A 113,880-nucleotide genomic window follows, 5' to 3' on the forward strand; every position below is an offset into this window, starting at 1 on the left:
GAACAAATGGGTGGTCGCCAGAAGGGAGAGAGCAGGGTGGGAGGTGGTGTGGGGAAGCAGGGGAGGGCAAAATAGGTGAAGGAAATTAACAGGCACAAATCTCCAGTTATAAATAAGTCACAGGGATGTAATCTACAGCATAGGGACTATGGTCAATAATAGTCTAATAACTTTGAGAACAGATGTCTACTAGACTTGTGATGATTTCATGTACATAAATGTCAAAATATTACATAGTATACCTGAAACTAACATAATGCTTTATGTTAACTATATTTCAACTTAAGAAATCCCAGGACTGGGACCTGTGTACATATTTAGAGCTCTGGTTGAGAGAGGAACCTACAAAATTGGCTGAGAAGGAGCATCCTGTGAAAGAAGAAGAAAACCATATGAATGTAGTCTTGGAAGCCTGAAAAGAAAGCAAATCTCTAAAGGGAGGAAGGCTCAGTGTTGTTCAGTTCTACTGAGCAAAAAACATGGAGGTGGAGAGTTGAACATTTTGACAAAGGATTCATAGTGAACTTGAGAACAGGTGTTTTGTTGGAGTAATGATGAAAACCCAGCTTGGAGTAGTTAAGGAAAGAAGTTAGGGTAAGGAAGGAGAGACAAGTACAAGTGACTCTTTGGAGGGGGTTTACAGTGATTGGGAGCAGAGAAATGCAGTAGTAACTTAAGTGCGATGTGGGTCTGGGGCAAGAAGAAGTTTCTATTGCTGTTGCTTTAAGATGGAAGATAAGAGTATGTGTAGAGTTGTCAGTTCAGTTCAGTCCAGTTGTTCAGTCGTGTCCGACTCTTTGCGACCCCATGAATCACAGCACTCGAGGCCTCCCTGTCCATCACCAACTCCTGGAGTTTACCCAAACCCATGTCCATCGAGTCAGTGATGCCATCCAACCATCTCATCCTCTGTCATCCCCTTCTCCTCCTGCCCCCAATCCTTCCCAGCATTAGGGTCTTTTCCAATGAGTCAACTCTTCGCATGAGGGCCAAAGTATTGGAGTTTCTGCTTCAACATCAGTCCTTCCAATGAACACCCAAGATTGATCTCCTTTAGGATGGATTGATTGGATCTCCTTGCAGTCCAAGGGACTGTCAAGAATCTTCTCTAACACCACAGTTCAAAAGCATCAATTCTTCGGCACTCAAGCTTTCTTCACTGTCCAACTCACATCCATACATGGCCACTGGAAAAACCATAGCCTTGACTAGACGGACCTTTGTTGGCAAAGTTATGTCTCTGCTTTTAAATATGCTATCTAGGTTGGTCATAACCTTCCTTCCAAGAAGTAAGCGTCTTTTAATTTCATGGCTGCAATCACCATCAGCAATGATTTTGGAGCCCAAAAAAATGAAATCTGACACTGTTTCCACTGTTTCCCCATCTATTTCCCAGTTGTCAGGTGATACCCAAAGAGACCCCTCCACAGTGATGTCACCCCTATATTGGCCTCAGCCCCAATATCATCGTGTCTGACAGCAAGACTCACTGATACCTACATGTTTTTGCCAAGGCTCCCTACTCTCCTTACACTCATGGCCTGGCTGTGGTAATTCGCCTTAGAGACTACCTTGATTAATCCTGTCATGTCCTATACCCCTATTTATATTGGCTTCCACAAGTCCAAGATTCCAAGGCCATTATCATTCATTCCCCCTAAGCTGATTCAATCTCATACCTTTCCTCATGCTCCAAACCTCCTAAATTTAAGGGTCATCATCTGCAAAAGCCCCATATTTTCAACCCTTTCTCTGAACATTCCCTTCCCCAAAACATGGTATCTCCTTAAGGGTACTAACTCTTGCCTCTCGAGTGAGAGCTGTTTTCTTTTCCAGATCATATGACCAAGCAATGGAGACACAGAGTGAACCTCTTCCAGTTTCTCTTGGACAGCCAAGCTATCATTCTCTCCTCCCTAAAACTCTCCAACTCTTGAAGCTCATGCTGTTAGAGTACTCTACCCTGCTTTCACAGTTATTTATAGACCTCTGGATTACTCCTCACTCCTTGAAGATTTTAACACTGGACTCTGCCTGTCTTTTCAGCATTCTTCTATGGTGATTCTGGTATCAGTATCCAAGAAGACAACCCTTTCAATACTCAGTCCCCTAACATCCTCTAGGTACCTCATTTTCTACACACCTGCAGCCATCCACTCCATTAGCAAATCCTAGACCTATAATTTTAAACTTTATTACTTGTATATTTCTAAGAGAATTTTGAAAAGTGGCATACTATCTTAAATTTTTTTTTTTTTTCCTTTTAGAAGTCAATGCAAAGCAATCTTGATGCTTTCTTAACATAGGTTCATATGTGTCCCTCCCACTTAGGAAACCGTACTACTGATGTCATTTTAATTCTTTTTTTTGGCCGAAATACACAAGGAGGCAGAAGGGGATCTAAGCCTTGATTTGTACCTTTCACCTAAACTTACTTGGCTCTATGTGTGAGCAAACCGAACAGAATCTCTACAACTACCTTCATTTATTTTAATACGGTTGTTCAGTAAAGCCACAAGTAACAGCAAGATTATAATGCAAAAACTACAAGAGACTGTAAGACTTGCAGACAAAACTTGATAGCCTCAAGGCATTCAAATAACTGCAAGCCCAGCTGCTGTCCTTCATGTCAGAATCAGTGTGATTAAACACCTTGGAATGTGAAGTCAAGTGGGCCTTAGGAAGCATCACTGCGAACAAAGCTAGTGGAGGTGATGGAATCTCAGTTGTGTTATTTGAAATCCTAAAAGATGATGCTGTGAAAGTGCTGCACTCAATATGCCAGCAAATTTGGAAAACTCAGCAGTGGCCACAGGACTAGAAAGGTCAGTTTTCGTTCCAATCCTAAAGAAAGGCAATGCCAAAGAATGTTCAAACTACTGCACAATTATACTCATCTCACACACTAGCAAAGTAATGCTCAAAATTCTCCCAAGTGAGGCTTCAACTGTATGTGAACCGAGAACTTCCAGATGTTTAAGCTGGATTTAGAAAAGGCAGAGGAATCAGAGATCAACATCCTGCCAATGTCTGCTGGATCATAGAAAAAGCAACAGAGTTGCAGAAAAACATCTGCTTCATTGACTACGCCAAAGCCTTTGACTGTGTGGATCACAACAGACTGGAAAATTTTAAAAGAGATGGGAATACCAGATCACATTACCTACCTCCTGAGAAATCTGTATGGAGGTCAAGAAGCAACAATTAGAACTGGACATGGAACAAAGGACTGGTTCCAAATTGGGAAAGGAGTACATCAAGACTGTATATTGTCACCTTGCTTATTTAACTTATATTCAGAGTTCATCATGAGAAATGCTGGGCTGAATGAAGCATAAGCTGGAATCAAGATTGCCAGGAAAATATCAATAACCTCAGATATGCAGATGACACCACCCTTATGGCAGAAAGTGAAGAGGAATTAAAGAGCTTCTTGATGAAAGTGAAAGAGGAGAGAAAAAAAGCTGGCTTAAAACTCAACATTTAAAAACCGAAGATCATGGCATCCAGTCCCATCACTTCATGGCAAATAGATGGGGAAATAGTGGAAATAGTGAGAGACTTTATTTTCTTGGGGAGAAGGCAATGGCACCCCACTCCAGTACTCTTGCCTGGAAAATCCCATGGACGGACGAGCCTGGTAGGCTACGGTCCTTGAGGTCGCTAAGAGTCGGACACGACTGAGCGACTTCGCTTTCACTTTTCCCTTTCATGCACTGGAGAAGGCAATGGCAACCCATTCCAGTATTCTTGCCTGGAGAATCCCAGGGATGGTGGAGCCTGATGGGCTGCCATCTATGGGGTCGCACAGAGTCGGACACGACTGAAGCGACTTAGACTTAGACTTATTTATGGGGGCTCCAAAATCACTGCAGATGGTGACTGCAGCCATGAAATTAAAAGACACTTGCTCCTTGGAAGAAAAGCTGTGACCAACCTAGACAGCATATTAAAAAGCAGAGACATTACTTTGCCAAGAAAGGTCTGTCTAGTCAAATTTATGGTTTTTCCAGTAGTCATGTATGGATATGAGAGTTGGACCGTAAAGAAAGCTGAGCACCAAAGAATTGATGCTTTTAAACTGTGGTGTTGGAGAAGACTCTTGAGAGTCCCTTGGACTGCAAGGAGGTCACACCAGTCAACCCTGAAGGAAATCAGTCCTGAGTGTTCATTGGAAGGACTGATGCTGAAGCTGAAACTCCAATACTTTGGCCACTTGATGTGAAGAACTGACTCATTTGAAAAGACCCTGATGCTGGGAAAGATTGAAGGCAGGAGAAGGGGACGACAGAGGATGAGATGATTGGATGGATCACTGACATGACGGACATGAGTTTAAACAAGTTCCAGGAGTTGGTGATAAACAGGGAAGCCTGGCATGCTGTAGTCCATGGGGTTGAAAAGAGTTGGACATCACTGAGCGAATGAACTCAACTGAACTGAACTGAAAAACCTTGGAAATTTTTGAGAATGGCTCTGACTTTAGTCAATGCTTAGACCATTTTAGGTTGACATTTAATGTTTTTAGATATAAGTGAGTATAATTTTGTTAATAAAAGTATAAGATGAAACCTCCAAGTGGAAAAAGTATTGTAAGATTTGATATAACTAAGTTTAACTACTTTACTGAATAAATCTTTTAAATTGTATCCATGTCAATTTTATCCACTACCTCTTGCCATTTTTTGTAGTCCTGCAAAATATTTAAATTGCTTTTAAAATATTCCAAGTCACTAATTTAAATGGTATCTTTTTTTTTTTTAATTCAGAACATGTTCAAAATGTCCTGTTTCTAACTCTGAACTTCACCCTTAACAAAAATAAGTATAAAATGAGGAAAGACAGATTTGAAGTGTCTTGATTAATCACTGTGAGGAACTTTCCCCAAACCAGAATTCACTTTATCCCTTTATTTGGCGCCCAGAATTTTACCCCTGGCAAATGGATCATAGTAAGGGTTTGTCTGGATAAAAGGTGAGTCTTTCTTTTGTAAAATGGATTATTCTTGGACAAATCAATTTTGAGAAAGAGTACCTGTGAAAGTTGAGCCAGAAATTTATTCTGTTAGTTGATTAAGAAATTGATTCCCTTAAATATATCTGTGCAAGGCATAACTAACCTTCACTGTCTAAGCCAAGATAGTGTCACCCTTGGTGTGAGATGAGAGGAGGGGGAGGATATTACTAAAGTCATCATGCTTATATTCCCTGATCATCTCGCTCTTTTTAAAAAAACATTATTATTTATTCATTTTTGCCTGCACTGGGTCTTCGTTGCTGCATGCAGGCTTTTTCCTGTTGCAGAGCATAGGCTCTAGGGCACATTGGCTTCCATAGTTGGAGCACATGGGGCCAGTAGTTGTGGTGCTTGGGTTTAGTTGCCCTGTGGTTATAGGATCTTCCAGGATCAGGGATCAAACCTGTGTCCTCTACATGGGTAGGTGGATTCTGAACCACTGGACAACCAGGGAAGTCCTGGTCATCTCTTGAATCTGTTCATTGCTCTAAATCTCCTGGGTTACTACACTGGACATGCTGCTTCTAATTCGTGATGGCTGTACTTAGCTCTGAATTGCTCTCCCTAAATTCATCCTTTTTATTCCTCCAACCACCCTCTTTGTTTCTCCCAGTTAATGCCTATATCTCCATTAGGAGCTTAATTTTCCAAAATTGAGGAAGGGGCTTCCCAGGTGGCTCAGCAGTAAAGAATTTGCCAATGCAGGAGACACTGGTTCAATCCCTGGTTTGGGAAGATCCCACATGCCTTGAAGCAACTAAGCCCATGTGCCACAAGTATTGAGCCTGTGCTCTAGAGCCCAGGAGCTGCCATTACTGAGCCCATGTGCCACAACTACTGAACCCTAGAGCCTGTGCTCAGCAACAAGAAAAGCCACTGCAATAAGTCTGCTCAATGCAACTAGAGCATAGCCCCTACTCGCCACAGCTATAGAAAAGCTTGAGCAGCAGCAAAGACCCAGCACAGCCACAAATACATGAACATGAGGAAGCATACCTGACCTGCTATGTTAGATGCTCCTCTTGTGTATTCCCACAAGACTGTATCAGTTCAGTTCACTTCAGTCGCTCAGTCGTGTCTGACTCTTTGTGACCCCATGAATCGCAGCACGCCAGGCCTCCCTGTCCATCACCAAGTCCCAGAGTTTACCCAAACCCATGTCCATCGAGTCGGTGATGCCATCCAACCATCTGATCCTCTGTCGTCCCCTTCTCCTCCTGCCCCCAATCCTACCCAGCATTAGGGTCTTCTCCAGTGAGTCAACTCTTCGCATGAGGTGGCCAAAGTATTGCAGTTTCCGCTTCAACATCAGTCCTTCCAATGAACACCCAGGACTGATCTCTTTTAGGATGGACTGGTTGGATCTCCTTGCAGTCCAAGGGACTCTCAAGAGTCTTCTCCAACACCACAGTTCAAAAGCATCAATTCTTCAGCGCTCAGCGTTCTTTATAGTCCAACTCTCACATCCATACATGACTACTGAAAAAACCATAGCCTTGACTAGAGGGACCTCTGTTGACACAGTAATGTCTCTACTTTTTAATATGCTATCTAGGTTGGTCATAACTTTCCTTCCAAGGAGTAAGCGTCTTTTAAGTTCATGGCTGCAATCACCATCCGCAGTGATTTTGGAGCCGCAAAAAATAAAGTCTGACACTGTTTCCACTGTTTCCCCATCTATTTGCCATGAAGTGATGGGACCAGATGCCATGATCTTAGTTTTCTGAATGTTGAGCTTTAAGCCAACTTTTTCAATCTCCTCATTCACCTTCATCAAGAGGCTTTTTAGTTCCTCTTCACTTTCTGCCATAAGGGTGGTGTCATCTGCATATCTGAGGTTATTGATATTTCTCCCGGCAATCTTGATTACAGCTTGTGTTTCTTCCAGCCCAGCATTTCTCATGATGTACTCTGCATATAAGTTAAATAAGCAGGGTGACAATATACAGCCTTGCCATACTCCTTTTCCTATTTGGAACCAGTCTGTTGTTCCATGTCCAGTTCTAACTGTTGCTTCCTGACCTGCATACAGGTTTCTCAAGAGACAGGTCAGATGGTCTGGTATTCCCATCTCTTTCAGAATTTTCCACAGTTTATTGTGATCCACACAGTCAAAGGCTTTCGCATAGTCAATAAAGCAGAAATAGATGTTTTTCTGGAACTCTCTTGCTTTTTTGATGATCCATTGGATGTTGGCAATTTGATCTCTGGTTCCTCTGCCTTTTCTAAAACCAGCTTGAACATCTGGAAGTTCACGGTTCACGTATTGCTGAAGCCTGGCTTGGAGAATTTTGAGCATTACTTTACTAGCATGTGAGATGAGTGCAATTGTGCGGTAGTTTGAGCATTCTTTGGCATTGCCTTTCTTTGGGATTGGAATGAAAACTGACCTTTTCCAGTCCTGTAGCCACTGCTGAGTTTTCCAAATTTGCTGGCATATTGAGTATAGCACTTTCACAGCATCATGAAATGCAAAAAAGCAAAATGGCTGTCTGAGGAGGCCTTACAAATAGCGGTGAAAAGAAGAGAAGTGAAAAGCAAGGAGAAAAGGAAAGATATTCCCATTTGAATGCAGAGTTCCAAAGAATAGCAAGGAGAGATAAGAAAGCCTTCCTCAGTGATCAGTGCAAAGAAATAGAGGAAAACAACAGAATGGGAAAGACTAGATCTCTTCAAGAAAATTAGAGATACCAAGGGAACATTTCATGCAAAGATGGGCTCGATAAAGGACAGAAATGGTATGGACCTAACAGAAGCAGAAGTTATTAAGAAGAGGTTGCAAGAATACACAGAGGAACTGTACAAAAAAGATCTTCACGGCTGAGATAATCACAATGGTGTGATCACTCACCTAGAGCCAGACATCCTGGAATGTGAAGTCAATTGGGCCTTAGAAAGCATCACTGTGAACAAAGCTAGTGGAGGTGATGGAATTCCAGTTGAGCTATTATGATCATTATTAAAATACTAACAAAGAATGTGAAGTCAATCAGTTCAGTCACTCAGTCGTGTCCGACTCTTTGCGACCCCATGAACTGCAGCACGCCAGGCCTCTCTGTCCTTCACCAACTCCCGGAGTCTACACAAACCCATGTCCATCGAGTCAGTGATGCCATCCAACCATCTCATCCTCTGTCGTCCCCTTCTCCTCCTGCCCCCAATCCTACCCAGCATTAGGGTCTTCTCCAGTGAGTCAACTCTTCGCATGAGGTGGCCGAAGTATTGGAGTTTCAGCTTCAACATCAGTCCTTCCAATGAACACCCAGCATTGATCTCCTTTAGGATGGATTGACTGGATCTCTTTGCAGTCCAAGGGACTCTCAAGAGTCTTCTCCAACACCACAGTTCAAAGCATCAATTCTGCGGTTCTCAGCTTTCTTCACCATCCAACTCTCACATCCATACATGACCAATGGAAAAACCATAGCCTTGACTAGACAGACTTTTGTTGGCCAAGTAATGTTTCTGCTTTTAAATATGCTAACTAGGTTGGCCATAACCTTCTTTCCAAGGAGTAAGCGTCTTTTAATTTCATGGCTGCAATCACCATCCGCAGTGATTTTGGAGCTCCCAAAAATAAAGTCTGACACTGTTTCCACTGTTTCCCCATCTATTTCCCATGAAGTGATGGGACCAGATGCCATTATTTTAGTTTTCTGAACGTTGAGCTTTAAGCCAACTTTCTCACTCTCCTCTTTCATCAAGAGGCTCTTTAGTTCTTCTTCACTTTCTGCCATAAGGGTGGTATCATCTGCATATCTGAGATTATTTATATTTCTCCCGGCAATCTTGATTCCAGCTTGTGCTTCATCCAGCCCAGCGTTTCTCATGATGTACTCTGCATATAAGTTAAATAAGCAGGGTGACAATATACAGCCTTGATGTACTCCTTTTCCTATTTGAAACCAGTCTGTTGTTCCATGTCCAGTTCTAACTGTTGCTTCCTGACCTGCATACAGGTTTCTCAAGAGACAGGTCAGATGGTCTGGTATTCCCATCTCTTTCAGAATTTTCCACAGTTTATTGTGATCAACACAGTCAAAGGCTTTGGCATAGTCAATAAAGCAGAAATAGATGTTTTTCTGGAACTCTCTTGCTTTTTTGATGATCCATTGGATGTTGGCAATTTGATCTCTGGTTCCTCTGCCTTTTCTAAAACCAGCTTGAACATCTGGAAGTTCACGGTTCACGTATTGCTGAAGCCTGGCTTGGAGAATTTTGAGCATTACTTTACTAGCATGTGAGATGAGTGCAATTGTGTGGTAGTTTGAGCATTCTTTGGCATTGCCTTTCTTTGGGATTGGAACGAAAACTGACCTTTTCCAGTCCTTTGGCCACTGCTGAGTTTTCCAAATTTGCTGGCATATCGAGTGCAGCATTTTCACAGCATCATCTTTCAGGATTTGAAATAGCTCAACTGGAATTCCATCACCTCCACTTGCTTTGTTCATAGTGATGCTTTCTAAGGCCCACTTGACTTCACATTCCAGGATGTCTGGCTCTAGGTGAGTGATCACACCATCGTGATTATCTGGGTCGTGAAGATCTTTTTTTTTTTTGTACAGTTCTTCTATGTATTCTTGCCACCTCTTCTTAATATCTTCTGCTTCTGTTAGGTCCATATCATTTCTGTCCTTTATCGAGCCTATCTTTGCATGAAATATTCCTTTGGTATCTCTAATTTTTTTGAAGCAAAGTGAATAATAGGTAGAAAAATGTTGAATTCAAAATAAAGGGAATAGAATAGTGGTTTTTTTATTAGAAAGCCGACTGTAACAGTAAACAAATCTATGTATACACCAAGTTAAAAAAAAACCTCTGGGACTTACTTGGTGGTCTAGTGGTTAAGACTCTGTGCTCCCAGTGCAGAAGGTGTGGGTTCGATCCCTTGTCTGGGAACTACAATACCACATGCAGTGTAGTGTGTCATGGCCAAAAGACCAAAAAAAAAAAAAGATTCCTCTATTAAGTGCGTTGAAATTACTTGTTCATTTGTCTCCCCCACAAGCCTGTGAATTTTGGAAGAAAGAACTGGATTTTGATCTATCTTTGGTCTCTAGGATAATGTCTAACACAATAAGCACTAAATCTTTGCTGAATGAATCAATTTAAGCATATAGAATGTACAACACCTACATATACTATCACATTTTCTAGGATTCACAACAAACAATTCAACAGCTTGTTTCAAGTGCACATCATGCTCATATCAGAATTCTGTCATCTATATGGTATTTTAACGTGCCTTTATACACTTCTAACCACTTTCCAGTCCATCCTAAAGGAGATCAGTCCTGGGTGTTCATTGGAAGGACTGATGTTGAAGTGTAAACTCAAATACTTTGGCCACCTCATGCGAAGAGGTGATGCAAAGAACTGACTCATTGGAAAAGACCCTGATGCTGGGAAGGAGTGGGGGCAGGAGGAGAAGGGGATGACAGAGGATGAGATGGTTGGATGGCATCACCGACTCGATGGACATGGGTTTGGGTAAACTCTGGGAGTTGGTGATGGACAGGGAGGCCTGGAGTGCTGTGATTCATGGGGTCACAAAGAGTCGGACACGACTGAGCGACTGAACTCAACTGAACTGAACCACTTTCCTCAACATGTTTCAGAATCGTCTTTGACTTCAAGTACAGATTATATTACTTGAAGTAATTATTTTTTAAAAAAATTTTTATTAAAGTATAATTGATTTACAATGTCGTGTTAGTTTCAGGTGTACAGCAAAGTGATTCAGTTATATATATATATATATTCTTTTTTCAGATTCTTTTCCATTACAGGTTATTACAAGATATCAAGTAGAGTTTCCTGTGCTATACACTAGATCCTTTTTGGTTATCTTTTTCTTTTTTTGGTCCTGCCCAGCGGTATACCGGTGATTACCCAGCCAGGAATCCAACCAGCACCCTCTGCAGTGGAAGCGCAGGGAGTCTTCACCACAGACCGCCAGGGAAGTCCCTGGTTATCTATTTTACATATAGTTGTGGGTATATGTTAATCCCAAACTCTTAATATGTCCCTCCTTCCCCTTTGGTAACCATAAGTTTGTTTTCTATGTCTGTGAGTCTATTTGTATTTTGTAAAGTTCATTTGTATCATTTTTTAAAAAAAGATTCCACATATAAGACGTGAGATAGTTCTTTGACTTCACTTAGAATGATAATCTCTAGGTCCATCCATGTGATGTAATTCTTAATTTAAACAGAGGAAAGAAAAAGTCATGACTGCTTTTTTTTTTTTCGTTTAAATTTGAGGTTTAAGATGACCTTGGAGTGGGGAAACTGGAATAGAACTGCTCTCATTAAGTGGGCGGCTCCATACGTTAATTTCACTCTTCCTCATACGGGGCACTTAGATCTTGCATGCTCTCTGCTACCTATCGAGCACAGACGTCTCAAATCCCGAACTTGGCAGGAGTATCTGGAAAATCTGCCTAGAGGGCATGGCTGTCTCGCTTCTCTATTCCGGCATCAGGGTGGGGATCACTAACTGGTCCAGTCATGATGGACTCAGCATCCATCTGGAGTGATTCCTTCCCAGAAGCGGCGGGTCTCTGTAAACTGACTAAACCCTGGGACTCGGGCCCGCGGGGTACGAAGGATCCACGAGCCTGGAGGACGTGGGAGTGGAGGAAGCTGCTGGCCACGTCTGATCCACAGGGTCGAGGGGAGCCGGAAGACCAGGCAGGCCCTCTAGGCTGCTGGGGAGACCGGAAAGGGGGCCTGGACCTTCCGGTCCGCTTGGGCCTCAGCCCCAAAGTATGGCTGACCTGGCGCGCACGCGGCACCAGCTCAGCGCTGTCAGTCAGGATGGGGACACAGGGAAGGAACCGGGGGCCAGATGGCATGAGAAGACTTCAGACTACGGGGAAACTAGTACCTGACCTACTCTCTCCCCCGGCTCTAGCAGCTCGGGCCTTGGTGGACCCGCAGCGCACGCAGCTCCGCCCAGCGCGGCTCGCGGCAGGGGCGGGGCCGCTGAGCTGGACGGAGCGGATTTGCTCAGCTTCGGCCGGGGGCGGGGTCCGTCCCCCTCCCAGCCACGACTAGCCACGCCCCCGCATCCCCGCCCCTGGGCCCCGCAGGAAATTGGGGCGGGCCCTGGCCTAGCTTGGCGGGAGGGGGAGCAGGGATGCAACCGAGGGCAGAGTCCCGGAGGGCTTGGCTTCCAGGGAATGAATCCTCCGCCTTCTCGGGTGGAAACCTTTAAATACGGGCTCGGGCCCGGGACTCAGGGTGCGGCGCCTGGCAGTCCGAGAAGGGTGAGCGGTGAGGGAAGATCAGACGGAGCAGGGCGCGAGTGCTGAAGCTGCGGCTGCGCGGCCCAGAGCGAGGAGCTGTCCGAGCCGCGGGGGATAGAAGTGGTTACAGCGCTCGGTGCCTGGAAGTGGGTAAGCGCCTTTCTCGGGCTGGCCCCGCCGCCCAGTGGGGTGCTCCCGGGTCCCGCCGGGATGTGGAAGGAGCCGGGCGGGGTGTGCGCGCTGCTTCCAGTCGCTCCCTGCGCGCGGTCCCAGGCTTCTAGTGTCAGGACTCTCCGTCTCCTCTTCTGGGCTCTGGGCGGGAATCGTCCTTTGGATCTGCTGCCCTGGAAGAGGGTAGGCTTTTAATTAGGCTTTTAATTCAAGACTCGCGAGTCTTCCAACCGCTTCTCTTTTCTGCTTTCTCCCACTTTCCGACTTCAGTGAGATTTCCCTGGCGCCTCTGAAAGCCGAACATCACCAGAGGAAGTGGTCCTTTGCTTAGGGACCCCATTTTGGCCTCAGAATCAAAGTCGTTTGTGTTTAGAATTGCTCACATGGAGTGCTGCTGCTTTTCTCCCTTCCCTGACCGCCCTTCTTAAGAAACTGACAAGAAAACAAACCAGAGAGCCTTTTCGAAGGCGAAGTCCTAAGATATTCTGTCGTGACATCTATATAGCTGTCCTGAAATGCATTGTTGGCTGCCACACCATATAATGGCTTTATTTCATGTTAAGGAAGGCCTTTCTTGAGTGTTTCAGGAGTGCGTGTTTGTGTGAGACCTTGAAAAATTATACCTTCTTATATATAGGAAAATAATTGAGTAAGGTCGAGAATCCTGGTATATAGAAAAGAAGGATTCACTGGTAGGGAATTTTTCAGGGATATACAGAGGAGTAGCTGTTTATTGACTGCCCTCAAAGACACAGCGAGTCTGTGAGTTTCTTCAAATCCCCTAAGAAATGGACAACAGTAGTCCGGTCTGTTCCTTGGTGGGTAGGAGGGTGGTTCTGGAAATGAAAGAGGTTACTGTGTGCTCTGAGATGTGCTTGGTAGTCCCCAGCATCTAGTTTAAGGTAAGGGATAGACAACCCTGATTGAAAGGGTCTCATTTCTTCTCCTGTTGCTGTACTCCTTTAATAGGAAATCTGCACCTAATAAACATACTCCATCTTCTGTAGTTTTTTCCAGAGCTTTACATGAAACACTTTAGATATAAGGTTAACAGTCTTATTCATTGATTAAATATTTTCTCCAGGTCAGGCATTTGTTAGTATTTAATTTCTGAAATGTCTAAGATGATGTGTGAAGTTGATGTGACATCCATTGCCTTAGCTTTATTGTTGTTTAGTCACTAAACTGCATCCGACTTTTTTGCAACCCCATGGACTGTAGCCTGCCAGGCTTCTCTGTCTGTGGCATTTCCCAGGCAAGAATACTGGCGTGGGTTACGATTTCCTTCTCCAGGGGATCTTCCTGACCCAGGGATTGAACCCGCATCTCCTGCACTGGCAGGTGGATTCTTTACCACTTAGCCACCAGGGAAGCCCTTTATATTGGGTAGTTATAGAGTATACTGAAGAGGGGTGGAGATGGAGGGATTATATTCACCTTAGATTGTAATAGGAGGTTCGCTCTTTGTTAGCCAGAGCTTGTAGGTTGAAATATTGATCTGAATTTGTAAAATTTTAAATGAAAATAGTTTTGGAACAGCTTGGATTGCTGTGACTTTCCCAAAACATGGGGTAAAAAGTCATTTCAAACTGACTTATTCGTAAGCAAATATTACTATTTCCTGGACAGCACAATAGAGGATCAGAAGATATATCAAAGTAGAAATTTAAAGTGGTATCAGAAGATATCTGTGTCAGGCAAAGTATATCACTAACACTGTATCAAGCTCCATATTAAAGCTTATTGAAGATTTTGTTGAAACTTCCAAGTGGTAATTTATTGGACTTGCACAGATGGTACATCGGGCTTTTTCAGTAATTTCCCCATTGTCATTTGCGAGCCATATGAAATAGCAACACAGGGGTACCCCAAAACACATGCAGTTCTATAATACAGGCCCACCTGCCATCAACAGTTTGCCCTAGCTGCTTATATGAAAGGCAAGCTGAATATGGCCTGGCAACCAAGGTGGATAGAAGTAACTTTGGGGGCTTCCCTGGTAGCTCTGTTGTAAAGAGTCACCTGCCAATGCAGGGAACGTAGGTTCAATCCCTGGTTCAGGAAGGTCCCATATGCCACAGAGCAACTAAGCTGGTGTGCCACAACCCCTGAGCCAGCGCTCTAGAGCCCAGGAGCTGCAGCTACTGAGCCTGTGTGTCACAAGTGATGAAGCTCATGCGCCTAGACTTTGTGCTATGCAACAAGAGAAACTACTGCAATGAGAAGCCCTTGCACTTCGACAAAGAGTAGTCCCCCGCCCCCACCCCACCAGCTGCCACGACTGGAGCAAGCCTGCAAGCAGCACTGAAGACCCAGCACAGCCATAATCTTTTTTTTTTGAAAAAAGAAGTAACTGAGAAGACATGCTTAAGTTCTACCTTAAGAGAAAGGATGATAAGATTTTGGACAATCTGCAAAAATACTGTGATAAGCCATCTGAGCTAGAAGTATTCAAATAACAGTTTTCATCTCAAAAAGACCCTTAATAAGAGTTACTCATCCAATTAATGTTTATTGAGAGCCTATTCTAGGTGCTTAGGTGAAGAGCAGCAGAGAAATGTTAGCCTGGGACCACCTTATTAAACTCTTGAGCCCAAGAGTTCATCATGTAGATATTCAACCCATGTTTATTGTAAGAATGTTAACAGAACCTGTTCTGGTTGAGATTGAGGGCATAGGCTGCCCTTACAACCTCTTGGCTATGGGTTAAGTGGTAACACCATAAAATCCTCTCATTCAAAAGTCCTTTGAGATTTCACTTTTTAGGTATTCCACATATATTGGTTTTGATTAGAGAGGCCACCTATCCAGTAAGGGTGTTGCTGTGTGTGGTAGTTCTTCAGATTTGTCACCGTTCAGGACTTGACTTTCAGCCTTACAGATCTGGAAGGTTGATTTTTTTCTCCCACAGACTCATGGTTAATGAGGTTTTAGGTGTTAACTTACGATGACTAAGCTCATAAGAGACTGATAGGTATACTAGACTGGAACTTGCTAATACAGTAGGGAAATTTTATTCTGGTGCCTGGAATACTAATGTCTCAAACCCAGGCTATCCCTTTCTAGTATTATAATTCCTGGCAATCTGAACTCATAAGGCAGAGTTGAATCAGAGCCAAGAATTTGGGGGTAATTTGCCATCCAAGCATTGGGAAAGCCTTTTCTTGCTTCACTGTTCTGAACCCAGAACACTTCTGACTTCCAGATTCTGTGTCACTCTTTAGACAGCTCTGAAATAAACGTCATTCTTCTTCTTAATGTCCCTTTTCCAGGCCCCAAGCTGATCATTCCCTCTTCTTTTTCTTCAATGGAGCTTGTTAGGTTTTAGATACATTAAATCCTTTGATTGTTATGGTCACTTTCAGCTGTTTCCTTAAGTTATTAAATTATAGCCTCATGGAATTTTATGGTCATACCTTCCTGAAAAAGGCATTCGAGACCCACTTCCAATTCATTTCCACTCTAGGAGACAATTATTACCTGTTAATACTTTTTTTTTTTGTAATTTTAAACTTTTGGGGGCTTCCCTGGTGGCTCAGTGGTAAAGAATCCACCTGCCCATGCAAGAGACATGGGTTCAGTCCCTGATCCGGGAGGATCCCACATGCTGAGGAGCAACTAACAGTGAATTGACCCTGTGCTCTGGAGCCCGGCAGCTGCAACTGTTGAAGCCCGAGCTCCCTGAACTGGTACTCCAGAGCAAGAGAAGCCACTGCAATGAGAAGTTCATATACCAGAACTACAGAGTAGCCCCCACTCACTGCAACTAGAGAAAAGCCTGAGCAGCAACTAAGACCCAGCACAGCAAAATAAATAAATAAATTATTTTTTAAAAAACAAAACTTTTTGTTTTGTACTGGGGTGTGTGTACTTAGTCACTCAGTCGTGTCCGACTCTTTGTGACCTCATGGACTGTAGCCCACCAGGCTCCTCCATCCATGGGGATTCTTCAGGCAAGAATACTGAAGTGGGTTGCCATGCCCTCCTCCAGAGGATCTTCCCAACCCAAGGATTGAACCCAGGCCTCCCGCATTGCAGGCAGATTCTTTACCATCTGAGCCACCAGGGAAGCCCAAGAATACTGGAGTGGGTAGCCTATCCCTTCTCCAGGGAATCTTCCCGACCCAGGAATTGAACTGGGGTCTCCTGCATTGCAGGTGGATTCTTTACCAGCTGAGCTACCAGGGAAGCTCTGATTAACAATGCTGTGGTAGTTTCAGCAGAATAGCAAAGGGACTCAGTCATACATATACATGTATCCATTCTCCCCCAAACCTCGCTCCCATTCAGGCTGGCGTATAACATTGCCTCTCACTACTTAACATCCACTTTTTTTTTTCTTGTAACTAGGCAGATTGCCTCACTTCTTTGGACTCATTTCTGTATGTAAGTCCTCATCTATTCCCTCCTGTCATATGAAATGCCCTCCCTGCTTATATTTCCTTTCTATATCCTATTCATTCTTTAGGCCAGTCTTAGATTTTACATTTCCCTCGATGTAGGATGCTTTCTTATTTTCATTCCCCTCTGCTTCCTCTGGACTTTAACACTTATTTTGTCATTTAGTTGGTTATACTCCCTTGTATAATTTAACCATGTTATCTGGGTAAGACTAACTCCATTTTATCTTTTAAGTCAGTTTAAAAGTCACCTCAGAGAGACTTGCTTTACCCTAAATAAAATAGTCCATTCCCCACAGTGTTTCTTTTTCAGCTTTTCCTTTATTTCCTTTATGTGGAATTTACCATAACTGCCATTGTTTCCATGCCCTCCTACTAAAATATAACTACCTAAAGGTAGGAACTCTTGTCTGTCATGTTCACTGTTGTATCTATAGTATGTAGAACAATAGTGTCTGATACATAGTGAGGTCTTTAATAAACACTTTTCAGTTGAATTATTCCCTAAATAAATTGTTAAGTAGTTGAGGGTCAGGACCTGTATTATTCTATGGCCAAATTCTCTGCTGTGCCCACACAGTAGACCCTTAAGTTGGGAATGTTAATTTTTCATGAAGGAGAAGAAGGGGATAAGCCTGAAGAAAGTTGAGGCACTTTTTCTGAAACCAGATGCCAAGATTCTTTTACTGTAGAGGAGATAGCAGCAGTGAATGCTGGAGATACATCTTTGGTAAGCCTGCTCCAGGCCCAACTGTCCCTCCCACAGGTGGGAACTTCTCAGAATATTCCTCTCAGCTTTAACCACTTAGCAATTCCAACGTAGTCATATCTCCCCATACATTTTCCTGGTCTATAGGGCACTTGAGGCTGGGAGAGTATTAACAGGCAGAACTGAAAAGTAGAAGGGTGAAGTAATGAAAGATACATGGTTGCCAAAAGTTTATTTTTCTAGGCTCAGTGTTTTTCTTAAGGTGAATCCTGGAATACTAACAAAGGTTGCTTGTGGTAGCAAAGTAGATAAGGATGGGGTAGGTGTGAGGCTTCTGTTTACCTACACAGATTTTTTTTTTTGGCTGCCCCAAGTGACTTGGTGGAATCTTAGTTCCCAGACCAGGGACTGAATCCAGACCACCTACAGTGAAAGTGCTTAACCACAGGACCATTAGGGAACTCCTCAGATTTAATTTTTGATTCATATGAATTATTACCTATTCAAAATAAAAATATGTTTAAAATATTACTTTGTATGCATATTGCTAAGCATATTGCTCTCTTTCAGAAGTCAGTAGATTCCAAATTCTATACATACTTACTGTTTTACTAAAATTCTATTTTAAGTTATTAAAAGGTCATTAGAGAGAATTCCCTGGCGGTCCAGTGGTTAGGACTTTGTGCTTCCCCTACAGGGGGCAGGGGTTTGATCCCTGTTCAGGTAGTTAGGATCCCATAAGCCGCACAGCCAAAAAAAGAAAAAAGGAGTCATTAGAGATCAGACTCTGGGAGTTGATATCTTCTAATCATAACCAAAAGATCAATTTATAAGCCAGATTATTTGTTTATTAGCACAGACCAGGATACTTGTATGGGTTGTCAGGCCATTCATTTCCAGTAGGGAAGCTTACCCAGAGAACTAGTGAAGATTAGAACATTGTTTGATTAGTGCAAATTCATATCAGAGGGAATTAGATCATCTTAATTATGTGCTTTGTGTACCTTTTTTCACTATAGGGATATACTTGCCAGGCATTGTAATTAGATGAGCCTTCCATATTACCTTGTCTGATCCATGCAGGAATACACTAACAGGTTCTTAAACTCTGATTACCATTTTCCTTCTCTTTGGAATCCATGAATGGGTTAGATCAGATGATGTCTGAGATTAGATTTAGTCCTTGGCAAGGACAAAATTTCTAAGAATTTGATCAGTTTGATTATTTTTGTTCTTATTACTGAATAAACTGACATTCTTTTGTATAACTCAGTCCCTTGTTATTTTGATTAGTGTGAATCAGTTCACCTAATCACTTGAAAAGTCATCAAAATCTGCAAAATAGCTTTGCTAACTACATAAATTAGTCTAAGTAGCTAAGTCATGTCCAACTCTTGTGACCCCATTGACTGGCCCGCCAGGCTCCTCTGTCTATGGGATTCTCCCAGCAAGAATACTGGAGTGGGTTGCCATTTCCTTCTCCAGGAGATCTTCCCAGTCCAGGGATCGAACCCAGGTCTCCTGAATTGCAGGCTGATTCTTTACCAACTGAGCTATGAAAGCCCAACTACAGAATTACTTTCCTTTAACTATTTCATAGTTTCTGATTAAAGTTGAAATAGAGTTTAAGATATTTGTCCAGTACCTAAAAAGAATTGCTGAAGCCAAACTGCGCAGGGAATATAATCTCAGAGGTCAATTCTAGGCTTAGAACTAATCTTCATATCTGTCATTTTAGCCTAAACCTGTCATAAAGCTGACCTTTGTACACCAGGATTTAGTTAAACGAGAATCGCACGGGTGTGTTCACCTATGAATTTTCCCTTGGCAATCAAAGTTACGCTACTGTGTTAGAGGGCAAAAGTTTTATTGTGCTGCTTGACTTTCTACATATTAGGTCATTATAATCTTTGTGACACCTTTTCAGTAACAGCAGTTACTATAATTTTTCCCGTGTTTCATGCTGGTACAGCTGAGAACAGGCTAGGTCATCCAATTGGAACATTACTTTTTTTTTTTATCACTGTTTTCATAATTCTTAATGGGTCTGAATGTAGGAAATCTTTCCCTATACCTGTCACCTTGACAGTTTTTATAAAGTGTGATGAATGTGCAATGTTGTTTCTTTAAATTTTCTATTCTCAAGTTAGTCTTACTATTTCTCTTCTAGTACAGCCATGTTTGAAATTAAGAAGATCTGCTGTATCGGTGCAGGCTACGTTGGTGGGCCCACATGTAGTGTCATTGCTCACATGTGCCCTGAAATCAGGGTGACGGTTGTTGATGTCAATGAATCAAGAATCAATGCATGGAACTCTCCTACACTTCCTATTTATGAGGTAAACCATGTTAAACAATGCATTGTTCTTATGCTCTTTGCTTTCTTACTTTTTTTGCTAATTTAATTTGATATAAAATTCTATGACTGTAGCTGATAGAAATAAAATGGAAAAGTCTAAATACATATTATGAACATTATAATTATGTCAGACATGCCCAGGGAAAATGTGTAGAAAAAAGTATACTGAATATTAATAATTGTTGTATTAGTGGAGTGGGATGATGAGTAATTTTCTTATCTATTTTCTAATTTTGTCTGTTAGTATGGCTACTGTATTGTAATAGTGCAATTAAAAAGTGGCATTATGTAAAAATAAAAATAAAAAAAACTGGTTGTTTCTAATATTGATTCATGTAAGTCTATTATATTTTTGGATTATTGTATTTATATCAGATAAATCTTGAATGAATAAATGGTGTCTTTCATGTTCAGTGTTAGTATCACAAATTTGTTTATATTGGAATTTCAGTATTTCTTTAATTTAGAGAACTCATAGTTAGGAAAATGTGTCTCTGTTTTATTAAGTAAGGTTTCATTTTAAAAAGTTTTCGTAGTAAAAAGAGTTCACGATATTATCCTTTTGAAACCCAACAGAGAAGCATTTGAAAATTTTGAGGATAGCATTTTTCTCCAACATCAATATATTCTTTTTTTTTTCAGAAAATTTTTGTTATTTATAAGACTCTTATCAACTGTAGTCTTTAAGCAGTCTTTGGCGGGGGAAATCTCTGTGAGATAAATCTGCCTGCTATTTATAAGTCTATGAATGGAAATCCATGATTTGCTAATACCTAAATCAGACTTAGAATTTTTTTTTAAAGCCCTCTGTGTATGTGGTAGCTTCTGTTTGTGCTTTACCCTTCCTTCCTCTACCGGATGAACTTCCCATAATACTTCTTTAAATACCTCAGTGTGATAGCATTTCTTTCCCTGTTATATAATATTACTACTATTTTGGTTTGCGGGAATTTTTTAAAGCATTTTGGAAAGATAACTTGATTAAGAGTTTAATAATTCTGATATCCATAAAAGGGCTGGAAGTCACCTGAAATCTTGTGAACCATATTTATATCCAGTCATTCAGTTGATTAATAAATTGATTATTACATAATTATTATGCCAGCATAATTTTTCAAACACAAAGTGTAACAGAATGGCTAAAATTATGACTGCCGACAATGCCAAGTGTTGGCAAAGATTTGGGGCAATTGGAATTTTATGCACTGCTGTTGTTTAGTTGCTAAGTTGTGTCAAACTCTCTGTGACCCCATGGACTATAGCTTTCCAGGCTCCTCTGTCCATGGGATTTCTCAAGCAAGAATACTGGAGTAGGTTGCCATTTCCTTCTCGAGGGGATCTTGCCAACCCAGGTATTGAACCCACGTCTCCTGCATTGCAGGCAGATTTTTTACCACTGAGCCACCAAGGAAACCCTTATACACTGCTGATCAGAACATAAATTGGTACAGCCAGTTTGTAAAACTGTTCAGTGGTAATTATTAAAACTGAAAATATGCATAGTCTGACTCAGGAATTCCACTTCAAGGTGTATATGCGACAGAAAAGCATACATATATGCACCAAAAGACAGTATTATTAACAGTGTTATTCATAATAACCCCAAATGGGAAATACCCTACATGTTAATTAGCAATAGAATGGATACATAAATTATAGTATAATTTTATAATAAAATACAATACTACATTGAAAAATCAATGAAACTACTCCTGCATGCAAGCATATGTTTAAATTCTCATAAAAGTAACAAGTCATTGGACACAAGGTAGTCTATACTGTGTATCCCATTTATATAAAGTTCAAATATAGATATGGTAATGTCTGGTGATAGAATTCAGCATGATGGTAGTTTGAGGGGTTGTAGTTACTAGAAGAGGACACACTGCAGGCTCTGATTTAATGTTTTTTGGTTTTGTTTTTTTGACCCAGCCAGGCTTGTAGGATCTCAGTTCCCCAGAGACTGAACCCAGGCCACGGTAGTAAAAACTCAGAATCCTAACCACTAGACCACCAGGGAACGCCCATGTTAATATTCTTGTAATGGATAGTGGTTACACAAGTGTGTTCACTTCTGAAAACTGAGCCCTTTTCTGTGCTAAAGTATATGTACTGTTTAAAACTTTTTTTTACTTCACTAGAATTTTTACTTAAAGATTATCTTGAACTAGAAGAAGTATAAGCTATCTATAATATATTGGATTTAGATATTTTTTCTTGGAGAAAACAAAAACATTAGTTGATCAGAAGGCATGTTCCCTAGTTAGATTCTTATTATTAGTACTGTTTTTAAAAAAATAATTTCGTTTATTTATTTATTGACTGTGCTGGGTCTCTGTTGCTGCCAAGGTTTTTCTCTAGTTGGGAAGAGTGAGGGCTACTCTCTAGTTGGGATGCGTGAGGACTCAGTGGTTGTGGTTCCCAGGCTCTAGAGCACAGGCTCAATAGTTGTGGTGTGCAGGCTTAGTTACTCCACGGCAGGTGGGGTGTTTCCAGACCAGGGTTCGAACCCGTGTTTCTTGCGTTGGCAGGCAGATTCTTTAGCCACCAGGGAAACCCAGTTGTTGTCCAGTTGCTAAGTCATGTCTGACTCTTTGAGACTCCTTGGAAGCCCAGTGCCATTTCTATTATCTGAAATTTGAAACTCTTTTTCCTGAGATGTTAGTGCTTTAAATTAAAGATAGTGTGTTCCACAGATACAGAAAACTTGTGATTATCAAAGGGGAGAGGGAAGGGAGGAGGGGCAAATTAGAGATATAGAATTAACAGATACAAACTATATGAAGTAGATAAGCAACAAAATTATCCTGTATAGCACAGGGAATTATACCCATTATCTTGTAACAACCTATAATGGATTATAATCTACAAAAGTACTGAGTCACTATAATATAGACCTATTTATAACACAATATTATAAATTAACTATACTTAAATAAAAATAAATAACAGCCAAAAACCCAAAATAAAAGTAATAGCCACAAAAGAAGTGAGAGGGTGATCTCAACTTGCCACATTATACTTCTGTTGCTTTTTTGAAAAATTAAAAGTTAAATTCCTCCAAAAAAAAATTGAATGTTCTACATTGATATTGAATCCAGTTGGGATACATACTTAGATAAAAAGAATTAAGATCTAAGATGATTTTTTTCCATATCTTACTTGTTTTTTCTCAATAACCTACCAAAAAAATCAAAAGTCTTTCTTGTTGTTTCACACTTTTGTTTCATAAATTTTTTCTTCTTTAAATCTCTTTAAATAGAATCTAAAAGATTTGAAAGTCTATCTAGCACTGGTGCCAATTAGAAACAACGTTTGAGTTCTTGGAACTCTAACATCCCATATTGGCTTTATTGGCTTTATTTAAAGTTGTAATTATTTGGTCTTCATAGTCTTATTTTTATCTCATTTTTAATATATGTACTCCAGAAAATTAGATGATGATAAGCTAAGCAGCTATTTTAGTTCTGTACTAGTTAGTGTAGCTTGCAAAGAAATGGAGTCTTTCAATAAAACCCAGCTGACTTTGGAGGTTAAAAACATGGCACTGCTACTTTAAAATTCTAGAAGGAATCTTCTTTTAACAAGAAGATTCTTGTTTTAACAAGTAGAATGGTTTTCCTCTTAGCAAGTAAATGACTTTAGGCTTATAATTTTCATGTGTCTTTCTTAGGCATCAGTTGTTAAAAGACACCTGCTGAAGGAATTTATAAATTGGAAGAAAATAAGTGATTTCCATAGCATTGTGTATTTAAAAAAAACAAAAAATTGGGGGAAACAAATTGGGAAAATGAACCGTGTGACCCAATTATCCATTTTCAAATATATGTTAGGCCTTTGTTCCATTTTTTATTTCTTTATTTTGTGTTGTAAAACTATCCCTACACATTTTCTTGGCCATATTGAAGGTGTGAATGTTAGGTGAAATGTCAAATAGGGAGAACTGTAAAAGAAGAAAAACTAATGACAAGTTTAACCAGAGTTCATGCTGTTTTATGAATTCCTTTACTGAGTAGCTTATACATATTGTTACCAGCTGTGATTTTTACACTGACCTATCTTGGACAAGGCAGAGAAATATTTTATTTCCAGAGAAACTTTAGATACCTTTGCAATCAACTTCCTCCTTAAATTTGTATGCTATAATGTATTAAAAAATATGCAACCAGGCTTCCCTGGTGGCTCAGTGGTGAAGAGTCCACCTGCCAGTGTGGGGGATGCAGGTTCAATTCCTGGTCCAGGAGGACCCCACATGCCATGGAGCAGCTAGTCCCAGGTGCCACAACTATTGAGGCTGTGCTGTGGAGCCCAGGAGCTGGGACTGCTTCGGCCCACAAGCCCTGGAGCATGTGCTCTGCAGCAGGGGAGGCCACCACAGTGAGAAGCCCGGGCACCCCAACTGGAGAGTGGCTCCCACTTGCAGTGAAGACCCGGCGCAGCCAAAACTAAATAAAATTAAAAGAAAAAGAATATTTCTTTAAAAACATAAATAAATAAAACATACAAGTAGATACTTGTTTTCAATGATACTATTAAAATTTATGATATTGATTTTTCTTTGTAAATACCAAATTTTCATATCAGAGAGACGCTTGGTGATTTATGTTTAAGTCCTGGTCATTGATAGAGAAATGATAAATCATATGTAATTATCATATTTAATGAGCTCTTTTGAATTCACAGCTTCCTTGAGAGTCATTCCATCCTCACTCCACTCACTCTGAGACTCACTAGATTAGAGAAATTTTTTTTTTACTTCGCCCTGAGGCTTGTGTCCTGTCTTTTTGCCTTTTTATACTGTTCATGAGGTTCTCAAAGATAATCACGATGGTGTGATCACTCACCTAGAACCAGACATCGTGGAATGTGAAGTCAAGTGGGCCTTAGGAAGCATCACTACAAACAAAGCTAGTGGAGGTGATGGAATTCCAGTTGAGCTATTTCAAATCCTAAAAGGTGATGCTGTGAAAGTGCTGCACTCAATATGCCAGCAAATTTGGAAAACTCAGCAGTGGCCACAGGACTGGAAAAGGTCAGTTTTCATTCCAATCCCAAAGAAAGGCAATGCCAAAGAATGCTCAAACTACTGCACAATTGTACTCCTCTCACACGCTAACAAAGCAATGCTCGAAATTCTCCAAGCCAGGGTTCAATAGTACATGAACCATGAACTTCCAGATGTACAAGCTGGATTTAGAAAAGGCAGAGGAACCAGAGATCAAATTGCCAACATCCGCTGGATCATCGAAAAAGCAAGAGAGTTCCAGAAAAACATCTACTTCTGCTTTATTGACTATGCCAAAACCTTTGACTGTGTGGATCACAATAAACTGTGGAAAATTCTGAAAGAGATGGGAATACTAGACCACCTACCTGCCTTTTGAGAAATCTGTGTGCAAGTCAGGAAAGAACAGTTAGAACTGGACATGGTACAACAGACTGGTTCCAAATCGGGAAAGGAGTACATCAAGGCTGTATATTGTCATCCTGCTTATTTAACTTATATGCAGAGTACATCACGAGAAACGCTGGGCTGGATGAAGCACAAGCTGGAATCAAGATTGCCGGGAGAAATATCAATAACCTCAGATATGCAGATGACACCACCTTTATGGCAGAAAGTGAAGAAGAACTGAAGAGCCTCATGATGAAAGTGGAAGAAGAGAGTGAAAAAGTTGACTTAAAACTCAACATTCATGGCATCTGGTCCCATCACTTCATGGCATCTGGTCCCATCACTTCATGGGAAATAGATGGGGAAACAGTGGAAACAGTGACAGACTTTATTTTGGAGGGCTCCAAAATCACTGCAGATGATGACTGCAGTCATGAAATTAAAAGACGCTAGCTCCTTGGAGGAAAAGTTATGACCAACCTAGACAGCTTATTAAAAAGCGGAGACATTACTTTGCCAACAAAGGTCCATTTAGTCAAAGCTATGGTTTTTCCAGTAGTCATGTATGGACGTGAGAGTTGGACTATAAAGAAAGCTGAGTGCCAAAGAATTGATGCTTTTGCACTGTGGTATTGGAGAAGACTCTTGAGAGTCCCTTGGACTGCAAGGAGATCCAGCCAGTCCATCCTAAAGGAGATTAGTCCTGGGTGTTCACTGGAAGGACTAATGCCGAAGCTGAAACTCCAATACTTTGGCCACTTGATGTGAAGAACTGACTCATTTGAAAAGACCCTGATGCTGGGAAAGATTGAAGGCAGGAGGAGAAGGGGACGACAGAGGATGAGATGGTTGGATGGCATCATCAATTCAATGGACAAGAGTTTGAGTAAACTCCGGGAGTTGGTGTTGGACAGGGAGGCCTGGCATGCTGCAGTCCATGGGGTCGCAAAGAGTCAGACACGACTGAGCGACTGAACTGACTGACTGACTGAGGCTTGTGTGAGCCAACTAGGGATTGAATCCAAGCCCTCAGCACTGAGAGCTCAGTATCCTAACCACTGGACCACCTCGGAATTCCCAAGGGAAATATTTAGAAAGAAAAATGATCAGACTTGACTGTTGATTATATAAAAGGATGAAGGAGAAGAATGAATCTAGAATGATATTCAGGAATTCAGGGCTGGGGAATTCCCTGGTGGTGCAGTGACTTAGGTCTTGGCAAACTTCACAGCCACAGCCTGGGTTCAATCCTTGGTTGGAGAACTAAGATCCCACATGCTGCAAGTCATGGCCAAAAAGGAAAGAAAGAATTCAAGGCTGAAGATGTAAAGTTAAGATTATCCAGGTATTAAAAAAACAATATTATGCAGGCAGTAGTAAAATCAGAGTAATTGAGCTCTCTCAGGAAGGGCCTATAGTGTGAACAGAGCATGAGTCAAGGGCTGAACCCTGGAAAATACCAGTGTTTGATGGTGGGTGGAGAAGAAATGCCTTAGAGAAGCTATGAAGAGTAGCTTAGAGAAGGTGAACCAAAAGCCAGAAGAGTTTTAGTAGTGCAAACTCCATAAAGAAGTATGTCTTGATTATGAGTGACTAACACAGTGACCAGTAGTCAGTAACTGCTTGACAAGTATTTGCTGAGTGAATAAGCTGTCAATTATGACAGATACAGGAGGAATAAGAGATGAGACATATTCTTGAAATTCAATATTATGGGGGCCATTGCAACTTAGAACAATTACAAGTGGTAGGATATTGGAGAAGTAAGAGTATAGGAAAGGAATGACTCTTAAAAAGTTTAATAAGAAGGAAGTAAAGGTGGTGGTCACTGGAGAGGGACATGGGGTAAAGACAATGATTTTTTTTAATTTATATTTTTTCCTCTGGTTGATAAAGAATCAAGCATGTTAATAAACTAAGGTGGACAAATCACATAGAGAAGGAAAGGTCAAAAGTACAAGAAGAAAGGAGCTAACTGATGGAATAAAGTCTAGAAAAATAGCAAAGATGATGAGATCAAAAGCACAAGAAGAGGAATTGGCCTTGAAAGTCCCCTTCTCAGAAATTGGAGGGAAGTAAACAAGGATGGGGTTTCCCAGGTGTCTCAGTGGTAAAGAATCCACCTGCCAGTTCAAGAGACTAGGGTTTGATCTCTGGGTTGGGAAGATGTCCTGGAGGAGGAAATGGCAATCCGCTCCAATATGCTTGCCGGCAAAATCCCATGGACAGAAGAGCCTGGCAGACTACGGTCAGTGGGGTCAGACAGGACTGAGCACACAGGCATGCAAATAAGAATGGATAACGATACTGTTTTGTTGGTGGGAACAGGAAATAAAAATGACTGGAACATTGGTCAGTCTCAGTTGTTGGAACGTGGGAGGTACAATACTCTGAAGAACCTGTAGTGTAGGTTGGAGCAGTAATCTCAGAATGAGAGGACAAGTAAAAAGATTACCAAGCTACATTGAAAAACTCAGCTAAGTGTATTTAAGGTCCACAAAGTTGTGTTCATTGTGATTTTTTTCCCTAGTGGTCCAGTGGTTAGTGTTAATAGGTTTATATTTTATGGGTCAAAACTATATTAATAAAAAAGTAGTCATTTTTACTCCCTAAGAAGGAAATAGTAATGAGCATCAGATGAAATTTGGTTAATAAGGTATTCATGTTTTTACTCAGAGAACAGAATAGTAGATTCTGTTAATATTTAACAATGAAAACATTTTGTGTTACCATATTTATTAAATAGTTATTACTTTTATGTTAGTTTTGTTCATTTAAAAAAGTCATTTATGCTGGAGACTGTGTGGAGAAAAGGGTGTGGAGAAAAGGGAACCCTCTTACACTGTTGGTGGGAATGCAAACTAGTACAGCCACTATGGAGAACAGTGTGGAGATTCCTTAAAAAACTGGGAATAGAACTGCCATATGACCCAGCAATCCCACTGCTGGGCATATACACCGAGGAAACCAGAATTGAAAGAGACGCGTGTACCCCAATGTTCATCGCAGCACTGTTTACAATAGCCAGGACATGGAAGCAACCTAGATGTCCATCAGCAGACGAATGGATAAGGAAGCTGTGGTACATATACACAATGGAATATTACTCAGCCGTTAAAAAAATACATTTGAATCGGTTCTACTGAGATGGATGAAACTGGAGCCCATTATACAGAGTGAAGTAAGCCAGAAAGAAAAACACCAATACAGTATACTAATGCATATATATGGAATTTGAAAGATGGTAACGATAACCCTATATGCGAGACAGAATAAGAGACACAGATGCATGGAACAATTTTATGGACTCTGAGGGAGAAGGTGAGGGTGGGACGTTCTGAGAGAATAGCATTGAAACATGTATATTATCATATGTGAAACAGAACACCATTCCATGTTCGATACATGAGACAAGGGCTCAGGGCCCGGGCAATGGGATGACCCAGAGGGATGGGATGGGGAGGGAGGTGGGTGGGGGGGTCCAGGAAGGGGAACACATGTAAACCCATGGCTGATTCATGTCAATGTATGGCAAAAACTATTACAATATTGTAAAGTAATTAGCCCCCAACTAAAATAAATAAATTTATGAAAAAAAATAAAAATAAAAATAAAAAAAAATAAAAAAAAATAAAAAAGTCATTTAATAACTACTTCTAAAAAACCAAACTGGATAATTTGCTTTGCTTTTTCTGAATAAAACAAAAGCTAATTTTATCCTATGAAAGGATCTGCTGCTGCTGCTGCTAAGTCGCTTCAGTCATGTCCGACTCTGTGCGACCCCATAGACAGGCCCACCAGGCTCCCCCATCCCTGGGATTCTCCAGGCAAGAATACTGGAGTGGGTTGCCATTTCCTTCTCCAATGCAGGAAAGTGAAAAGTGAAACTGAAGTCGCTCAATCGTGTCCGACTCTTCGCGACTCCATGGACTGCAGCCTGCCAGGCTCCTCCATCCATGAGATTTTCCAGGCAAGAGTACTGGAGTGGGTTGCCATTGCCTTCTCCGTGAAAGGATCTGAGTTCTTCCATTAAAAAGTACCATATAAATTCGAAATACTAATTATGATAGTTACATAATGAACCTAATAAGAGGTAGAACCTATATTATTAACTGCTTCTGCATCTGTTTTGGATATCTACAAATATCCTATTGATTTTAATGGAATAAATAATGTAGTTGTTCATGCTGAGGTCTTATTAAGACTTACTATACATGGAGGAAGAAATGGCAAACCACTCCAGAATTCTTGCGTGGAGAATTCCATGGACAGAGGAGCCTGGTGGGCTACAGTCCATCGGGTCGCAGAGAGTCGGATATGACTGAGTGACTGAGCACATGGATTAACAACAAGATCCTACAGTATAGCACAGGGAACTATATTTGATACCCAGTGATAAACCATAATAGAAGAGAATATGAAAAAAAGGTCTGTGTATGTATTGAATATGTATGTAATGAATATAACTGAATCACTTTGCTGTACAGCAGAAATCAACACAACATTGTAAATCAACTATACATCAATAAAATAAGTTAAAAAACAAACAAAAATAAATAAAAATACATTTTTCTGAAATATAAAAATAAGACTTACTATAAATTCTGCATTGCTCTGATTTTAGGTTACTTTAATTTAAATATTATAAGATTATATATAGGATTGAATTAAATCTTCTCTGTAAAATTCCAACTTCATAACCTTTTACTCTAATTTTCTAGAACCTAGTCGAAATAAGGAAACAATTGCAATAATTGGTGACACCAGGGACTTCCCTGGCTGTCCAAGGGTTAAGACTTCACACTTCCACTGCAGAGGGCAAGGGTTTGATCCTGGTCAGGAAACTAAGATCCTGCATGCCACGCAGACAAAAAAAAAGAAATTTCTTGAACTGAATAAAAATGAAAATATAACATATCAACAAAAAATTATATGGGAAAAGTAACAATTATTTTGATAGACATGTTTCTTATAATAGGACTTAGAAAATTATAAATTTATACTTGTGTAAATATTGACTATTTCACAACTAGTCTGAATGGCCTGTGTTCTATGACCTGGATTCATGGGAGTAAACCTGCATTCATAATGACGATGCAAAATCAAATGTTTGCTTGAAATCATGAAAGACTTTGACTTTCCTGATGATTGTGTGATACTTGGCGTTAACTGTTAACTCTTATGAAATAGTCTGGAACATGGTCAACAATGAAATGCATTAAGTTGATCTGCTGCTTTAATTATTCAAGTTCAGTTTTGCTTTGTTATGTTATATAATGTGCACTAGATGGCCTTGATATCAGTTTGATCTTTGAGTTTTCTACAGAGGTGTTATTTGAGAGCAAATCTAGTCCTTTAAATTACAACATGACCTTTCCCTTAATGAATGCAATTCTATACAATTGGGTTATCTCATCTGGCTGGTAAAATGTATGTGCAACTTCTTTTGTTTTTTCTTTTTAGCCAGGACTGAAAGAAGTGGTAGAATCCTGTCGAGGAAAAAATTTATTTTTTTCTACCAATATTGATGATGCCATTAAGGAAGCTGATCTTGTATTTATTTCTGTAAGTATTTTTCTTTGCTGTGTGAGTTAATGTATTCTTGTCTGTATAGAAGTTTCATTGTATTTTAATAATAAATCCAGTGGTATTAAGCCATAGCATTACTTAGTATAAAGTTGTCCAGTTGAATTTTGATTATCACTAACTTTATCCAGCACTTCACCAAACTCCATGATCATCTATCTGATCATTTCAGATCATTGAATAAATAAGTTCAGAGAAAGTTCTAGTCTGAGATCTAGAATTAGGAAGTGTTGATAACTTGTGAGCACGTGTGAGCACGTATGGTGATAGTATATGTATTTCATTATTTCTTAGTTCCACTGATTGGTATAGGTACAGTAAAAAGAATCACATAGATTTTGCTGCAACTGTACAACCATCTCCTATCTAGATAAATTTATATTCCAAAAATCATTTCAAATTAATTATTTAGAACTTGGCATATCTTGATTAAGTTGTTAGGCTAGTCCATAAATAACTTCAGTTCATAATAGAACTTAACTGTTGTACCTTTGTAATTAAAAAAGTAGAATCAATGCTTGGGAATACACTCTGGTAATCCAATATGTGAACCAAGGTAGCTTTTTTCTTGCTGTTTTGGTAACTCAAATATTCTGTGTGTGATGGTATAGTTATCACCAGGTGGTAGCTGAGCTAGGGTGTTACATGACTTAAGACCTTTATAGCCTTATGGAGTAAGGGGAAAGCCAGTGGTATGAGCTTGGACTGGGTTCCATGAGATAAAGAAACACCAGGGGCGTCCATAGGGTAAAGATGATGTTGAATTGATTGTTTGTATCCAGGCAAAAGCAGTACTGTGAAGAAATATGAACTCCAGGAGAAAGTAGTAATGAAACCCTTGGTGAAACTGTGCTATGAATTCAGTCTTTCTTTTTAAAAATTACTTCAGAGGAACTGGTGCCAGTTTTGTGACTCACTTACCCTTTGTCTGCTCAAGCTTGCAGAAGGTTAGGGTAGAGGCATAGAAAAGGAGAAATCATTTGGGAGTGTCTAGATGCTTGGAGAAAATCAAGAAGTTACCTTAGTCCAACATTTGGATAACCACAACCTAGAATGGGAATAGGGGACTTTTCTGTAAGAAAAAGAATTTTTTTTTTTTTTAAGAATCTATTCTTAAGGCAATAGAGTTCACCTTAGTGTGTTCTGGCAAAGAGAGCTGATTATACAGTCGCTTCTCTACCAGTCTAGCCAGAGCTCCCTTGAGTCTTTCCAAGCTATTGCTTCGTGTGCCTGTTAGAGTTATATTTGTGGTATGACTCCTACCTAGTTTCCACTTTTCTCTGCATCAGTTTTTTTTAAAACTGTGCTTGTTGTATACTTTTCATTATGAAAAATAGCAAACTTATGCAAAAGATGAAGCCAACAATATAATGAACCCCTACTTACCCATTCTCCATTGTCAGCAGTCATCATGGTCATTCTTGTTTTTTGTTTTTATAATTTTTTGGCTGCTCCTCGGGGTATGTGGGATCTTAGTTCCCCCAACCAAAGATCAAACCCACACCCCCTGCAGTGGAAGAATGTAGTCTTAACCACTGGACCACCAGGGAAGTCCCCAATCTTTTATACTTCCCTCCCATCCTAGATTACCCAAATTATTTTTAGGTGAATTCCAGGTAGAAATAGTTTTATGCTATGGAATCAGTTTTCAGTTGTTAATGCTTTAGAGCTCCTTTACCTGGGGAAACCATCTGATCATCCCACATCTCCAGCATGTCTCACATTGTCTTATCAGTCATTTTTGCCCTTCTGTGTTCCACTGCACCCTGACTAACATACTTAAGTCTTTTCCTAAGTTGTTCCATGCATATAAACAAATTTTCCTCATGCTTTTCACACCTCATCTAAATCTTCATGCTTTGATTTATTTTGGTGTCATTCTTTTATTTGGTCTCCCATTAAGTTATAAGCTTGTCAGGAGAAGAAAAGTGGTGCTACTTACTGGTTCAAAAATTATTCCTGTACAGAAGTTTAGACGTCGCAGAGTATTTTCACTTTTATGTGAATGTCATGAAACTCATGAGTTAGATTTTAGAGAATGTGTTATTCTCATTTTCCAATTAGGTCATTGAGACAAAGGCAGCCATACCTCCCCATGGTTACATGATACAGCTAAGCCAAAACTGAATGCCTGGACTCTGAACTCATGGTTTATTTTTCTTTCTATATGATAGTCTTTGTCTGCATAGTATTCTGTATCCTGGAGGTGCTAGATAATTTCTAGTTCTAAATAGCCAAGAAAGCATTTGTGAATGACATTGCAGACATTTATAAAAACTTATTGATATAGGTCTATAAAAAAAGGAGAGTAAAGGAGTTTTAAGTTTAGTTTTAAAGACTAGGATAATATGTTACACATAATCAGGAGAAGAAGTAAGAGAGAATTTACATTTCATTTCAGTCCATGAACTCCTTTTGGAGTCTCCTTCATCTTTATGTCTCCAGTCGTAGCTTAGTGAAATGAAAGTGAAAGTCACTCAGTCATGTCTGACTCTTTGTGACCCCATGGACTATTCCAGTTCATGGAATTCTCCAGGCTAGAATACTAGAGTGGGTAGCCTTTCCCTCCTCCAGGGGATCTTCCCAACCCAAGGATCGAACCCAGGTCTCCCGCATTGCAGGAGAATTCTTTACCAGCTGAGCCACAAAGGAAACCCAGGAATACTGGAGTGGGTAGCCTGTCCCTTCTGTAGCGGATCTTCCTGTCCCAGGAGTCAAACCAGGGTCTCCTGCATTGCAGGTGGTTTCTTTACCAACTGAGCTATGAGGGAAGCCCATATGAGCTATGAGGGAAGCCGAGTCTTAGCTTAGACCCTGCCTATCCTGCTATCCTGACTCTGACACGTATATAGTAGCTTCTCAATAGAAATGTAGAAATGTAATGAGTGAGTTCTCCAGGTACTTCAAGCTGTTCCCTAAGGTATTATATTTATAAAATGTATTAATTCTGTGAAACTAATAGAGGGTGAAACCAGGGCTACTGATGATGTTAACTTCCCACTTGACTAGTCAGTTGATGGTCCAGGGTGTATCTTGATATCAGTGAACATTTCACAGATACTTTGTTCTTAATTCCGTATTCTTTCATCAGGTGAACACACCAACCAAAACCTATGGAATGGGAAAAGGCCGTGCAGCAGATCTGAAGTATATTGAAGCTTGTGCTAGACGCATTGTGAAAAACTCACACGGGTACAAAATTGTGACTGAGAAAAGCACAGTCCCAGTGCGGGCAGCAGAAAGTATTCGTCGAATATTTGATGCAAACACAAAACCCAACTTGAATTTACAGGTATGAAAAAGGAAGCATTAGAATCTGGCCTTCTTATGTAAATATCAGTGCTTCGAGTTGTCCATAATTAATTCTAGCTTAAAACTTTCCTTTGCATTGGGATTTTAGGTGCTGTCCAACCCTGAGTTCTTGGCAGAAGGAACAGCCATCAAGGACCTGAAGAACCCAGACAGAGTACTGATTGGAGGGGATGAGACCCCAGAGGGCCAGAGAGCTGTGCAAGCACTGTGTGCTGTGTATGAGCACTGGGTTCCCAGAGAAAAGATCCTCACCACTAATACTTGGTCTTCAGAACTTTCCAAACTGGTTAGTACGTAGCACTCAACTCTCTATTAAATTTAAGCCAAGGACTTATCTCTCTTAACCCTGATAAGCTACCTAGGTACTTTCTTAATAAAAAGATATACTTGTGAAGATAATATTCTTGTATATTATGAAATAATTTCACAAGGGCATCAAATATTTGGGTATAAAATATTTTAGAATATGTATAAGAAAATAGAGTGTACTAAAATACTAATTTTAAAAATCACTCATTCCCTTTTTTTAACTTTCTCTTTTCTTAAATCTTCACCTTTATTTATTTATTTTTTTAATATTTATTTATTTGGCTGAGCTGGGTCTTAGTTGCAGCATGTGGGATCTTAGTTGTGTCATGTGGGATCTAGTTCCCTGACCAGGGATTGAACCCAGGCCCCCTACATTGGGAGCAAAGAGTCTTAGCCACTGGATCACCAGAGAAGTCCCTTTTTACCCTTTCTTAACCACCTTTCTTCTCTAATTTAAAACATTTTTCTGAACCAACCCACCCATTGCCTCTTCAGATTGAACCCATCAAAAACTTTCATATCTTCTTCAGTAATTTACATCAACTCAATGAAATATAATGCAGATTATATAAAATGTTTATTTTAGTTCATCGTATTCTTCTTTTTTTCTTTCTTTAAGACAGCAAATGCTTTTCTGGCCCAGAGGATCAGCAGCATTAACTCTATAAGTGCCCTCTGTGAAGCTACAGGAGCTGATGTAGAAGAGGTGGCAACAGCCATTGGAATGGACCAGAGAATTGGAAATAAATTTCTGAAAGCCAGTGTTGGTAAGCTGAAAGTTTTCCATACATCAAGTAGGTTCTTTTAGGTAGATCTCTAACTTTAAGGAAGCCTTTGCTTGACACCCTTAAATAATGATTTCATTATACATGTAGCCTTCAGCTTATCAGGGACTTTCTAAGTGAGACAATAGTTACATTAATAATTAGTGACTGATTAGTATATAAACATGGTTCAGTGTTTCAGAAGAAATATACTAATATTTTGTTAGAACATTTAGGTAGAATAAGTTTAGGAGATCACATCGGAAATCATTTAACACCTTACTGAAGCAATAGGAAAAAATTCCTTATCATTTGCTTTTCCTACTGGTACATTTATGCAAATGTGACCTTAGTGAAATATTTTCATTATTTGTGGATTCCATATTTGTGAATTATTTAGCCTACTTGCTAAAATGTATTTGTAACCCAAAATCAATACTCATGGTCATTTGCAGATATGAAGAGAGCAGCATAAAATTTGAGTCACCTAACACATACTTTCCCAGTTGAAGCTGAATAAGACAATACTATTAGCTTCTTGTTTTAGCTCACATACTGCAAATGTCTGCTGTTTTTGTGGTCTATTTAGTATCATATTTTGTGCATTTTGATGCTTATCCCCCGTGTGATTTCACTGTTTAAAATGGCCCTCAAGAATAATGCGGAAACTTTTTGTGGTGTTCCAAAGCGTCAGCAAATAATGATGTGCCTTACAGAGAAAATACATGTTGTTTGATAAGCTTCACTTCAGTGCTGTTGGCTTTGAGTTCATTGTTAATGAAGGTCAAAAATATGTTTAAATAAGGTGTCTCTAATATAAGCACACATAAAACAAGATTATGTTGATCAATAGAATGGGAAAGACTAGAGATCTCTTCAAGAAAAATAGAGCTACCAAGGGAACATTTCATGCAAAGATGGGCTCAATAAAGGACAGAAATGGTATGGACCTGACAGAAGCAGAAGATATTAAGAAGAAGTGGCAAGAATACACAGAAGAACTGTACAAAAAAGATCTTCATGACCCAGTTAATTATGATGGTGTGATCACTCACCTAGAGCCAGACATCCTGGAATGTGAAGTCAAGTGGGCCTTAGGAAGCATCACTACGAACAAAGCTAGTGGGGGTGATGGAATTCCAGTTGAGCTATTTCAAATCCTCAAAGATGATGCTGTGAAAGTGCTGCACTCAATATGTCAGCAAATTTGGAAAACTCAGCAGTGGCCACAGGACTGGAAAAGGTCAGTTTTCATTCCAATCCCAAAGAAAGACAATGCCAAAGAATGCTCAAACTACTGCACAATTGCACTCATCTCACATGCTAGTAAAGTAATGCTCAAAATTCTCCAAGCCAGGCTTCAGCTTGAACAGTGAAATTCCAGATGTTCAAGCCGGTTTTAGAAAAGGCAGAGGAACCAGAGATCAAATTGCCAACATCTGCTGAATCATCGAAAAAGCAAGAGAGTTTCAGAAAAACATCTATTTCTACTTTATTGACTATGCCAAAGCCTTTGACTGTGTGGATCACAATAAACTGTGGGCAATTCTGAAAGAGATAGGAATACCCGACCACCTGACCTGCCTCTTGAGAAACCTGTGTTCAGGTCAGGAAGCAACAGTTAGAACTGGACATAGAACAACAGACTGGTTCCAAATAGGAAAAGGAGTACGTCAAGGCTGTGTATCGTCACCCTGCTTATTTAACTTATATGCAGAGTCCATCATGAGAAACGCTGGGCTGGAAGAAACACAAGCTGGAATCAAGATTGCCGGGAGAAATATCAATAACCTCAGATATGCAGATGACACCACCCTATGGCAGAAAGTGAAGAAGAACTAAAGAGCCTCTTGATGAAAGTGAAAGAAGAAGGTGAAAAAGTTGGCTTAAAGCTCAACATTCAGAAAACTAAGATCATGGCATCTGGTCCCATCACTTCATGCCAAATAGATGGGGAAACAGTGAGAGATTTCATCTTTTGGGGCTCCAAAATCACTGCAGATAGTGATTGCAGCCATGAAATTAAAAGACGCTTACTCCTTGGAAGGAAAGTTATGACCAACCTAGACAGCATATTAAAAAGCAGAAACATTACTTTGCCAAGAAAGGTCCGTCTAGTCAAGGCTATTTTTTTTCCAGTAGTCATTTATGGATGTGAGAGTTGGACTAAAAAGAGGGCTGAGCGCAGAAGAATTGATGCTTTTGAACTGTATTGTTGGAGAAGACTCTTAAGAGTCCCTTGGACAGCAAGGAGATCCAACTAGTCCATCCTAAAGGAGATCAGTCCTGGGTGTTCATTGGAAGGACTGATGTTGAAGCGGAAACTGCAATACTTTGGCCACCTGATGCGAAGAGCTGACTCATTTGAAAAGACCCTGAAGCTGGGAAAGATTAAAGTCAGGACGAAAAGGGGACGACAGAGGATGAGATGGTTGGATGGCATCACCGACTCAATGGACATGGGTTTGGATAGGCTCTGGGAGTTGGTGTTGGACAGGGAGGCCTGGCGTGCTACAGCTCATGGGGTCGCAAAGAGTCAGACATGACTGAGTGACTGAACTGAACTGAATTGATGTTGATCAGTTGACAAAAAATATTACCAGAAGCTTACAGGAACCTAATAGTGTATTTTACCTACAAGCAGCACTTCAGTATTTGCTAATTCAGTGTTTGTGGTGAATTTATAGGACATAAGTACTGAGTTTAATGAAAACTGCCTATATTTTTGGATTTAAATTAATAAAGTTGATGTAAAGGTAAAAAGAGCCTTTTACAGATTGGGCCATAGGCAGCATTTCCTATGTTTCTGGGGCTTTATGCCATTTTTCAGTACTGATTTCCTGGCCTTTTCTGTGTTTCTGATATTTTCTTCTAGTGATCATTTAATAAAAATAGCTACTGTTTCCTGAAGACATGTTATGGAACAAGTTCTGAACCAAGTGTTTATATATCTTAATTTATAGCCTGTTATATAAAAGTATTGCTGATTAAGGATTGGGGGAATTTTTGTAAGTTGTTCAGTTATACAACTAGTGAGTGGCTAGGTGTGTCTGACTTCAAAGCTCATGCCAACCCTTAGTGTATACTGCATTGCACTCAAACAGCGGTGGGTGAACTACAGTCCTCAGGCCAAATCTGGCCCACAGCTTGTTTTTGTAAAGAAAGTTTTATTGGAAAATAGCTATGCCCATTTGATTACACATTGTCTATGACTGCTTTTGAGCAACAAAGGCAGAGTTGAATAGTTGTGCCAGAGACTACGTGACCCACAAAGGCTAAAATATTTTTTATGGGGAGTGTTAAAGTTTGCCGGCTCTATGTTAGAGTGAGAGATGTGGAGCAGTTATACCAGCTAATGAGGGAAAAAATAGAAATGTAGCCACAATAAAACTTAAGTTAGAAAATTATTTTAAATTATTTGTAATTATTTAAAATTATGTATAACTATTAGGAGATTATTTATAGAGTTGATTAGTTTCTTGCAAATTTCACATAATTAATAAACTCATTAATTTTCCCACATTCAAATGTTATTATTAAAAATCCTAGCTTAGGCCCTCTGATTAGTATGACACAGAAATTTGTAACATGATTTAGTTGTGTGGTTCCAAATGAAAATAGTCATTTTTTTTTTCTTTCTTCAGGTTTTGGTGGGAGTTGCTTTCAAAAGGATGTTCTGAATTTGGTTTATCTCTGTGAGGCTCTAAATTTGCCTGAAGTAGCTCGTTATTGGCAGCAGGTATTTATAGTCAACAGGTTATGATTAACTTCCAATTAAAACATGTCAGTTTTTACTGTCAAATGTTTTTGAGAGTATTAATTTTTTCTAGGAACTCAATTATTATTATATTCAATTTGTTCATTTTAGGTTTATTTATTGGGCTTCCATGTTTATAATTTGTCTTTTTTGGTAATCAGCTGTGATGAAAGTTTATGATAAACAAGTATTCCTTTTAATTTTAATAACAGAATTTGCTCTCTATGTAAAGCAAGAACTTTTAATTGTGGTTCTTCATCTTGAAAGGCATAAGATAGAAGTAAAAGAAGAACCTCTATTGTTATGCTTCCAAGTGGTTTGCATGTGTTGATATTTGTTTTGTCTCTTTGAGATTCACAGAGCTAAAATTGGAGACCCTTCTCAAACTGGAAATAGAGTTAACATTTATTGAGTGCTTACTCTGTGCCAGGCACTCTTTAAAGCACTTTATATGTAGTATCTTAGTTCTCATCATTAATATTATCCCATTTATAGATGGGGAAGCTGAGGTTTAACAGTGTTAAGTAATTTGCTCAAGATACCAGCCAGTGTATGTACCTTTTCCAAATATTTTTTCCCGAAGTTTATAATTTTTCAGATTTCAGCAGTGAGTAGGAAAGTAAGGAAATGAGCATTTTTAGGGAAATATACACTTACTAAGTTCATTTCATTCAACCTAGTGTAACGGCTTTATGTTACTGTCCATTGTGGGGAAAATGCAGATAAAGGCTTCATTTTCCAGGTTCCATGGCAGTGCAGTGGTTAAGATTCCATGGTTCTACTGCAGGGAGCACAGGTTTGATCCCTGGTTGGGGAACTAAGATCCCACATGACTTGCAGCTATGTGGCAAAAAAAAAAAAAAAGGCTTGATTTTTCTAAAGCTTTGAGCTCATTTCCCAAGCTCTCAGGCTCTGAGATGGCTTCTAGAAGCTTCAGTTCAGTTCAGTTCAGTCGCTCAGTCATGTCCGACTCTTTGCGACCCCATGAATTGCAGCACGCAAGGCCTCCCTGTCCATCACCAACTCCCGGAGTTTACCCAAACCCATGTCCATCGAGTCAGTGATGCCATCCAACCATCTCATCCTCTGTCATCTCCTTCTCCTCCTGCCCCCAATTCTACCCAGCATTAGGGTCTTTTCCAATGAGTCAACCCTTCGCATGAGGTGGCCAAAGTATTGCAGTTTCAGCTTCAATATCAGTCCTTCCAATGAACACCCAGCATTGATCTCCTTTAGGATGGATTGATTGGATCTCCTTGCAGTCCAAGGGACTCTCAAGAGTCTTCTCCAACACCACAGTTCAAAAGCATCAATTCTGCGGCGCTCAGCTTTCTTCACCATCCAACTCTCACATCCATACATGACCACTGGAAAAACCATAGCCTTGACTAGACGGACCTTTGTTGGCAAAGTAATGTCTCTGCTTTTAAATATGCTATCTAGGTTGGCCATAACTTTCCTTCCAAGGAGTAAGCGTCTTTTAATTTCATGGCTGCAGTCACCATCAGCAGTGATTTTGGAGCCCAAAAAAATAAAGTCTGACACTGTTTCCACTGTTTCCCCATCTATTTCCCATGAAGTGATGGGACCAGATGCCATGATCTTAGTTTCCTGAACGTTGAGCTTTAAGCCAACTTTTTCACTCTCCTCTTTCACTTTCATCAAGTGGCTCTTTAGTTCTTCTTCACTTTCTGCCATAAGGCTGCTGTCATCTGCATATCTGAGTTTATCGATATTTCTCCCGGCAATCTTGATTCCAGCTTGTGTTTCTTCCAGCCCAGCGTTTCTCATGATGTACTCTGCATATAAGTTAAATAAGCAGGGTGACAATATACAGCCTTGACGTACTCCAGAAGCTTAGAGCCTTAAAAAAAAAGTCTTTCCTTATATTCCTCTGGTCACTAATATGATGTTTGTTTATAAATTCTTAGGAGAGTAACAGATTAGATGATCAGAGACTTTTACTTGTAACATTTAGTTAAAAATTTCTCCAAATGTTCATGGTGTTAGGGTTCATCCAGAGGCAACTGTAGCTCTGTGCATGGTTTGACTGTTCTCTATCTTCTTGCTACTCACACTCAGTTTTGATGAGGGGTCTAGTTAAGCATATGAGCGAGTACTTTGGAGTTTAATTGCTTCCATAGGGTTTGGAGATGTTAGCTAAGGAAAACACTTTTCTATGTGCCTTTTTAGGCTGGCCTCATGGCAGACCTCAAATGGGGTTAGAATTTACCTGTGCTCCCCACCTTAACATCCATCCCAGTCTGATGCATGTAAAGTTAAAACCAAATGAAACTTAAAATTTTCAGAGTAGGGAGGAGTGGGAAAGGAAGGGAGTGGGTAAAATTCTTTATTTTTTCTAATCTGTGGATACTAAAGAGGTTGGTAACTTTTGCCTCATGTTAATTCATAAGGCTTGTATTCATACAAGAGTACTAACCATAAAGCTATAAGCAGTGTATGCCCAGGCTGTACCTCTTTTAACTGATCCTTGCATAATTGTACATGTCCTTTCAGGTTATAGACATGAATGACTACCAGAGAAGGAGGTTTGCTTCCCGGATCATAGACAGTCTGTTTAATACAGTGACAGATAAGAAGATAGCTATTTTGGGGTTTGCCTTCAAAAAGGACACCGGTGATACAAGGTATTAGTTCTTTAAAATATTTCAACCTTCTTGAGAATCTTAACTCCTCATCCTGATTTTTCTAATGGTAGCTCTATATGTGAAATACATGTATGTATATAGTATAGAGAGTAAAAAAGTGTATGTTCATATCCTCACAAGAAATAGAATCTCACCTGTATATTAAATTCCATAGGTATTAAAATATATGCCATTCAGAAGCATAGCAAAGCTGGGTTTTGTTTTTTGTTTTTTCCTTCAGAGAGTCATCTAGTATATATATTAGCAAATATTTGATGGATGAAGGCGCACACCTCCATATATATGATCCAAAAGTACCAAGGGAACAAATAGTTGTGGATCTTTCTCATCCAGGAGTTTCAAAGGATGACCAAGGTAAGTCAGGCTTTGTCTCTCATGCATCATTTTGAGTTTGGGCTCCCAAACTTATTTGTTCTCTGGAAACCTTTGGTTGTTCAGTTGTTGTCATTTTTATCATTGCTAGGCCCCTCTTTTCAACCTCAATTCTCTAAAATTAAACTCTCAGACATTGCTTCATCAACTTTGATTTGAGGTAATCCAGTGGATTAGTAATATAATTACTAATTAGTAATCAAGTAATGAAGTGGATTAGTCTAATGATTTTTCCAAGATATTCTTTTAAAAAGCCCCAGAGATTGCAAGGAGATGCTTCTGGGACAAGACTGGGGACTACTCCAGGCCCCTCACCATTACCCCCACTCATATTTCAACCAGACCATTGCACTTCTGTCAGACTCTGAATTTTTCCTGCAATCCTAGTGTTAAAATGCATAATCTCAAATCACTCCTTTCTTACTCCAGTTTTTTGTTGGGTTGTTACAGTGGCCCGGCTTGTGACCATTTCCAAGGATCCCTATGAAGCATGTGATGGTGCCCATGCTGTTGTGATTTGCACTGAGTGGGACATGTTTAAGGTGAGGTAACAGAAGTGAGATAAAGGAAAATTTTAGAGGTGTTCTAATAGCATTTGGGGTGGAGTATGCGTTCCTGTATATGCTCTAATTATTTCTCACGTTCTTTCTTTATAGGAACTGGATTATGAACGCATTCATAAAAAAATGCTGAAACCAGCCTTTATCTTTGATGGACGACGTGTCCTGGATGGGCTCCACAATGAACTACAAACCATTGGCTTCCAGGTAAGCAGCATCCTGAATTGGTTTTGTTTCATTTGTTTGGTCGATGGCTTTGAGTTTTTTCATTTTCATTTTTTTAATTTATTTTTTGGCTACACTGAGTCTTCGTTGTGGTGTGTGGGCTTCTCATTTTGGCAGCTGCTCGTCGCAGAGCACAGGCTTTAGAGGAGGTGGGCTTCAGTAACTGCAGAACGCGGGCTCAATAGTTGTGGCACACAGGCCTAGTTGCTCCTCGGCATGTGGGATCTTCCCAGATAAGGGATCGAACCTGTGTCCCCTGAACTGGCAGGTGAATCCTTAACCACTGGACCGCCAGGCAAATCCCTGGCTGTGAGTTTTATGATTTTAATCTTTTCTCATTTAGCAATAACATAACTCGGGGAAAACGTCAGTCATTTCTCTGGGAAGTCTCTGGTATTTGTGAAGTACTCTACTCCCTCCTCAAATTCATAACCTAAAAGGTCATTCAGTTTGGTCTCTCTTACAAAGTTTGTAGGGCCAAGATGTGCCTCACCCTACCTCATATAACATTAAGTAAGAAAGTGTGCGTATTGAAAAAATTTTTTTTCTAGAGCCTCCAAAGCTGCTCTGTTACACAGTATGCACCACACTGACCCCCTCAGAGGCCAGGTCATTTGTTCCTATAGAAATGTTTTAATACTCTAGTTGTCCCATGTTGGTTTAGGATCTTCTATCTCTGAGTACTTAGCACTATGCTGGTGCTGTGAGAGGTTAGAATGAAAAGTATAGGAGCTGCAGTGGTGCTGGCCCTCTTCTAATTCAAAGCTTGTCAGTTAGTTATGGAACATTTGGAGAGCAGACAGAAAGCTGCACAATACATTTTATGTTGCATCCACTTCAGTTCTACCAGGGGCCTCAAAGGTATTAATAAGAAAGAGCAACTTTCCATTTCCTCAGCAGACATGGAGTCTGGCCCCCAAGGGGGAGGTTGGGAGGATAAAGAAATCTGCCAGGAGATTGTTGTCAGCAGAGTCCCAGAGCAGAGCAGAGCATAGCAGTGTTTAGAGTTGGCTGTGTGCACATCTGCTTAGCACCAGCTGTCTTGGAGAGGTACTGATAAGGCCTCGTTCTCTGTTCAAAATATCTGATCTGTTTCTCTTAACCTGTCACTGACTTGTTGAAGATCCTTCTTACTTAGAATTCAGTGCCCACTCCTCATTCATGAGAGATTAACTTGCAACACAAATCAGATGACATCCTCGTCAGTTCACATTCCATCAAAGACCCTGGGGACTCTTCTGTCCAACCCCTCCTTAGTGAGTAATGGGACTGTTTTTCCCAATCATGACTTAACTTAGCAATGTTATTTTTTAAACATTATTTGCAGGCACAGAAACATTTTCTCTCATTGCTGTTTTACTCATCTAGAGGAGAAATGCAGAGACATATATATATATATTTAAAATGAGTTTGAGCTCTTATAATTAACTATTCCTAGTAAGGGTTAAAAAAACTGTTAGACTAGAATTGCTAAATAAAGAGAATTTATAAGCCATTATAAGACAATTGATTAAGGCAAAGCAGAGGGACCTCCTTGGTGGTCCACTGACTCCACACTCCCAATGCAGGTAGTCTGGCTTCAATTCCTGATCAGGGAACTAGATCCCACATGGTTCAACCAAGAGTTCACATGCCACAGTTAAAGATCTTGCATGTAGCAATGAAGATCGATCCTGAGTGTTGCCACTAAGACCTGGCACAGCCAAATAAATAAGTAAACAAAGCAGAAGCCCTTTGTGGTATGAGTCAGCATTAAATATTAATTTTTAATTAAAGATGTCCTTTTTAATTAAAAATACATTTCTGAAAATTATGTAGTATATTTATCTTTGTTGTAGAGAGGAGATAAACTATTATTAAAGAAACAGAGTCTTTAAAGATAACATTGATAATTTTGGAAAGAGGGGGGAAAGTTTTAAATGTAATATGCAAAATGAGAATTGACTGCTATTGATTTATTGAAGGTTGACTTAATATGCCAGACACTGTCCTGAGCACTTTATCTAATTGAATCCTTACCACAGCCCTTTGAGGTAGGTGGGTAACACCATTTATGAACAAGGAAGAAAGACTTTAGAGAGTTTAGGTATCAGCGATTATCAGTCAGGATTCCAACTGGAGCCTTTCAGACTCTGAAGCCTGCACTTCTAAAAACTATGCTGTTATAACTTATGCAAGTTTTTTAGAATAAGGGAAACAAGACATTAGAATAGAATTTGAAAGAATGTGAATTAATGGGAATCTGGCCTGTTTATTGCTTTCACATATGCTTTTAAAGCCACAGTGGCATGTAATCTCCTGTTCTGTTTGAGGGAGTCTAGTGTTAAGAACGAGAGGAGTGAGCATGTCTAGATATGAATATGAAAAGGGAAATGTAGACTGACTCTAGAAACAAAATAGATGGAAGGAACCAAAGGTCTTTCATAACAACCCACACAACCTGAGAAACTTTTTCTGCCTTTAAAAAGAAAAAAAATCATCTAGGGTTTAGCTCTTATTACACTATATGACAGTTTTACATTTAGGTATTGTTAACAATTTTCTTTTCTCCTCTAGATTGAAACAATTGGCAAGAAGGTGTCTTCAAAGAGAATTCCATATGCTCCTTCTGGTGAAATTCCAAAGTTTAGTCTTCAGGATATGCCCAACAAGAAACCCAGAGTATAGACATTGCCATTTTTATTTGTAACTTTTTTGGTACTTCAAGATAGCAAATACCTATCTGATATTAAATGATAAATGAACCAAGTACTTTTAAGGAAACAAAACTATTTTTTTAATAATCAAATTTATACTAGCTATATGGGAATTAGCATATCTGGTAATTATGAAACTAGAATTTTTTTACATATTTTTATAATATTGTTACCTCAGTGATTGGATGAGTAGCAAATAATCACGTTGGTTTTAATAGTGTTGATTTTTGTAAAATTAAACTTCAAACACTTTTTACTTTATAAAATATCTTTAGGTAGCACTTCAATATTGAATGGTAATGGGAGTGGCACTCCTCAGTTTTTCTGATCAGTGGTTTATCTACTTGTCATTAAGTATGTATTTTCACTGCTGGAGTAGGAAGTGACTACTCACTCCAGTATTCTTGCCTGGGAAGTTCTATGGACAGAGGAGCTTGGCCGGCTATAGTCCATGGGATTACAACAGAGTCAGATACAACTTAGTGACTAAACCATCACCCCCATCTGTTTTCTGCCATGAAATGGCTGTGCTAAATACTGGGCTAAACCTGTTAACCTTTCCAGTAGTGCCATGGAGATTTAAAGTTTTCTGGATTAATTGGGTGAGGTGTTTTCCATGCCATTTCTTGTCTCCTTGAATTGAGGACGGTGCCATGGACAGAATGTGGCCTTTGTGCTTTTTTGCCACCTATGCTTCCACATTAGAAGTAACCCTACAAGTATGGTTTGGTTATTGTTCTTTTGCTCCTTTTAATGGGCTGTATCGATGGTTTCTTTAGTCCACTGCCCATTTCCAATCAATCCAAATAAGACTAAAAGGTAATGTTTTTTTAAGAAACATGAAGAAAAAATCAGTGTAGTGAAATGAAAATCTGTATCATTCCTCTTGTTTTTCCTCGCTGATCATTGTTTTTTAGTCTGAAAGCCCAAAATATTTGTTACTTTTACTTTGTATTTTATTCCTGTGACTCACCACAGTTTCTCCCATTTTAAGTAATAAAATCAATATAATCTCATATGTAAACTTACAGAAGTAGATTTTACAAGTTAATGTATAGCATAATCCTAAAATAAGGAATTTGGTGTTTTCATCTGCTTTTTTTCTTATGTCTCTTGTTGACTTATATTTGATTTTCTCTTGTGTTTATCATTATTTAAATATGTCCATTTGATGCTTGTGCTCTGTATACAAATTGATTTAAAGATACAAATCTCATCCTTTAGGAATTTTGCAGTTCAGTAATACAGAGATAAAGATGAGGACAGAGACATCTGTACAGATATCAAATACATAAATAAAATATTCTTCATAAGCCAGTGTGTGGGTTATTTTTTGTCTAGTGCAAGTAACTAATTAAGTCATGACAGTATGACATTAGACAGGAAAATCACTCCTTTTTTGAGAAAGGGGCATTATGTTGTTCTTTCAATGATGCAAGAAAGGGAGAGAACAGACCAGGTATTGGCAAACAAAATCCCATGGGCCAAACCTGGCCAGCAACCTGTGAGCTAAGATGTCTTTTACATTTTTACACGATTACATTTTAAGGGTTTCATATATATTGCTATCTGACCCCTTAAGAAAAAGTTGGCAGGCTAGAGTGAAGGAAACAAAACAACAGAAAGAGACAATAGATGATCCCTTACTCTTACAAGATTTTGAAGTGGGAGTTGGCGTATTAACTAGAACTGCTCTTCATTTCTGCTTGAGAATATTCTTATATTCTGTTTAATAATCTTGAAGTCTAGTAAAAGGATTATAATGCAAAGGTGTCTTGCTACAGCAGTTGAATTGCTGCTGCTGCTAAGTCGCTTCAGTCGTGTCCGACTCTGTGCGACCCCATAGACGGCAGCCCATCAGGGTCCGCCGTCCTTGGGATTCTCCAGGCAAGAATACTGGAGTGGATTGCCATTTCCTTCTCCAGTGCATGAAAGGGAAAAGTGAAAGTGAAGTCGCTCAGTCATGTCCGACTCTGTGCGACCCCATGGACTATAGCCTACCAGGCTCCTCCGTCCATGGGATTTTCCAGGCAAGAGTACTGGAGTGGGGTGCCATTGCCTTCTCCGGCACTTGAATTAGGCACTGGTTTTAAGTTGCAGGATGTTTCAATGCCTAGGATTGATAACTAAATGTGTAAAACATGGTTACTGATTAGAAGGTGGGAGAACTGGTAAGTGGAGGAAAATACAAAAGACAAAGAGCCATGTAACCTGGCTGTAATGGGGAAGAAGCGCCCCCCCCCCCCACCCGCAGTGACTTGGTAGGTTAACTTATAGCAATTTGATACCTTTATGTGAAAAGTTGCAAGAAGATGGTTACCATTGTTTTCCCTATTAAGACAATTAAAGACCTTGTGTTTTTTAAAAATTGATACAATGTTTCTATTTTTAGGGGAGATCCCTAGTGGCCTACGTTTAGGATTCTGGGCTTTCACTGCAGTGGCCCTGGTTCAGTCCCTGATTGGGGATGTGAAACCCCACAAGCCGTATGGTGTGGCAAAAAAAAGATTTATTAGCTAGTACTTTTGAGATTATTAACTAGTACTTAAAATTGAAAATAATACATGGACGCGATTTTTAAAAATTCAAATCAATACAAAAGGATATATAAAAATCTCAGGACATCCCTAATAGTCCAGTGGTTAAGAATCTGCCTACCAATGCAGCGGACCATCGGTTAGGTCCCCGGTTGGGGAACTAACATCCTGCAAGCTGTGAGGTATGACAAAAATAAATTAATGCGTTCAGCTTCAAGTAAGAGAAACTCCTGTTCAAACTCGTTTCATTAATAATTATATCTGACCAAACAGCAATTAGGTTTTGGGATTGGCTGATTTAGTCGTTGGAAATGGGGCGGAGATCTCTGTATTAGTTGACTTTGTTGATTAAAAAATCATGACTTTCATTTTCACTTTTAGAAAGAATATCATTTGTGCTACAGAAAGAAAAGGATCAGACATATTGAAATGGACACATATCAGATTTTACACACTGGAGACTACTGATGCAGTAACTTGTACCACACAGTCAGAAATTTTGTATAGGCTGCCTGCCATGTCTGTGCATTTAAATGTGCTTGTTTTTAATGCATCATTGTTTAGGAAGGTCAAAGCTCTGTCCTGGCCTTTTAAAATTCAAGCCTGCCCATTCTTGTGCAGTTGTACAAAGGACTATACCTACATTTCTACAGTACATGCTCACCACACTCAAATGTCTAGGAAGACCCAGATTTGGTTACATAGTCTAGTCTTGATATAATGGTCAATTATGCAATAATGAGTAGAGGAATAACAAATTCAAAAGATCGAATATTTCTTGATAATCACCTTTCAGGTTTTTGCATTATATTTAACTGGGGAGTATCCTGAGATTGCACGATGTTTTAAATTTTTAAAATAGTGTGTTATTTAGCTGTACCAAACAAGATTTTTCTCAAGACTATGTAACCAAAATAAAACAAAGGAGTAAATGGACCATTGAGATCTGACAGACTGCAAACCTCACCCATGACTCCCAATTTCACATCTGTATCAAAATAGCTTAATTTTACCATTCACTATTTTTATGAGGAGTTGTTACAAATTAAAACTTTAACATCAGTTTAGTTCAGCTCAGACGCTCAGTCATGTCCAACTCTTTGCAACCCCATGGACTACAGCACGCCAGGCCTCCCTGTCCATCACCAACCCCCAGAGTTTACTCAAACTCTTGTCCATTGAGTTGGTGATGCCACCCAACCATCTCATCCTCTGTTGTCCCCTTCTCCTGCCTTCTTTCCCAGCATCATGGTCTTTTCAAATGAGTCAGCTCTTCGCATCAGGTGGCCAAAGTATTGGAGTTTCAGCTTCAACATCAGTCCTTCCAATGAATACCCAGGACTGATCTCCTTTAGGATGGACTGGTTGGATCTCCTTGCAGTCCAAGGGACTCTAAAGAATCTTCTCCAACACCACAGCTCAAAAGCATCAATTCTTCAGCGTTCAGCTTTCTTTATAGTCCAACTCACACATCCATACTTGACTACTGGAAAAACCATAGCCTTGACTAGACAGATCTTCGTTGGCAAAGTAACGTCTCTGCTTTTTAATATGCTGTCTGCTGCTGCTGCTGCTGCTGCCAAGTCGCTTCAGTCGTGTCCGACTCTGTGCGACCCCATCGATGGCACCCCACCAGGCTCTGCCATCCCTGGGATTCTCCAGGCAAGAATACTGGTGTGGGTTGCCATTTCCTTCTCCAGTGCATGAAAGGGAAAAGTGAAAGTGAAGTCGCTCAGTCGTGTCCGACTCTTAGCGACTCCATGGACTGTAGCCTACCAGGCTCCTCCATCCATGGGATTTTCCAGGCAAGAGTACTGGAGTGGGGTGCCATTGCCCTCTCCATAATATGCTGTCTAGGTTGGTCATAACTTTTCTTCCAAGGGGTAAGCATCTTTTAATTTCATAGCTGCAGTCACCATCTGCAGTAATTTTGGAGCCCAAAAAAACTTTTACATTTATGCTAATAAAATGCCATTTTAATTATTTTACATTGGGATACCAAAAATTTCACTTGATGAAATAACTCTTCTGTTAAGATGTTTCATTACCACTTGCCTACCCTGGGCAATTGTAACAGCAGATTATGTTACAAAATCAGAGTCTGAAAATTAATCCATTTTTTTCCTGTGAAATAATATAGTTTAAGGAGGATAGTTGCCACAGATGTTAAGATGGAAAGTTGATGGGGTTAATTTTACACAGCGAAACTTATTAGGATCTATAGGGAAAGTGACTGGAGGAGGAAATGACAACTCACTCCAGTATCCTTGCCTGGAAAATCCCATGGACAGAGGAGCCTGGTGGGCTACAGTCCATGGGATCACAAAAAGTTGGACACGACTGAGCACAAACAGCATAAGGAAAGTGAGTCAAAATAATATGGCTCCCCTCAGCTGAATTAAAATGTAATTTTCAAAGTTATACACATTATAAAAAAAATTAGTTCACGTATTTAAAACTTCAAAACAGAACTGGCTATCCAAATTACACAAAAACAGGATTCAGAGTCAAAGGATGAATTTGAGTTCTATTACTTAGGAAAGAAATTCCTCATTCAGGTCATTACTATGATAGAACACAATCACCTCACCAGAGTGATGTGAGTTGAATAAAAGGAATAAGTGGACAATGCATGTGATGTAGCAAATATTATAAAACCAGAGTTAATATTTTATTCTTAGGTTTTATTTCCCCATCTTGAACAACATCACGGTCTTGGTTTCACAGAAGTCCTAAACAAGCAATCAATGTAGAACTATGTCATAGGTCTAAAATAGTTGTTATCTATACGAAGGGTCAACACTGAAATTCTTAAGCCTTTCTAAATTATTCCAATGATGTTTTTGCTAAACAGACATAATCTCAAGTCTATACTGTTTCATCACAGTATGTCATTTTCCAGAAATGAAAGGTGACAATGATATATCGAGGCTCAAAAGATTTTCTAAAAGTTTTTAATGTATTATTTAAATTAATGATAAACTCTTAGAAGACATTTTATGATTACATCATAATAAGCAATTGTTTGCTGGGACAAAGAAGATATGCTAAAAGATGAATGAATTATTATAGTCAAATACATATAGCTTATTGACATTTTTCTTAAAACAAAAAAATTAAGATATATCCACTGAATTCTAGGCATTCTACCATCACTTCTGTTAACAACTGGAGTGAAACTTCGAAAATTATCATGATCTTGAATGTCTCGTTAAATGTTACAGGGCTTTTGTTTTTCTTTTAGCCACTAAATTTTTCAGGAAAAATTCACCTATTTAGGAAAAATAAAAATATATTAATATCAATTTAAGGTATAGATTTCAGAATAATTATACTTCCGTGTTTCCCTTTAAAGAAGACTTCTGTATTTACTGGAGTTTCTTTCTTCTCAAATCTCAATGGCAATAATTTTCTAACCTCACAGATCCCCCACATCTTTGGCTCTTTCCTCAACCATAATGATCATTATCCTTAAAAGACTTTTTATACCACTACAATTTCTACCAGTTTTATTTTGAGTAACTCAGCATATTATAAAGGGGGACCCTATCGTATCTAAGGTGCATTTATTCTACTTTATGTGCATTTATCCTACTTTATGGGCAGTATCTATTCCTCATCACTGATAAAGTATTGCTGTTGGTTGGCACAGTTATTTCAGAGAGCAATTCAGCTACATTATTAGCCTAGATTTGATATTTATAAAACAGAGATCTTGCTGCAGTTGAGCAAATTCATTTGATGGAATCTCTTTAGCTTATTCCCCCCTAGGGAAGCAAGAGCTCTTCACTTATAATGGGCTTGCATTCTCTCCACACTCTAAGATGTGCCTGTGCACTAAATTAGAGGGGGGCACTTTCACTTTTCAGGTCTTAAGGTTCCACTTGGTCTCTGGCTGTTACACCATGGCTCAGTGCTTAACACCAGAGCTCAGTACTCCAGGCCCAACGTTATGAGGAGTCTGATGAATTTCTTTGTCATCTTAATGTTGTTGTTTAGTCACTTGGTTGTGTTTGATTCTTTTGTGACCCCATGGACTGTAGCCCACCAGACTCCTCTGTCAATGGGATTTCCTAGGCAAGAATACTGGAGTGGGCTGCCATTTCCTTCTCCAGGGTATCTTCTGAGTAGAATGCAATGACTATGATGTGTACACAATCACCAAGAATCCCAAGACTCATAACCTAGCCAAGTAATGGAGAGAATAATCCCTGCTGTCCCATGCTTTATCTAAATCTGGTAAGAGTAGAACCATATTATCAGATCCTAATCCATCATCTGAATCTAAGGCTTTGTTCTTTTACTGGTAATTTTAAAGGAATTAAAAAGTTTATAATTCATTTACTTGTAAAAGTGAGAAATTTGCTTTACCAAAAAAACAAAACAAAACAAAAAACCAACAAAAGCTCCTTTCAAATGATATTATTCTACTTTAACCACCCTGGAAGCTGCTGTTGGTCCTATTCTTTATATATACTTTTAGCTTGCCAGCAGCACTGCTTAAAGAAGAATAAATCATTTATAATTATTGATTTCCAAAGTTCCCACAGTCTGTCAATCAGTGTCTGATGAAATTCTTGGGTTTTATAACCAAGATAAGCTGTTGCTAGTTCATTAAAAAGTCTTAAATTTCTTTACAGAACACACTGAATATTACTAACACCTAAACATTAATTTTTACAATCAGAATTTATGCCTTATTTAAACATATCTAGGACTTAGACTTCAATGTGTAACAGTCATTAAAAAGATCATTAATAGTATAACACAGTTTGGATATATCCAAAAAATAGCTAGCTGTTTATTCTTGTAATGGCCATTACCACATGACTTTCTCTCTTGAAAAAGGCTTTTATTTTTGTAAGTCAGCTCAAGCTATTTATCAAAATAAGAGCTGAAATTACAAAGGTAAAAAATCGTATTGTAGGAAAATTATGGACTAAACAGAAGCATGCCCTCCCATCTAACTTACCTGCTTTGTATGAAGAACGCACCAGGGGGCCACTTGCAGTATAATGAAATCCAAGTTCATTTCCTACTTTTTCCCAGTATTTGAACTTTTCAGGAGTAATGTATTCTTCAACCTAGATTTAAAGAATTCTAGATTCTAGAATTTTCCTAAATCATTTTAGTTCTATATGAAAATCTACTTGTTGGCTACTTGGTCAGAATGTAATGGTAGTGAATTACAGTGAAGGGGAAACATCAATTTTGTATTACACTAGCTATTCCAAAAGAGAAAGGATCAGTCATGCCTATAAGATTCCTAAGGATAAGACTGTATTACTTATCTTGTATCTTCTGCTCAGCACTGTGTCTGGCACACGGTTACTACTCAAGAAAAGTTTTCTGAATGAATAAATGTCTGATATAGAAATAGGGAGACTGACTTTTCTTTCTTCACCTCTGGCTCTCATATAATTCTAAAACAAATCACAAGATTGGCAGGAGTGATATGAATGTACTTCCCAACTTAGAAGTTTTTTTCCTATAGGTCACTTTAGTAAGACAATATTGAGGGCAGCAAATAAGTGCCAGCATAGCCGCTTTATGCAGATAATAAAATGGAACTGGAACTCAGAAATATACATGGAACATTACACTAAAAAGCCAGCAGCTTCTGAATTTTACCTATAGAAAATAAAGATTTAATTCAAACTACCAAGAAACATTTGGCAACTTATGGTAGTTGTACCTTAAGGTGACGCTTTGTTGGCTGCATATATTGTCCTAAAGTCAAACAGTCCACATCTGCCTCACGAAGTGCTATAGGAAAAAAAGCACACGTTATATGAGCAGATTTTTTTACAGTGCTACCTGTATGCATTGCTGTAAAGAGTAGCTTTTAATTATTATTTGAATTTATTACTCTTTGAACCAATAGATAACTGCAAGTTGGCCAAGGACCTTCAGGTAAAATAAAAGCTTTTATATTTTAAAATTTAAGAAGCTCAAGAATTGCAAAGTAAACAGATTTAATAGACTAAAAGTCGAAAGCACACCATGTTATGTAACAATGCTCTAAGTAAGCGCTTCCTCAAAGGCCTGGATTCATCTTAGTCATCCTTGAGTTGTCAGTGGTTGACAGAGTTCCTGGTACCTGGCTGGGACTCAAAAATTGTCTTGACTGGACAAGAAAAGCAGACAAAATCATGTTTTTAGTTGACGAAAGGGTAAGGAATAAAACGGGATGCAAATTCCATATTCTAAGCATCCTGTACATCATTCCATAAAGTTTTAAGAAAACATACTTCCTTTCCTTTCTATGCTGCTGTTCATAACCATATCCTGAATTTTTGTTCTCACTAGCATTTTCACTGAGACTGTGGAGAAAGCATACCAGGTCTTCCAAAGTGGGATTCCTGTTATTACTCAAGTTAAATGGAAAAGAGTTTTTCATTTTTTCAATTTCTTTACCTTTCATCGTTGCATATACCTGCTTGTCGTTCTCACCTAAACCCAACATAATAGATGTTTTAGAAATAACATCAGGTCGAACCTCCTTGGCATGTTTTAGCACGCGTAGAGACTGGTCAAAATTGGCCCGGGGATCACGAACTTTCCTTGAAAACAGCAGAGCTGTTGTCAGCAAGAATAACCACAAGCTCAACTAAGTACATAATTATGCAAGCAACCTGAAAGACCAGGAAAGTACATTCTGGACATCACGCTGCATCATATGGTTCAATGGTAGCATTTGTGCACAAATGTCTAACTGTTACTTTGGGAAAGAAAATAAGGCTTCACTAGGCCCCCTGTTCTGTTGACTTTTCAGGCCTTTCAAGCCTGGGGCAGAGAAAATGAGAACAGAAGTAATGAATGAAGTAATTCAGTTTATGAATTACTCATTGAGAAACCAGAATTCTGAAGCTGAGAATGAGTGATTATAAGGGTAATCGAGAGAAGGGGGAAAACATGGAAGAAAATTTCGATACTGAACAAAGAAAAAACTGTTTAACCTGAACCATTTCAGAGGATTGAAACTTTCATGTTATTTCTTTTCTAAAGACTAAGCTGCCCTCTGCTGGTAAGTATACAGCATTGACATTTCTTAGGTTAAAAAAAAAAAGCACGATTCTGGAATTTTCACTGGAAAGGATAATGTTTTTTAAATGAAAACAGAGAAACTGGCACCCACTGGTGGTAGGATCATAAGATATGACAAGGTTGGAACAGGCTGTGTGTTTGACTTCAATGGGGGACAAACCACCAAGTTTTAAATGGATAAAAGCCCAAAGGACACAGTTGCTGACGTTAAATTGCATTCATTTGAACTCTAATGTACCTTTATTCTGTGTAACTGATCTGTTGTTATGGTTGCTATTTTTAATCAGAGACCAGTTCACACAGGAGGAGAGGGAACAAATTTATGAATTTAAAAGTAACAACAATACTGATAATAAGGAAAACACTTTTTGAAAGTATTTCTCCACTGAATTTAAATTATGCTCCCTAATACATTTATGATTTAGTGGAAATGCTGGTTATTGTTTATCATACTTCTTTCTGTGACACAGAATAACGTGTAGAACCTAATAAAATCACTACCAAATGCTTAACTAAAATAATGAAAATGAATGTATAATCTTGCCTGAAATTTTTTATTTTTCTGAAATATGAAGTTATTGATACATAATAACAATCTGTAATTATTCCTAACTACTAAAATTACTAGGAAGAGTAAGAAAGCACAGTACCTACTTTTTAAAAGAGATTTAAAATACATCTGAATGACACCTTTTTTCCTTTAGCATCATTTACTGCATTTATTATTGTCAAATGCATTGTTATGTCTTTTTTTTAGAACTACAATCAATTGTTCTTTTGTAATTTTTTTCTTTTTGAAAATTGTTCTTTGGGAAAAAAACGCAGCTCATCAGCACTTGGAATACTTTACCAAAAAAAGGAAAGAAAAAAAGATGCTAGTTATGTTTGTATGCATATACCAAAACATATACACACATGTATAAACATGTAAATATACAGACACTGAGATGTAAGTAATTGATATTACCAGGTAGAAATATTATGGATGACGTTTATACTCTTTTTGTTGGCTATATTTTCTAATTTTTCTGTACTAGACATATATATTTTTAAAAAAAAACACATTTTTGTTTAAAAAAGAGAGTTCACTTTATAAAATTACAACGTTCTCCCCTGAAAAAAATTATAGCAGATTTGACCCTCCAAACTTCCCAACATTACTCAATACATGAAATCACCTCTGTAATTCTGGAACTGTTTCTACATTATGTGCATATACATCTAATCCTGAAAGGGCAACTTTTTCTATCGCTTTAAGATCTCCTCGGAAATCAGGGGTGAGACATTCCACAAGAATTTTTGGATTCCTATAGTGAAAAAGAGATAGATATCACATTGAGGAAAAGAATTGACAAAACTTGCTCAAAATAGAAATCATCAATATGTATTCAGTATCAGTTTCAACACAGTAAGCTTCAGAATCTTGCCAAGAATAGCACGAACACACAAATGCTTATATATGAACTGTTAAGTGAAAACAATGACAATCTAGAACATCAGATAATATGTACACTGTGGTTAAAACACATCTGCTTGCAAATAATGATCAGAATAAATCTTGGGATTCCATAAACTTTTAAACTTTATTAAAAGTTGTTTGAAGAAATTAAAATATTAAATATTAAATAACATATTTTTAAGAAAGTAAATTGGGATACCTCTTATGTGAATATAAAGTGATTGCCTTAATTTTGATTTCCTTTAAAATTCATGAATAGTGCCCTCCTCCCTTCCTCTAGGCAAAATATTTCACAAGTGCTCTGGGCTTTAAAACCTGTCTTCTGAGTTGCTGAGTCATGAGCTTTGCTTAAATGAAATACAAGCTAAACATTAATCTTTCTACTTATACTATGCATTCAAGCATTAAAGTATGAACTAGATAATAGAGCTGTTCCCTTTGACAAGCAGTAGAAATAACTGAGAAACTAATAAACTTTTTCACAAATCAAACTGCAACTTTTTTTTTTTCGGAGCTGTTTCATGAGGGAACAGATGTAGAAAGCACCACATCACACCCTCTCATGGATGCTGAAAGAACACATCCTATAACTCACTGTTTAATTGCAAGGAGAGACCCACTACTGGTAGTTTGTGAAATCAATTTTATGGGTGGAACAACCAAACTTTTTTTCAGTGAACTATAAAAAAAAAAAAAGAAAATATTGGGGGAATCACGGAGAAAACATTTACTGAGTGTGCTAGGTGCCGGACTAGTTCTGAGCTGTAGGAAATAAGCATAAACTCCTTTTTAAAGGCTTTTAAAATAAAATTTACATATTAACAAAATGTGAGTAATGGGTAAAATCCCCAGGGCATGTCAACATCTATAAAATTTACATCAAGATTACATATTTTAACAATGTAGGCATTTATCTCATACGAACTTCTCCTAGATGATGATTTATTCAATTCAGTCCTGGGAAGACTTTAATTTCCAACAGATTATAAAATGGGTTTATAACCTCCTGCAAAAGGTTAGTAACCACTGCTTTAAGTTAACCTTAAAATACCTTAAATAAACTGAATTTAATATAGGTCAACAAAAGTCCCTAAATTACACAAGCAAATGCAGAAACAAGTACCTTTCCTTTAGGTAAGACACAGTCTTTGCAAAGTGCTCAGCTCCTCCATCAGGCATATCTGGAATCAAGAGAATCCATTGCTTAAGATGATGTCACAGCTTAGTAAGTCAATTTAAGAAGAGGTAATGATGACGCACTAACCATCTCGATCCACAGACGTCAGGACAACATAATCCAGACCCCACTCGGCAATTGCCTTTGCAGTATTGTAGGGCTCATTGGCATCCAGTGGAGGTGGATTTCTTGCAGTCTTAACAGAACAAAATCTACAACCTCTTGTACATGTGTCACCCATCAACTAGAATAGAGATGCTACAGTTTAAATCAAATAAACAGATGACTTTGAAGAATGTAATTGTAAGGGAATAAAACTGCAAGGAATGAACAAATTTTGACCCTGTTTATATGAAATTTAGAACATTCAAAGCTAAATAATATAGTTAAGGAATACAAACATATATGGTAAAACAAGAAAGAAAAGGAAACAATAAACTCAGAATAAGGAGTAATGTTAAAGGAAAAAGAAAGGGGATAGGATCAAGAAGGGATGAAAGACTAATGTTCTGTTCTCAAACTGGAGGTATCAGGGTATCTCCATATTGGTAGTCTTGATAACTTACCCATAGGTTACAAAAATTCTTTTATATCTATTTAATTTTAACAAAAATGATGTTAAAAGAAACAAAATATTCAATTAACCTATCAATATGCAGATCTCTGTGGAAGTTAAACAGAAGGCATAGCTCCCTCTTGTTAAACAGATGAAAGAGAAAAACACATAAAAAGTTAGTAATGGGATTCCCTGCTGTTTCTCCAGGACACTGCTTCTGCTGCCATGGGTCACTACCATGCTCTACCCCTGGCCAAGCACAGCCACTGTGGATGTTTTAGAGCCACTAGAGTTTCAAAGCCCTATGCTAGGGGTTTTGATTTGAGGCAGAAAGCAATTCTTCCCCTTTAACTTGCTCAGAAGGAACTCACTGCAATGGTAATTAGGCCTACCATCTCACAGAATGTTACTGAAACAAGGAAACCTCCCAGGAACCACTATGCACCAATAGTGATCATGGAGAGCAGGCAAGGGATAAAACCAGAGATTTCCATCAAGGAGTATTCAGAATAACTCCTTCCTTCAAGAATTGATGTTGTATAACTTATAAAAGCTCTCTGGCTGGCTCTGTATTATTCTAGAAGGAGCTCTATCTCACACGAATCTCCAGTTTCTCGTGTAAATAGTCTCTTGCTGGTATAACTCGTTTATCAGACATTCCCCAAACAAGTACAAACTTCAAGTTAGACATAATTTAGATTTAACCCACTATTTCAATCTCTTTGTATGAATAAATATAGTGGACTGCATTGTTAATTCCATTTCTTACTCCATCATATTAAGATCATACATTTTACCCATTGCCATGTAACTTGCAGGGCCCACCTTCTGGGGGAGGAACTTAGGCCTCTACTCCCACTGATGTCTGGCTTGGCCATGTGACTTATTTTGGCCAACAGAATGACAGCAGGCATGACCAACCATAAGCCTCAAATGTGCATGGATGCTTGGCTTGCCCTCTTGTGCTCCTTCCATCCTCTGTGATAATATCCTTGGTGAGCAGCTGGTCCAAGAATAAAGCTCTGTAGACCTGAGCCCAACCTACTTCCTGGAGTCCAGTTTAGCACACTCAAGATCAGATGATCATGGGCTAACTGAAAGGCCCATGAGAGGGAAATATAAATTAATAGAAGAGGCAGTTCAAGGTAGCACATAATTAATTATTATATTCTATCAGGTTGATGGAAGAATCAATAACAGACTTATTCACAGAAAGGTGAGATCGTAACAAGCTAGATTATTCCATCAAGTTTTTTTCCCCCCACAAACTCATATGTAACAAAAAACATCATCATATTTTTTTGAGACTCAAAATGCACATTTGTAGGAAAAAGACATAAAACATTTCCTTTCAGTTTCTAGACTAAAACTCTGGAATTTGAGGGTGGCCTTACCATGATTGTGGCTGTGGCGGTAGCATATTCTCCACCTCCCCAACACTCTCCAATATTGGGACATCGAGCTTCCTCACACACCTATGAGTAAAAGGGAACTGAATACAATCAGGTTGAAAATATTTACCAATTGAGCAAATTAGTCATCAGGCATTTTATACTATCCATTCTTTATATATAGCATGTTAAGAAATTCACTATTTGGAAATGCTGTTAAACTGCCAAACTACACAGATATTAGGATTCCATTTTTAAACTAAAAACTATGAATGTATATGTTTTATACGTACAAATAAAAAAGTCTGCAAGGGTATACGTTGAATAGTTAAGTGGTATAATAAACATTTGAAATTTCATATAGTGTTTCACATTTAATATATCCTTTCCAACAAGCATGTACTTAATTTGTAATACAAAACAAACAAAAACTCTCATTCCCTAAATGGCAGAAAAAAATTTTTTGGTTTGTACTATTAAATAAGTGGCTAAGAAATACAATTACTTTTTGCTTCTTTTGCAGGAAAAATAACTTTTAAATGTATTTCCATTACTGAGAGTAATGTGAAAACATCTTTATTTACTTTCCTTGCTATTTTCAATATGTATTTTATTAATTTTCAAGTTATATATGCATAGAAAAATTATGTCTTCTGGTAAAGAGGGATACTTAACCCTTAACAGTAAGACAACTTACTGTGTGAAGATTTAAATTCCGCAAAGTGTTTTTCAGTTTATTGTAATTTTTCCCCATAGGAAACTCTGTCTTTAGCCACAGAGGTAGTCTTAACCTGCGGAAAGCCAAAATAACTATATGTTAACAAATATGTTCCCAAATAAGCACACAGCTTTGAAGTTACTTTGCTCTATTATGATGACCGATTGGGAATTTTCCTCCTGTAGTCCTAGAATGATTCTTTTAATTTCTGCCATAGGAGATAACAGAATCAAACTTTGATTTGCTCAAACCACTTTAGAAAACACTCATAACTGTGTCTATCAGGGTATTTTGCTCATGTCTTTGTTTTGCAAAGGCACAGAGTAATACCATCTTTTTTAAAAAAAAAAGGAGCTTTTGAAACATCTCATTCCCTAATGAATAATACTGACAAAAGTTCTGTATTTGTTCAGATTAAGAAGAGACCCCACAAGTGAACTTCCTGCTCTTCAATTTTTATAGATGTTAAGTGGAAAAAAATCTAAAATTTGGAGTGAAGACTACATATCTTCAGGTTTCCCTTGACTTCCACCCACTTGTAGTCTAGAAGTTGTGGGTAAAGTATCTCCCAAAACAATTTGTGCTCTGCACTAAATTCTCTTACCATTCTTTTAAACTAAGGCATGCTATCCATGCTAGGAGAAACAACAAGTTAGATCATCAGCACCCAGTGTCAATGAAAACCTTATCAAAGTGAAACAGACTAATGGCAAGGTGATCATCTTTGCTCTCCGAAGACACTTGTTGCTGGATGGACAAAGGGAGATGGTGGTGTAGGATGGCTAAGTCCTAGCAAGGCTGTCAGAGGACAGAGAGAAAAGAAAAATGCACCTATTTGCCTATTTTATGTTTGTTATCGGTTCTACTGATTTTTAGCTAAATTTAACAAGCTGATTAAAAATGTATTCCAGCGCTTGGTTATATCTAAAAATGATGCACTATGAAGAAATGGGATGTTAAAATTACCCCAAATTTTCAATTACCTTTCTCCTTTCTGGCGTTTTAAATTTCCTTTATATTCATCCCAGGTACTCTTGTCAGCCAGATCACCAGATATAAATTCTTGAAGGTCTGGTCCACTCTGTAAAAATTTCTTTTTTTCATCTGGCAAGGAACTTACTTCTCTGACAGGGCTGCATAAATATCTTCCAAATACCTAAACAAAGGATTCATTATGACATTTATTTAGTTTTGCTGTTTAGTCACTAAGTCGTGTCTGACTCTTTTGCAACCCCATGGACTGTAGCCCACCAGGCTCCTCTGTCCATGGGATTTCCCAGGCAAAAATTTATTTAGTAGAGTTAGTAATAACTTAGTTTTAACCTATTTACATAGCTAAAAGGAAGAGTAAGCCAGAGAACTGATTCAGAAATAATGTTAAACTATTTACAAGCTCTGTGTTGAAGCTTGGAATCTAAGGTTAAGGAGGACCCAAGGGGGACAAAACAAACCTAAAGAAGAATAGGAATTAACTATTTCCGTCTAGATTTAAAATAGATTTGGAAACTTCTGGAACTGGCTAACAAAACATACCACACTTTACCCGTATCAGGACTAAAAGTCTGTCTTTCAAGTTTAAACTGCAATAACAGGAGAAGATGCTACAGCTTTGAATTTTCTATTCCTGACGAGTCAAGGACATTTAAATAAAATCTGAAGTAAATTATCTCTGACTTGGGCTTTGGATAAACACATGTGTTAAAACTTAGAGGTTTAAGGTTTAACCCAGCTGATTTCAGAGAACTTGAAGTAGGGAAACCAATGTTACTATTCCACTTTTCTAGGTTACATTTTGTGTTTGATCAAGGAAGTTACTCAATATATATTTGTTGACCAAAAGAAGCCATCAGCTTCTGGATCTGAACACACACATGGACAAGACAGCCAAAACACTATAAAACTTTAGAGTAAAAAAAAAAAAAAAAGAAGTGTGCCTATTAAGATGCTGCACGATTGCTACTGTTCTTGCCCAGGTCTCTCGCTCAAGCTTACAGCACAGATTTGGGTTCTAATTGCCCAAACCGGTGTCTAGTACAAAACACTGATATGCAAGAAAAAAAAAAAAAAACAAGACACCTCTCAGCGTCAGCCAGATACCTACAAACAAATCACTACCAGAGACTTAACTTCGTGGGCCTGTCTGAAGAATTAGACGAGATACCACATGAAAAATGTTTAGAACAAAACCTGGCTAGAAGTAAACATTCAGTAAATGCTGGCATTATTGGGCGCTCTAGAGGAATGGGAGCCCTCTACCCCACGCCCGCACCTTGCTTCCCCAGCCGCTCACCCGGGGGCCCACGGTGCGGACCGCGCCCCCGCAGCGTAGAGACATCTCGCTCTTTTTTTCCTAGCAAGGACGAATAATCAGTCATTCCCGGGAAAAGAAAAACGGACAAACCGTCGCCAGATTTATGACAAGCTGAACCAACCTGACCCGTGGAACTCGCGCAGCTCCGCGATTGGTTGCTTTAGTCTAGCGGCGTCGCGCACTGATGACCCTACACGCAGACATCATACAGACTATAAGAGCGTGATGACGAAAGACGCTTTCTCTTTGCCGCATCTACTGCGAGGTGAGGTTGATTTTGTAATCGGTGGGCTTTGGGAATCTGAAGCCATCGGCTCTGGGAAGGCCGGCGGCGCAGTTGTGGCCCTCGGGAACTCTATCGTGGTTGTCTCCCCACACAGCGAACGCCATATGAATTTGGTTGCGCTGGGATTCGACCCCTACTGGGCTTTCAGGCCTACCCCAGCTCCTCAGGCTTGCCGGGATGGCGCCTGCTTGACAGGACTCCGAGGGAGTCGCTGAGCGGGAGTTCGCCCGCTGGGCTTATAACGTGCGCCTGGGAGCTGCTCCTTCCATACCAGGGCGCAGCGGGGACGGCTGTCGGTTCGGGTCATCCCGTGTTTTTGCCGGAGGTCTCCGGTAGGAGTGGAGCTCCGTGCGGTGGAATTTGGTCGTTAGCGGCCTTCTTACCCCAAGTGTTTGTGTTTCAGAATGAAGACCATTCTCAGCAATCAGACTGTCGACATCCCAGAAAATGGTACGAGACTTGGTGTTTGCGTTTTTCTTACGTCTTTACTACATGCTCTATACCTTGTTCCGAGGCCTCACGAGTACGTTCTCTCCTAGTCGACATTACCTTGAAGGGACGGACAGTTATTGTGAAGGGCCCCAGAGGCACCCTGCGGAGGGATTTCAATCACATCAATGTAGAACTCAGTCTCCTTGGAAAGAAAAAGAAGAGGGTGAGTTTGTTCGTTTGTTTTGAACACAGTTGCTTTTTTGGAAGGTTGTGACTTTGGGATGACCCAGAGGGATGGGATGGGGAGGGAGGTGGGAGGAGGGTTCAGAATGGGGAACACATGTAAACCCGTGGCTGATTCATGTCAATGTATGGCAAAAAACACTACAATATTGTGAAGTAATTAGCCCCCAACTAAAATAAATAAATTTATTAAAAAAAAAAAAAGTAACAGATGGGTTGCTTTGAAAATTACGAAATGGAGATTCAGTGTTTTAGCTTAGAATTGGGTGTCCAGAATTGTGGCTAGTTTCAGTGTTGTTGCTTTAACAAAATTGGAAGATCAAATTCTGAACAAAGTGAATTAGAAAAACTCCTTCCAGACCAGGGTGCAGTGGGGTAGTAATGATTGGTAGCAGATCTTAATAATACTGTTACAAGTTAAGTTTTTTTCCTGATTGTTTTGTAAAAATCTTAGGGACGCAGCAGTGGGTCTTAAACCTGATAATTTTCCAGGATTGATGTTTAATGAAGCTTGTACCATACTTTTGTTTCTGGGTTGTAGTTCCTTTGTGAAATAGTGTACCTGTAATGCATAGTAATAAAAATAATTTGAGGTGGGTTTTTTTTTTGGCAAGTCATACTTTTTAATTAGGGCAAGTACTAGAATTTACAGTGATTGTTGAGAATAAATGGACTTTTTTCTAAGCCTGCTTATTTCTGGAAAGAGTTTTCTAAAGTTTTTGTTCTGTTACAGCTCCGTGTTGACAAATGGTGGGGAAACAGAAAGGAACTGGCCACTGTTCGCACAATCTGTAGTCACGTACAGAACATGATCAAGGGTGTTACACTGGTAAGCAGATTCCTCAGACTACTTTGTCTTGGAAGGGGAGGTTTCTCAGCTGTACTTCATGTATGCAACGTAAATGTTTGCTGCAGAGAATAGATTATTCATCTAATTTAGTGGCATACTTGAGCTCTAGTACTTGGGAAGAGGTAATGTTGGCAGATGTGTCCAGTAGGCATTCCTGGGTCTTGGGATTAAGTGATATTTGTGTGTATGTGTGTGTGTGTGTGTGTGTAAAGACCAGGTAGTCTTTGATAGTCTGCTGATGGTTTTTTTTCCCCTACACAAATTAAGTCTCATTTTCAAGGTGCATATTTATAGAAAATTAACACATGGGGTAGACTTTGGTTTCTTGTTTGATGCCTTTCAGTACTGTTGGGGGGATAGAAAAAGGTGGTTCTAATTTCTGAACTCCATGTCCATTTCCTTAAAAACATAGCAGGGTAGGTTCCTTGAGCGTGGGTGCCTTTGTATCCTTAATTCTTGCTATCTGGTGTACCTTAGTGATTCAGTATGTTAGCCTTGATGCCCAAGATGAAGGGCTTTGGGGTTCTTTTATGAGAAACTAGCGTTGTTTACTGTGGGCATGGTGGTTAAATCGCTGTGGTCTCCGACTCTTGCAACCCTGTGAACTGTAGTCCACAACGCTCCTCTGTCCATAGGATTTCCCAGGCAGAAATATTGTAGTTGTTTGCGATTTTCCCTCCCAACCAGGGATCAAACTCATGTTTCCTGCACTGGCAGATGGTTTCTTTACCACTGAGCCACCTGGAAAGGCATAGGCGGTAGTAAAACACTTTTCACTAAGGTGGGCCCTTCAGTCCAGCAAAGAGACAACAGAAACAGATGTTTCTGTATACAGTCATTACAAGGCTTGGTGTGGGTGATTTTATAAAACTTTGACATGAGTATGCTGCTGCTAAGTCGTTTCAGTCGTGTCCGACTCTGTGCAACCCATGGACTGCAGCCTACCAGGCTCCTCCGTCCATGGGATTTTCCAGGCAAGAGTACTGGAGTGCGTTGCCATTGCCTTCTCCAGACATGAGTAGGTGAGAACAGTTTTCAGTTTCCTTTGTCATGGAGGAGGAAATTTTCCCCTTAAGTCTCTGTAGAGATTTGGTCATCCTTTTCTAGGTGCAAGAGGGAGACAACCCTGACAAATATGTAAATATTCCTTACAAAGGGGCAGTTCCTACTTGGTTTTCAGAGAAAAACTGGGTATCCTGTTCAAATTTCTCAGCATTACTAATAGTTTGTTTATTTAAACCTAGGGCTTCCGTTACAAGATGAGGTCGGTGTATGCCCACTTCCCCATCAATGTTGTTATTCAGGAGAATGGTTCTCTTGTGGAAATCCGAAATTTTTTGGGTGAAAAATACATACGCAGGGTTCGAATGAGGCCAGGTATGGTTCATAAATTTTTTTTTCTGCTTGTGAAGGCTTTTATTTTGGGTTCGTTATAACTAAGGCCAGATTATTTCAGAATTACCCAGTTTGACTCTGGCTTTATATCATGTTTATACCAATTGTGATTCCTGATGGTTTATAATTGGGGTAGTTTGCAGGCCATAGGGCCTATGATTGGTTTTATAAAGTGAAATCCAAAAAAAATTTGAATAGTGGCTAATAACATATTTCCTAGACTCAAATCTCAGCTCTGTCAGCCTTGGGCTTATTAGCTCATTTTATTTACTCATCTGTAAAATTGGGAACACCTCATGATTAAACTAATTAAAGTAAAAGTACACTTAAAATAGTTCTTCTCTGATACATAATTGATGCTTCTAACACTGAAGCATTAGAGAATTTTAAAACTTAGTGCTCTTTGATTCTGCTTTTTTATTGTTGAACTGGGGAGGAGTGGGCAGTCTCGCGCAAGGCTTGTGAGATCTTAACCCCGCTAGGTATCGAACCCTCACCCCCTGCATTGGCATCATGGAGGGTTTAACCACTGGATCAGCAGGGAAGTGCCAAAAAATGAGCTTTGAGGAATACAAACATATACAATAGAAATAAGAAGATTGGATACAAAGCTTATTTATTTATCTGGCTGAGTCTTAGTTTTTGCTTATTTAGCTAGGGGATTCTTAGTCACAACATTCAAACTCTTTAACTTGCAGCATGTGGCATCTAGTTCCTTGACCAGGGATTGAATCCAGTCCTCCTGCATTGACAGCCCAGAGTGTTAGCTCCTGGACCACCAGGAAGTCCCAGGAATACATTCTACAAATCTTATTTTATATTGACACTATGCAAATGCCCTGTTGTATTTTAGGGGTTGCCTGTTCAGTATCTCAAGCCCAGAAAGATGAGTTGATTCTTGAAGGAAATGACATTGAACTTGTGTCCAATTCAGGTTTGTATGTTTACTGTGCATAATTAATGCCTATAAAATCTTGTCTATCTAAATCCTGGAGTTGAATATCTGGTATTTGTTCATTTGGTGAGGGTTTTTTTTTTTTTTTAACTTGGGATCTTAATTAAAAGCTATAAAGTACAGCATGTGATGAAATACTTGTGATGAGTTTGGCTGATAATTGCCTTATCTTTTTCACCCTTATAGCCGCTTTGATTCAGCAAGCCACCACAGTTAAAAACAAGGATATCAGAAAATTTTTGGATGGTATTTATGTTTCTGAAAAAGGAACAGTTCAGCAGGCTGATGAATAAGATCTCAGGTGGGTTAAGAAACTTAAACTGTAGTTGTAGCAAAGGCAGAAATATGTTTTACATGATTGAGAATAAAACTTTCCTGGGCAAGAATACTGATGGAGAATTACAGACTATTTCTTTTCTTTTTTACAGTGATCCCGCTGCAGAAACAAGACAGACTCAGTTCTGATATTTTAAGGAGACAATAAAAACTCTTGATTTGAGATTTTTTTCTATTGATTGTCATTTCAAACTATTTGGCCAGTATGCAGTTAAGTAAATTCTAGTGTGTTAAGAACAATAACAGAAGGGATAGGAGTGGTTGATTTTTTTTATTGTTGTTAGCAAGACTTAATGGCAGAACGGGCTTGAAGGAATACCAAGGACATTTTAGGCAAGAGGAATATGGTTATCATGGGAAGAACTTTAGGAGATACCCTGAAGATATCTAATTTGGCAGTGGCATAGATTTTAATATTTGTGAGGCAAATGCCTGAGTCACTAACTGAAAAAGCAGCTGAGAAGTGATACTGTCTTAGTAAGAATTAAAAGATGGGAGTTAATTTGTATTTATGATAAACATGGTTGCTGTAGTCTAAGGTTCTCTCAGTTACACCCAAATTTCAGCCACTTCTATATCTTAGTCTTTGATAGCTTTAAAAAAAAAACTTGAGAACCATTCCGTGTGTCATACTTCAGATATACTACTATACAGTACTGTGTTTTAACTCAATAGGATTGCCCCTAAACCTGCAGTCCTCCCCTATCTCATTTGCTAGAAACTTTAACCATATAATTTCTCAGGCAAAACATTTAACTTTGTCTTACATACTGTGTCTAGTCCATCAGAAAAATCCGTGGGCTTACTAAGATCTTGGTTTAAATAAATGAAATTAATTTTATAGAGTTAATCATTGATTTGATAATAGTTAAATTTTTAAGAGATGGGTGAAATTGTAAATACAGATTTTGCTTTGAATTGTTTTGAGATGAGGTTTGGGGTAGGCGTTGGATGATTAAGTTGTCTTTTCCTTTGAGTGACAGGTTAGTAGATATTTTCAGTGACGCCTGTTGTGCTCATTCCTCATGTCCATGCTAGCATACCCTGCTGCTCCAGTTTTTGTCCATAATGTTTATAATATAAGATTAATAGTTTACTTTGTTAGGTATTGATTAGATACTTTTTTCCTGCTAAGAGTCTAACCTTCATGAGGGGTGTGACCTTGTCTACCCTGGGATATTCCAAGTTCTTAGAACAGTGTCTGGCATATAGCTGTTTGCTGAATGATTGGTTCCCAAATTGCCAGGGAGATTCAGGTTGTGGAGATTGAGTAATAGTAATGGGCCTCGAAAGATGTTTTTAAGGTATTGACAGAATTTAAAAATTGAATTTGAGGGTTGAAATTTTCAAGTGGCAATGTTGCAGAGGGATAGAGGTGTTAGTATTGAAGAGTGTCGGTATATAGGCACTAGTAGCAGCAATGGGAGTGTGTAACACCAGAAGTGAAGTGTGGAGACTTTCAAGGATAACTATTGGCAATCTGGTTGTAGCTAAGGAGTTACTTCAATTTAATAACTTAGATGTGGTAAAGGAAAGTAGTTCTCCCCAGGGAAGCTTTCCGTGTTTTCTGTTTACCATGGATGAGCATGTAAGTGCATCCTCAGTTTTGAGCTGTAGCAGTCCACATTTTCTAATGAGAAAACATACTTGGGAGTAAGTTGCCCAGTTGGCACACAGTTTGGGAGGATGGAGGAAGGTGGTGTTGGCAGAACACAGTTAAAACACCAAACATTTACATTCACAGTTCTTAAGTTGAATATAAATAATCAGCATAAGCCAGTTTATTTGGAATAAATTACATTGAGAATTAAAACATCTAGCCATAATTTACTGACCTCAGTTTCCAGAGGCTCTTTAAACACCATAACTGTGATACTTCCATATATATCAGACTTAGTAGTGAGAGGGTTGTTGAACTGAATGTAGAGAATGTAACAATATACAAAGTAAACTACATTTTAAGATTTTCTTCAAGTTTCAAAAGGTAAATTAAAAGATTCTGTCAAAAGCTGCCAACAGTTCCTAACTGACTCTTTATGGTTTTATTTTTTCATTAAAAAAACATGTATTTGGTAATGTAGGATCTACATTGCAGCACAAAGGCTCTTTAGATGTGGTATGTGGGTTCTAGTTCCCTGACCAGGGATTGAACCCAGACCCCCTGCATTGGGAGCATGGAATCTTTATTTTTTTCATTTTTTTAAAAATTTTTTCATGGGAGAAAGACAACTTTTATTCTTTCAAGAAAATGCACCAACAAGTTGAAGGAAGGAGCACACTGGCTAGGTCCCCTGTTCTAACCAGAGGTCTGAGATGAGGCCAGGCCTGACCAGGGCTCGGGAGGCTGAGGGGCTCCCTGTGGCACTCGGGGAGAGCCAGGCCAGCTCAGAGGTGGGACTTTGTTCTGGAATCTTTATTCTTGCCTGGAGAGCCCCATGGACGGACCATAGAGTCACAGAGTGACTTAACAGTTTTCACTTTGTGGCAAGGCAACAAGTGTAAAAGATACATTAAGCACTAAATGTAAAGACTTACCAACTGGATACAAGATAATCAAAACAGAACAGGAAAGCAAAAATCTTAATTCCAAGTCTGTTCTTATGACTGAATATAGATTTCTTTTTCAAAACCTTGGATGTTGATGAGTTGCTCAACTGATACTCTAGAATTAAAAAACTAGTTACTGTAATCATGTATAGCCTTAAGCCTGATAACTAAGTGGTCCTCAAGTGAAAGTTGCTCAGTCGTGTCTGACTCTTTGCGACCCTTTGGACTGTAGCTCTCCAGGCCAGAATATTGGAGTGAGTAGCTGTTCCCTTCTCCGGTGGTTTTCAGAGAAATATAAATATAATAGGAAAATCTGCTAAGATTGGAGGAAGGATGCAGTTGGAGGAAGGATGCAGTTGGAGCAAGGAGACAAGAAAAACATCTAAAATTTTACTATTTGGCCAGCCAGAAAGAATATTGATGTCTCAATCACTTTTGCATTTGTTTGAATTGACCAACTGTGTTACCTGTATCTTTGAAACTTAATGCTGTTATCAATTAGTTATGCAGGAAATAAGAGTTTTCCTTTGACTCTGGAAGTCAAACTTCCAGAGGAGTAGACAATAGTTAAATATTGACTCATCTAAGAAAAGAACGGGTATAAATGGGTCTAGATTCAGGTTTTCTTCCTCCCAACATTTAGAACACAGTGAATGAATGTTAAGAACAGAATTCAAAAAAGTCAAACTGCAAATTCACTTTTAAGAATTGGCTTAATCCTAGCTTCAAAGGTTGCAATGTAAGAATAGTTTAAACTTACTCAGGCCACCAATATTCTGAGTTGTGTCCACAGTTGGAAGTGCCTTCTACACCTTGAGAGGTCCATATGTGCTTGTGTTAGATCAGCGAAGGACTTTAGGGGAGAGAGCAAGTCTTATGGGATAAATGGTAACTTGATAACTTGATAATATAAAAACCTTTGTATCTTAGAATGTTTGCCACATCCTGTCACCTCCTAAGATTGAGGTGAGGAATAATACCGATTTGAAGAAATTGCTGTACTGTAAGATTGAATGACTTCCCTGTCTTCACAGGCAGTTGGGTCTGGCTCTCTTTAATCTTTGTCCTCTGATGTTTACATGAGTTACTGGAAATTAAATGTTATTTTTTAAAAAATCATCTGATAAAAGCTCATAAAATGAGATGTTTTATAAATGTCCAATTTTAATTTCTATTGAGAAAAGCTGAGGGATTGATGTGCTTACGAGTCTATAACTGGCTATAGACAAACACTATTTCTTAACCGTATTTTTTTCCATTTGAGAACCACCCTGACCAAAGAGGAAAGCACCTAAAAAGTGACAGAATTTTATCAGTGACAATCTCTGCTGTGGAGTCTTAACAAAGTTGTACTTTCAAACAATTTCTTTTATCATAAGTAGCTACTGGTATGAATAGAGGAAAACTAGAGAATAATGATAGAAAACAGCTCATCAAACTCCATGAAACAACATATCAGATAATCCTCATAAGCTTACAGTCTAGGGAAACCTTTACCTTAGATCCAAGAACTGAATTCACTGATGTCAACACCTTTTAAGGGAAAATTTGAACCACACAATGGAGACCGCGATTGTCATCACCTTGGCTATCACTAAATTCTCAAGTTGTCTTTTTTTCTACAATATAGATGTATCTTCTGTAAGTTACCAGTATATGGAACTGGAGTGAATTTTTAAGCTTTTCCATCCTGCAGACAGAAATAAGATCAGCTTAGCTAAGGACTCTATTGTGGCCTTTCTTTAACGGTATGTGTTGTGAGTTCTTTGCTTTCCAAATTTTTCTTCTCTTTCGCTTATGAAAAATGGTAATTGATAACAGTAGAACCAGGGTAGAGAAGAAACAACATCCAAAGAATATCAGTGGTTTCTTCTGCACAAGAAGTAAGCAGACAATACATTCCGTGTTTCTTTGAGCCTGACTGCATCTAGGACTACTGTTCTCAGAAAGGAAGCCATTGTTGCTGATCAGTTTGTTGTAAAACTGGATTGAGGATTTAGCTTTGAAATCAGGTGTGAAGAATCCAAATCTGGGTCTAGATTTTTCTTCAGTCAGTTTGAATACATAATAGCCTTTGATTTTGATTTTATCAATCAGGTATGCTGAAAAATACCAAAAATAAACATTATTAACCACATGTGAACTATTAGATATCCTTAAGAATTTAGTTTTCATTGAAAACAGTCTAAAACTCATGCTCATAAAACATGATTTTCATTAAAGGTTTTTTGACATTCTTTTATCAGTGATCTTTCTTGAGAAGATGAATATAGGTATAATGTAATTTTTTAAAGATTGAAGTAAAACATATCTATAATAATACAAAAACACCTGCAGGAAACTCAGATTTAAGAATCAGAGCCATAAAGGTCAAAGGACTTAGACTGTCAACTTGTTCACAGTGTTAAAAGCAGAAAAATATTGCTTATTTACCTTGATTCCAGAGCTCAGATGTGAGATAACTGCCCAATAACTGCACTTGGATTCCCCAGCCACTCACTCTCATTCTCCTACTCAACAATTTCATACCTTCTGTCAGCTAACTTACATCACCTCCTCTGTTGGAATCATCTTTGACTCTACTCTCATACACACATCCGATCCTGTTGACTACCTTCAAAACACATCCAGAACCTAGCCACTTCTCTATCTCCACTCTTAAATGGAGACGGAAATGGCAACCCACTCGAGGACTCTTGGCCTGGAAAGTTCCATGGATGGAGGAACCTCCTAGGCTACAGTCTATGGGGTCGGCAAAGAGTCGGACACGACCGAAGGACTTCACGTTCACTTTCACCACTCTTAATAACCTCATCTAGTCCACCACTAAATCCCAGGGACGGGGGAGCCTGGTGGGCTGCCGTCTATGGGGTCACACAGAGTCAGACACGACTGAAGCGACTTAGCAGCAGCAGCAGCAGTCCCCCACTATCCTTACCCAGACCAGTGCAATTCTCCCTGTATCAATTCTTGCTCCTTTACGGTGTATTCACAAAAGAGCAGCAATTCTTTTAGTGTGAGCTGGATCTTGTCACCCTTCTGTTTAAAACCTAGAACCTTCCTATCCCTGAGAGTAAGCTACAGTTTTTACAACGGCGTTTTTCTAAGCCCATAATAGACTGTCATTAATGAGCCTGTTCCCCCTCATTCTTTGGTTCATATTACCTGGGAATGTCATATACTTCAAGGGAAATGGCCCTCGAACCTTACCTTTCAAAGCCTCCTGAATGTATTTCTCTAAATAGTATTTTCGGAGTTCATCATTTTCCAGAGACTGGTCATCGATGCCACTGGCCGTGATGTAAACATCCATGTCTCCATAGTTCCTCCGGATCCACTTCAGCACCCTGCGCTCTCCCCAGGGCATCACGGCCAGGCGGGTGGGGGAGCTCAGGCAGGTGATGTCCTGCAGAAACTGGATGTCCCTGTCCGTGTCGTAGGTGCTGCCGTTCTGGCGCTCGTGCATCACAAACCTGGTGGTGAAGTGGTTCAGGGCGTAGAAGTCCGCAGTGCCCTTGACCAGCCTCCTCTCCTCCTCGGTGAACTGAGGCAGCGTAGAGCGCGCGAGCCCTTGCCTATTCTTGAAGGCGACGTACTCTCTCATGACCAGCGGGTAGTCCCCGGTCTTGAAGAGGGGTTCTGCGAACCAGGCGATTTCGAACTGGAGGAAGCGCTCGGCTGCCTTCCAGTGTGAGTCCGCATAGGGATTGGCGGGCTCGGCCCAGTCCGAGTGCAGAGACAGCGACACGGCCCCGCGCTGCACAGGCCTGTACTGCCGGTCGTAGAGGTGCCAGGCCAGGGCGTGGGCGATCAGCAGGTGATGGGCTGCCCAGTAGGTGTCGTTACTAGACTGCTCGTAGATGTCACTCAGTCGGTTAGGCTCGTTGATGGTGATCCAGAGCTTCACCAGGTCCCCCAGCTCCTGGAAGCACAGGTCAGCGTAGTCCTGGAAGGCCTCAGCCGTGGACCGGTTCAGCCACCCTCCGCTCTGCAGCAGAGGCACAGGGAGGCCTAGGTGGGCGTGGGTCGGATAGTACAGTGTGACCATTGAGGAGATGTTGAGCTTCAGCCCCTCACTGACCACGCACCTGTAGTACCTCAAAGCCTGTCGGTTAACCATGGACAGGTTGCCAGTGGGAAGGATTGAGGGCCAGTCCAGAGCAAACCTGTAGTGGGTCACTTTCATTCTTGCTAACATCTCAAGCTGTCTTTTGATGCTGACAAAATCCGTGCATTGAGCTGGTCTTGTTTTCAGCCTCACTCCTTCCACTCGGTGCAACAGTCTGTTGCCGGTCACATTCCACACATACAGATGAGGATCGCTGAACTGTGGGGAGGAAGCCACTGACTCAGGCTGTGAAAACAAGCACATACAAGCAGGTAGAATCTTAGCATATGTCCTCTAAGAGAAGTGTGTGTATTAGTCACTCAGTCATGTCCAACTCTTTTGCGACCCCATGGACTGTAGCCCACTGGGCTGGAAGTGGGTTGCTATTTCCTCCTCCAGGGGCTCTTCCTGACCCAGGGATGGAACCTGGGTCTCCTGCATTGCATTCGGATTCTTTACTGTCTGAGCCACTTCAGACCTTGAGACCAGAAAGGAAGAGCCTGATCTTATTTTGCCTCTCACAGTAGAGAAAATAAATGATGCACATGTCCTTCAGAACAACCTATGTCTTCCTGCTCTTTTCCTGTTGATGTCAGCAAAAAAGGCCTGATGGATTATCCTCCCTCCCAGCCCTTGAAATTTACCAGGGAGACAGGAAAATGTAGAGAAAGAACCACACCTAGGGCTTGGCTCGCAAAACAATTTGTCTTTCAGAAAACAAGAGGATGTTTTCCAGTTCCTGGGTCCTAAAAACCAGGTAATGTGGGGGTGGGGGGGTGGGGTTCTCATGTGAGTGTTCAAACGCATCAGGAATTTGGCTTGGTTCTCTCAGTTAAAAGGAGCCACATAAGATGGACCTTCCAAACCTGGCATAAATTAAAGGCAAATTACCATTCCATACGGAGAAGGCAATGGCAACCCACTCCAGTACTCTTGCCTGGAAAATCCTATGGACGGAGGAGCCTGGCAGGCTTCAGTCCATGGGTTTGCTGAGTCGGACATGACTCAGTGACTTCACTTTCACTTTTCACTTTCATGCATTGAAAAAGGAAATGGCAACCCACTCCAGTGTTCTTGCCTGGAAAATTCCAGGGACGAGGGAGCCTGGTAGGCTGCCGTCTATGGGATCGCACAGAGTCAGACACGACTGAAGTGACTTAGCAGCAGTAGCAGCAGCATTCAAGTTGTGGAGGATTTCACTGAGATTAGCATTTGGGGTTAGAGGAGGCTGGTGGACCCCAGCCACAGTTCCTAAAAGAGGCCAGTGGGAAAGAGTAGGAAATGATCCCTTGCATTTGCTGAATGCATCTCTCTAACACCTCCCATTTGAAAAATCCAAGTGATGTCACACGTCCATCATTCAGTTCTCCACTTCCCACGTGTCTGTAAGAACACAGCATTTATTCCTCCAAAGGGAGGATTCCGAACACCCTCCTTATATAAGGTAATGAAGTATGAAAGGAGAGAACCCTGAAATAACCCCCAGAATCTCCTAAGTTGACTCTTGAATCCATATCCTGCCCCTCCACTAAGCAGAGAGCCCTGGACTCCTGTTCTAGTTCTGTCCCTTTAAAAGCCAGGCTTGACAACTCTGTGTAGTGACAGAGCAATCTCATCCGCCTCACAGGTGTCCTGTGAGAAATCCGTGACTCTGGGCAATTGCTCTGTCAACTCTAAGCACTCTACAAACATAAGGTACTTATGACTTGGGTTTAGTTCTCCCTGCAATTATCGCCTGTTAGGCCCTTGAGTCTAAATTAAAACAGAAAAGGGCTTAAGAAAAACAAGTTCAAGATTAATAAGAAAAAGTAAAACTTCTGTTCTTGTTTTAAAGTGCTTTTTCTTCCCATGACTGAATTTAAATGCACCTGGAATCAATGGTAATTAACCTTTGGTAAATATTTTCCCTCTAATTGTTTTCTCATGTGTCATCTTTCATAGTCTAATTACAAAATCATATCATTGCCCACTTGCCATCTGCCAACCAGCTATCTAGAACATTAAACTGAGAGAACATTGGTCATGTGAGCATGAAGTTAAATCTGTATATAATTATTTGAGTAAAATCCTTAGCCAAATAGCCAGTTTCAGTGTTTTGAAACCTCAGAGCATCATGGTATTGAAAGGGTATTTATTTACAAAGGGCAATCTTGCAGTAAGATAAGGTACAATCAAATGAAAATCTGTTTTACTTTTAAAAATCTCCAGAAAGCATTAGTCCTAGCAACTGTGTGATTAATCTGCTAAGAGAAATAGTTAAAGTATTGCACCCTGACCTCAGCCCTAGCTCCCAGAGCTTGGTTCTCAAGTTCTGTTTTCCACTAAAAGGATCCTGGACTCCTTGGAAAAATGGCTGTTTTCAGGTCTGGTTCAGGAAAGGAATGAGGGGATCCTGGTGAATATTGTGCCAGAAAAATAAAAACATACTTAAAAACTGGAAAGGAAATGTCAAAAAGACATAAGAACAGCTTGAAAGAGTCCCATTGGTCAAATTTGAGATAATTTGAGCATCAAAAGTTCCAGTGAAACAGTGACAACAATGAATTATAACACACTGAGTTTAATTCACTTAATAAATACAGAAAAAATAATCTAATTAGAAATGTGCCATTTTGCAATCTATAAAGTAATAACTAATTCAGGCAAGGTTCATAAGTCAATGTTAAGACCATTGGTTGAATGTTGTTGAGAAATAGGATATTTATACAGTCTCAAAATATCACTGTCAGATTAATTGTTAATTAACAAATGGAAAAGGACCTTTCAGTTAAGAGATCTGGCAAATGCCACATCAAGAAATCTGGTGACTACTACTTCAACTAGTATCTCCAGTAATGAAAGAAACTGATTTATGTGCCTCCTAATATGGTGTATTGGAAAATACACAACAGCATCTATGTACTATTATTTCTAGAAATGCTTAACTGAATCTAATAAAGAAACAGAGAAATCCATGCTTGCAGACATTCAACTAGCAACTGGGATGTCCCTGGTGGCTCAGTGGTTAAGATTTCACCTTCCAATGCAGGAGGTGTGGGTTGAGGAGCTAAGATCCCACATGCTTCCAGGTCAAAAAAAACAAAACATAAAGCAGAAGCAATATTGTAACAAACTCGATTGACTTAAAAAAAAAATGTTCCACATTCTACAAAGCAACTGGCCTGAACTCTTCAAAACTATCAATACCATGAGATTAGGGGGATTTCTCTGAATTAAAGAAGCTAAAGATATCCATAGACCCAGATGCTGGGGAAGGCATAGTAGTATTTTTTAAATGTTATTTTCATTCTGTAGTATTCCTATAGAGTACGTCTACTCTTGCCTGCCCATCAGTTCATACAACCTTTTGCTGAGTTTTCAAAATCATCCAAATTTTTCTTGGTAAAGCATTCATCCTCATTCCCTAAGTGCAAGGGAGGCTGACTCCTCAATGGGCTCCAGGTGTGAGCAAGAAGCCCAGGTCTAGTTGATCACAGCATCACTTTCCCCTGACCAAGTGATCAGCTCTTGCTCCGAGGAATAGGACTAGGGTCCTCAGAGCGGACTGACATTCACAGTGTCAGTCACTGGAGAGCAGATGGGGCTTCACATGAAGCAGGAACTTGCAGGTTGGGTTATGTACAAACTGGAACTCTTGTTCCTCCTGGGGCCTGTCTTTGCTGATTCTAGACTTTGCAAAACATAAACCTACTTGAAGTGGTAGGGAAAAGGTGGTCTGCCTGTGCCATGCAGAAGAGGAGAGAGACACTGGGTAAGTACGTGCCTCTCCAGGAGACACAAACTGAAGGTGAGTCACTGTGTTTATATTACTCCCTATATCTTTCCTCCTTTTATCACCCCCAGGCCTTTACTAAAGTTTTGTTTAAGTACTGATAGGGGTTGAGATTCATAACTTTGGTCACTCACAGTTTGGACCCTTTTGTCTAGTCGTGTCCCTTGCACATCTTGTTTTTCCATATGCTTCTAGAATACAAGTACTGTGAGGTCTTATAGCGTAATGGTCAGAGACAGACAAATCAGGGTAAGTTGGACAAGTTATGTAACCTCCCTAAGCTTCAATTTCTTTGCCTATAAAATGAGGGTTTTATGATTAAGTATACTGAATGCACATACATTCAGAAGTTAAGTGCTTGGTACATAGAAGGAGCTTCAAAAATAGTTTTGGAAAAATTATTTCAGAAAGAGCATTGTGCATCTGAGAACTTGAGGATAGCTTGCTACAGTTGTGCCACTACTTGTGTTACCTTAGGCAAGTCACTTTTTGTTATTAATTGATAGACCTTACTTTCCTCAGCTATAAAATGAAAGATTTGGAATAAGAGGTTTCTAAGGGCTCACCTGGGTCTAAAAGTTGACCTGTTTCATACACTATGCACTGAGCATCTACCATGTGTCTGAAACTGCTCTAGTAAGGCATCCAGCAGGCGGCAAAGCCTCAAACATCTCTACCTTCTTGCGGAGAAAGTTTGCATTCTAGTAGGAGAAACAGGTGATCAGTAAGGAAAATGTGTAAAGTGGTTACCAGAGGATGGCAATGGGGGAAATGAGATACTGGGTGAAGGGTACAAACTTTCAGTTATAAGATTAACATGTTCTGGGGGTCTATTATACAGGATGGTGACTATAGCTAATAATATTGTATTGTATACTTGAAAATTGCTGCTAAGAAGATCTTAAATTTTCTTACCATAAAAAAAGAAATGAGGTTTGCCTGTTATGGTATGGAAGTGATAGCTAATGCCATAGTGGTAATGTTTTTGCAATAAAAAAATGTATAAAATCAACACATTGTACAACTCAAACTTACACAATGTTGTATGTCAATTATATCTCAATAAAGCTGGAGAAAAAAAGGAAAATGTGTAAATACAGAGTATAGTAGATGTGATGAATGCTATATAGGAAAATAAAGCAGGAAGGGAGAATAAGCAGTGATAGTGAGGAAGGTAAGCTGTTTGGAGTAGAGGGAAGCCTTAATGAGAAGTTGACATTTGAGTTCCATTTGAAGAAGGTGAAGAATGGGGCAAGTCGGGAGGCCCCACTGGGGTATAAAGACCTCACAGGCAAATGACCCAAATTTATCATAAATCACTTAAATGAAGGGCTGCTAGTAATTTGCTTCTGGAAAAACAAAAATCTAGGGAATTCCCTGGTGGTCCAGTGGCTAAGACTCCATGCTTTCACTACCGAGGGTGTGGGTTCAACCCTTGGTCGGGGAACTAAGATCCTATATGCTACATGGTGCAGCCAACAAATTTAAAAAAAAACTGTAAAATTTGTTTCCTGTAATTTTGATACTACTGACAAATGGCTGTCACAAAAATGACTGGAAGATCTCTCTAGACTATATGCAACTTGAGAGCAGTATGAAAAGCTCTCAGTAAGCATGAATTCTTCCCTTCCTCTCCCTTCTTTCCCCAATGTCCCCTTATAACCTCCAAATAATCATGGTATTTGATATTATCTGACAGCTGTTTCTTAGATGTCATTGAATAAAATGAAAGGGAATATTGTGTATTATTTGTACCACTTTATAGTTAAATTTGTGGAGCTTCCTAGGTGGTGCTAGTGGTAAAGAACTTGCCTGCCAATACAGGAGATAAAAGAGATGCATGTTTGATCCCTGGATCAGGGAAGAACCCCTGGAGGAGGGCATGGCAACCCACTCCAGTATTCTTGCCTGGAAAATCCCATGGACAGAGGAGCCTGGTAGACTACGGTCCATAGGGGCACAACAAGTCAGACACAACTTAGTGACTTAGTATGCACGCATAGTTAATTTGTAAGTAGCCACTTACCTTAAGAACAGATTCAGTAACACCCCAGGAGAAATCACAGGGAAACTGACCCTGCACATCTGGTGTGGACTCTTTCACAGTGAAACCGTTTTCTTGAATGATCTGTTTATAGTAATGTGCTGAAGACTTGGGCTTTCTTTCTTTTTGTTTACTATTAAAATCCACATAAAATAATCCTCGGCGAGTGGTGTAAGCATCCTGCCATTCAAAGCCATCCAGGAGGGACCAGGCTGTGTAACCAAACACTTGTATTTCATCAAACTTGATTGCTGTACAGAAGGACAAAAGCAGATGTTCAGAGGTCTAAACACTATGGTTCATGTTTACAACCTCACAAATGACATGCAAGGGGCAGCATATTGTGAAACCAACCTTTTACCTAATTGGCAGGCCCATTATATCAACTAGGAATTTTATTTTATTTATTTTTTATTTTTTTTTATTTTATTTTTATATTTGAAAAGGGGAAGTTATTTTCAACTAGAATGGTCTTCCCAAATGAACAACACAGTTAAAGGGTCAAATTTAAAATATTCCTGGTCAGGGAACTAAGATCCTGCATGGGGCACCATGTGGCCAAAAAATAAATAAAATAAGATAAAATATTCATGAGACTTAACTTAGTGTGCAAATCTGTGTCGGAGGGCATGGTAATTTCCAGAACCCTTTGGGACCAATGCAGATGCCAGCTTTGACCAAGAGTTTCTCATTTCAAGCTTGGGTTGTTTCCCATTTGTGGACAAACTATCTTCTATGAAACAGTCCTCAGGGACTGAAACATCAGCTTTGAGAATGAACATATGTGAATGCAGATTTAAGGAGGAGACAGAAGCACAGTGATGTAAGAGAACAACAACTGACTGGGCCGAGGGGCAAGAGGGGAGAGGGCTTGCTCTATTGTGCTCCTGGGTGGGGCTATTGGGCAGGTTTCTCGACCTCAGTTTTCTCATTAGTAAATAAAGAGGATTGAAAAAGATGATCTTTCAGAAATTTTCTAGCTTTAAATTCAACAACTTTTAGGAATTAGATAAAAATTAAATAGACAATAAAAACAGCAATGGTTCAATCAAACATGAACCTTTGTTCTTAAAAGCTTTCATTTTCTCATGGAAATGTCTCCTTTCTGCACTTTAGGGGGTTTTATCACAGACTTTCTTTTCCTAAAACGTAGAATTGATGTCGAGAGATTCTGATGAGATAAATGTTTCAACAGGCCCTGGGTCTCTGCTTTGGTGTCATAGGGTCCTGTGAAAGGAAAAATGGTAATGCCTAGGGAATGATACCACCCCTGCCCAGGCTCTATGGGCAGAGTTCTCTGCTCTGGAGGCCCCCATGTGCACGAGCCCTGGGGCTGGGCCTGGCACAGCTCTGTTCCATGTGATCCTCCTGTAGGTTAGAACAGTAGTGTCTTGCTCTCCCTGGGGACCTTCCCTGACCACTCTCTACAGAATCAGGGATTTTTTTCTCGAAGTTTGTGACTTTTGTTTTGGCCACTCCGTGCAGTTTGCCATGATCTTGGTTCCCTGACCAGGGATCGAGTCCATGCTTTGGCAGTGAAAGCGCGAAGTCCAAACCACTGGATCCCCAGGGCATTCCCTTCAAGCTTGTGACTTCTAAAGAGAGCTACAGAGTTGTAGAAAGATCCACCGAGAATTCCTTTATATGGGAGAGAAATGGAGCCCAACTGTGTAGGGGACAGAACCATCATAATTAAAGCTTGTCTTCTGCTCTATTATTTCAATCAGCCACCTGCAGATGTCACTCCCTGAGTAATGGAAAAGGAATGAGAGGATGAGCAGGGCTTAGAGAAATATCCAGGAACAATAGAAATTGTTCAGCTTAGCCATTCATGGCTCATTCTTGGTATTCATTGAGTCGTGTAATAGAGTAAAAGGAGCACAATCAAGAAAAGCTTTCAGCATCTTAAAACTGTTAAATTTTGGACATGTCTCCTTTAGCACTGGTGGCTCACACGGTAAAGAATCTGCCTGCAATACAAGAGATCCAGGTTCAATCCCTTGGTCAGGAAGATCCCCTGGAGAAGGGAATGGCCACCCACTCCAATACTCTTTCCTGGAGAATTCCATGGACAGAGGAGCCTGGTGGGCTATAGTCCATGGAGTTGCACAGAATCGGACATGACTAGGTGACTAACACTTTCTTTTCACTTTCCTTTAGCATTATGTTCTTTTTGAAGGAATGAAGCAGCATCTTGTTGCCAATTAAGGATGTATCTACAACCTAAAATTATTTTGCTTTCAAACTCATTTAAAAAGGACATGAAATGGAAAAAAAAAGACATGAGAGTAACATAAAATTCTGTCATCATTGCACGATAGAAAAGCCCAACAATACCAGCAACCTATTCAAAGGTGACCTTAAATATCCTATAGCAAAAGTATTCAAAACAGTTTTTTAAATTGAGCTAATGTACAACCAACCTTGAAGAACCTGGTTGAGGAAGTTCTTCATCATGTAGATGGCTGTGGTATCCTCTGTTTTTACATGACTGTCCGTGAACCAGCCATTCTCAGTAATCAAGATTCGGGGATTGCCATATTCCAGTTTAATCCAGTTTAGCACATCTCTTAAATTGAGTGACACATTTTGTCCCAGTTTAGCCATAGTGTTGTGGGGCTTGAAATTGTTGGGTCCAAAGGAAAAGGCAAAGAAGTCAGCTGTGCCCCTCACCTCATTCTTCTCTGCTTCAGAGAAACGAGGTAGAATGGAGAGCAACTGCTTTTTCATCACTTCTGGATAGTCGCCATCCCTGTGGATAGGGTTGGCAAACCACCCGAGCACAGAAACTATGGATTGTTGGCACTTGAGTATATCCATTGTATTTTCTGATCTGTTTGGTTCAATCCAATGGGATCCCAACGTGATTGACAGCTGACCTTTCTGATGAGGGCGGAAATTTCTGTTGTAGTTATGCCAAACTTTCGAATGAGCCTAGTAATAAGAAAATATTGTTAATCTTTATTGCTGTTACTCACAAGGTTGTGACTTGGCTGGTAGAAGATCTTTTCATGGATAAATTAATGAACTGCTGGGTGATGCAGGGGGAAGCTGCCAGAGAACTCTGATAACCACAGAGTCTGCTCTCTGTTCACTTCCTCCGTGCTTCCAACTTAAAGGCTCCCCTGTAAGATCACCGAGGGGCAGGCAGAGAGCCCTTGTCCAAGCTCCATCTTTTTCTCTCCCCGTCTCCCTTCCAGGCCTTCTTGGGGCTGCATGCAGGTGAGATTCTATGTAGATTATAGGATTTTTCCCTCTACATAAAAAGACTCTGAGCAGTGATCTTTCACTGTTCTACAGAATCTTTTGGCACTAAGTTAGAAATGCAGGATTACACAGCCTTTACATTCTGTAAATGGATAATAACAGAGCTCACCTCTTATTGTAAGGATTGAATGAATTAATGTACTTTAGGAGAGTACCGGGCACAGGGTAACCTCTATATAAGCCTTAGCTATTATTACTGTTATTACAAAAGGGTGGCAGGCATGGTACAAAACAGAAAACCTGTGGAAATAGTGTAGGATTTGGGGTCAGCACACTTGGGCTTCAAGTTGAGGTACATGCTACAGTGGCCTTTGACAAGTTGCTTAAACTTTCTGGAATCTCTTCATATCTTCAGCTATAAAATGAGGTTAAAAATAATAATCCCCTTTGTAAAGTTGTCAGATGCAGGGCTAATGTATATATTGATTATGTAGCATAGAATAGAGCATCCAGGAGCTACTGCCTAAAGATGGGTGTTATTATTGTTCCCCCTGGAGTTTACATTTCCAGTTGAGCTCACTTAAAACAGAGCTTCATGATAGGTCACCCCACTCCAGTACTCTTGCCTGGAAAATCCCATGGACGGAGGAGCCTGGTAGGCTGCAGTCCATGGGGTCGCTAAGAGTCAGACATGACTGAGCGACTTCACTTTCACTTTTCACTTTCATGCATTGGAGAAGGAAATGGCAACCCACTCCAGTGTTCTTGCCTGGAGAATCCCAGGGACAGGGGAGCCTGGTGGGCTGCCGTCTATGGGGTCGCATAGAGTCAGACACGACTGAGGCGACTTAGCAGCAGCAGCAGCAGCATGATCGGTCTCCAAACTATTTAATAGGTACTTACTGAGTGCTGACTTAGTGAATGCCTGTCTTGCCTTGCCTTGAGAAGCCGAAATAAATAGTACAGGAACTTGCTCTCAGGAACCAATGATCTCAATGGGAAAATAAGACTAAAATGTGTGGAAGAGAAATATATAGCACCACATAAAATAAAACATTAAATTAAGCCAGTAAAGAACCATGAGGTGTATCAGAAGGAGAAGCAAACGCTAAGGATTCCAATTAATGGCTCTGGCCAGTTAAGGGCTTCCCTGGTGGTTGAAACGGTAAAGAATTCACCTGCAATGTGGGATACCTGGGTTCGATCCCTAGGTTAGGAAGATCCCCTAGAAGAGGGCATGGCACTCATTCCAGTATTCCTGCCTGGAGAATTCCATGCACAGAGGAGATTGGTGGGCTATAGTCCAAGGGTCGGACACAACTGAAGCGACTAAGCACACACACAAGCCAGATTAATGCCCAAGGTCTCTTTCCTGTCCTGGGAAGCCAGAACTTCCTTCTTTATGTAGTCTATTCACCTCTCCTCTTCTCAGTACCTGACTTGCTTGCCTCTTCATGTCTCTTCCTAAATCTGCCAATTTCTCCTCTATTTGGATGCTTCTAGAACAAGAGCACACACCCTTACTGCTTCTAACCCACAAAGTCAGCTTTCAATCTGTTTCTTAGCTTTTTCTTTTTCTTTTTTGCTCACTGGAGATGTTTTATTATATTGGGTTGAATTATCCAGAAGTGCCTTTTGGTAGGTCAAAAACAATAAAATATGAACAATGGTTTAAACCTAATAGATCCTGTGGACATTAAAAATGCTCCATAAACTCTGTTAGGGTGGGGAAAGATAGACATTAATGTAAGGGGTGAGGATTTCAAAACTGATGTCTCCTTGCTTTATGCAAGAAGAGCTAAATTAAACAATTTCATGGAAGATTTTCTGAAGAAGTAGATGCCTCCAGCTATTACCTCTATCTACCTGTTCTTACTCAGTTTTCATTGGAAGCTTCTGGAACCACTTAGCAAGCACCCCAGTGTTCCTAAAGATCTTTAAGAATATTCTTCTCAAAAAAGTGTTCAGGCTGTAGCCTCCTCCCCTGCCTCCAACCTGAGGTTCCAGTTTCTGGAAGGACTCTCAGTACTGCCTGGGACAGACTCCACCTGAAGTGGTCTCAGCTGCTCCAGACTTTTCTGGGGCTGGAATGACAGAGGGTTTTAACTGCATTTTTCCTGATTTGAAACAAAAGCGATCGTGCATTGCTAGAATTCAAAGGGAGGCATTCTTTGCTTATTCTAATCCATCACTTAATCCCTTGGTAGCCTCAGTGCTTTCATCCATGAAAGCCCCAGTGATCAGTAGTACGCCTCCTGGGGGTGGGTGTGCACCTCTGATGTGTAAACTGTAAAGCACTAAACACATGTAAGATTCTGAGCCATAAACTAGCTGCCTGGCAAATATGATGTCATCAGACACTAAAGGGAAAGTGAGTTAAAATTAGTATAATGTATTAAACCAGTCCTAACAGCAATTCACCAGTTCTAATAGGAAAAACAAGGAGGGGGAATTTTCTTTGAAATAAGTATTCTACTGGATATTTCAGTGATTATATGAAAGATGATGTAAGCTATGATAAAACAGACATGTATCTTTGCAGTAGTTTTCCAAGCAAGTTTTTTGGAAATTAAGATCTCTCCGTATATCTATATACACATGTTGTTATGCCCCAAGGTGACCTTGGTGTTTCACAGTGTCTCTTTCACCTTTGCTGCTATTTGCATAGGCTATCAAGGTATCTAGGGTTATCTTTGCTCTGGGCTGAAGAGAGCCTCTCCATTCTCATGTAGAGAATGTGGGGGAGATTCTTTGTGCAGTATTTATAGTTATAACTTGATCCTCTTTGCCAAGTAACCAGGTAAAAAGTATTGCTCCAAGAGAGTGAGTTTGACATAATTCTTGATGAAACGGGAATATCTGTGCATGTGCTTTGGTCCAACGCTCATAAAGGAAGTCTGCTGGGGAAACTGGACCACAGTTGGTGGGGGGAGTGCAACCTGGGCCCGGCAACCTTGCACAACCGTCATTCTGTGATTTTCCAAGGTTACCCCCTATCTTGTACAAGGCCATCTACCTTTGGAATGATTGATTTAAGGGAGCGTCAACCTTTGTTCTTTAGATTCAGTAGCTTAAAGGAGAAGTCAGCTTTTTCTTTTTGAGGCAGATAGCAGGGCCTAATGTCACTGAGCGACAGCCAGGGGCCCAATATCTCATTATGTTCCCTCCTCTAATCTAACATAGCAGTTCTTTGATGCCACTGGAAGTCCAGACGCATGATAGGAAGCAAATAAGATAGCTGGACAACTTTAGAAACAAAGATGAAGAAGGGGTTAGGATAAGGAAGACATGGTGGAAGGGACACAAATGGAAGGCAGTGCTTTGGATGGCACGTAGTGAAGAAACCTAGTACATCACACGTGTCTGTATTTAAGGAATGCCCAATCACTGGTCAAAAATTAAATTTTCAAATCTGTGCATGGTTTTAGTCACATTTTGGCTGAAATATTTGCATGTGAACTATAAACTTGTTTATTGTTAAAGCTATTTAATAAAGTATTAGCACCATTAAAGAAAATTTACTTTAAAACTCCACAATCAGAGCACATTGTTTTCATATTTCTGCTTTCCCTCCCAGCTTTTCGAAATATATCTCTCAGCTAAAGTCACTCTAACATTTTCCATGTTATTTTTAGTTTTCATAATAACCTTAACAGTATGAGTTGGATGAAATATGATTTACTTAGTCATCTCCCTCTTTTAATAAAAATTAGCTTGTTTTTCCTTTCCTGTCTCCTTTCCTCCCTCTCTCCTCCTCCCTCTTTCCTCTCTCTCCATTCCTTCTTCCCTCCCTCACACCCTTTCCTCCTTCCTTTCTGCCATAAAAGATGTAATGACTCACTTTGGTCATATAGCTTTTAATTTGTTTGAATTATTTCCTTTTTTAAAAAAAAATCCTAGGAATGAGCTACCTATTTTTTGAAATGCTTTACTTATTTCCAAATTACTTTGCATACATTTTGTCCTTCCGTGTGACTGTTTTTCAACCATCTACTTGGAATCATTGATTGCTCTTTTGGGGGATAACTGGCGATCAAGAATGCTATATAAGTGCTGCTCACCTACATGGTACCATAGGGGACAGGACCTGGATCTTGAAAGCAGGACGCCTAGGCTTTGGCACTGCTACTAATTAACTTTAAGGTCTTGCGTAAGTCATTTCCCTCTCAGTAGCAATCAGTTCCCTCCTTCATTATACTGAGCTAAAAATAGATATTCTAGAGAATTATTGTGAAGACAAAATAGGTAATATACTTAAAGACCTTATGAAAACCACAGAAACCTAAATTTGAAATACTTTAAAGGAGTAAGCTGAAAATTATTTAACTTGCTGTGGAGAGCAACTGTGGGAAGTTGTGTGGCATGACCAGTGTTCGCAGATGGCGTTCCCTGAACTCTCAAGGCTCCTGGCTGACAGTTTTGTCCTCATTTATTTTTGTTGCTGCTGACTGAGTTTATTCATTGTCCATTTGGGCTAGAATTAATTTCTGTTTGATTCATTTTTTCATTTACCTAGCACTTTAAAAAAATTTTTTATTTTTACCCAGCACTTGTTTATATTAAGTATCAAGTTTTCTACTAGTTACAATCCTGCTCTTCTAAATTTTTTAATATTCATTATTCCACATTATTTATTGGGTGCTTCAGATACGTCAACTTTATAGTTCATTGCTAAAAAGATTATATGACTATTATTTCCTTGAAATATATTATGTGATTGTTATTTTCTTATTATTTTTTCACAATCTTGAAACTCTCTTGGAAACAATAAATCTTATGCTCATTATTCTTAGGAGAGAATTTAAATATTAACAAAAGTTATTACCTTTCATAAAGAAGATATTTACCCATTTTATTTCTAATGGCTTGAATTCATGTTTTGTATGGTTGGAGTAACACAGATCATGTTAAAATTCATTTTCCCCCTATTTTCTTTTCAATCATTATATCTTCAACTTATTCTCACAAATCATTGATTGTTATCAATTTGCATAGTGTCAGGATTTCCACATAGAAGTCATGTAAAAACTACTCTAATATATTTGTTCCTGCAAAAACGGTCCTATTATTGTCATAGAATTCTAATTTCAATTGTAATATTACTAGATTAAACTAATGCCTGAACCAGAATCTAAGCCTGGCAACACAAAGAAGAAAAGGTTTAGAATAAAGGTAATAATTTATTAAGTGAAGCATCTGTAGGTTTCTCCAGATATTAGGAGGGCACTTAGAAGAAATCAGTATCAGTAAATTGGTACCTTAATGAAGTTCAGATTACTTGCCCAAGGAGAATATTTGCATGCCAACTTTGCAGAAGGTGGAATGACATTTTAAGTTTTCTGTTATTATTAAATTGACAATAGTGATCCCGTTAGTAATATCTTCATGCAAAAAGAAGTATAACTGAATACTTTAGTTATACTGAAGTATATAGTATTCTATATACTATAGTATACTATATATAGTATATATATATACTATACTACATATATACATATATATACTATATATAGTATATATATATAGTGTGTATATATATATACAATACATATATAGTATATAGTATACTATATATATATATATATACACTCTATACTATATATATATAGTATACTATAGTATACTATATACTTCTCCAAGTATAACTGAAGCCAAAATGGCCTGGGTTGGAGACTTGAAGCCTTTCCTCAGAATTTAGAAATAAAAAGTTAAAGATAGTCAATATAGAGACTACTCTGAAAATTACAAATGATATAATTATTACAAAAGTAAAAAGAGGACCTACCACTTGGGACTTGCCACAAAGGCAGACTGATTGTGAACCTAAGGAACCTAAAACTTCAGGGCTCCTCACTGGCCTGAGTCCCCATGAAATGTCCTGGGTAGGGTGGGGAGCCAGACAGTGATTGGAAATGTTTCTAATTAAGTATTTCTGATAAATTCCTTGAAGAGATCTCAGAAAATAAGGAATCTGAATCTCTTAAGACTACAATTACTACAGTAATTTGTTGTAATATTTTTCCCATTCTAAATAGATGTTTACTTTTGTACCAACACTTGTGTTTATGATTTTGTTTGGCTTTTTTTTCCCTTTATATAAATCTAAGGCCCATGCAACATAGATCCACTCTTGGCCTACAGGTTTCTTAAGCATAGGAACTGTATCTATTTTGTTCACAATTTTTCAAACAGATGCTCAGGGGAGAGCCTGACATAGAATACTTGTTGAATGAATGCCCACTATGGATCAGCTAGTTTGCTGGTGACTTGAGATACATTGTTGATAAAACAGCCTCTGCAGAGCAGGTTTTATTTTTCCCATTTTAGAGAAGAAACTGAAGTTTACAGAGACTGAACAGTGGTGGAGCCAGGATGTGAACCCAGGCCTCTCTGAACACTATACTAAACCATCCGGTTTTCTCTATGTCCCACCAGCTCTAAATTTTGAATCTTGGGAAAAGGTCGTTTGACATGAACCACGACAGACTGTTTTAAAATTACATTTTCTTTCTGCTGCACTTGGTTATTAAAAGAACTAAATAGTCTTAGAATGAGGGTCTCACTATTGCCTGTTGAGAATAAAATATCTATATGTGTCTGGAATATAGGATCATGTAGAAAGTTCATGGAGGACCTACCAGCAAATTTGGGATTTTCAGAAAACCATGTCGTTGTCCAAGTGCCTAGTACAGCATGTGACATTTACGTGTAATTCCTCTCTTTCCTAGAACCAGCAATGTTGACATTGGATATTGTCCTCACTGCTGTCAGATGCTAAGTGAATCCCTTAGGAACCATTTTTACACTTCACTGTCTTGACTGAAGATGGTGATCTGTACACCATTGTCAATGTTAGACTGAAAGGGTAGGGATGCTTTGGTTGCAAAGCACTTAGCACAACATCATCTTTGCACAAGTCATAATTAAATAGTTCCTTAAAGGTGAGTGACTTTCATGATAAAATAGAATAGTGTTTAAATTGCAGAATAATAGAAAATTTATAATATAAACAGTAATAAAAATAAACATATATCTAGTGCTAAACATACTGAGCTTTTTAATACACTGTCTAGGTTTGTCATAGCTTTCCTACATCACTTTGCTAACAAAGGTCCGTATAGTCAAAGCTATGGTTTTTCCAGTAGTCATGTATGGATGTGAGAGTTGGACTGTGAAGAAAGCTGAGCACTAAAAACTGATGCTTTTTGGTAGCCTGGAGAAGAAGGCTCTTAAGAGTCCCTTGGACAGCAAGGAGATCAAACCAGGCAATCCTAAAGGAAATCAATCCCAAATATTCATTGGAAGGACTGATGCTGAAGCTGAAGCTCCAATACGTAGCCTAGAGAAGAAGGCTCTTAAGAGTCCCTCGGACAGCAAGGAGATCAAACCAGGCAATCCTAAAGGAAATCAATCCCAAATATTCATTGGAAGGACTGATGCTGAAGCTGAAGCTCCAATACTCTGGTCACCTGATGAGAAGAGCCGATTCATTGGAAAAGACTCTGATGCTGGGAAAGATTGAGGGCAGGAGGAGAAGAGGGTGATAGAGGATGAGATGGTTGGATGGCATCATTGACTCAATGGACATGAGTTTGAGCAAACTCTGGGAGATAGTGAAGGACAGGGAATCCTGGTGTGCTGCAATCTATGGAGTTGCAAAGAGTTGGACACAACTTAGCAACTGAATGATAAACATTTATTGTTCAGTCAGTAAAGATACTAAGCACTATTCTAACTACTTTCTATGTCCTATCACATTAGAGTCCTCATTTAAATCTTGAGTTCAGTTCAGTTCAGTCACTCAGTTGTGTCTCACTCTTTGCCACCCAATGAACCACAGCGTGCCAGGCCTCTCTGTCCATCACCAACTCCCGGAGTCCACCCAAACCCATGTCCATTGAGTCGATGATGCCATCCAGCCATCTCATCCTCTGTCATCCCCTTCTCCTCCCACCCCCAATCCTTCCCAGCATCAGGGTCTTTTCCAATGAGTCAACTCTTCTCATGAGGTGGCCAAAGTATTGGAGTTTCAGCTTCAACATCAGTCCCTCCAACGAACACCCAGGACTGATCTCCTTTAGGAGGGACTGGTTAGATCTCCTTGCAGTCCAAGGGACTCTCAAGAACCTTCTCCAACACCATGGTTCAAAAGCATCAGTTCTTCGGTGCTCAGCTTTCTTCACAGTCCAACTCTCACATCCATACATGACTACTGGAAAAACCATAGCCTTGACCATACGGATCTTTGTTGGCAAAGTAATGTCTCTGCTTTTTAATATGCTGTCTAGGTTGGTCATAACTTTCCTTCCAAGGAGTAAGCGTCTTTTAATTTCATGGCTGCAGTCACCATCTGTAGTGATTTTGGAGCCCAGAAAAATAAAGTCAGCCACTGTTTCCACTGTTTCCCCATCTATCTGCCATGAAGTGATGGGACCGGATGCCATGATCTTAGTTTTCTGAATGTTGAGCTTTAAGCCAACTTTTCACTCTCCTCTTTCACTTTCATCAAGAGACTCTTTAGTTCTTCTTCACTTTCTGCCATAAGGGTGGTGTCATCTGCATATCTGAGGTTATTGATATTTCTCCCGGCAATCTTGATTCCAGCTTGTGCTTCCTCCAGTCCAGCGTTTCTCATGATGTGCTCGGCATATAAGTTAAATAAGCAGGGTGACAGTATACAGCCTTGACGTACTCCTTTTCCTATTTGGAACCAGTCTGTTGCTCCATGCACAACAGTAAAAGCAAGTTTAGAGAAATCATTTTTACTTCTCGCTTTCCTTCAACCCATGGCTATTATTTTATCCTTTTCTTCACTCTTCATTCATTATGGTGATTAATTGCTTAAATTCAAGTCTATAAACACTTATTTAACAAAACAAGGCAGCTTTGCACAGTGACAGTATTATAGCCAATTAAATTTATCCAAAGTGCGGTTGTTGCTAATTGAAAACTTTTCCCAATACCCTGCTTAAAAACAAACAAAACAACAAAAAAAGCATACATACAAATACAAATAGAAAACAAATACAAGGCATTTTAGTAGGCATTTAGAAAAAATATTAACAAGATAGCTCCTGCCTTCAGGTGACCTATAACCTCTAGTAGGAGAGAGAAGTACAGAAAAAAGTAGAAGAAAAATAGTATACTTATTCATACATTTCAATTAGTTAGAAATGATAACAAAATCTTAATGTAATAACATGATTCAAAGTTTTAAAAAGTGTTTGTATGTATAGGCTAGGCTTATATATAGAGAGAAATATATTTTGACATTGAACAAGCTACTAGCATTGTTAGTTCTGGGGTATGGATTTAGGGAGTAAGAAAAGAGAAGACTGTTCATTTTTAACTTTATGTCTTTCTGTATTGTTTAAATGTTTTGTAGTAAAAATGCATTATTTTGAAATTTTAAAAAGTCAAGAGAATAGATTGAAAAAGATGTTTCCTGTCAGTGAATTTAATTGCTCTGTGCTATCACTTTTTGCTTTCTCTGAAGTTCCAAAAGTCTCAAATAAAAAAAAAAAAGTGACTTAAATAAAAAGTTCTGTTCTTCTGGATTTCATTATATAGTAAAGAATGTTTTTTTTTTTTTTTTTACTTCAGAACAACACGTTGATATTTAAAGGTAAAACGAGGAAGCATACAATAACATATGATTACCATGTAAAATGAACTGATAACAGTAAACCCAATCCTTTATTTAAGACTCAGTCACAGAATCTCTGGTCAAGATATGATGCTGTAGAGAACCAATGAATGGACTCCTCCAAAATACTAAAGGATCCTGGTTTTTACCAGCCTCAAGGCTCCCCCAATTTTTAGGTAGCTCTATTAGATCACCCAGGAAGTCAGTTTCATTACTTCTGTGGTTCACTATTTATTGGTTAGTAAGTTAGAAGGTTCTAGTCTATTCTCAGTGTCCCTCTGCTTTTCAGCAACAGAATCGCTGTTAATGTTCAGTAATTTTAATTACTCCTTTTTCTTTTAATATAAACTATTTTCTAATACTGAGTTTTCTCAGTAAGGTTTTTTGCATACAATTAAATGACACATGTATTATATTATAAACTAGTATAATATTTCCCTTAGTTCATAGTTTCATTGTATCTAGCATTGTTTCCATTAGTTACAATATTTTTGATTTCCAGTTGGGCCTAATTTTCCATGTATGAGAGTGTTCACATCAAATCAAACTGTTTAAATACTATCACAATGTTATTCCCGGAACATTTATAATTACATTTATTTAAACCTGTTAATCATTCACTGAAGTATAACTTTTTCTACTTAATGATTAGAAAAGGTAAACACTGGTCTCTTGAAGGTTTTAAAATACCAACTGTTCTCTACAAATAGTTTTTTTACTAGACTCTTCTGTCAAACAATGGTATTCTGGTTATTGAAACTCTTTGGCAATTCTTATCCAAAAGCTGTTTCAACCTTGTATTCAAATTTGATTAGAAACATTGGTAAGAATACTAGTTTTAACTTGCTTGATCACTATTTCTTACATCTTGTTAGACGCGTCTTAGGTCCTAAAGGAGATCAGTCCTGGGTGTTCATTGGAAGGACTGATGTTGAATGTTATCAGTTAAAAGATAACATTCAACAATATTTTGAACTGGAAAATATTGGAAACTCCAATATTTTGGCCACCTCATGCGAAGAGTTGACTCACTGGAAAAGACCCTGATGCTGGGAAGGATTGGGGGCAGGAGGAGAAGGGGATGACAGAGGATGAGATGGCTGGATAGCACCACCAACTCGATGGACATGGGTTTGGGTAAACTCTGGGAGTTGGTGATGGACAGGGAGGCTTGGCGTGCTGAGATTCATGGGGTCGCAAAAAGTTGGACACGATTGAGCGACTGAACTGAACTGACTGAAAGATGAGTTGGGATTGTAACATAGGTACTATGGCGTTCCCTGGTGGCCTAGTGGTTAGGATTCTGGGTTTCCACTACCATGGCCTGGGTTCAATCCCTGTTGGGAAACTGAAATCCTGCAAGCTGCTCAGTGAGGCAAAAAAAAAAAATATATATATATATATATATATACACACACACATACATATTTATGTACATATAATGTTATATATATACCATGCATTAGCTAATTAAATTAATAATTATGTTAACATTTTAAAACTTCAGATAGTATTGCCAAAGGCACACATATATGAGTAAATAGCAGTTTAATGGGACATTAAAGTTCTGACAAATAAAAATTAAAATCATGGGATGAATAATAAACCTCATGATTAATGCATGAGTGAGGGATAAACTGTTCATAGATTTTGTGGACAAATAAAACACATAGCTAGATTGTTTTGGTCTTTAAATAGGCAAAGCGAAGTCAAATATCTATCGAGTCTGTATCAACACAAGTGGCTGCCATGGGGTTGTAGGCTGTAAATCATTCTTTTTTGCTGAGGCTAGGTAGCTGATTCATGTCAGCTAACTTGCTAACTTGTATTCAGACCAATGAAATTCAAATTTTGGATCTGACACTTATTGTGAGTTTAAAAAAACACACTTGTACAGTTGTGTTGTCTCACAATTATACAAAATACAAATTTCTGTGGGCTTCAGTTTCATCAACTATAAAATGCCTATAAGAATGCCTACCTGGCAGGGTTGATGTAAAAATTAAATGAGATAACATATGAAAATTGGAGAAGGAAATGGCAACCTAGTACAGTTTCTGACACAATAACAGGTGTACAGTAAAATAGTCTTACCATGATAGCTATTAAAAATAGTATAATAGAACATAAAAAAGTTATCTGTAATAATTGTCTCAAGTGCCCACTTTAAGAATTAAAACCAGTTTCTGTCCTTTACCCCATTTCTGTGTTATTTTTCCTTTGTTTTGTTGTTTTTGGTGTTAGAAGGGAAGTGGTGGAAGGTAGCAAGTTAGTTTTTTTTTAATATTCTCATGGACAGAAAAGCTTGGGCAAGTTTTTTAGCTAGCAGATTTAACAACAGTTAATTTTGATATATCATTGTCTTGCAACCCAACTTTAACAAGGAAGCTTTTAAAAGTTCCTCTTTTTTTTTCATGGAAAAAAACATTTCAGATGATCCTTGAAGGTTTTGCTTCTCTGCAACCAAGGCAAGCTAAAAAGTGCTCCTGCTAGAAACTCCATTTTGAAATAATATCTCTATATTGGATTATCTCTATATTGGAGACTAGTTTGAGCCAAGGCCAAAAAATTGGTCCTGTATTATGACCAAGTGTGAATTTGTATGATCTTAAAATAAGCGAATGTTATAAAAGTTCTAATGAGTCTGATTCTCTATAACTGTGAGTCCATAGCTGGTGGACAGTTAAGCAGGCCCTATTTGAACAACTCTCTAAAATGTTTAAAGAATACTGGACTAATTTCAGTGCACAAAATGAGTGAGCCTGCTAGTCACATACTTCAGTGGTTATTAAAATTATAACCATGTGCTATGTCTTTCTGGAGTCACACCAGCATCATATAGAGTAACCACTAATGCCATTTTCCTGTACTATTCTTGAGAAAAAATGTCATTGCCTAGTAATAGAGATTTGTTTCACATGAGACAAACTCATGGATCATTCATTTATTCTTCAGTGAACACTGAGAACCTGCTATGTGCAATGCTTGAGGTACTGATTTCACCTTACATATGAATCTGACATATATGTAGTCATTGGATGTTCATACACAAATGCTTTCAAACATACACTCATGTAACTATTAATATAATAAATGAGTTAAAGTAATAAGTAAGCACCTTGGAAGAGATGCAGATTAAAATCAGAGAACTGAAATATCCCATTTGAAATAATATGCTTATTTTTCAAAATATTGGTGGGAGGTTGGGCTGAAGAGGTTTAAAAATGACACTTAATCAATTTAAATGTGCCTATGAAACAGTGCAGCCTTCTTATTCAAGAAAACAGTTGCAGCTGTCTGTTGCCAAAGAAGGCTTATCTATAAATCATGTGAATGGTGACTTTTTCACAGCTGTTTCTGCAGTGTTAGCACTCAATTTCAGTTAGGAATTTTGACGGAACTCTTAAGAAGCATATTATATAAAGATGACTGTTTTCTTTTCAAAATACAAAATAATCTCTTTACTTTCTTACTTTATGTATTTTTTGCTTTTAATTGTGAAAATTGTCATAACACATAAAGGTAGAAAGGACGGTATAATGACCCCTGAAAACAATCATTCAGCTTTAAGAGCTGTCAACATTCTGCACCTTGTTTTGAGATGGGCTTTCAATGTTAACTTTTTAATAGAAGCAGGTATACACAATGAATTTGCATGTTCTGAAAAGACAATATGTTTATGCCAGTATCTGATTTGGGGGGTGTGTGTGTTTGTGCGCGTGCGCGCCCGTCTGAAGCCACTTTTATTCAGTTAGAATTTTAAATCCTTTCTGGGGCAAAGCAGATTTTCCTTAAATAGAAGATAATCAATTGAATTATTTATTGAATATCTAAAACATATGCAGCCTTGTGTGACCTTCTCTGAGGGAATGACGCCAATAAATGCCGAGACAGAGTTCCTCAAAGAGATGGAAAAATAGGGCATAAATCAAGTCGTATTCCAGGCTCAGGAACAATCTGGTGAGGCTTTGACCTCGAGTAGAGTTTCCCAACATATCTTGTCCTGAAAGCCTCTTTCACAGTATTAAGCAATCTCTTGAGCCCCTGAGGAATTTAAAGATATCATTTCATCATTTGTGTGTGGTATACAAACAAGTGTTGACCTATATTTTCTTTTATATAATTCTATTTCATGAAAGATTGTACTTAAAAGTTTATTTCAAATAAATTTAAAATATTCAGAAAATAAAATATGAATATTTAAAATACTCATACATAAAGATAAATATTGGTATTTTCCCATTTAATGAATAGTTTTACGTTACTAAAATTATTTTAACTACATAAGAAAATGTATTTTATGACACATTTTTAAATGACACACTGTGTTTGGTATTAGGACTGAAAAAAGTGAAAAATGAAAGTGAAGTCATTCACTCATGACTGATTCTTTGCGACCCTGTGGACTGTAGCCTGCCAGGCTCCTCTGTCTATGGGATTTTCCAGGCATGAATACTGGAGTGGGTTGCCATTTTCTTCTCCAGGGGATCTTTCTGATCCATGGATCAAACTCAGGTCTCCTGCATTGCAGGCAGACTCTTCACCCTCTGAGCCACAAGGGAATCCCACTGAATATATACTCAAATGCAGAATAAAATTTACATATTCATTATGGTTTTCCAAGGCTGGTAGATCTATATTTTTTGTATGGAATATGATATTGGGCATAAAAAGGTGAACATTTTAAAATTTTAAATGTCACATATTTATTTTAAGGATATTAGAAAACACCGGTCTTTTACATATAATAAGATATAAGATTTCCTTTCAAAATAAACTTTTTTTTCACTTTCTTTTTTCTGGCCAGTCATCTTATGGGATTTGAGTTACCCAACCAGGGATTGACCCCTGGGCCATGGCAGTGAAAACACCAAATCCTAACCATTAGACCCCCAGGAGACTCCCCTCAAAATAAACATTTTTAAAGAAAAAATAATTAATAATGCATGTGGTACTTGGGTGTACAAACGAGCCAGCAAAAAGCCACCGTGAAGTAATGCTTTGTGAAACACAAAGTTATGGCATCAAAAATGGATAAATATTAATATATTTATAATATTGCTTCTATAACATTTTGTCTGAATTCTTGAATTTTACTCTTAAAAAAGAACAAGTATGCAAAAAGTAAGTTTATTGTTTTGTTCATAAATAACTGTATAAGAGAAATGGGTTGGGGCAACTCTTTCAAGTATTTTACAAATAACACAAAACTAGTAGGAACCGTCTTTATTCCCAACTTGTGAAAAGCCAAAGTAGATACAATCATCAATGTTATTTTCTCATTTAATATTTTTTAAAGTGTTATTTGTTCTCCAAAAACATCCTGATATGCTATAAATTAGGGTCTGTATATGGGACTTAACAAGTCTGGTGAAAATCTCCTTGAGGTGATTTTGTAAAACTGAGACGATTGTATGTCCCTCAGACTGAAGTGACTTAGTAGCATACTGATTGTATTTCAAAGTTGCTGTTCTTTATGCCTCATATCTTTAAACAGTTGACAATTTATAGCTTTAAGTCAGTTGTTTCAAGGGAAGGGGGAGAAATTTTACATCCTCTCTCAACTCCAGGAGACATTTGGCAATGTCTAGAGACAAATTTGGTTGTAACCCTGGGGACAAGCGTGCCACTGTCATCTAGGGGATAGAGGCCAGGAATGCTGCTAAACATCCTACAAAGCACAGGACAGCTCAAGAGGAGAAAGAATTATTTGGCCCAATATGTCAACAGCACCCAGGTTAAGAAATCCTGGTACTATGTAAAAGGTACACATCTATGACAGATAATAACTTAAAGCCATGAAATGATCAGAACTATCATAGAAGCTGGCAATATTTAGTGGTGTAAAAAACTGAAGGAGTTACCATCTTATGAGCAACCTCATATCCCCCACCTCCCTGTGTGTTTACTCAAAGGCTCTCAAATATTTCATTTTAAGGTGGGGGAGGTGAATAAAATTCATATATTTAAATTATTTTGCATATTTATTGATTTACAGATAGAATAAAAACAGATACCATTACTGCCTTTATTAACATGAAAACTTGGCGCTTTGCTGCTCTGAGGCATGCGTGCATAGGCCAAACAGGCTAGAATCTGTCTCTAGGATTTTAAAACCTGATTTTGGGACAGAGAACTCTTTCCTCTTCAAAGGAGAGTATGGGGCAAACCCACAAGAAGAAATGAACAAGAGAGACTAAGATAAAGGGCTTCTGAGGGTGTCCTAGTTACTGGGTCCATTCATCCTTGTGATTTGGTTACAGGAAATTGCTCATTTTTGCTTAAGTCAACTTGAGTTAGGTTTCTGTCTCTTGCAACCAAGAATCCTAATTTATAAAACACACCACTGAATAAATATAAGCAATATTTCAAGAATTAGCTAGAATGCAATGAAATACGAATTTCGAACTTGTGGTTGGTTCTTTGATTACAAGCTATAAACAGAAATCCGAAACCATTCATTCCACAATATTAATACCTAGCATGTACCTATTCTGTGTTAGGTGCTGGAAACATAAAACACATCAAACACAGTCTCTCCTTGCAAAGAACTCTCAGGCTAGTCAAGGGAAATGGAAAAATACCACATGAAAGGAGTGCTATGGTAGAAGCAAACATGTCTTACTATGGGAGCCCTCAGGAGGGGCACTAACTCTGATGAGTTGAGAACTTAGAAGTGGAGACTGTCGAAATTGAGTCTTGAAGGACATTAGATGGATAAAGCAGAGAGTAAGAAGGGCGTTCCAGCTGGATAGAGCACTAGTAGACTTAGCACGCACGCACGGAGGCTGCGTGGAGAGGAATAAAATTAAGGCCCTCCTGGGCTTCCGGAGTGGCTCAGACAGTAAAGGATCTGCCAGTGATTCGAGAGACCTGGGTTCGATCCCTGGGTCCGGAGGATCACCTGGAGAAGAGAACGTCTACCCACTCTGGTGTTCTTGCCTGGAGAATCTCATAGACAAAGGACCCTGGTGAGCCACAGTTCATGGGGTCACAAAGAGTCGGACACGACTGAGTGAGTTTCCCTTTCACAAAGCACTCCTAGTAGTGCGTTATTATGGAGTGTAGAGTACTAGGGGTTAGTGTTACTGATGGGGACAGGAGTGTGGCCAGGAGGGAGGAAATAGAGGCTGGGGTTGTGTCTTGAAGATCTTGTGAAAAATGGGACTTCATTCCTAAAACTTTGGAAAGCCACTAATGGATTTTATGCAAAGGAGTGACATGATGCTTGGTAGAAATGTCACTCTGTAAAGAGAGATGATAATAGGTACCTGGGAAGATTGTTGTAAAAATCATAGAAAATATTCAAAGCTATGATTACAGTGCTTAGAGATGGTCAAGGCCAAAGAATGCACCCTCTTTCTGTCCAAATGTTAAAAACTCAGAGTGGAGCATCTATTAGTAGGTATCACTGTGGCAGATTTTTACCTGTGACTTAGCTTGCTCTAAGGTAATCCCCAGATATGCAATAAAGTGAAATCTAGATTCCAGGTCAGTCTCAGGATTGGCTAGACCATTCAGGTTTCCTGCAAACCAGAACATTTAAGACTGAGATGGTATTTTCAGCATCGTCCTGGAACTAGAAAGCCTACAAAGCGCCACTGTGAAATCTTTTCAGTATCTGAGGATTGGGGAATAAAGTGGTCTATAAAAGACCTATGAATTTAGTTTTATATTAGGTATTTTTTTTAACTCAGTAAACGTTCTTGGACAAAAAACTAAGCCTAAAGAAATGCTTCTTCTGGGTCACAAGTTGGCATAATAAGGGAGAAATACTTAGTTGCAACATAAAATATCAAATGAATCTTTTCTATGTTAAAGGAAGGCGAGAGAGGGGGTAAAGGAGAAAATCTAGTTCACCCCGGGCTGCCAAACTATTGCAAGATTTCTCTCTGGTGCTATAAGTCACTGGGTTATGCAGTAGATTTCACTTTCTGACTGATTACAAGGGACCCCTCATTCTACTTATGTAGGTCAGTGATTTAGAAACTTAAAGGGATGAAAGTAATTATTTGGAAGATAATTAAAATGCAATCCTTTTAAACAATAAAATTTATCTTACTATCTAATTTTATGTTAAAGACAGAGTTTATCTCAAATTAGAGGAAAATGAAAAGTATCTGAAAATATAGCTTTGATAGAATAAGTTTGGAAACAGTATCTATTTGTTAGTTACAACTTTTTTTCTGTGTGTTTTTATCAGATAGTTTTTAGGGCTTTAAATTAGCCACTGAAACATATTCTTCATGATAATTCTAATTGTTAACATTTTTCCAGGTGACCAAAAACTTTTTAACAACTTAGAATATTTTTCTTTATAAAAAGGTTAAATAAGCATATATGCACATGTGTATATTTGCATAGAAAGCTTTATAAAGACTCTATGAGATACTACTAATAGTAGTTTCCTTGAGTTTGGGATTATCAGGTGCAGAGGGAGGGATAAATTTAACTTTTTCACTTTATATCTCAATTTACATGAGCATGTATTATTTTAATAAGTTAAAGAACTAAATAAAAGGAATATTTTTCTAAAATATATATGCATAATCTTCATAGTTAATAGCTGTAAGCTTTCTTCCCTTTGAGGTCTATTTGCCAAATCACAGTATACACATACATTAATATTTGTTCTGTATACAAGTCCAGTCAAAGATACGTAAATGACCTTGAGATTGTAATGCAATCTGTTAACTGAACTGCAAGGGCAGGTGTGACTGAAACATAATGCAATGCACATGTCTAATAATCCAAAAAGTTCAAAAAGGAAAGAAGGGTTAACAGGTATTTTTGTATGTGCAAATTTAGACATGGAGTAATTTTATGTTCCTATACATTTTTCTGTTTCTATATATTTAACATTTGATTATTAAAACATCAAATTACGTCTCCTAGCACATTATGAAACCCTACTAGTAAAGCTTTTTACATTTTCAAAATGTAGCAGGTGTCCAGAGTAATTTATTTTTTCCAAGTAAACTATTTATATTAAAAAGTGAAGCCTGATTCTAGATATTAGCCTCAATGTAAGACAAAATCTCTTGAAAATTCCTGAAAGATTGCTCTTTTAAAAATATTCTTAATATAGATATTCTGTGTTTCACAATGTTGTAATTTATAAATTCCATGGTCACAACAGCTCATTTTACTCTATAACCTTGGGCAACTTATTTAATCTTACTAAGCTTCAGTTTTCTCGTCTTTAAAATGGGGATAGTAAAGGACCTTGTTCATAAGGTTATTATGAGGATTAAATATGATAATACACGTAATATGCTTAATGTCATTTGTGGTAAATAAAAAGCTCTTAATAAATATTAGCTATTATTTTGCTTACATTTCACCATTCTTTTAATCATTTTAGCATTTCCCAACATAAACTCTAGGTTTTGAAATATACTCCTTTAAAACACTTAGTAGAGCATTTTCTTCCCAGTTGTTATATTACTAGTTTAATTTTAACTCCTAGAACAAATAGTCTCATCTTTTCTGCCATGTAATGCAAAATCAACTGTGAAATACATTTATCTCAATTCCTGCATTTAATATGTATCATCAGTTAGCTAACATTTATCTACCTCATTATTGCTAAATATCACTAAGAATAGCAATATCAACAACAAATACATGTTTGAAATAGTCATGCCTTAACATTAAGTTCTGAATTGGTTGCATATGATCAGAAAAAGGGTTTCAACAATTAAATTTATGAAGGATTGATTTTCCACAGAATGAAAGTAAACTCATATTCTCACTTTCTGATGTATAGTTGTAGATTTTAAAATAGTTAATTTAAAAAGTGTAATATTTAAGGAAAATAATTGGGTTGATACAGTAGTAGTAGCTTAGGTAAATAAAACATGTACCACCTTAAGTATGAAATCTGAGGATAGAACTTGTGAATTAGACTAAAATTAGTTGAGCTGATTTCAACAAAAAGTTATTTAAATGAAACATACATTTTTATAGAGTTTCTTTTAAACTCCTGCTCTTTATATTCTGAAAGTACACTATGAAGTCAGCTGTACAGTACCTTGATCAGGTTGTGTCCCACGGTGTAGACAGCTGCTAAATTTCCCTTCTCTCCAGGAGCATGGATACCAGTCCCATACCCATGCCAAGCGACTAGATATGGGTTGTGAATTGTAATCCAATATTTGACACGGTCCCCAAACCTCTGGAAACAGTATGTCGCATAGTCATTGAAGAAATCTATTATGGTTTCATTTTTCCAGCCCCCATATTTTTCCTGGAGCACCAAAGGCAAATCCCAATGGTATAAAGTAACTATAGGTTCAATGTTTCTAAGTACCAGAGCATTGAGAAGAGTATCATAATACTGGAGACCTTTTGCGTTGACAGCTGATACTATTCCACCCGGGAAAAGCCTTGGCCAGGAAATTGAAAACTGATAGAAAGAAACGCCTATAAAATCCAGGGCTGATAAGTCCTTTTCCAGAAAAATGTAACTGTCACTGGAACTATTCATGCTGTTGACATTTTTAAGATGTGTATGGATGAAGTGATCCCATATAGAAGGTCCTTTTCCATCTGCCTTCCAATTTCCTTCCACTTGAAATGCTCCAGTCCCAACGCCCCAGAAAAAGTTTTTAGGAAAAGTGTCATAGAGAAACAGCTGACTTTCATTTACCAGACTGAAATTAGGATTTTTAGACCATATAGTTCTTCCGTCTCCAGAGAATCCAGTAACAGCTCGTAGGAGAATAAACGCTGACAGGATGACAGATCTTTGCAGTCCCCCGCTGGACATTGTTTTCCTATAGCGTATGTTTCTTTCATCGGTGCTGAAGAAAATCCATTCATTCCCTGGAGATCATGCCGCACAGCCTGGCTTCATTTGCCACTAACTGCTCGACTGTCTTATCAACGCTTCAGTAAAAAAGCTTGTGATTGTAAAGCTCTGTCAATGATTAGCTTGAACTGTGAGACTTAGGATGGGTCAGGGAGAGCAACGTAATTTGAGGGAGGTGGCTCTATTGCACTCACCAGCATGTTGCCTTCTCTCTTATTACTGGAAAAATTATATGGAAATGCATCAGTGACAAATAGTTCAAATGTGTAACTTATATATAAACAAGGAAGAAAATGCCATAGTTTCTTTGTCGCCTTTCATAGTGTTGCAAATCTTTTCTGGATGTTTTGGACATTATTGAGTAAAGTGTATACCTTTTCTATTTTTGTAGGCTTTGAGTGGTAATTTTATGTTTCACATTTCAGAAAAAAACAATTTTATGGACAAATAAATAGCATTCCTAGAATTAGAAAACATAAGATATTATACTTCCATGAAAATTATAACACATTTAAGAGTAATCTTATTAACTACTGTTTATTTTAAGAAAATTTTTAAAATGTATTTATAAATTAAAAAATGAAGGAAGAAATATACAGCACTTTCTGGGTGGAAACACTGAATAATTTCCAACTTAATTTATACATTTAATGTACTTTTAACCAAAGTCTTCTGATCTCAAATTTTAGTTCAACAAAATTATTGTGGAAATTCACTTAAAGAATAAATACACAATAATTACCAAAAAAAAAAACAAAACTGAAAAATAGTGATGCTATGTACTACCTTCAGATATGAAAACATAAAGAAAAATTTAAAGAGCACTGTCTGGAATAATAATACATAGAAATAAGTATTGTACAGAACCTCTAGCCTCCAAATGACTTGGGTTATTTGGTCATTAGTTAAAATTTTAAAAATTTGAAGTATCACATACTAGTGAGAGGCAGAGTGGTTAATGGTTTGGCCTCTGCAGTTAGACTGCCTGAGTTTAACAGTTGTGTGGCTGAGGACAAGTTCTTTCAGCTTTCTGCACCTCAGTTTCTTTTCATGTACGATATGGCATAATAACATATCAACTGCCTGAATTATTGTGAGATAATACATGTAAAGCACTTTGAATAGACACTGACCCATAGTAAGTGCTCAGTGAACATCACTCTTATTTCTATGTGAAAAGTGATGATTATTCAGAAAGTGGTGCTAGGATTTAGCACAGGAGACACTAAGTTCTGGCTCCTGCCTACATGTTTAGCTTCATTTCTCATCCATTAACCACACACAACCCCCTTCCCTGCAGCTGGAACAGCCTTTAATGAGCTGTGCACAAGTCCATTGCCCCCACCCCTGTGCCTTGGTCTGCGTGCTCTCTGCATAGATGTACTCTCCCCGCTTCAGTTAGCTCTGGTCTACCTGTTCTTCAAAACTTCAGCACCTCTTCTGGAGAGCCTTTCTCACTCCCCCGTTGGATTTTATTTTTTTTAATTATTTTGTTTAAAAAAATTATTTTGTTTATTAATTTAATTTTGGCTGTGCTGGGTCTTTGCTGTTGCTCGGGCTTTTCTCTAGTGGTAGCGAGCAGGGACTACTCTCTAGTTGCAGCTCACGGACTTCTCACTGCAGTAGCTTCTTTTGGTGTGGAGCATAGGCTCTCCGGTGCACGGGCTTCAGTAGTTGTGGCTCTCAGGCTCCAGAGCACAGGCTCATGGTTGTGACGCACAGGCTTATTTGCTCTGCGGCATGTGGGATCTTCCCAGATCAGGGATTGAATCTGTACCCATCTGCTTTGGCAGGTGGACTCTTCACCGCCTGATTTTTATTTATTTTTAAATTTAGATTTTTAGAAGTTGTTAGTTTATCGGCCCTCTCCTGAAAAAAATCTTTAGTCACTGCAGATAAAGTCACTCCATCTGCAGAATCTACTCCACCTGTTGTCCAGTCTCCAGCTTGCTTTTTGCCAGTGTCACCATTGGCCTTACAGTCCCCTGACTTGATTCTGTGCCTGCATTCCTTTGGCTGTTTTCTTGAGGTATGCTTCTTTTCATACAGGCCACATCTTGCAAGTCTGTGTCTGGGTTCATTTGGGGGGATATAATCTAAGGAACTGTAAATCAGCTGTCTTGTCACCACAAAATGGGTTCTTAATCCAAATACCAAGATGACATCTGGTATGATTTTGTACGTTTTAGCTAGTTTTTCCTGACTTTCTGTCTTAGGCGCTGCTGTGTCCCCAGGGTGAAGGACATCAGTGACAATTTGTTTCTACTGAGGCAGTGGTTTGGTCATGAACTTCCTGGTCCAGATGGTTACAGTGACATTCATGATGGCGGTTGATCCTCAGGCAGGTCAGGAGGAAAAATAGCCAGTCTGATTTGATTTAAATGGATATTCTCTGTGTTCCCATGGCAGCCCATGTTTTCACTGTTATGACACTTAACATACACTACATTTATCTGTATCTTTTGTTTGACTGTAATCTTTCTCTTTTAAAAACAAGGGCCATTACTGTTTGGTTTCTTATTGGATATCTGGGGCCTAAACTTGTGTTGAATGAAGGAATGTAGCAATGATATACTATGCATTCCTCTATCACTGCATTTATCATATAATCCCAGAACTGTTTGTCTCTCTTACTAGACCGTAAGAATATCTCTTATTTAAATTTTTATCCTCACTTATCAGAGTAAATGCTTAATCATTGTCTGTTAAATGAATGGAGTTGATGCAATTAGTTCCCTCTTTTAAAATTAAAATTTCCTAGGTCTCTTGAGACAAAATTGACATATAGGGCTTCCCGTATGGTGCAGTGGTAAAGAATCCACCTGCCAATGCAAGAGATGCAGGAGATGCAAGTTTGATCCCTGGATGGGGAAGATATCCCCTGGAGTAGGAAATGGCAACCCACTCCAGTATTCTTGCCTAGGAAATTCCATGGACAGAGGAGCCTGGTGGGATACAATTCAAAGGGTTGCAAAGAGTCAGATATGACTGAGCAACTGAGCACATACGCACACAATTGATATATAACATTGTTTTAGTTTAAGGTGTACAAATAATGATTTGATATATGTATATATTATGAAATGATTAATAAAATGATAATTTTAATGTAATAATTTCGAACCTCATAAATATATTTATTTCAAAAATATACAGCCACAGAAATTTAAGATGGTAAATTTTATGTTATGTGTATTCTACCACAATAAAAAATATATATACATAGGAAATTTCCTGGCAGTCCAGTGGTTAGGACTCTGCACTTTCATTGCTGAGGGCTCAGGTTCAATCCTTGGTCACAGAACTAAGATCTCATAAGCCACATGGTGCCACAGAAATCTAGAAGGAAACAGAAGTAAAAATGAAATTATATAAATATATGGTTTATAGGATTATATATATATTTGAGCATGCATAATTTATAATTAAAATATTTGAAAAAATTAGAAATTGAAAAGCTAATAACAAACTTGAAAAATGAGCAAATCTAGAAAGCTAATGGCCAACTTTTTATTATATAAGTATTTCATTCCAAATCAATAAGAAAAATACTCTAAATCAAATAAATGCGTAAACTACATGAGTAAAAAATATACAAGAGAGGAAATTGTAACTGTGTACCTAATGAAAAAATTTAAATGACTGGTAATTAAAAGCACTTACAAAAATTACTATACAGGATTTTCTTTTATAAAATTATCAAAAATATACATAAGTAATAAAAATCAACGTTAATGAGGTTGTAAGACATTGCTGATTAGAATATAAATTTGCACAATAATCATGGAAAGCAATTTTTAATATATCATGAATCTTAGATTTTATCCTATCTTTTAATCTAGTGATCTCTGAAGTATATTTGTAAGTGCAAATATTTTTATAGCAGCATTATTTATGACAGAGGGAAATTAGAAATAATTTAAAGATTCATTCATAGGGGAATAATTACCTAAAGCATGAAATGTCCATTTGATGAAATGTTGTGGCATCATTAACATTTTCAAAGAATATGTAGTAACATTAAAATATTGAAAATAGAAAAAACTAACTGAAAAAAATCCAGACAATCAATTGAATAATCAGTATGATTATAATGATGTAATAAAAACTATAACCAATACTTAGAATTATAAGAAAATACCCACATTTTTGGCTTCCCCAGTTCATTGGTAATCAATCTGCCTGCAGTGCAGGAGACATGGGTTTGATCTTTGGATCAGAAAGATCTACTGGAGAAGGAAATGGCAACCACTCTGGTATTCTTGCTGGGAAATCCCATGGACAGAGAAATGTGGTGGGCTGCAGTCCACGGGGTCACAAGAGTCAGACATGACTTAGCAACTAAACAACAATAACAACAACAACCCATATTTTTTTACCATATTGCATTCGGTAATATATCATATCATATCATACCATTTCTTAGTATTTCCCCAAATGAATTAAAAGCTTATGTCCACACAAAAACATGCACATAAATGTTTATAGAAGCTTTGTCCATAACTACCCAAAATTGAAAGCAATGTCATTCAATAGGTGAATGGGTAAACAAAGCTGTGGTAAATGGAATATTATTCAGTGATAAGAAATGAGCTTCAAGCCAGGAAAATAGAGGAGCCTTAAATGCACATTACTAAGTGAAAGGAATGAATCTGAAATGGCTACATACTGTATGATTCAAACTAAATGATAAGCTGTAAAAAGATTATTGGTTGCCAGGTACTGGGGAGAGGAAGGCATGAATAGGTGGATTGCAGGGGATTTTTAGGGCAGTGAAATAAATATTCTGTAGGCTCCTGTAATGTTGAGCCCACTAATCAAAACCTATAGAATGTACAACATAAAAAGTGAATCTTTTAGTTAGTAATAATATATCAATATTAGATTATCAATTATAATAAATATACCACACTAATTCAAGATGTTAAATATGGGAAAAATGTGAGGGAAGGGAGTGAAGGAATTTATGGAAGCTTTGTAACTATAATTGCTCAAAAATAAATATTAATTAAAAAATAGTTTGTTGACAAAGACTAGGTTTTGAAATGTATACTGAGCATTTTTTACATTAATTTATTAAATTAACTATAGTTGATTTACAATATTGTGTTAGTTTTAGGTATACAGCTTCAGATTCTTTTCATTACAGATTATTAGAATATATTGAATATAGTTTCCTGTGCTAAAATGTAAATCTTTGTTGTTATCTATTTTATATATAATGGTATACTGTGGTATGTATCCCACCCCTTTTCCCTTTGGTAACCATAGATTTGTTTTCTATGTCTCTGAGTCTGTTTCTGTTTTGTAAATAAGCTCATTGTGTCATATTTTAGATTCTATAAATAAGTGATAGCATATGGTATTTGTTTTTCTGACTTACTTCACTTAGCATGATAATCTCTAGATCCTCCTGTGTTCCTCCAAATGGTAATATTTCATTCCTTTTTATGGCTGAGTAATATTCCACTATATTACTCATTCAGTTCAGTTTGGTTGCTCAGTCATGCCAACTCTTTGTAACCCCATTGACTGCAGCACGTCAGGCTTCCCTGTCCATCACCAACTCCCGGAGCTTGCTCAATGTCCATTGAATCAGTGATGCCATCCAACCATCTCATCCTCTATCATCCCCTTCTACTGCCTTCAATCTTTCCCAGCATCAGGGTCTTTTCCAATGAGTCAGTTCTTCACATCAGGTGGCCAAAATATTGGAGCTTCAGCATCAGTCCTTCCAATGAATATTCAGGACTGATCTCCTTTAGGATGGACTGGTTGGATCTCCTTGCAGTCCAAGGGACTCTCAAGAGTCTTCTCCAACACCACAATTCAAAAGCATCAGTTCTTTGGTGCTCAGCTTTCTTTATGGTCCAACTCTCACATCCATACATGACAACTGGAAAAAAAAACATAACTTTGACTAGACGGACCTTTGTTGGCAAAGTAATGTCTCTGCTTTTTAATATGCTATCTAGGTTGGTCATAGCTTTTCTTCCAAGGAGCAAGTGTCTTTTAATGTCATGGCTGCAGTCACAATATGACGTGATTTTGGAGCCCAAGAAAATAAAGTCTTTCACTGTTTCCATTTTTTCCCCATCTATTTGCCATGAAGTGATGGGACTGGATGCCATGATCTTTGTTTTTTGAATGTTGAGTTTTAAGCCAGCTTTTTCCACTCTCCTCTTTCACTTTTATATTACATATATATATATATATATATATATATACCCCACATCTTCTTTATCTATTTATCCATTTATCTGTTGATGGGCACTTAGGTTGCTTCTATGTCTTGGCATTTTTTTTAAAGAATAAAAGAGAAAAATAGATGAAGAAATTTTATGATGACAGTGACTCAATACTGAGACAAAAATTTCCAAATATTTACAAAAATAGATTATGAATTTATGAAGTATTTTTCATGGCTTAGTGAATCAAGACTAGGAGCTTCTTTGTTTTTGTAAACAACTATCAAATATTTTTTGAATATTTTACTCATAAAAGGATCCATCTTAAGTCCTAGAAGAGGACTATATACATCCCTGCCCTCAAAGACTTTACAGTTTAGTCAAGGAAAAAAAGAATAAAAACATAAAATGTCTAAGAATTTAGATAGTGTCTGCCAAGTACCAAGTGAGTGGGGCAGATATATACACTCTAGGAATTCTACATTCAAAGCACCACTTCATAATGCTTTGTACAAATGACAGAATTTTATAGATGAATGGGTCTTTAGGGATCATCGGGGTCAACCCTTTATTTTACAGATGAGGGCTTTGAGACCAAGATATTAGAAGCCAGAATTCATCATTTAATCATTCATCTATTCATTCAACAAATCTTTATTGAGTAACTCCTATGGTCAAGCACTTTGCTGGAGGTTGGAATTTAAAACTGAAGATGTCACAGTATTCACTGATTCGATTCACAGATTCAAATCTTATAGAAACACATTTGTGCTCACTCAGTTGTGTCTGACTCTTTGCGGTCCCATGGACTATAGACTGACAGGCTCCTCTGTCCATGGAATTTTACAGGCAAGAATACTTGAGTGGTGTGCCATTTCCTACTCCAAGGGATCATCCCGACCCAGGGATCGAACCCACATGTCTTGCATCTTCTGCATTGGCAGGTGGCTTCTTCACCACTAACGCCACCTGGGAAGCATAGAAGCACATAGGAGTCATACATAATCCAGCATTGTGAGTCTGTCTGTGTGTGTGTGTGTGTGTGTGTGTGTGTGTGTACATGTGTATGTACATAAGTGGAAGGCTGAGTGGAGATGCCTGAAAACTCTTATTTTTTTCTTAAAAAATGAAGAATGAATGACAAGATTTAGCCAGAAGGAGGAGGGGAGGAGGGAGAAAACCTATCCCATGTAGATGGAGTAGCGTATTTAAAGTCTCAGGAATGGAAACGTTTGGGAAGTCATTCAGGACACCTGGGTCCTAAGAGTTAGAGGGAAATGGCAAGAAATGATTTGCAGAGATTGGCAGGGACTAGGTAATGAAGAAGTTCATGACCCATGTTGCTGGAATTTTGGCTTTACCTTGAAAGAAATAGGCAGCCATTGAAAATATTTTAAGCAAGTATGTAAGGTAGGGTAATACTGTATAAACAGACCCAGAAATACAAAGTTAAGGCCCACACAGAAGGTCATCTGCCACACATTTGTCTGAAGAAGGAGTTCCAAGTGGTCCGGTGGCTCTCCTTTACAGTGATTCAGAGATCCAGACTGCTTATGTGTGTGGTCAGTTGCCCCTAAGGCCTCACAGGGGCCTCACCCACTGCACTCAGTTGGTGAGAGTGGAAACCTTACAAGCTTTGGCCTGGAAGTGATGTACATAGTTTCTAATACATTCCAGTGGAGAAAACTAGTCCTGTGGCCACTTCTAGAGGCAAGGTGAACTGGGTAATATTCTCTGGTGCTCTTGCGTGCTCCGTCACGTCCGACTCTTTATTACCCCATGGACTATAGCCCGCCAGGCTCTTCTGTCCATGGAATTTTCCAGACAAGAATACTGGAGTGGGTTGCCATTTCCTACTGCAGGGGATCTTCCCAACCCAGAACCAAACCTGTGTCTCTTGCATCTCCAGCATTGGCAGGCAGATTCTATACCTCTGCACCACTTCTGTCCCTACTCTCTTCTCTACTCTCTACTCAATGCTGTGGATGGGAGAGCACACGTTTTGGTATTTAGCCAGCATCCTCTGCCACAGGGAGGGCCCTGATCAGATCTTCACTCTAGGAGAATCACTCTGGCAGGGAGTGGGTAATACTGGAGGCAGGGAGATTGGTTAAAAGGCTCTTCTGGTAATCTGAAAAATGATCTGGCTTGAACAAAACGTAGTACGTAGCAGGGTAAGATGGAGAGAAAGAGACAAGTTAAAGAACTAGTTAGAAGATAATACCAACAGGCTTTGATAATCAATTGGATGTTGAGACGGAGTTTAGAAGAGAAAGGAACCAGCGGTGACCCCGGTTTCTGACCTGGGCAACTGGGTGAAACTGAGAACACAGGACTTTGAAAAGAAGATGGCGTTCTTAACATTTTGAGTTTGAGGTATGAGATATCTGGTGTGCAGTTAGCTATTTGAGACTAAAGTTTGAGGAAAGATCTTTTTCTGAAAGTATAAATGTGGGCCCTATCAGTGTGTAAACAGTAGTTGAAACTTTAGAAATAAATGGAGATGCATCACACAAGAAGTGAAAAAGTAGTTTTTCTCAAATCTTTAAAAACATTTTTATTGTGATAAAATATACATGGAATTTACCATCTAACTGTTTTTAGGTGTACAGTTCAGTGGCATTAAGTACATTCATATTGTGTGCCACCATCACCATCCATCTCCAGAAGTCTTTCATCTCCCCAAACTGAAACTCTGTATGCATTAAACAATGACTCCTCATTTCCCCCTTTCCTCAGCCTCTAGCAATCACCAATCTACTTTCTGCATCTATATGAATTTAACTTCTCCAGGTACTTCATATATATAAAATCATACAGTACTTGTTCTTTTGCATTTGGCTTATTTCACTTAGCATTATGTTTTCATAATGGTTCATCCATTTGTAGCATGTGTCGGAACTTAATTCCCTTCTGAAAGTGAAAGTGAAAGTTGCTCAGTTGTGTCCAACTCTTTGCGACCCCATGGGCTGTCCATGAAATTCTCCAGGCCAGAATACTGGAATGGGTAGCCTTTCCCCTTTCCCATTCTCCAGGGGATCTTCCCAATCCAGGGATTCAACCCAGGTCTCCCACATTGCAGGCAGATTCTTTACCAGCTGAGCCACAAGGGAAGCCCAAGAACACTGGAGTGGCTAGCCTACCCCTTCTCCAGGGGATCTTCCCAACCCAGGAATTGAACAGGGTCTCCCGCATTGCAGGCAGATTCTTTACCTGAGCTAGGTAAAGGAATTGAGCTATCAGGGAAGCCCTAATTCCCTTCTGAGGTTGAATAGCATTCCACTGCATGGCTATATCACATTTTATCCATTCATTCATAGATGAACATTGGGTTGTTTCTACCTTTTGGCTGTTGTAAATAATGCCTTATTCCCCTGGTGGTCCAGGGGCTAAGACTCTGGGCTCCCAATGCTGGGGGCCTGGGTTCAATCCCTGGTCGGGGGACTGAATCCCACATGCCACAACAAAGAATTTGCATGCTGCAGCCAAAAAGATCCCGTGTGCTGCAACTAAGACCCAGCAAGCTAAATAAATAAATATTTAAAATAAATAAATAAATTTATTAGAGTCCCTGCTTTCAATTCTTTGGAGTATACACCCAAAAGTAGAACTGCTGGATCACATGGGCTTCTATGTTAAATTTTTTGAGGGATTTCCATACTGTTTGCCACAGCCTCAATTTTTGCTGCACATCAAACTCACCTCTTGAGTTTTAAAAAATACATATGCTCAGTCTCCATCCCCTGGAGACTGATTCAGTATATCTGAATAGACACCTGACTTCTATTTCTTTTTAGAATTCATATTAGGATACTAGAAACAAATTAATAATGTTGGTTTTAAAAGAGTAAGAATAAAAGAATATGGAGCAAAAAGTTGAAGTCCTCACTGTTAACATTTGGAGTGTATCCTTATACACACACACACACACACACACACACACACACACACACACACACACACACACACACACACACACACACACACACACACACACACACACACACACACACACACACACACACACACACACACACACACACACACACACACACACACACACACACACACAGAGCCTGGCAGGCTACAGTCCAAAGGGTCACAAAGAGTCGGACACAACTGAAGTAACTTAGCATGCACGCACGCTAATTATATATAAAGCATTAAATCCCTTGACTGATATATATGTTGCAAATACTTTCTCCCAACAATTTCTCCCTTAACTCTTTTAAAACACAGCTTTATTGAGATATAATCCCCATACCATGCAATCATCCACTAAAAATACACAATTCAATAGTTTTTAGTGTATT

The 113,880-nt window shown here is 38.7% G+C and overlaps 4 protein-coding genes across 15 annotated transcripts; 2 read left to right on the top strand and 2 right to left on the bottom strand.

Annotated features, from left to right (window-relative positions):
- Positions 1-12,127: 12,127 nt before the first annotated feature.
- On the top strand, positions 12,128-46,862 carry UGDH (UDP-glucose 6-dehydrogenase). Of its 6 annotated transcripts, none has more exons than XM_081592484.1 (12): positions 12,128-12,415; positions 19,716-19,884; positions 30,763-30,864; positions 33,977-34,177; positions 34,286-34,487; positions 35,130-35,273; positions 38,915-39,009; positions 41,545-41,675; positions 41,917-42,050; positions 42,519-42,610; positions 42,725-42,835; positions 45,410-46,862. In XM_081592484.1, the coding sequence occupies exons 2-12, from the start codon at positions 19,723-19,725 to the stop codon at positions 45,518-45,520; spliced, it is 1,485 nt and encodes a 494-aa protein (XP_081448610.1). In that variant the 5' UTR covers positions 12,128-12,415; positions 19,716-19,722; the 3' UTR covers positions 45,521-46,862. The 6 variants fall into 6 exon arrangements, with proteins under 6 accessions (XP_081448610.1, XP_081448590.1, XP_081448619.1 ...); XM_081592464.1 differs by having other exon boundaries at positions 34,286-34,483; positions 35,126-35,273; XM_081592493.1 differs by having other exon boundaries at positions 19,721-19,884.
- A 3,887-nt stretch (positions 46,863-50,749) lies between these two features.
- Positions 50,750-62,863, bottom strand: LIAS (lipoic acid synthetase). Of its 6 annotated transcripts, none has more exons than XR_014082688.1 (11): positions 62,725-62,863; positions 61,418-61,590; positions 60,414-60,507; positions 59,720-59,800; positions 57,857-58,013; positions 57,716-57,773; positions 56,312-56,440; positions 54,089-54,649; positions 53,782-53,852; positions 53,059-53,170; positions 51,025-51,357 (listed from the first exon to the last, which is right to left on the bottom strand). XR_014082688.1 is itself a non-coding variant. In XM_081592539.1 (11 exons), exons 1-11 carry the CDS (start codon positions 62,767-62,769, stop codon positions 51,305-51,307), a joined length of 1,119 nt encoding a protein of 372 aa, XP_081448665.1. In that variant the 5' UTR covers positions 62,770-62,863; the 3' UTR covers positions 51,025-51,304. The 6 variants fall into 6 exon arrangements, 4 of the variants coding, with proteins under 4 accessions (XP_081448682.1, XP_081448665.1, XP_081448654.1 ...); XR_014082682.1 differs by having other exon boundaries at positions 62,704-62,863; XM_081592539.1 differs by having other exon boundaries at positions 54,504-54,649.
- A 91-nt stretch (positions 62,864-62,954) lies between these two features.
- RPL9 (ribosomal protein L9) lies at positions 62,955-67,405 on the top strand. Of its 2 annotated transcripts, none has more exons than XM_081592570.1 (8): positions 62,955-63,010; positions 63,435-63,481; positions 63,571-63,686; positions 64,440-64,535; positions 65,801-65,933; positions 66,805-66,885; positions 67,093-67,207; positions 67,335-67,405. In XM_081592570.1, the coding sequence occupies exons 2-7, from the start codon at positions 63,436-63,438 to the stop codon at positions 67,197-67,199; spliced, it is 579 nt and encodes a 192-aa protein (XP_081448696.1). In that variant the 5' UTR covers positions 62,955-63,010; position 63,435; the 3' UTR covers positions 67,200-67,207; positions 67,335-67,405. The 2 variants fall into 2 exon arrangements, with proteins under 2 accessions (XP_081448696.1, XP_081448706.1); XM_081592580.1 differs by having other exon boundaries at positions 62,988-63,274.
- A 2,012-nt stretch (positions 67,406-69,417) lies between these two features.
- Positions 69,418-103,424, bottom strand: KLB (klotho beta). Its single transcript, XM_081592451.1, is given in 6 exon segments — positions 69,418-70,876; positions 71,287-71,891; positions 73,000-74,143; positions 79,696-79,964; positions 82,137-82,647; positions 102,600-103,424. Coding segments are annotated over 5 exon segments (3,138 nt in total). The 3' UTR covers positions 69,418-70,876; positions 71,287-71,502.
- Between the last annotated feature and the right edge of the window lie 10,456 nt (positions 103,425-113,880).

This window comes from Giraffa tippelskirchi, chromosome 1 (assembly GCF_054371585.1).
Source record: "Giraffa tippelskirchi isolate mGirTip1 chromosome 1, T2T-mGirTip1v1.2.pri, whole genome shotgun sequence".
Taxonomy (NCBI): domain Eukaryota; kingdom Metazoa; phylum Chordata; class Mammalia; order Artiodactyla; family Giraffidae; genus Giraffa; species Giraffa tippelskirchi.

Excerpts from the sequence above, each read along its gene's own strand:
- RPL9 (XM_081592570.1), top strand. The coding sequence starts at position 63,436 with ATGAAGACCATTCTCAGCAATCAGACTGTCGACATCCCAGAAAATG. Across the intron at positions 65,934-66,804 it reads CAGGGTTCGAATGAGGCCAG|GGGTTGCCTGTTCAGTATCT; the intron begins GTATGGTTCATA and ends GTTGTATTTTAG. Across the intron at positions 66,886-67,092 it reads TGAACTTGTGTCCAATTCAG|CCGCTTTGATTCAGCAAGCC; the intron begins GTTTGTATGTTT and ends TCACCCTTATAG.
- LIAS (XM_081592528.1), bottom strand. The coding sequence starts at position 62,769 with ATGTCTCTACGCTGCGGGGGCGCGGTCCGCACCGTGGGCCCCCGGGTG. Across the intron at positions 61,591-62,703 it reads TGAGCGGCTGGGGAAGCAAG|GTATTTGGAAGATATTTATG; the intron begins GTGCGGGCGTGG and ends TCCTTTGTTTAG. Across the intron at positions 56,441-57,715 it reads GTGTCTTACCTAAAGGAAAG|GAATCCAAAAATTCTTGTGG; the intron begins GTACTTGTTTCT and ends TTTTCACTATAG.
- UGDH (XM_081592484.1), top strand. The coding sequence starts at position 19,723 with ATGTTTGAAATTAAGAAGATCTGCTGTATCGGTGCAGGCTACGTTGGT. Across the intron at positions 19,885-30,762 it reads CTACACTTCCTATTTATGAG|CCAGGACTGAAAGAAGTGGT; the intron begins GTAAACCATGTT and ends TTTTCTTTTTAG. Across the intron at positions 30,865-33,976 it reads CTGATCTTGTATTTATTTCT|GTGAACACACCAACCAAAAC; the intron begins GTAAGTATTTTT and ends TTCTTTCATCAG.